At 42.0% G+C, this 115,070-nt stretch overlaps 8 protein-coding genes across 37 annotated transcripts in view; 4 read left to right on the plus strand and 4 right to left on the minus strand.

Moving 5' to 3' along the window:
* The first annotated feature begins 26,335 nt into the window (after positions 1–26,335).
* mier3b (mesoderm induction early response 1, family member 3 b) lies at positions 26,336–33,087 on the plus strand. The gene is given in 14 exon segments (XM_024134797.2): positions 26,336–26,403; positions 27,142–27,166; positions 27,460–27,605; positions 28,570–28,704; positions 29,003–29,126; positions 30,593–30,666; positions 30,905–30,977; positions 31,119–31,267; positions 31,368–31,449; positions 31,532–31,626; positions 31,794–31,921; positions 32,144–32,298; positions 32,537–32,917; positions 32,920–33,087. Coding segments are annotated over 14 exon segments (1,659 nt in total). The 5' UTR covers positions 26,336–26,394; the 3' UTR covers positions 33,003–33,087.
* A 5,315-nt stretch (positions 33,088–38,402) lies between these two features.
* LOC111957714 (chronophin) lies at positions 38,403–40,023 on the plus strand. The gene is made up of 2 exons (XM_023978664.2): positions 38,403–39,100; positions 39,239–40,023. Exons 1-2 carry the CDS (start codon positions 38,497–38,499, stop codon positions 39,562–39,564), a joined length of 930 nt encoding a protein of 309 aa, XP_023834432.1. The 5' UTR covers positions 38,403–38,496; the 3' UTR covers positions 39,565–40,023.
* Positions 40,024–40,843: 820 nt separating this feature from the next.
* kgd4 (alpha-ketoglutarate dehydrogenase subunit 4) lies at positions 40,844–43,416 on the minus strand. 2 transcript variants are annotated; one of them, XM_023978670.2, is made up of 5 exons: positions 43,072–43,416; positions 42,764–42,856; positions 42,080–42,143; positions 41,288–41,481; positions 40,844–41,032 (listed from the first exon to the last, which is right to left on the minus strand). In XM_023978670.2, exons 2-5 carry the CDS (start codon positions 42,812–42,814, stop codon positions 41,015–41,017), a joined length of 327 nt encoding a protein of 108 aa, XP_023834438.1. In that variant the 5' UTR covers positions 42,815–42,856; positions 43,072–43,416; the 3' UTR covers positions 40,844–41,014. The 2 variants fall into 2 exon arrangements, with proteins under 2 accessions (XP_023834438.1, XP_023834436.1); XM_023978668.2 differs by having other exon boundaries at positions 42,710–42,856; positions 43,072–43,386.
* Positions 43,417–43,569: 153 nt separating this feature from the next.
* On the plus strand, positions 43,570–47,142 carry cenph (centromere protein H). The gene is made up of 10 exons (XM_023978666.2): positions 43,570–43,673; positions 43,977–44,111; positions 44,738–44,793; positions 44,891–44,939; positions 45,054–45,122; positions 45,317–45,373; positions 45,788–45,851; positions 46,059–46,110; positions 46,357–46,517; positions 46,835–47,142. Exons 2-10 carry the CDS (start codon positions 43,990–43,992, stop codon positions 46,928–46,930), a joined length of 726 nt encoding a protein of 241 aa, XP_023834434.1. The 5' UTR covers positions 43,570–43,673; positions 43,977–43,989; the 3' UTR covers positions 46,931–47,142.
* A 177-nt stretch (positions 47,143–47,319) lies between these two features.
* On the plus strand, positions 47,320–50,905 carry dimt1l (DIM1 dimethyladenosine transferase 1-like (S. cerevisiae)). The gene is made up of 12 exons (XM_023978665.2): positions 47,320–47,502; positions 48,040–48,113; positions 48,314–48,400; positions 48,500–48,561; positions 48,667–48,760; positions 48,863–48,912; positions 49,243–49,366; positions 49,571–49,663; positions 49,797–49,861; positions 49,963–50,026; positions 50,130–50,236; positions 50,351–50,905. Exons 1-12 carry the CDS (start codon positions 47,445–47,447, stop codon positions 50,391–50,393), a joined length of 921 nt encoding a protein of 306 aa, XP_023834433.1. The 5' UTR covers positions 47,320–47,444; the 3' UTR covers positions 50,394–50,905.
* Positions 50,906–51,700: 795 nt separating this feature from the next.
* LOC111957711 (kinesin-like protein KIF2A) lies at positions 51,701–85,201 on the minus strand. Of its 8 annotated transcripts, none has more exons than XM_023978659.2 (22): positions 85,045–85,201; positions 69,179–69,273; positions 68,439–68,561; positions 67,986–68,040; positions 67,741–67,860; positions 67,475–67,519; positions 66,447–66,547; positions 66,136–66,231; positions 65,982–66,036; positions 64,470–64,632; positions 64,137–64,227; positions 63,885–63,948; positions 63,683–63,774; positions 62,608–62,750; positions 62,277–62,481; positions 61,839–61,949; positions 60,468–60,535; positions 59,870–59,992; positions 58,460–58,604; positions 58,144–58,245; positions 57,748–57,883; positions 51,701–52,475 (listed from the first exon to the last, which is right to left on the minus strand). In XM_023978659.2, exons 1-22 carry the CDS (start codon positions 85,103–85,105, stop codon positions 52,387–52,389), a joined length of 2,283 nt encoding a protein of 760 aa, XP_023834427.1. In that variant the 5' UTR covers positions 85,106–85,201; the 3' UTR covers positions 51,701–52,386. The 8 variants fall into 8 exon arrangements, with proteins under 8 accessions (XP_023834427.1, XP_023834428.1, XP_023834426.1 ...); XM_023978660.2 differs by having other exon boundaries at positions 59,900–59,992; positions 67,986–68,043; XM_023978658.2 differs by having other exon boundaries at positions 67,986–68,043.
* A 7,571-nt stretch (positions 85,202–92,772) lies between these two features.
* On the minus strand, positions 92,773–109,415 carry LOC111957971 (uncharacterized). Of its 21 annotated transcripts, none has more exons than XR_011474742.1 (13): positions 109,174–109,415; positions 102,780–102,863; positions 101,544–102,274; positions 95,540–95,611; positions 95,207–95,446; positions 95,085–95,114; positions 94,888–94,920; positions 94,689–94,727; positions 94,120–94,145; positions 93,875–93,914; positions 93,700–93,729; positions 93,555–93,620; positions 92,773–93,167 (listed from the first exon to the last, which is right to left on the minus strand). XR_011474742.1 is itself a non-coding variant. In XM_023979092.3 (12 exons), exons 2-12 carry the CDS (start codon positions 102,854–102,856, stop codon positions 93,104–93,106), a joined length of 1,422 nt encoding a protein of 473 aa, XP_023834860.1. In that variant the 5' UTR covers positions 102,857–102,863; positions 109,174–109,415; the 3' UTR covers positions 92,773–93,103. The 21 variants fall into 21 exon arrangements, 13 of the variants coding, with proteins under 13 accessions (XP_023834860.1, XP_023834859.1, XP_070293134.1 ...); XR_011474740.1 differs by having other exon boundaries at positions 94,120–94,160; XR_011474738.1 differs by having other exon boundaries at positions 94,120–94,234.
* Positions 109,416–111,779: 2,364 nt separating this feature from the next.
* The window catches only part of LOC111957877 (protein unc-45 homolog B), a 17,615-nt gene continuing 14,324 nt past the window's right edge, over positions 111,780–115,070 (minus strand). For both annotated transcript variants that reach the window (XM_023978941.2, XM_023978940.2), the window contains exon 20: positions 111,780–112,241. In XM_023978941.2, coding sequence (XP_023834709.1) covers positions 111,969–112,241 — 273 coding nt within the window. In that variant the 3' untranslated portion in view covers positions 111,780–111,968. The remainder of the gene's footprint in view (positions 112,242–115,070) is intronic.

Here is a 115,070-nt window from a genome sequence, read left to right on the forward strand (position 1 = left end):
CGAGGATCACTGCAGTATATTGTATGTTTGGATTCCACTTTTTTTTTAAACAAACAAAAAACATAAGATTTCTAATGTGATTTGGTTGGGATCGACCCAAAAAGTTATATTGCAGTTTAATAACTAAAAACTATGTTGGGGCAGTTACTCATATTTTACCAACTATAAAGCACTAATACTGAATCTGCGTTTTGTTAATTGCTCTCTCTTGAGATCTGACAATGTCTTATTTATACCTGAGGTGTCCTAATAAAGTTGCAAATTGAAGTGAAATTAACTTACATCTGAGTGTTCTGGGGAAGAAGTCGGTGCCTCGTGGGAAGTGACTGAAGGAGTCCGGGTCTCAGCGGAGGACTGTGTCTCCTCCTCATAGTCTCCTGATAGCAGGTCTTAGCACTTCTCCTCCTGTGGAAAGAACCACAATCACATTTTGTAACGTTAGAAGGTAACCCCGGCCAAGGATCAATTGACCCTAAAATTCCAAAGTTTTGTTTGTTTCAATATCTGTCGTAACCACAACCTTGGAGTAGAACAAAAGTAAGAGCACGTATAACGTAAATAATTAGTTGGGATAGATGCCTACTGAGGATATAACAAATACATTGTTTGACTGAAAACCTTTCAATATCCACAAATTGTGTCCTATAAAGTACATGGTGACATTTTTTAAATATTTCCTTTACGCAAATCTGATTATTGGACTGAATTTTGCTCAACACTTGTCCAAAGTCATGGTCTGGCAGTTCATCCGTCAGCTCCCCAAGAAAGAGTGTCCTGCTGGATCCTGCAGCGTACTGAGCAGAACGCCTCGTAGCGGTAGATGGCCAGCAGTTCCTCCAAGGGCATGTTCCCCTCCTGTTACAAACAAATGAAGAAATCATATTAGACATGTCTTTACAATCAAAATCATGATATTTATGTCGGCTATGTGAAGAATGGTTAGCCACAAAGTTCCCATGACACAAGTGTCTGTTTCCATAATAACACAGACATAGTCATGTATACATTATCGCTTTCCCCCCCAGCCTATAACATGTTATTAATTGAAGTAGGGAAGTAAGTGGTAAATTCATGCATAGACTAGAAATTAAAAATATTCCAATAAAAAATTACAACTACAATGCCTGTCTAAAAAGAAAGGAAAAACAGTACCTTATTATATTATTAAGCCAACCTAGCTACAGATTTGTAACACCAGACATAAAGGTGTGATTTAATGGAAAAAGATGGTGTAACCATTAAATGGCTGTAATCATACCGGTGTGGATATTAAAAAAACATTAATCCCAGGAGATTTTTCCAAACTAACCTGGGATTGGCGATACCATCTTTGTCGCTCGATTCGTGAAAAAGGAGTCTCATTAAAAGCCTGTGTCCAGTTGCAGTGGGTCCCGTTTGAATTAACACGAAAAATGCCTCTTAAAAATAAATAAATATTTTGGTTCATGAAGTATCCAACAATGTGTATGCCGCCATCTTGTCCTTTCAAGTCCTTTTCACATTGATGCGAGACCGGGGCCTTGGGTCCCTGTCATGCAGCACTTTTGGGGGTGGACACACTGTCTGCCAATTAATGAGAGAAGACTTGAAAAAATGGACAAGGTGGCGAACGTACACGATTCGTTCGATTACTTAATGATCAAACATTATTTTGATAGAGCAGAGGCATTTTCTCAATCAACGGACCCCGTGCAACTGGAATGCATCCATTTTTAGAGACTCCTGTTTCCACCAATCGCTATATACAAGGTTAGTTAATCTCTGCTGATGTTTTGTATAGTCCACACCCTGTAACTACCAGTATAAGGTAAAAAAAGTTGGGTTAAATCACATTATCTGGTGTTCAAATCTGGAGGCTATAGCGCAACCGACCTTCTCTAAGATCGGTATCTCTGAGTTCGAAGTTTTTTCCGCCTCAAAATGACTCTTCCTAACTCCAAAGTCACTCTCATCGTCATATTCATGAACAGAGCATCTCGGCTGACGGATACAGAAGTCATGATCTTCGACGAACAAAGAGCCAACTGTGGATGAAAACTATTTTAGATGCAGTTAAAGGCACGGTACAAGGACAACCGCAAATAAATTACAGAATACTCTTGGCAAAACTGGCATGCCAACTGCTTGTCAATAACGGCTTGGCGCACCCACAGCATAAATTAAATTAATTACTAATTTAGCAATAAATTTCCTTTCTTAATAAATATTTTATAAATGTATTAGCTACATGGTATCAAAAACATTAACTGAAATATAAATGGACATGTCATATTCATAATTTCACATTCAATTCCTTTAAAAAAATAATTCCGACCTTACCTGGGCTCGAAACTCCCGAAGGAAGCCTGTTTAGAAGAACAAAAATAAATAGCACACCAATTAAGCAAATTTAAATTTCTGTGAATTATTACTGTTTACATAACGTTCGAAAATCTTTTTCCTTTACAGCAGACATTGTCAATATATCCCACCAGGATAAATAAAAAGACAGAGCGCATTTTTCCGCAAATCCTTTGAAACACATACCGAACGCACAGCGGTTTATTTAATGTTATAGAATGTTTTGAATATTAATGTAGCAATATATACCATTTGGATGTGGCACGCCAAAATAACTCAAGGCACCTATATCCCCCCCATGTTTGTGTACTGCAATGCTGCTGAAAATTAGCGTTAAAGCTAACCTTATTGACAAATAAAAAACCATTATTGTTTAGCCTCTGTAACAGGTCAACCTAACATGTGAACAATTCACCAGTTATAGGCGATGTTTTTTGTTTTTACACAAGAACCGAAAAACACCACTGCGCAATTAATTGCAAACTCAAGTCTATTTATTTTTTCTTCCAACTCAAATGGCGTTTGAGTCTGCCCAGTAGACGTTAGCCAAGCAGCTGAGAGCGAACAGGCCTTGTCGTGAAGGGATCGGTGTATACATTCAAACATATTTTTAGAGGGATATTTTTGCGTGCAATTTTTGACAAAAACCACAAATATAGAACAAAAACATCTTAATCTATGTAATCGATTAATTTAAATAGAAAGTTTAAGCAAACACGACATTTTCTTAAAACATCGATTTAAAATCTGAATCTTCTCCCTGTTCCCTCTTACCTCGCCATTTGGTTACACTTAGCTCGTTCCAAACGCAGGTACCCGGATAGAGTCTCTGACCAATCAGAGAATACAGGTAACAGTAGTCGTGACGTCTTCAAACTAAAGACTGGTAGGCTAACTACCCAAATCTAGCCAGAATGTTCTGTAAAATTTGACTGGGATAACAATGTACTGATTGGCAAACGTTCAATTGGTTTGTATTAATTTGAGATCCGCAAAACCACTTCCAACAGATACTGTTGAATAACTTCTGAAATTACTTATTCCATAATGGTTGAATTTCCTTTTCCTTGACTAGAATGAAAATCATGAATTTACTAATGTACACAACTAAATCAGACAATGTTAATTCCAAGGTAAACCAGTTAACAGGCGCATTTCTGTCCCTCCCTTTTGCAGACCCAAATTACAAAACCAGCAGGGCACAGCTGAACTACTATAGATCGAGTCCTCTCTCTCAATTCAATTCAATCAAGGGGTTTATTGGCATGGGAAACGTGTGGTTAACATTGCCAAAGCAAGTGAGGTAGATAATATACAAAAGTTAATGAACAATAAAAATGAACAGTAAACATTACAAATACAGAAGTCAAAACAATAAGACATCACAAATTCATATTGATATTACAGTGTTTGTAACAATGTACCGAATTGGTTAAAGTAACACGGGAAAATAAATAAGGCATAATATGGGGTTGTATTTGCAAAGGTGTTTGTTCTTCACTGGTTTGCCCTTTTCTGTGGCAACAGGTCACAACTCTTGCTGCTGTGATGGCACACTGTGGAATTCAACGCCAGTAGATATGGGAGTTTATCAAAATTCGGATTTGTTTTCGAATTCTTTGTGGGTCTGTGTGGATCTGAGGGAAATATGTGTCTCTAATACTGGTCATACATTTTGGCAGTCTCTCTCTCTCTCTCTCTCTCCTCTCTCTCTCTTCTCTCTCTCTCCTCTCTCTCTCCTCCTCTCTCTCTCTCTCTCTCGTCTCTCTCACTCTCTCCTTCTCTCTCTCTCTCTCTCTCTCTCTCTCTCGTGCTGCTCTCTCTCTCTCTTCTCTCTCTCTCTCTCTTATATAGTATTATATATATATATATATATATATATAATAGATATATTATATATATATATATATAGTATTAGAAATCTCAATCGGCTGGTTGAAACTGTTTTTGCCCTCCCAAAAAATAGAATTTGTATATATATAGTATTTAAAGAGGCTTTTAATTGGCATGGGGAAACATGGTTTACATTGAAAGCAGGGTGAATTAGATAACAAATTAACACGTACACATTACACTTAGAAAAAAGTTCCAAAATAATAAAGACATTTCAAACGTCTATTGTCTGTTACAGTGTTGTAATATGTGCAAATAGTTAAGTAGCAAAAGGTAAAATATTTCACGCCAAATAGATATGGATTTTATCAAGTGGATTTTGTTTTCGGAATTATTTGTGGGTCTGTGTAATCTGAGGGGAAATGTGTGTCTCTAATATTGGACATACATCTGGAAGGTGGGTCAGGGAAGTGCAAGGCTTCAGTTTCCACCTCATTTTTGTGGGCAGTGTGCACAAGCCTGTCCTTCCTCTGAGAGCCAGGTCTATTTTGGAGGCTTTTCTCAATAGGGAATGCATGCTCACTGAGTCGTTCCTTAATTTTGGTAGACCCGGTGGTCGAGGGTATTCTGCCGACTGTGTACTCTGTTTAGGGCCAAATATGCATTCCTAAGTTTTGCTCGTTTTTTTTTGTTAATTCCTTTTCCAATGTGTCCAGTACAATGTAATTATCTTTCTTTGTTTTTTCTCATGATTTGGTTGGATCTCTCTGTAGGTGATGGCTTGTTAAGGATGGTTTGGGAATCGTTCCTTTTTCGGTGGCTGTAGAATTGAATGGCTCTTTTTCTGGATTTTGCCTAATAAAAGGGTATCGGTCCTAATTTTATTCTGCAATGCCTTATTTGGTGTTTTACGTTGTACACTGATGTTTTGCAGGATTCTGCATGCAGAGTCTCAATTTGGTGTTTGGTCCCATTTTGTGAATTCTTGGTTGGTGAGCGACCGCAGCCTCGACAACTATAAAGGGCAAGTGGGTTCTGATTCAAGGATTTTTTAGGCCAGATCCTAATTGGGATATCAAATTTTTGGTGTTCTTTGATAGTGTGAAGGCCTTCTCTTTGCCTTGCTCTTAGTTGTTCACACCATTATGGGAAGTACTGTGGTGTCTGAGTTTAGGGCTACCGACGTTTAAGGGCTACCGTACGTTAAGGCTAATCTGAAAGATGGTGCTGGCTAAAGCTAAACCTGGCGGAGTGTAGAGAGTATAGGAAATATTGTTAATCACGTCGGCACCAACGGATGTTAGGATGAAACAGTCAGAGTTCAACCAAGCGCCAACATAGCTTTCACAGCGGTGTAAATCAAGCTAGAACGAATGTCGGCATTGAGTAATTGTCTCTGGCCCCACCTCCCAGTTAGGGGGGGAGTGATGAGCTTCTACAGCAGAGTCTCAAGCAACTCAATGCTGGTTGAAAAACTGTTTTCTGCCCCTCACCAAAAAATAGAGATTTGTAGATAATTGTCCCCTCTTTCTGGGACTCACCGCACAAACAGACCAAACCTGGCCTGTTGAGGAGTGACGGACTCCATCTAGCTGGAGGGGTGCTCCATCTATCTACCGACATAGACCAGGACTCGTAACTCCCCTAGCTCCACAATTGAAATAGAGTGCAGGCCAGGCAGGCAGGCTGTTAGCCAGCCTGCCAGCCTTTAGTGGAGTCTGCCATAGCAAGTCAGTGTAAGTCAGCTCAGCTATCCCATTGCGACCGTGGGGTCTGTGCCTCGACCTAGGTTGGGCAAAACTAACATGGTGGGTGTTTTGCCCTTAGCAATCTCAACTGGAATAAGACCTCCTCCATGTCCTTGCCATTATTGAAAGAGATTGTGATACTCAATCCTCATATAGGGCGACCTTAATGTTTTACATCCTACTTCCAAGCAGTTTATAGTCAAATTAACTAATCACTGAATCATAATCTTTGACATGTGATTGGCCTGACTGAAAACATGGCTTAAGCCTGATGAATTTACTGTGTTAAATGAGGCCTCACGCTCCTGGTTACACTAGTGACCATATGACCTATGACCAGTGACCTCGCCTCTGCGGGATGCGCAGGAGGCGGAGGTGTTGCTAACCATTTAGCGATAGCAAATTTCAATTTACAACAAAAAACAGACGTTTTTTGTCTTTTGAGCTCTAGTCATGAAATCTATGCAGCCTCCTCATCAGCTTTATAGCTACTGTTTTACAGGCCTCCAGAATTTAATATTCACATGGAAAAGTCCACAGCCCACTCCAAAAGGCTTTCGGAGCCATGCATCGACTCAGTGGGTTTTGTCCAACATGTCTCCGGACCTACTCACTGCCACAAGTCATACTCTGGACTTGTTTTGTCCATGGAATAAATGTTGTGGATCTTAATGTTTTTCCTCATAATCCTGGACTATCGGACCACCCATTTATTACGATTGCAATCGGCAACAAATAATCTGCTCAGCAGACCCCAACCAAAGGATCATCAAAAGTCGTGCTATAATTCTCAGACAAACCCAAAGGATTTCCTTGATGCCTTGATGCCCTTTCCGACTCCCTCTGCCTACCAAGGACAAAAATCAGTTAAAACCACCTAACTGGGAACTCAATTTTAACCTTGCGCAATACCCTACATGCAGTCAAACCTAAAACTAAAAACAATTTGTCATAAGAAACTAGCTCCCTGGTATACAGAAATATCAGAGCTCTGCAGCAAGCTTCCAGAAATTGACGAACAGAATGGCGCCACACGCAAACCCTGGAAGTCTTCCGACTAGCTTGGAAAGAACAGTACGTGCATCATCGAAGAGCCCTCACTGCTTGCTCGATCAATCCTATTTTTCCAACTTCATTGAGGAAAATAAGAAAACAACAAAATGTATTTTGATACTGTCGCAAAGCTAACTAAAAAGCAGCATCCCCCAAAGAGAGGATGGCGTTCACTTTAGCAGTAATAAATTCATGAACTTCTTTTGAGGAAAAGATCATGATATTAGAAACGAGCAAATTACGGAACTCCTCCTTTAATCTGCGTATTCCCAAAGCTCAGTTTGTTCCTGAGTCCTGCACAAACTCTGCCAGAACCTGATGGAGGATGCAAGGGAGACACTCAAGTGTTTCAGTATTATACTAAATCATTGACACAATGATGAAAAAATCATGGCCTCTTAAACCTTCAAGCTGCATACTGGACTATTTCCACCTAAACTACTGAAAGAGCGCTTCCTGTGCTTGGCCCTCCTATTTGAACATAATAAATGGCTCCCTATCCAGCGGATGTGAACAAACTCCCTAAAAGTGGCAGCAATAAAGCCTCTCTTGGAAAAAAGCCATACCCTTGACCCAGAAAATAAATAAAAAACCTATCGCCTAATATCGAATCTCCCATTCCTCTCAATTTTCTTTTGAAAAAAGTGTTTCGGCAGCCAACTCACTGCCTGTCCTGAAGACAACAAATGTATACGAAATGCTTCAGTCTGGTTTTAGAACCCCATCAAAGCACTGAGACTGCAACTTGTGAAGGTGGTAAATGCCCTTTTAATGGCGTCCAACCGAGGCTCTGCATCTGTTCTCGTGCCTCCGCTAGCCTTAGTGCTGCTTTTGAACCATCGATCTACCCTTCTTTGGAGAGATTGGAAACACACAATTGGTCTACACGGCCAATTCTGGCCTTGTTAGATCTTACCTGTCGGAAAGGATATCAGTTTGCTCTGTGGATGGTTTTGTCCTCTGAGTAAATCCACTGTAAATTTCGGTGTTCCTCAAGGTTCCGTTTAGGACCACTATTGTTTTCACTATATACTTTTACCTCTTGGGATGTCATTCAAAAACATAATGTTAACTTCAACATGCTATGCGGATGGCACATTTCATGAAACATGGTGAGCCCCAAATGGCCCTCTGCTGGGAAGCCTGTGTTTCAGACATAAGGGAAGTGGATGGCCTGCCAAACGTTCTATTTTAAACTCGGACAAAAAAGAGAGCTTGTTCTAGGTTTCCCAAGAAACAAAGAGATTCTTTGTTGAAATCTGACAATTAATTCTTGATGGTTGTGCAGTCTGTCTCAAATAAAACTGCTGAAAGGACCTCGGCGTTACTCTGGACCACGATCTCTCTGTCTGACATACATATCAAGGACTGTTTCAGGACAGCTTTTTTTCCATCTACGTAACATTGCAAAATCAGACACTTTCTGTAGAGCTCCTATAGGCTCCATTTTTATGGAATGGTTCCTGCCGCTGAGAGACGCAGACTCGGTCTCAAACCTTTAAGTCTTTATTGAAAAGACTCATCTCTTCGTTAGGTCCAATGATTTGAGTGTTAGTCTGGCCCAGTTGTGAGGTAACGGAAAAAGGCACTGGAGCAACGAACCGCCTGTTCGCTTTGTCTCTGCCTCCGGTTCCCTCTCCACTGGATTTTTCTCTTTGCCTAAAACCCTATTACAGGGGCTTTGAGTCACTGGCTACCTGGTGCTTCCTCCATGCCGTCCCTAGGAGGGGTGCCGTCACTTGAGTGGGGTTGAGAGCACTGACTGTGGTCTCTTCTGGGTTTGGCGCCCCCCCCCCTTGATGGTTGTGCCGTGGTGGAATTTTGTGGGCCTATCACTCGGCCTTGTCTATTGATGGTAAGTTTGGTGGTTAGATATCCCTCTAGTGGTGTGGGGGCTGTGCTTTGGTAACAAAGTGGGGTGGGTTATATTCCTGCCTGTTGGCCCTGTCCAGGGTATCATGGATGGGGGGGCCACGGTGTCTTCCTGACCCCTCCCTGTCTCGCCCCAGTATTTATGCTGCAGTTAGTTTATTGTGTCGGGCCGCTAGGGGAGAGAATTATATGTAGATAGATCATCTGTTTATTATCTGGAGTATTTCTCCCTGTCTTTCCGGTTGTCCTTGAATTTTAAGTATGCTCTCTCTAAGTCTCTCTCTTTCCTCTCTTTCCTCGCTCGGAGGAGACCTGAGCACCTAGGGACCATGCCTCAGGACTACCTGGCATGTTTTGGACTCCTTGTGTCCCGTCCACCTGGCCGTGCTCTGCTCCAGTTTCACTGTTCTTAGCCTTGCGGCTATGGAACCCCTGACCTGTTTCAACATGCGGACGTTGCTACCTAGCCCAGAACCTGCCTGTTTTTCAAGCTCTCTAGAGACAAGCAGGAGGGTAGGATACTCTCACAATGATCGGCTATGAAAAGCCAACCTGACATTTACTTCTGAGGTACTGACCTGTTTCACCCGTCGACAACTTACTGTGTGATTTTATATTGACCATGCTGGTCATTTATGAACATTTGAACATCTTGGCCATGTTCTGTTATAATCTTCACCCGGCACAGCCAGAAGAGTACTGGCCACCCCTCATAGCCTGGTTCCTCTCTAGGTTTCTTCCTAGGTTTTTGGCCTTTCTAGGGAGTTTTTTCCTAGCCACCGTGCTTCTACACCTGCATTGCTTGCTGTTTGGGGTTTTAGGCTGGGTTTCTGTACAGCACTTTGAGATATCAGCTGATGTGAGAAGGGCTATATAAATAAATCTGATTTGATTTAGGCCAAGGTAGGTATAGTTTTTTGTGTTCTATCTATTCTGTCTGTCTGTCTGTCTGTCTGTCTGTCTGTCTGTCTGTCTGTCTGTCTGTCTGTCTGTCTGTCTGTTGTCTGTCTGTCTGTCTGTCTGTCCTGTCTGTCTGTCTGTCTGTCTGTCTGTCTGTCTGTCTGTCTGTCTGTCTGTCTGTTCTGTCTGTCTGTCTGTCCTGTCTGTCTGTCTGTCTGTCTGTCTCTGTCTGTCTGTCTGTCTGTCTGTGACACATTTTCCAATGAGGATTTAGCCCAGTGGGCCGGAAGCCGTATCTCACTGGGCCATGGCTCCGGTGGACATGCTCCAATTTAGAGCCAAGGCAAGGCCCTGGGTACTTTTCAGCTGGCATTTACATAACACTGGCTCACTTGAACTTTAACACCTTCTCACAAAGCAATGATATAATGGCGCCAGAGGAGATGGCTGCCATTTTACGGGCTCCTAACCAATTGTGCACATAATGTTTCTGCCACGGTCTCGTATAACCGAAAAGAGCTTCTGCAATCAGAACAGCGATTACTCCACTCGTACTGGACAAAGATCTATTATTTAACGAGTCGGATGCAAGGATTTACTTCAGACACTGGACAAGGCCCAAATCTCTGTCATTCACATGAAGAAGAGACACGAGATATAGGGGTCGTACATTGGGGTGCCTTGTAAGAATCCAACGGCGAGTGGGTAACCCGCCTCCACATCAGTCCTATTAGCACACGTGCAATCAATGGATAATAAACTGGATGAGCTCCGATCAAGACTATCCTACCAACGGGACATTAACTGTAATATCTTATGTTTCCCCAAGTCATGGCTGAACGATGACATGGCTAACATACAGCTGGCGGGGTTTTCCGTGCATCGGCAAGATAGAACAGCTGCCTCCGGTAAGACAAGGGTGGTGGTCTGTGTCTATTTATCAATAACTAAATCTAATATCAATGAAGTCTCAAGGTTTTGCTCACCTGAGGTAGAGTATCTCATTATAAGCTGAGAGTTTATCTATATTTTTCGTAGCTGTCTATTTACCACGACAACCGATGCTGGCACTAAGTTCGCACTCAACGAGCTGTATAAGGCCATAAAAAACAATAAAAAGCAGGAAGTACCAGTGACTCGCTCAATACCGAAGTGGTCAGATGCACAGATGCTAGCTACAGGACTGTTTTGCTAGTACAGACTGGAATATGTTCCAGGATTCTCCGTAGTGTGGTACACTACATCAGTCACTGGCTTCATCAAACAGTGACCGTACGTACATACCCCACCAGAAGCCATGGATTACAGGCAACATCCGCACTGAGCTAAAGGGTAGAGCTGCCATTTTCAAGGAGCTGGACGTTTATAAGAAATCCTCTATGCCCTCCGACGAACCGTCAAACAGGCCAAGCGCCAATACAGGATTAAGATTGAATCCTATTACATCGACTCCAACACTCGTCAGATGTGGCAGGGCTTGCAAACTATTACGGACTACAAAGGGAAGCACAGCCGTGAGCTGCCCAGTGACACAAGCCTACCAGACAAGCTAAATGACTTGTATGCGCGCTTCAAGGCAAGCAACACTGAAGCATGCATGAGAGCACCAGCTGTTCTGGAGACTGTGTAATCACTCTCTCTGTAGCCGATGTGAGCATGAAGTGCTTTGAAAGGCTGGTCATGGCTCACATCAACACCATTATCCCAGAAACCCTAGCCCCACTCCAATTTGCATACCGCCCAACAGATACACAGATGACACAATCTCTATTGCACGCCACACTACCCTTTCCCACCTGGACAAAAATAACACCTACGTAAGAATGTTATTAATTGACTACAGCTCAGCGTTCAACAACATAGTGCCCTCAAAGCTCATCCCTACGCTAAGTACCCTGGGACTAAACACCTCCCTCTGCAACTGGATCCTGGACTTCCTGACGGCCGCCCCCAGGTGGTAAGGGTAGGTAATAACACATCTGCCTCTCTGATCCTCAATACGGGGGCCCCTTAGGGGTGAGTGCTCAGTCCCCTCCTGTACTCCCTGTTCACACTTGACTGCATGGCCAAGCACGACTCCAACACCATCATTAAGTTTTCTGACGATAGGGCAAGGGAGAGCATAATATACAAAGAAATTCTCAAAGCTGCTAATGAGAACCTTGATGACCTTGTACCTAGCCGGTGGGGATTCCGGTGGGGTGCCCCCACCCAGGCAGTGGCAGTGCGGCACACTAGCTGCAGTAACCCATGGGGAGGGGGTCACACTTGGACATTCAGAGAGGGGGCATATTATTGTGGCCTGGTGGCACAAAATCAAAGGTCTGACTGCACGGAGATGCTTGGGAATATGGTCAATAAGGGGTACCATGTTTTGGGTGTTTCAGGGGAAGGGGGTATATCTGACCTCCATCATCTAGGACATGACAATGGTTATCAAATCTCCCCATTTCTGCCCATTTGTTTTTGCACGGTTTTACAGGCCTTCTCATAAAGCTGCAATTGTACATGCATTCAAGACCTTTCTTGAGTTGGGCTCTGGGATGGTGCAACTGTTGAGAATCTGAGTCTATGGTTGTTGTGGGGGGAAGGGTTGAGTGTGTACGAGTGTGTGTGTCTCCCACAACTGTTGCGAGGGAGTAAAATATGTTATGGACAATATGGGATGATTCACAATAATTGTTTGCTAATATAATAATTGCTTGCCATAATGTAATTTTGGTAATGGCGAGACTGGTGATAGGTAAAATCTTTTGCATAAATTGCCTACATTACTACAAATATTAATAGCTAATTATGGAAAATAAGATAAACAGGATTTATTTTACATGTATTATTATATATTTTTGGGGATAAATAGAATTGAAACTTGTGTCTCATTATGGTAAGTGGTGAAATAAGTATAGCCAGTTATAATTGTAATGGCTTAGCAGATAACAAGAAAAGACGATCAGTATTTACCTGGCTTAAAGAGAAGGAATATAATATATATTATTTACAGGAAACTCATTCAACAATTTTAGATGAAGATTGGTGGGAAAAAGGACTGGGGGGGTTAAATATATTTCTCCCATGGGCAAAAGAATTCAAAAGGGGTGATGCTATTAATTAACAGTAACTTTGATCCAAATGTGAAAATTGTCCAAACAGCAAACGGATCATCAAGGTAGATGGATTATTTTAAATATGTTATTGGACAATAAACAGATATAGCTTATTAAAACTTCTTGTCAATAGGGGGGCGCTGTTTTGACTTTGGAAAAAATCGTGCCCAAATTAAACTGCCTCGTACTCTATTCTAGATCATACAATATGCATATTATTATTACTATTGGATAGAAAACACTCTCAAGTTTTCTAAAACTGTGAATTATATCTGTGAGTAAAACAGAACTCATTTTGCAGCAAACTTCAAACAGGAAGTGAAAAATCTGAAAACGATGCTCTGTTCCAGGGCCTGCCTGTTCAATTGCCTTATATTTATCGATATGCATGCACTTCATACGCCTTCCACTAGATGTCAACAGGCAGTGGAAGTGGAATGGGGTGTCTGCTTGATCTGAGGCCGAACAAGAGCTTTTGGAGTGACAGGTCTGGAAATTTCTTTGTCTTCTCTGGCGCCACGAAGTACATCGACATTGTCTTCTGATAAGCGTTCGGTATACACGGCGGATATCTCCGGCTCTGATTTTATTTGATACATGTGATAATAACATCATAAAGTAGTTTTTTTCAACCGAGTTTTATCCGTTTATTCAACGTTTATTGGGACTTTTGGAATTTTCCGTTCTTTGCGTCAAGAGAAGATGGGCATGTTCGCGTCACATGGCTAGCTAAGGTTGCTAATTCGACAGGAGAAAAGGACATTCTAAAACCAAACAACGATTTATTCTGGACCAAGGACTCCTTGTACAAGATTCTGATGGAAGCTCAGCAAAAGTAAGAACAATTTATGATGTTATTTCGTATTTCTGTGGAAAATGTTATTTCTATTCATGTTATAAGACTGTCATCTGATGAAGTTGTTTCTTGGTTAGTGACTAATTATATCTCTATTTGGTCGGTTTTGTGATAGCTACCTATGCGGTAGAAAACATGGTGAAAAATGCGGTTGAGTCTTTGGCTATTGTGGTTAGCTAATAGAAATACATATTGTGTTTTCGCTGTAAAACATTTTAAAAATCGGAAATGATGGCTGGATTCACAAGATGTTTATCTTTCATTTGCTGTATTGGACTTGTGATTTCATGAAAATTATATTATATGATATCCCGTCCCGTTAGGCTAGGCTATGCTAGTCAGCTTTTTTGATGAGGAGGATCCCGGATCTGGGATGGGTATCACATAAACCTATTCGGTCCAAATAATGATGATCCAAGATATATATAAATGAAATGAAATATAAGAATTATCAACTCTACAACAACACTAGACTCTATTATTATGGTGGGGGATTTTAATACGGTCTTAAATACCTCTATGGACCGTAAAGGAAATCACAATATAAACTATCGCCCTCAGGCACTTAAGGAAATCATGAACGTCATGGATGATTGGAATTAGTGGATATATGGAGGTTAAATACCCTGACCACAAGGCGAGACCCAAATGCAGACACAGGAGGCAGATTGTAGAGCTCCAATATTTATTATAACAAAGGGAGTAGCAAAGGGCAGGTCGGGGACAGGTGAGAGTTCATAAACCAGGTCAGATTCCAAACAGTACCAGGGGATAGGCAGTCTCGAGGTCAGGCCAGGCAGGGGTCATAAACCAGGTCCGAGTCCAAAACAGTACAGGGGGATAGGCAGGCTGGTAGTCAGAACCGGCAGAGTGGTCAGGCAGGCGGGTTCGGACTCAGGACAAGGTAAGGGTCAAGTAAAAAATAAAAAAACCAAGGAGGAGGGAGCCGGACGGATCGAGATGAAATATAATAAAGCTTACGCAAACACTTTGACGAGAATGTAAAAATAGAGGCAAGAAAGGAATTTTTTTCTCTCAGCAGCCACGGCACTGCTATGAATGTCTGGCCTTCCAAAACGGTGAAGAACAACAAGTCCGGTGAAGGTGGTAGGGGTGGCGTAGAGAGAGGACGGAAAAGGAGAAGAGGGAGGCCGGATTTCCTCTCGCCTCCTTTGTCTGGTGTCTTTTTATCTGAGAACTATGAAAACCGGACGGGAAGACTGATTAGGCTTAGTGACGGGGGTGCTACCGTGGGTGCCTGAGTGCCTAGAGTTTTTTTTCCGAAACTGAATCCAGTTCGGCCGACGGCCTGCCTTGGTAGTGGACCGCACCTCTTTCTCGCCGGTTTTGACTACCTCCCCTCTGAGCCTGCCTATCCCCTGTACGTGTTGTTGGCAAGACTCGGACCTGGTTATGAAAACCCCTGCTGGCCTGACCTTAGAGACGCCTAATCCCCTGGTACTGTTTGGAACTGACCTGGTTTAATGAACACTCTGTCACCTGTCCCCGACCTGCCTTTGCCTCTCCTTTGGTTATAATAAATATTTGGAGGCTACTTACAATCTGCCTCCTGTGTCTGCATTTTGGGTCTCGGGCCTTGTGGTCAGGGTATTTAAGCCTCCATATATCCACCTAAAATTCCAATCTATCCATGACGTTCATGATTTCCTTAAGTGCCTGAGGGCGCAATAGTTTATATTGTGATTTCCTTTACGGTCCATAGAGGTAATTTAAAGACGCGTATTAAAATCCCCACCATAATAATAGAGTCTAGTGTGGTTGTAGAGTTGATAAATTCTTTAATATTTCAATTTCATTAATATATAATCTTGATCATCATTATTTGGACCGATAGGTTTATGTGATACCATCCTCCAGGATCGGGATCCTCCCACTCACAAAACTGCCTAGCATAGCTAAGCCTAACGGGACCGGGATATCATATAATATAATTTTCATGCAAAATCAAACAAGTCCAATACAGCAAATGAAAGGGATCAACATCTTGTGAAATCCAGCATCATTTCCGCATTTTTAAAATGTTTTACAGCGAAAACAAAAACAATATGTATTTCTATTAGCTAACCAAAATAGCAAAGACTCACCGCATATTTCACCATGTTTCTACCGCATAGGTTACAACAAACGACCAAATAGAGGAATATATTAGTCACTAACCAAGAAACAACTTCATCAGATGACAGTCTTATAACAATGAAAGAAATAACATTTTTCCACAGAATCGAAATAACACATAAATTGGTTCTTACTTTGCTGGCTTTCCATCAGAATCTTGTACAAGGAGTCCTTGTCCAGAATAATCGTTGTTTGTGGTTTTAAGAATGTCTTTTCTCCTGTGAATTAGCAACCTTAGCTAGCCATGTGCGCGAACATGCCCATCTTTCTCTGAGCAAAGAACGGAAAATTTCCAAAAGTCCCAATAAACGTTGATAAACGGATAAAACTCGGTTGAAAAAAACTCTTTAATGATTTATTATCACATGTTCTAAATAAAATCAGAGCCGGAGATATCGACGTGTATACCGAAGCGCTTATTCAGAAGACAATGTCGATGTTACTTCGTGCGCCGAGAAGCCAAAGAAATTTCCCAGACCTGTCCACTTTCCAAAACTCTTTGTTCGGCCTCAGAATCAAGCTAGACCCCCATTCCAACCTTCCACTGCCTGTTGACATCTAGTGGAAAGGCGTATGAAGTGCATGCATATCGATAAATATAAGGCCAATTGAACAGGCAGGCCGCGGACCAGAGCCATCGTTTTCAGATTTTTTCACTCCCTGTTTCGGAAGTTTTGCTGCAACATGAGTTCTGTTTACTCACAGATATAATGCACAGTTTTAGAAAAACTTGAGAGTGTTTTTCTATCCAAAATAGTAAAAAATAAATGATGCATATTGTATGATCTAGAATAGAGTACGAGGCAGTTTAATTTGGGCACGATTTTTTCCAAAGTCAAAACAGCGCCCCCCTATTGACAAGAAGTTTTAATAAGCTATATCTGTTTATTGTCCAATAACATATTTAAAATAATCCATCTACCTTGATGATCCGTTTGCTGTTTGGACAATTTGCACATTTGGATCAAAGTTACTGTTAATTAATATCATCACCCCTTTTGAATTTCTTTGCCCATGGGATAAATATATTTAACCCCCCCCAGTCCTTTTTCCCACCAATCTTCATCTAAAATTGTTGAATGAGTTTCCTGTAAATAATATATATTATATTCCTTCTCTTTAAGCCAGGTAAATACTGATCGTCTTTTCTTGTTATCTGCTAAGCCATTACAATTATAACTGGCTATACTTATTTCACCACTTACCATAATGAGACACAAGTTTCAATTCTATTTATCCCCCCAAAAATATATAATAATACATGTAAAATAAATCCTGTTTATCTTATTTTCCATAATTAGCTATTAATATTTGTAGTAATGTAGGCAATTTATGCAAAAGATTTTTACCTATCACCAGTCTCMRCATTACCAAAATTACATTATGGCAAGCAATTATTATATTAGCAAACAATTATTGTGAATCATCCCATATTGTCCATAACATKTTTTACTCCCTCGCAACAGTTGTGGGAMACACACACACTCGTACACACTCAACCCCTTCCCCCCACAACAACCATAGACTCAGATTCTCAACAGTTGCACCATCCCAGAGCCCAACTCAAGAAAGGTCTTGAATGCATGTACAATTGCAGCTTTATGAGAAGGCCTGTAAAACCGTGCAAAAACAAATGGGCAGAAATGGGGAGATTTGATTAACCATTGTCATGTCCTAGATGATGGAGGTCAGATATACCCCCTTCCCCTGAAACACCCAAAACATGGTACCCCTTATTGACKATATTCCCAAGCATCTCCGTGCAGTCAGACCTTTGATTTTGTGCCACCAGGGCCACAATAATATGCCCCCTCTCTGAATGTCCAAGTGTGACCSCCTCCCCATGGGTTACTGCAGCTAGTGTTGCCAGCACTGCCACTGCCTGGGTGGGGGCACCCCACCGGAATCCCCACCGGCTAGGTACAAGGTCATCAAGGTTCTCATTAGCAGCTTTGAGAATTTTCTTGTATATTATGCTCTCNAATCCCCACCGGCTAGGTACAAGGTCATCAAGGTTCTCATTAGCAGCTTTGAGAATTTTCTTGTATATTATGCTCTCCCTTGCCCTATCGTCAGAAAACTTAATGATGGTGTTGGAGTCGTGCTTGGCCATGCAGTCAAGTGTGAACAGGGAGTACAGGAGGGGACTGAGCACTCACCCCTAAGGGGCCCCCGTATTGAGGATCAGAGAGGCAGATGTGTTATTACCTACCCTTACCACCTGGGGGCGGCCCGTCAGGAAGTCCAGGATCCAGTTGCAGAGGGAGGTGTTTAGTCCCAGGGTACTTAGCGTAGGGATGAGCTTTGAGGGCACTATGTTGTTGAACGCTGAGCTGTAGTCAATTAATAACATTCTTACGTAGGTGTTKTTTTTGTCCAGGTGGGAAAGGGTAGTGTGGCGTGCAATAGAGATTGTGTCATCTGTGTATCTGTTGGGGCGGTATGCAAATTGGAGTGGGTCTAGGGTTTCTGGGATAATGGTGTTGATGTGAGCCATGACCAGCCTTTCAAAGCACTTCATGCTCACATCGGCTACAGAGAGAGTGATTACACAGTCGTCCAGAACAGCTGGTGCTCTCATGCATGCTTCAGTGTTGCTTGCCTTGAAGCGCGCATACAAGTCATTTAGCTTGTCTGGTAGGCTTGTGTCACTGGGCAGCTCACYGCTGTGCTTCCCTTTGTAGTCCGTAATAGTTTGCAAGCCCTGCCACATCTGACGAGTGTTGYAGTCGATGTAATAGGATTCAATCTTAATCCTGTATTGACGCTTGGCCTGTTTGACGGTTCGTCGGAGGGCATAGCAGGATTTCTTATAAACGTCCAGCTCCTTGAAAATGGCAGCTCTACCCTTTAGCTCAGTGCGGATGTTGCCTGTAATCCATGGCTTCTGGTTGGGGTATGTACGTACGGTCACTGTTTGATGAAGCCAGTGACTGATGTAGTGTACCACACTACATTGGAAGAATCCTGGAACATATTCCAGTCTGTACTAGCAAAACAGTCCTGTAGCTTAGCATCTGTGTCATCTGACCACTTCGGTATTGAGCGAGTCACTGGTACTTCCTGCTTTTTATTGTTTTCTTATGGCCTTATACAGCTCGTTGAGTGCGAACTTAGTGCCAGCATCGGTTTGTCGTGGTAAATAGACAGCTACGAAAAATATAGATAAACTCTCAGCTTATAATGAGATACTCTACCTCAGGTGAGCAAAACCTTGAGACTTCATTGATATTAGATTTAGTTATTGATAAATAGACACAGACCACCACCCCTTGTCTTACCGGAGGCAGCTGTTCTATCTTGCCGATGCACGGAAAACCCCGCCAGCTGTATGTTAGCCATGTCATCGTTCAGCCATGACTTGGGGAAACATAAGATATTACAGTTAATGTCCCGTTGGTAGGATAGTCTTGATCGGAGCTCATCCAGTTTATTATCCATTGATTGCACGTGTGCTAATAGGACTGATGGTGGAGGCGGGTTACCCARTCGCCGTTGGATTCTTACAAGGCACCCCAATGTACGACCCCTATATCTCTGTCTCTTCTTCATGTGAATGACAGAGATTTGGGCCTTGTCCAGTGTCTGAAGTAAATCCTTTGCATCCGACTCGTTAAATAATAGATCTTTGTCCAGTACGAGGTGAGTAATCGCTGTTCTGATATGCAGAAGCTCTTTTCGGTTATACGAGACCGTGGCAGAAACATTATGTGCACAATTGGTTAGGAGCCCGTAAAATGGCAGCCATCTCCTCTGGCGCCATTATATCATTGCTTTGTGAGAAGGTGTTAAAGTTCAAAGTGAGCCAGTGTTATGTAAATGCCAGCTGAAAAGTACCCWGGGCCTTGCCTTGGCTCTAAATTGGAGCATGTCCACCGGAGCCATGGCCCAGTGAGATACGGCTTCCGGCCCACTGGGCTAAATCCTCAATTGGAGGACAAATGTGTCAACAGACAGAACAGAACAGAACAGACAGACAGACAGACAGACGACAGAAGACAGCCAGACAGACAGAAGAGCAGACAGACAGACAGACAGACAGACAGACAAGACAGACACAGACAGACAGACAGACAGACAGACAGACCAGACAGACAGACAACAGAACAGCAAGACAGACAGACAGACAGAACACAGACAGACAGACAGACAGACAGACGACGACAGACAGACAGAAACAGACAGATAGCAAATAAGAACACAAAAAACTATACCTACCTTGGCCTAAATCAAATCAGATTTATTTATATAGCCCTTCTCACATCAGCTGATATCTCAAAGTGCTGTACAGAAACCCAGCCTAAAACCCCAAACAGCAAGCAATGCAGGTGTAGAAGCACGGTGGCTAGGAAAAAACTCCCTAGAAAGGCCAAAACCTAGGAAGAAACCTAGAGAGGAACCAGGCTATGAGGGGTGGCCAGTACCTTTCTGGCTGTGCCGGGTGAAGATTATAACAGAACATGGCCAAGATGTTCACAATGTTCATAAAATGACCAGCATGGTCAATAATAAAAATCCCATAGTTGTCGAGGGTGAAACAGGTCAGTACCTCAGAAGTAAATGTCAGTTTGGCTTTTCATAGCCGATCATTGGAAGAGTTCTCTACCGCTCCTGCTTGTCTCTAGAGAGTTGAAAAAAGCAGGTCTGGGAGGTAGCACGTCCGGTGAACAGGTCAGGGTTCCATAGCCGCAGGCAGAACAGTTGAACTGGAGCAGCAGCACGGCCAGGTGGACTGGGACAGCAAGGAGTCATCATGCCAGGTAGTCCTGAGGCATGGTCCCTAGGGCTCAGGTCCTCCGAGGAGAGAAAAGAGAGAAGAGAGAATTAGAGAGAGCATACTTAAATTCACACAGGACACCGGATAAGACAGAGAAATACTCCAGATATAACAGATATCTATCTACATATAATTCTCTCCCTAGCGCCCGACACATAAACTACTGCAGCATAAATACTGGAGGCGAGACAGGGAGGGGTCAGGAGACACCGTGCCCCATCCGATGATACCCTGGACAGGGCCAAACAGGCAGGATATAACCCCACCCCACTTTGCCAAAGCACAGCCCCCACACCACTAGAGGGATATCGTCAACCACCAAACTTACCATCATGAGACAAGGCCGAGTATAGCCCACAAAGATTCCACCAAACGGCACACCCAAGGGGGGGGGCGCCAAACCCAGACAGAGACCACGTCAGTGACTCTCAACCCACTCAAGTGACGGCACCCCTCCTAGGGACGGCATGGAGGAGCACCAGTAAGCCAGTGACTCAGCCCCTGTAATAGGGTTTAGAGCAAAAGAGAAAATCCCAGTGGAGAAGGGAAACCGGCCAGGCAAGCAGAAGCGAAGGGCGGGTTCGTTGCTCCAGTGCCTTTTTCCGTTCACCTTCACACTACTGGGCCAGACTACACTCAATCATAGGACCTACTGAAGAGATGAGTCTTCAATAAAGACTTAAAGGTTGAGACCGAGTCTGCGTCTCTCACGGCAGACCATTCCATAAAAATGGAGCTCTATAGGAGCTCTACAGAAAATGTCTGATTTTTGCAATGTTACGTAGATGGAAAAAAGCTGTCCTTGAAACAGTCTTGATATGTATGTCAGAAGAGAGATCAGGGTCCAGAGTAACGCCGAGGTCTTTCACAGTTTTATTTGAGACGACTGCACAACCATCAAGATTAATTGTCAGATTCAACAGAAGATCTCTTTGTTTCTTGGGACCTAGAACAAGCATCTCTGTTTTGTCCGAGTTTAAAAGTAGAACGTTTGCAGCCATCCACTTCCTTATGTCTGAAACACAGGCTTCCAGCGAGGGCAATTTTGGGGCTTCACCATGTTTCATCGAAATGTGCCATCCGCATAGCAGTGAAAGTTAACATTATGTTTTTGAATGACATCCCCAAGAGGTAAAATATATAGTGAAAACAATAGTGGTCCTAAAACGGAACCTTGAGGAACACCGAAATTTACAGTGGATTTATCAGAGGACAAACCATCCACAGAGACAAACTGATATCTTTCCGACAGGTAAGATCTAAACAAGGCCAGAACTTGTCCGTGTAGACCAATGTGGGTTTCCAATCTCTCCAAAAGAATGTGGTGATCGATGGTATCAAAAGCAGCACTAAGGTCTAGGAGCACGAGAACAGATGCAGAGCCTCGGTTTGACGCCATTAAAAGGGCATTTACCACCTTCACAAGTGCAGTCTCAGTGCTTTGATGGGGTCTAAAACCAGACTGAAGCATTTCGTATACATTGTTTGTCTTCAGGAAGGCAGTGAGTTGCTGCGAAACAGCTTTTTCAAAAGAAATTGAGAGGAATGGGAGATTCGATATAGGCCGATAGTTTTTTTATATTTTCTGGGTCAAGGTWTGGCTTTTTCAAGAGAGGCTTTATTGCTGCCACTTTTAGGGAGTTTGGTTCACATCCGCTGGATAGGGAGCCATTTATTATGTTCAACATAGGAGGGCCAAGCACAGGAAGCAGCTCTTTCAGTAGTTTAGTTGGAATAGGGTCCAGTATGCAGCTTGAAGGTTTAGAGGCCATGATTATTTTCATCATTGTGTCAATGATTTAGTATAATACTGAAACACTTGAGTGTCTCCCTTGATCCTAGGTTCTGGCAGAGTTGTGCAGACTCAGGACAACTGAGCTTTGGAGGAATACGCAGATTTAAAGAGGAGTCCGTAATTTGCTTTCTAATGATCATGATCTTTTCCTCAAAGAAGTTCATGAATTTATTACTGCTGAAGTGAACGCCATCCTCTCTTGGGGGATGCTGCTTTTTAGTTAGCTTTGCGACAGTATCAAAAATACATTTTGGATTGTTCTTATTTTCCTCAATTAAGTTGGAAAAATAGGATGATCGAGCAGCAGTGAGGGCTCTTCGATACTGCACGGTACTGTCTTTCCAAGCTAGTCGGAAGACTTCCAGTTTGGTGTGGCGCCATTTCTGTCTCAATTTTCTGGAAGCTTGCTTCAGAGCTCTGATATTTTCTGTATACCAGGGAGCTAGTTTCTTATGACAAATGTTTTTAGTTTTTAGGGGTGTGACTGCATGTAGGGTATTGCGCAAGGTTAAATTGAGTTCCTCAGTTAGGTGGTTAACTGATTTTTGTCCTTAGGTAGGCAGAGGGAGTCTGGAAGGGCATCAAGGCATCAAGGAATCTTTGGGTTGTCTGAGAATTCATAGCACGACTTTTGATGATCCTTGGTTGGGGTCTGAGCAGATTATTTGTTGCGATTGCAATCGTAATAAAATGGTGGTCCGATAGTCCAGGATTATGAGGAAAAACATTAAGATCCACAACATTTATTCCATGGGACAAAACTAGGTCCAGAGTATGACTGTGGCAGTGAGTAGGTCCGGAGACATGTTGGACAAAACCCACTGAGTCGATGATGGCTCCGAAAGCCTTTTGGAGTGGGTCTGTGGACTTTTCCATGTGAATATTAAATTCTGGAGGCCTGTAAACAGTAGCTATAAAAAGTGATTGAGTAGGCTGCATAGATTTCATGACTAGAAGCTCAAAAGACAAAAACGTCTGTTTTTTGTTTGTAAATTGAAATTTGCTATCGTAAATGTTAGCAACACCTCCGCCTCTGCGCATCCCGCAGAGGCGGAGGTCACTGGTCACTAGGTCATATGGTCACTAGTGTAACCAGGAGGTGAGGCCTCATTTAACACAGTAAATTCATCAGGCTTAAGCCATGTTTCAGTCAGGCCAATCACATCAAGATTATGATCAGTGATTAGTTAATTGACTATAACTGCCTTGGAAGTGAGGGATSTAACATTAAGTAGCCCTATATTGAGATGTGAGGTATCACAATCTCTTTCAATAATGGCAGGAATGGAGGAGGTCTTTATTCCAGTGAGATTGCTAAGGCAAACACCYCCATGTTTAGTTTTGCCCAACCTAGGTCGAGGCACAGACACGGTCTCAATGGGYWTAGCTGAGCTGACTACACTGACTGTGCTAGTGGCAGACTCCACTAAGCTGGCAGGCTGGCTAACAGCCTGCTGCCTGGCCTGCACTCTATTTCATTGTGGAGCTAGGGGAGTTAGAGTCCTGTCTATGTTCGTAGATAAGATGAGAGCACCCCTCCAGCTAGGATGGAGTCCGTCACTCCTCAACAGGCCAGGTTTGGTCCTGTTTGTGGGTGAGTCCCAGAAAGAGGGACAATTATCTACAAATTCTATTTTTTGGGAGGGGCAGAAAACAGTTTTCAACCAGCGATTGAGTTGTGAGACTCTGCTGTAGAGCTCATCACTCCCCCTAACTGGGAGGGGGCCAGAGACAATTACTCAATGCCGACATCTTTCTAGCTGATTTACACGCTGAAGCTATGTTGCGCTTGGTGAACTCTGACTGTTTCATCCTAACATCGTTGGTGCCGACGTGGATAACAATATTCCTATACTCTCTACACTCGCCAGTTTTAGCTTTAGCCAGCACCATCTTCAGATTAGCCTTAACGTCGGTAGCCCTTAACGTCGGTAGCCCTAAACATCAGCACCACAGGTAACTTCCATAATGGTGTGAACAATCTAAGAGACAAGGCAAGAAGGGCCTTCTACACTATCAAAAGGAACACAAAATTTGATATCCCAATTAGGATCTGGCTAAAAAATCCTTGAATCAGAACCCATTGCCCTTTATAGTTGTGAGGTCTGCGGTCCGCTCACCAACCAAGAATTCACAAAATGGGACAAACACCAAATTGAGACTCTGCATGCAGAATCCTGCAAAAACATCAGTGTACAACGTAAAACACCAAATAATGCATGCAGAATAAAATTAGACCAATACCCTTTTATTATCAAAATCCAGAAAAGAGCCATTCAATTCTACAGCCACCGAAAAGGAAGCGATTCCCAAACCATCCTTAACAAAGCCATCACCTACAGAGAGATCCAACCAAATCATGAGAAAAAAGAAAGATAATTACATGTACTTGACACATTGGAAAGAATTAACAAAAAAAACGAGCAAACTAGAATGCTATTTGGCCCTAAACAGAGAGTACACAGTGGRAGAATACCTGACCACCGGGTCTGACCCAAAATTAAGGAACGACTCAGTGAGCATAGCATTCCTATTGAGAAAAGCCTCCAAAAGTAGACCTGGCTCTCAAGAGAAGACAGGCTATGTGCACACTGCCCACAAAATGAGGTGGAAACTGAGCTGCACTTCCTGACCACCTTCCAGATGTATGTCCATATTAGAGACACACATTTCCCTCAGATTACACAGACCCACAAATAATTCGAAAACAAATCCAATATTGATAAACTCCCATATCTATTGGGTGAAAATATTTTACCTTTTGTACTTTAACTATTTGCACATCATTACAACACTGTATACAGACATAATATGACGTTTGAAATGTCTTTATTATTTTGGAACTTTTCTAAGTGTAATGTTTACTGTTAATTTGTTATCTAATTCACCTGCTTTGGCAATGTAAACATGTGTTTCCCATGCCAATAAAGCCTCTTAAATATATATATATACAAATTCTATTTTTTGGGAGGGGCAGAAAACAGTTTTCAACCAGCGATTGAGATTCTAATATATATATATATAGAGAGAGAGAGAGAGAGAGAGAGAGAGAGAGAGAGAGAGAGAGAGAGACTGCCAAATGTATGACCATATTAGAGACACATATTTCCCTCAGATCACACAGACCCACAAAGAATTCGAAAACAAATCCAATTTTGATAAACTCCCATATCTACTGGGTGAAATTCCACAGTGTGCCATCACAGCAGCAAGATTTGTGACCTGTTGCCACAAGAAAAGGGCAACCAGTGAAGAACAAACACCATTGTAAATACAACCCATATTTATGCTTATTTATTTTCCCTTGTGTACTTTAACCATTTGTACATTGTTACAACACTGTATATATACAATATGACATTTGTGATGTCTTTATTGTTTTGAAACTTCTGTATGTGTAATGTTTACTGTTCATTTTTATTGTTCATTTAACTTTTGTATATTATCTACCTCACTTGCTTTGGCAATGTTAACACACGTTTCCCATGCCAATAAAGCCCCTTGAATTGAATTGAATTGAGAGAGAGACTCGATCTATAGTAGTTCAGCTGTGCCCCCTGCTGGTTTTGTAATTTGGGTCTGCAAAGGGTAGGGACTATGGAAATGGCCTGTTAACTGGTTTACCTGAATTGACATTGTCTGATTTAGTTGTAGTACATTTAGTAAATTGCATGATTTTCATCTATTCAAGGAAAAGGAAATTCAACATTATGAATAGTAATTTCAGAAGTTATTCAACAGTATCTGCTTGGATAGTGGTTTCTGACGGATCTCAAATTAATACAAACCAATTGAACGTTTGCCAATCAGTACATTTTTATCCCAGTCAATTTTTACAGTAACATTCCTGGCTAGATTTTGACTGTAGTTAGCCTACCAGTCTTTAGTTTGAAAGACGTCACGACTACTGTTACCTGGATCTCTGATTGGTTCAGAGACTCTATCCGGGTACTGCGCTGGAACGAGCTAAAGGTACCAATATGGCGGAGGTAAGAGGGAAAACAGGGGAGAAGCATCAGATTTTAAATCGATGTTTAGAAAATGTGTGTTGCTAACTTTCTATTTAAATGTAATCGATTACATAGATTAAGATGTTTTTGTTCTATATTTGTGGTTTTGTGTCAAAATTGCCGCAAATATCCCTCTAAAATATGTTTGAATGTATACACCGATCCTTCACGACAAGGCCTGTTCGCTCTCAGCTGCTTTGCTAACGTCTACTGGGCAGACTCAAACGCCAATTTGATGTGGGAAGAAAAATAAATAGACTTGATTTGCAATTAATTGCGATTGTGTTTTTCGGTTCTTGTGTAAAAACAAAAACATCGCCTATAACTGGTGAATTGTTCACAGTTTTAGGTTACCGTGTACAGAGGCTAAACAATAATTGTTTTTTATTGTCAATAAGGTTAGCTTTAACGCTAATTTCAGAGCATTGGCAGTACACAAAACTGGATATAGGGGCCTTGATGTTATTTTGCGTGCCACATCCAAATGGTATCATATTGCTACTTAATATTCAAATTCTATAACATTAAATAAACCGCTGTGCGTTCGGTATGTGTTTTCAGGTTGCGGAAAAATGCAGCTCTGTTTATTTATTTATCCTGGTGGATATTATTGACAATGTCTGCTGTAAAGAAAAAAGATTTTCGAACGTGTAACAGTAATATTCACAGATTTAAATTGCTTAATTGGTGCTATTATATTTTTGTTCTTCTAAACAGGCTTCCTTCGGGAGTTCGAGCCCAGGTAATGTCGGAATTATTTTTTTAATGGAATTTGAATGTGAAATTATGAATATGACATGTCCATTTTATATTCAGTTAATGTTTTGATACCATGTAGCTAAATACATGTATAAAATATTTATTAAGAAAGTAATTATTGTAAATTATGTAATTAATTTAATTATGCTGTGGGTGCGCCAAGGTTATTGACAAGCAGTGGCATTGCCAGTTTTGCCAAGAGTATCTTAATTTATTTGCGGTTGTCCTTGTAACCGTGCCTTTAAACTGCATTCTAAAATAGTTTTCACTCCACAGTTGGCTCTTTGTCGTCGGAAGATCATGACTTCGATCCGTCAGCCGAGATGCTTGTTCATGAATATGACGATGAGAGGACTTTGGAGGAGGAAGAGTCATTTGAGGGCGAGAAAAACTTCAACTCAGAGATAGCCGATCTAGAGAAGGTCGGTTGGCTATAGCTCCAGATTGTAACACCAGATAATGTGATTTAACCCAACTTTTTTTACCATTATACTGGTAGTTACAGGTGTGACTATACAAAACATCAGCAGAGATTAACTAACCTTGTATTAGCGATTGGTGGAAACAGGAGTCTCGTAAAATGGATGCATCCAGTTGCACGGGGTCCGTTTGATTTGAGAAAATGCTCTGCTATCAAAATAATGTTGATCATTAAGTAATCGAACAATGTGTACGTCGCCACCTTGTCCATTTCAAGTCTTCTCTCATTAATTGAGACAGGTGTGTCCACCCCCAAAGTGCTGCATGACAGACAGCCCTGTCTCGATCAATGTGAAAAGACTTGAAATGGACAAGATGGCGGCATACACATTGTTGGATTACTTCATGAACCAAAATATTTTATTTATTTTAATAGAGCATTTTCTGAATTCAAACGGACCCACTGCAACTGGACACAGGCATTTTATGAGACTCCTTTTTCCACGAATCGAGGACAAAGATGGTATCGCCAATACCAGGTTAGTTGGAAAAATCTCTGATAATGTTTTTTAATATCCACACCTGTAATTACCAGCATAATGGTACACATCTTTTTCCCATTAAATCACATTATCTGGTGTTACAATCTGTAGCTAGGTTGGCTAATAATATAAATTAATGTACTGTTTCCTTTCTTTTAGACAGGCATTGTAGTTGTAATTTTTATTGGAATATTTTTAATTCTGTCTATGCTTGAATTACCACTTACTTCCCTACTTCAATTAATAACATGTTATAGGCTGGGGGGGAAGCATAATGTATACATGACTATGTTCTGTGTTATTATGGAAACAGACACTGTGTCATGGAACTTTTTGGCTAACCATTCTTCACATAGCAGACATTAAATATCATGATTTTGATTGTAAAGACATGGTCTAATATGATTTCTATTTGTTGTAACAGGAGGGGAACATGCCCTTGGAGGAACTGCTGGCCATCTACCGCTACGAGGCGTCTGTCAGTACGGCTGCAGGATCCAGCATGGACAGCTCTTCTGGGGAGCTGACGGATGAACTGCCAGACATGACTTTGGACAAGGTGAGCAAAATTCAGTCCAATATCAGATTTGGTAAAGGAAATATTTAAAAAATGTCACCATGTACTGTATAGACAAATTTGTGGATATTGAAAGGTTTTCAGTCAAATGTATTTGTTATATCCTCAGTAGGCCATCTATCCCAACTATTATTACGTTATACGTGTCTTACTTTTGTATTACCTCCAAGGTGTGGTTACGACAGATATGAAACAAAACAAACTTGGAATTTTTAGGGTCAATTGATCCTTGGCCGGGTTACCTTCTAACGTTACAAATGGTGATTGTGTTCTTCCACAGGAGGAGATTGCTAAAGACCTGCTATCAGGAGACTATGAGGAGGAGACACAGTCCTCCGCTGATGACCTTACTCCTTCAGTCACTTCCCACGAGGCCACCGACTTCTTCCCCAGAACACTCAGATGTAAGTTAATTCACTTCAATTGCAACTTTATTAGGACACCTCAGGTATAAATAAGACATTGTCAGAGCTCAAGAGAGAGCAATTACAAAACGCAGATTCATATAGTGCTTTATAGTGTAAAAGTTATGAGTAACTGCAATATTTTAGTTATTAAAGCTGCAATATAACTTTTTGGGCGACCCAACCAAATTCACATAGAAATCTTATGTTTTTTGTTTGTTTAAAAAAAAAAGTGAATATCCAAAACATACAATATACTTGCAGTGAAGCCGCTCAACAACTACATCATACCAGTCATCCAACAGACTCCCATTCAGAGCGACACACAGAAGCATCCAGGGTCAATGCCCTGCTCAAGGGCACGTTGACTGATCTCCCACCAGGCCAAAAAACGTGAACCCAAACCTTCCAAGATCCCCCCCCACAGTTCCCCAATAGCTGTCCCTCAACCATTCGAGACCCCTTCCAAGATCCAAGAAGAAAAATTTAAAAATACAATTAATTCCATTCCCCACCCCCAAGAACCCCTCCCCCCAAATGCACCAACGACCAAGAGAATGAACTAATGAGAAAAAAGAAAAAGACAGACGAAAACAGAAAACAACAATGCAAAAGAAGTATTAAATAAATAAGTAAATGTAAAACAAAGGACAACTAAAATCATAACAGCAATGCCAACTGTATATGTTTGTGTGCATGTCTGGCACTATTACATGTATGTGTGTGTTCTTGTATGCGTTTATTTGAATGAGAGTGTGTGTGTATATGCATGTGTACAAACACCTGCATGGCATCAGCCTCAGGCAAACCGGCATTAGTTGTAAAAATACTGCCCCTCAGTGTCATTCAAACACAATTTTTATTATGTTTTATTTAAAAAAAGAAAAAAGAAAATGTTGCTTATCTTTGTTATTTGTCATTCTCATTGAATGCAAGTCTAAGAAACAGTAGATATGTTCTATGTGAGCTATTTCTATGCTTCCTGTTAAGTTTAGCATCTTTTACTTTCGGTTTTGTACACAGGCTTCAAACAGCTGAAAATTCAATATTTTTGCTTATGGAAAATATATTTCAGTGGTTTCGATGGTACAATGATTCTCTACACTATACTTGCTTGTTTTGTCACACAAATTGAAGTTAGGCAAACTATTAGAATTTTAGCAACCAGAAAATGTCACCGCGATTTCTGCATAGTGCATCTTAATGTTTCCCAATTTTAGCTAGCAGTATGCTTCATTGAAAACTCATAATAATGGCAAAAATACTGTCAAGTGCAGGTGTCATTATAAGCAAAAGCACAGTAACTTATTTATCTTGTGTTTTGTCAGCATTTATCCCCTCCCAAACATTCATACCATCTTTTAATATGACCTTATCTTGTCACGTGATGAGTTGATAAGCACAGGACGCCATTTGTATAGCAAGAATTTTAATGGGGCGTGCCCTTTCTGTCTTTGCATTGTCAGCTAACACTATCTACGACGGTGATAAGGAGTCAGAGTGTGAGGAGGATGGGCCAAGCCCCGAGGACTCCAGAAAGGTAAGAATCCTGTCCTTTTAAAGGTGACTTGATTTGAAGAGGATACAAGATTAGGTTTCCCATAAGCACTAATTGGAGGTCAGTTATTTTACTTTCCAATGGTTACAGTTGTTTAGTAACCTTATTTTGGTTAACTGAACCTAGACCTGCATTTGGGCTTCAACCTAAAATAGGCCGATGGTGGAAACATGGTGCTGCATGTTCTGTTTTGAGGGGTAAGTCTGTTTGTATTTCACAGGAAATAATGGTGGGGTCGCAGCACCAAGCAGAGGTCCCCACTCACCTCTGTCACTATGGTGTTGATGAGAAGGGTGAGTGGAGGCTTTCTTACGAGGTTAACCTATAAACCTATTGTCAAAGTTGCATTTGACAGTCAGATATTTAGAAGTGTTTCCAAGTGTAATATTGCATAGTGTCTAACATTGTGATTGTCATCTGCCATTTTCGTACAGTATACGAAGATGATGACCAGTTGCTATGGACCCCGGACGTGTTGTCAGAGAGTAAGGTCAGGGACTTCCTGTGTGAGGAGTTGTCACGGGCAACTGACGAGAGGACAAGAAGTGACACAGCAGGAGCTCATGTGAGAGACAATGAGCAGGTCAGTCATCACTTTAAGACTCACTGGATGTCATAACATTAGATATGCTCCTGCTGCCATCTCAAAGTTGTTCACCTATTCCTCTGTCGTCTCCCTGTAGGCTCTGTATGAGCTTGTGAAATGCAACTACAATACCCACAAAGCATTGGAGCGGTATTGCAGTAATGTGAAATCCTCAAAGGGTAAGTTACCATTTTGAATGATTAATAGACTCATAAATGTCACTCTATTGTGAGGGAAAATGACTCCTTGTGATTTTTACAGAGGAATCTCCGCCGTGGTCTGAAGATGAATGCAGAAACTTTGAACATGCACTACAGATATACGATAAGAACTTTCACCTCATACAGAAACACAAGGTGGGACTCTCTCTGTTACTGATTAAAGGGTGGAAAAATTATCATAATGTTGATAGCTTCTGTAAGGATATGGACACTTTATTTAGCCTTTCTTTAAAAAGTCTGTGACACTAACTTCCTGTGTTGTAGAACTTTTCTCTTTATCATGTATTTCTGCCCTTCATCAGGTGAAGACACGGACTGTAGCTGAATGTGTGGCATTTTATTACATGTGGAAGAAGTCGGAGCGCTTTGATTTCTTCGTCCAGCAGAACCGCTTTGGCAAGAAGAAGTATAGCAGCTATCCTGGCGTAACGTAAGTGATCGTTCATTCTGCTCAACAGTAGTAACTGAGGTCTGAATTCATTGCCAAATGTATGTAGACAGAGTTCCCTCTGAATATGATGAAAGCCTGTGTTTGCAGATTTTATTTTATTGTGCTTGCAACTACATGAAAGGAGTGGCTCATGGTTATTAAAGGAGAATGTGTCTATGGCTGAGTGTGTGTTAACCTGGTGTATCTTCCCTCTGCCTGCAGGGACCTGATGGACCGGCTGGTGGACGAAGCGGATGGCCTGGCAGTAGACAGCTCCTCCTCTGTGTGCTCAGGTGGAGGAGGAGGGGTGAGGATGGAGCCCACCACAGAGCAGCAGCTCAGCCTGCTCAACTCCATCACTGCCAGCGACCTCACAGGTTAGTCAACAGGGTCTCAGATGTTCCACACTGCATGTAGCACAAACTGACCCCATCATCCTTGACAGGGTAACTATATTTTTCACAGGCCTAACTTCAGATCTAGTGTTCAGTATGAACTTACAGTACACATATTATACACAACAATACAACTTTATACAATCTACATAAGTCCTAAAAACAATACATATGAAATCCACAGATAACCAAGTAGTTTATACGTGTCCCCCTCCCTCAGCCCTGAGTAACAGCGTGGCCACAGTGTGCAGCCCAGCGGAGGTGAGCTGCCTGGACTCGTACAGTTTCCCCCCTCTGGAGAGCCTCCACCGGGGGTCCCTGGCCCACGACGAGCCCCTGGGCTTTCCATCCAACGGAGGGGACCCCAACTGTCTCAACATGCTGGATGCTGGCTTCTACCACTCGGACCTGGGCCAGCTGGGTGGGGTGTGCGGGGCCAAGGAATGCGAGCGGCCCTCTAAGAGGCTCAAGTTGGCACTGCCCGACTCCTTCATCAACGATGTTTCTGTGGGAAACCTCGGAGTGGACTTTGAGGGGCGGCGGAAAATGACACACCACCGTATTACTGGCACCAAGATGGCAGTGTCCGTCACAGACTTTGGGAGTTTGGCGGGGAGCCCAACGGACTTATGGGAGCACACACACGGCATCACGCACAGCACAGCACGGCGCTCCAGTCAGAGTGACCTCCCACTGCCCCACCCCCAGAATTCCACTTTTAAAACCACCCTCCCATGTGTACATAAGACTCACTCGCTGGAGAATTAGATTTGTATTTAATAATTATATATATGAATATACATTTATTTCATTTGTGAAATATGACATCAGTGATGTCTTTATCGTATAGAACTAAAAATCTTGATTTCTCAAGAGTTTATATAGCCATTTATTTTCTCTGGTCCTGAGATGTTTAATGTCCGTGTTTGTGTACAGTGGGGTCTGGCCCGAGGCTGCGGATAGACAGTTGTTTGTCGTCGTTGTCGTCCCCCCCCCCCCCAAAGTTATCCTGTCACTCATAGTCAGCTGCCAAAACATCTTTGTTCTGGTTTCAAATGTAGTTTGTTCATTGTTAAAGTGGTACTTTTGATTGAATATCAGTGTTTACAGGTAATTATAGTATCCAGGCTTGGGCAAATGTTATTTTGTCTGAGATGAGTCTGGGGTTTGTATTTAATGCAACAACACTCATTGTTGTCGAGGCGTTGTAGGTTATAACTCGTTATAACCTCCCTCTCTGCCTTAGTTTTTTTTCTCCTGTGGAAGCTTATTTTGTACTCAACCTGCTTTTCTCAGACCTTAACAGTCCAAAGTGGCCAAACCAGAGGAGAATGTTCTAGAAATGTAACAGTATATTATATGATCATTTCTCATTGTTCATTCTCGTGAGTTGTGACAGGTCAAGACATTTTTAAATTTAGAGACTATAAGGCTGAATCTAACACCCCAATAATCAGAGCAGCTTTATCTGTCCATCAGATTGTCTGAAACGTGCCCTTAAAAATCGCTCTTATTGCCCCAGAAATTAGCCTATATAATGGCAATATTTTACTTTATGAAGGAAAGCGTTTTTTGGATTGGTATTAGTGTTGCTTTGAGATGTCATGTGTTCAGTTACAGTAATGTATATAGTTTCTACCCTATACTCTTGGCACAACACAAATCTATTTGGCCCAGGCAAGTTGTGCTGTTTGCATGTTTATCATGGAGTTTGTTGAGCTTGACCACTCGGCAAAAAAAAAAAYAAAGAGCAAAGCAAATTATTCTAAATTGTATCCCTCTATAATGAAACTAAAACAGCCTGCGTAAGATTGTTAGAAGTATTATTTCCTTATTTAAAAACACTTTTATGTAACTTCCACAGTACTGACTGGAGGATGCCTTTTATTATCCGGTCCATAAATTAATGTCCAGTTGCAGTCTAACAACAGCCTACTTCTATTTCTCTTGACTGAACTAACTAATTGTGAATTGTTGATTGTCGTGGAGTCATCACTGTGTTAATGAGTGCAGTAAAAGTGTTTACTTAATTTAACTATGCATTGTGAGTTGGATAATTAGTTCATTTTGGGGGTATTTAATTCTGAATGTCAGACACAGAAGTCCATAGATTTTTACATAAAGATGTACCATCCAATAATTCACTATCCTGAGTGTGTCCTGTTGGGTTTCTTGCATATGATCATTGGTTTTACCTAGGTAGGTGTTATCTAGTCACTGTTTCTATGGCAAACATTGGAGTCAACTGTTTGTTCACCTTGCATTGTTTCCCCAAATGTGGACAGTTTCATGTAAATAATTAGCTAATAGCCTTGAAAATGTCTTCATTGACATCTTAAACTTGTGAATCTGTGTTGATACAAAGACTTGAAATTGTATTCCTTGTAAAAAGGCAATGTGTAGATATGTACAGACATGACATGTTCTTACGTTTTACTGATGGACTTTGTGTTTGGATACTTTGGGGGGACAATGCATGCTAGCTGTGTGACAGTTCTTAAATGTACCACAAAAAGGCTTTACCTAAGACTTATTAATATATTATTCAATGTCGCATTTTGTGTTCTGAAGTCTGCAATCATACGTACAAATCCCATTTTGTTTCTCTTTTATCATTTTATTTTCACATTGCTGTCTTTGTCTTGGTGATAAAGGGATTGCTTCTGTAGTCCCTATTTTGAGAGATGGGTCTAGTCCAGAATCAAGCCCTTGTCCCTATCCCTTAGGTACTTGCATAGATCTGGTATGGTTGGATAAATATAACCAAAAATGGTATACCATATTGCTTATACCCATCAAATACTAACAGATACATCAAGTGCCTAGGGAGATGTACCAAATTATTGTTGCTCACCATCATACAAAGTACAGATGCAGTGGGTGTGTCCAGGTGCTCTCTAGCTTTAGAAGTGCAGGGATATATTTTTCACCCAATGGTTTGTACAAAGACTCGGAAATACTGTCTGAATGTAAAGGCCATTGACTAGTAGATTAATATTTAGATTTTACAACCCTGTGCTGAAATCTCGTGATTTCATTGAGACTTGTAAGAAAGCACTAAACCAATTCCTTTTATATTTTGTATTGTGTTTTGAAGTTAAGGGGGGTGATTATAGCAGATATATATAAAAAAATCTAGTTCTGTGAATAAAACCTGCAAAACGTGTATCCAGAAATAGACAATCAACACATTTACAATCAAATGTTAAGAAAATCTTTATTGTTTATAAGAATTGTACATAGACACTGAATTGTTTTTTTTCTTTTGGTTTTAAACATTTTGTATTTTCTGTTCTTTAATACATGGTGTATGGATCCAGAAAAAAGATCTGGGAAATGTCTCAAGACTCCTGCTTTGACTTGTGTGACAGCACAATTGTGATTTTGTGGTGGATCTTTCCCTAAAATGTGTTACCCGTCCCCAACTTCTTCACTGACATCACTATGGTGGGTCTATACTTTATAGTTGCCCCCACAATTAAATCGGGGAGGGGACTGTGGATCTCCGTCTGTTCATACGTTAGTCATGTAACAGTTTAACTTTAGTCCGTCCCCTCGCCCCGACACGGGCGCGAACCAGGGACCCTCTGCACACATCAACAACAGTCACCCACGTTACCCATCGATCCACAAAAGCCACGGCCCTTGCAGAGCAAGGGGAACCACTACTTCAAGGTCTCAAAGCGAGTAACGTAACCGATTGAAACGCTATTAGCGCGCACCACCGCTAACTAGCTACCTATTTCACATCTGTTACACTCACATGGGARATCTCAGACAGCAAAGGCCTGATTTTGAAGAAACATCGGTGAATGATCTGTCATTCCATAGAGATCCAGCATTTACAAAATTTCACTGATTGGCCAGATGGTGGTGCTATAAAAGACTGGAAATGCTAACTTTGAAAGGTCACACCCCTCACCTTGTTTGACCTAAAACATGAAAGTTGGTACATATAGCCCTCTCACAAGGAACACATTTGCCTTAGGTCTGCCGTGATGGATTTTCTGCCATTTAGAATTTTGTAAAAAACGCTACTCTTCTGGTACCGAATGACCGATCTGCATGAAACTGTGGCATCTATGGACAAAGGTCTCTCAATGCAATATTTTCCAGACTAGTACCAATAAACATTCACGTGGGTGTGGTCAGGAACATAAATACATATAAATCCGTTAAGGATATTCGCATTGTAACACAGTTTGGTATGTGTTTAAAACACTTTCAAGACATCGACCACACAGTGGCACTATAACAGACATGTTTACATCTCTTGATCTGTTTGACTTGTGTACTGAAATTTGGCACACGTGCTCAGGGAAATGAGTCTAGCTAACCTACGTGATATCGCAGACATTTTGATGAAAGTTGAGTGAATGATGCTCTTGCCAGAAAGAGACGTTGTTTACAAAATTACACTGATTGGCCCAAGGATGACATGTTTACTATGTGTTCCGAAGAAAAAAACTAACAAAACTACATTTCAGGGGGTTTTATCTCGGGTTCTGTAGTAGTCACATAGTTTCTGGCACTGTTAATAAATGTTTAGTTTTCTAACAGTACTAAGAATGTGTTAGTAGGACTTAAAGTTTTGAAACCAAAATGTACTTTGAGCGCAGTATACAATATTATGCCTAGTTTAGTAGGTTAAACAATGCGAAATCCGAATACAAAATGTTCTATTCTGTGGCTGTATGAAATAGCAAACATAACGTGAATTAGGCTACCTGCCGCCCCGGTTAGAGCGCGTTGGACTAGTAACCGAAAGGTTGCAAGATCGAATCCCCGAGTTGACAAGGTAAAAATCTGTCGTTCTGCCTCTGAACAAGGCAGTTAACCCATAGTTCCTAGGCCGTCATTGAAAATAAGAATTTGTTCTCAACTGACTTCCCTAGTTAAATAAAGGTAAAAAATAAAATAATTCTGCGATGACATTACTTCATCTTTGTAACTTACCTCCATGATAAAATGGTAACAACCATTACTGTAGTTAGATGTGTTGAAAAAGATTCCACGATAAAACCTTTTATTTGATTAACAACTCATAACACAATATACAAAGTATCTTACAAAACAGTATACCAACTAATACAGACAAGCTTTATACACAGGGGTATACAAAAACTTTTTTTAATTTTTTTACAGGGATTTAGAATTTGTTTTGCTTTACCAATTTTCAGATTATGCAACATTTAAATAAAATGTAAATTCAATACATTTTGTCAACAATCCGGATTTGGGCGAGTACTCGGCTCGTTCTCGATGCAGTGTGCTGTTGAAATCTACGCCCACTTGGAGAAATGCAGTCGCCCGGGCGCCCGTGTAGGCGTGTTTCGGTTGGAAATCGATTGCATTCGATTTGGAACCGGGCTGCCTCCCGGACGTGCGCCAGGTGCCCCGTTCAAAGCCCACGGCGAAATCGTCTCAAAACAAAAGTGACGTAATTAAGCATGTGTAGTAATTAGTAGGATTCTGCGTTTATCTATGCAAAAGTGATTGCTTTTGATATAAACGCTTTATCTGTCTTCCCAATTAAAAATATTTAGAAAATTCAAACATTAATTTCATGACAAATTACGATGCACTGTGCTGCTGCCTTGTTGACATATTGACCGAGCGTCACATGTAATAGTCTCTTCCTTATTTCACTCTCCTCACTCCTACCTGGGCTCGAACCAGGGACCCTCTGCACACCTCAACAACTAATGCCCTCGAAGCATCGTTACCTATCGCTCCACAAAAGCCACAACCCTTTCAGAGCAAGCTACATGAACAACTACTTCAAGGTCTCAGAGCGAGTGACGTCACCGATCGAAACGATATTAGTGTGCACCCCGCTAACTAGCTAGTAATTTCATACCGGTTACACACAGATTACCGTTCGATTTGAGAATTGCCCTCCTCCCTCCCCGTTTTTACCCGTTGATGTGAGACGGGCCCGGTGCCCCGCGGCTGAGCATAATCGAATCCGCCCATTGTAACAACGTTGGATACAATGCGAGCGCTGCAGTTTCATTGGTTTATCATTACAGAAAGGCGTGGTTAAATCTTGTTTATTCTGTTGATTATGAAATGTCAACGTCATCGATACATAAAACGTCAAATGATGGTTGAAACCTATGACATTGCAGTATGTTTTGGCATATGAAAAGGTGAGAAATTGGCTATCTAACGTTAAGAATGGCCGGCGCACGCGCCTTCGGCTTCAAGGAATGTCGGAAGATTGGAGGCTCTCAAATAAGAAATCTGCTTAATGCAAAAGATTTCTTCCTTTTCGATTGCGATGGCGTGATATGGCACGGAGAAAAGGCAATAACTGGTGCCCCTAAGGTGGTGAGTTCTTTGATCAAACACGGCAAAAACGTGTTTTTCGTTACAAACAATTGCACTAGGCCACGTGAGAATTACGTGAACAAGTTCCTCCGTCTGGGCTTTACTGATGTTATGCAAGAGCAGATATTCAGCTCCTCGTATTGTTCGGCGCTTTACCTGAGAGATGTCGCTAAGGTGCAAGGTAAGGTGTTTGTCATCGGCGGCGAGGGAGTGCGTAATGAACTGTTACAGGCTGGCATTCCTTTCGTTGGTGACGAAGACGCGCCTGACGGCACTATATTTAACTGCGCATTGGCCTCGGATGTCAAAGCGGTCCTTGTTGGACATGATGACAAGTTTACCTTCCTTAAATTGGCCAAAGCCTCCTGCTATTTGCGGGATCCAGAGTGTCTGTTTTTGGCCACTGATGTGGACCCCTGGCACCCGCTGCAAGATGGAAGGATATTGCCAGGTATGGTACCGATGCTGTGCACTAACTAACCTAGCTAGTAAACTAACCGACTGGTGTGCGTGTGGAAGAGAGGAACAGAGCTAGAGAAAAAATAAAATAACATGTTCTCTATTTCCAACCCCCATCTCTCTCTGTCAGGTTCTGGATGTCTGACAGCAGCGCTGGAAGTGGCCACAGGTCGGAAGGCCATGGTGATAGGCAAGCCCAGCCCCTTCATGTTTGAGTGCATCTCCAGCCAGTTCAGAGTGGACCCAGCCCAGTGCCTGATGGTGGGTGACCGCCTGGAGACAGACATGCTGTTTGGGGCCAACTGTGGCCTGGATACCATGCTTACACTCACAGGGATCTCTCAGATGAAGACAGCCCAGGAGTACAGAGACAGTGATCACTCCACAAATCAGAGCTTTGTACCAGACTATGTAGTTGATACTATTGCTGACTTCTTACCTGCTTTTGAGAACTGACTTTGTGTTTCAGATGGTGTTGTCGGTTCACCAGTGTTGAGTGACTCTGCTGTTATAACTGACTGTTCGAAGTAATACTGAGTTTAAGAAAGACAGTTGTAGGATCATGAGTGAAATGTTACTTCTATATTCCAGTATTGACTGTAAGAACTACTCATCCCAGGTAATGCCGTTTGTTAACATTAAAGGTTCTAGTAATCAGGTCTCAATAATGTTGACATTTTTGGCAGTGCATGTAGGCCTACTGTAAATATCCCAATGCATTTTTTATGTGTATAGTGGTGTAAACATGATATGCTGTCTGTTCCAGATATCCCTTACGGGTTTTAGAAGAACATGTGAAGATCCATATTTCTGAATGGCCTGTGACCYTTGCAGACTTACCACATTGATATGCGAGGCTTGAGGCAATCAATGCACAAATAGTATTGGAGAACACTGAAAACATTTGAAAAAAAAGCTTTGAGATAATGACTATTTGTCTTTTCAGTGTATTATGATCTTGTAAGTCATCTAATACAACTGGTGCCAGTACTGTCAGCTGAACTATCCCTGTTGTGAATTCCTTTGCTGGAAGACTGAAATGTGAGATTCGACATTCATATTAGCCTACTATTTCCCTTGGGTGTGGTGTTTGACATGTATTGTCAGATCCAATAAATGTATATTTTATTTTATCTGAATGCTCCTGTCTCAATTAATCATTCTCTAAATACTCAACACCAGACATAAAACCAAGTTAGATGTTAATGTTCTAATATGTATAAGAGTACACGTGTGTTAAGGTCCATTGGTTTACCCACTGGCACACATGCCATCTTACATTAAAAAAAGACAATATCACAGTAACCATTTTAATCATTCATGTCCAATATCAAACCAAATCCATTATGTATCCTACTTGCTTTGTACCCCAACAGACTTGCACCAGATTAATCCATGTTAATCTGGGCCATGAGAAATGAGCCCTTCATTTTCTTCAGTTTTGTGGCATTCAGTCTGGTCCTTGTCATAGAAATATGCAACTATCGACAACAATGTAGTGTAGAGATGGGAGAACGGGCTGGTCAATGGTACAGATGTACTGTTGATGCCAACATTAACCTTCAAGGATTGAATTAAGTGAAGGTGTAAAATAGTGAGCAATGAATGAGGTGGGTGGTGAACAAATAATTATATAATTGGAAGATTTACTGTAATGGCTTTTTTTCTAAAAGAACAATTAAAATGTACCCATTGAAATTAAGTTKAAATCAAGCAAAAAATATCTTCACAGTCACATCTTTAAAAATAAACTTTATATGTACAATTTCAACATGAATAAAATCTTTATTCTGCATGACGTCTAATGAGGTGTTGCAGCAGGTCCTCTCGTTGAGGAACAAAATTGGGCAAAGAAACTGATTTCCACAGATAAGGACCTTGGTTGCATTCACTGAGTCACTCAACTTCACTCTGGTCCACCACGCTGAAAAATAAACCAGAAGAGTTGGTGGTTAGTGAGATCTTAACTGTATTACAACACTAAGGTAACAGTTAATACACTTTGTGTACCCGTGATGCCTTCTGTAACACTACGGGCTGAATTCAAAGCACAGATCATACCCATGAGTGTAGCCGTATGTTACCACCCCCTAAATGATTTGTATAAACCTGTTACTTTTAAAAATCAACAATACCACACAATTACAGCACTTCTTCAGTGCCACAGATAGGCATTAACCTGAATATAGTCCATCTCTTCTGCTTCCAGTGCTCTCCTGCGGTATCTTTGGGGGAGTTTCTTCACTGTGGCCAAGCTGTCGGGGGTTCCAGGGAGTCGAGCGAGAGGTCCAGGGGGTCTTGATAACGGCAGCTGAACTACAAGTGGAGGTGGACTAGGAGAGCTGACTGCTAATGTTTTAAGAGCCTCTTGGACTGAAACAGAGGAAATGGTTGTTTTTTTTCTCAACAATATTCATGTAGCTTTTAAAATCAGTGATTTTATTGTTTTAAACATCCTTTGTGTTTTGTTGTTTTAATTCATCTCTTTTATTACTTCTGGTTTGATTAGCACATTCATAGCACTGTTTCTATAATGAAATTGGAAAGGACTAAAAGAACCTCTTCCTAAATTACACACAGTCGTTGACGTGTTTTTTAAATGGAATATCAAGTCAGTGTTTCCCCTTTTATTTGAAAAGAACCTCAAAACAATACCCAGGTTGGCCAACATAATGTCAAACTAATAGAGGACACTTTAATGCGGAGAGCTACAAAGTAATATTACAATAGAACATTGTTTGACGCAATTCATACTGCCTATCATGTTCAAGTTGATGCAACTAATCAACATGCAACCAACACATTGACATGCAATAGGCTACATGTTGACAAACAAAGCATAATTGCATACAGTAGCAGTGTCCCTGAACAGTCAAAGGGTGGAATGTCCTCTTCAATAGGGTTAGCACTATGCACAGACAAAAAGAAAACAATAGCTAGTGCAACATCAAACTGACAAGTTGCTACTCACCATTCGGCCTGGGTACCCCCTCTCTGTTGGGAAACTTGATTAGTGGAGCATGAGGTTTCACAGCCTGAAAGGTYGTCAAATGAAACCAGACAAATTAAAATCAATCGCTTAAATTAAAAGTAGTTATGACACACTTGTCTTTTGCAACCAGCCAGTCCTATATACTGTTTATGGCATTATTTTCACTTCATAGCATTATTGTATTGTAGGCCTACACATGTTTATCATTACTTTGAATAAACTGCATACTGAGAAGCTGCATGGAGATAACTAGCCAGCTAGCTACTGGACAAGATAAATTAGTTATCTAGAGTAAACAATTTGACAGGAAGAACTACTGATCAATGAACTTGCTATTTATTGCCTTAGTTCAACGCCAAACCACATAAATCATGTTACACTTATGCCAGTTAGAGTGGAGCTAGTTAGTTAGTCAACTTTTACTTTCATCTACATACTAGCTAACTACATGCTAACCTTTTGGAATTTCATGCAGACCAACAAGGGCATTAGCACGGGTAGCTTGCTCGTTAGCTTTGGGGATGCACAGCAAAAACAGAAATGTCGCTGATTTCTGACCTTGAAACCGTAACTTTTTACATTAACTATTCAGCTTTTAAATGTACTCACTTGAGTGACAAGAGTTGTTGCAGAGCGATAAATTACCCAGTTAGACAAGCYTACCTGTACAACCCGCCCAACAGCCGCCATTTTGCTACTGACTTTGCCCCCCATGACCTCACGGGTCTTCTTCCGGTTGAAAACAATTCGCAGTTCCTAAAAAGTACCAGAGAGCATTTGTCATGTGAAAATAACCAAGTCCACTGTATGGAAACCATAGGTTGAGAACAACGGTATGGATGGGATGTGATGCGAATGTGAGCTGCCAAAAAGCTAACGGGTCACCGGCGGATAACACCGTCACATTCAGAGTCAAATACAGAATATAACATTATCTATGTACGGACTCCAAACCCTTCAGAATTTCTTACCTTTGTATAGATGCAGTCAGCTGAAAATAGGCTTTATTATTCGAAAAAACAGTAAACGTTCAGGTCAGTTTCTCATGCCATTACTGTCAAACGTGACTTTTGCTTGCACCAACTTGATTTCTAAGAATAACACAAGGAAAATCCTCTTAATCGATCAAAATGCTGGTAGCAGACAAATTCCATCGACCACATTGAGCTACGTAGGGTCCATTGAAAATGAACATTGTTAACATATGTTCAAATAATCACTATAGAGTATAAGCAATGACAAACGCGGTTAGCAAAGGAAAATAACCTACCGGTCATTTAATTTTACTCCGCCCAGAAAAAAGCGGGGGGGATACTGAAGCATTACTTGGTCACGTGGTTAGTCTTAATTTCCTGGCGGTATATTCAATATTGCTCCAAGAGCCTATCACCGAGTCGAATTTTAAAGGACGTGACGTTTAACCAATGGAAATATTATTACGGAAATTGTTAAAATAACTTGTCCAATAGGATTAGACTTCTCACTTCAGTTGAGTAGAAATGTTGTATTGGTTTGCTGGTTAACTGCTAAAAGGAATCCATACATTGTTTGTGTATTGAAAACTAAGAAAAGGGTACGTATTATATAAATGTCTGTATAATATATTATATTTCAGTTAGTGTTAATTAATTAGTTGCTTTCAAGTTCTTGCCCGACATTCCTGTCATTTAGCTGGCTAGCTAACGTTAGCTGGGGTTGTCTGCTTGCCTTTATCAAAGTCGTTCACTGATCATCTCTGGTTTCACTGACTTAACGTTAGATGGAAAGGTGATTGCAGAGTTAAACAATTACAGAAAATCATAGCTAAATGTCCTTTCCTTGGGTTGATTGTTCTTCTCTATGGTTCTGTTGACGTTGGTGGTGAACACACTGACAGGCAATAATTGAACATGGAGCCCTTGGATAGACTGGAGAACCTTGCCTCAAGTCTTGAGACCGTGGCATCAAATGGTTTTCAGGCTACTACGGCTGACAATGGACAGAAGGACAGCTCACCTGCAGAGATACTAAGGTTTCTCCACAATTCTTATCTATAGATCATTCAATCATTCTGGAATACTTTCAGATGAATATGTATCATTCAGAATTACCATTTAACCAACCCATCTGTCATAGAGTATGTAATACAGGTAACTTCCAAAATAATGGAAACACTTGAGTAAATGAGGGATGCAAAGTATACTGAATCAGGTGCTTCCATCCAGGTGGGGTTCGTCGGGAAACGTGCCTCAATGCAGGGATGGGATATGCCACTGTACTCCAGCATGAGAACGAAAAGGGCAGTTTTCCTGGAAAGTTAGCAGTATTTTCGATCTTCTCAGTGGAGCAGTGTGGATAAAGGCACAGTGGCATATCCCATCCCTGCATTGAGGTACGCTTTCTCGACCAATATCTCGTGCCGGCTCCATGGTTTCTTTATGTAACCATGACTGCTTTACGATCTCAATGCAGCTCGGAATGGTTGGTATCTTCTGGCAAGGTGCATTGAAGCTGTTCTGGCTCGTGGAGGACCAACGCCCTATTAAGAGACTTTATGTTGGTGTTTCCTTTATTTTGGCAGTTACCTATGAATATAGCTGACACTTCTTAACAAGACTTGGTATTAAATTCTACATTCATGAGTGTTTCTCTCCTCAGGATGAAAGAACAGATGTCAAATCAATGTTTTGAGATGGCAGTGAAGCTCCAAGCAGGTAAGTTACATTACCTTTATTACTGAATTTGGTATGCTGATATACTATGTGACAATAAGACTGTAATTATTTAGCCATTTCAAATGTTCTTTAACAGGAAAAAGCAAAAGATCTTCTTGCAGTGCATCTGATGCTGAGAAAGACTTGTGAGTGTCTTTAGTTTGCAATATCATCTCATGTAGGCCTATCCATAACCWAAAGGAATATTTTCTCAACTCATTTTGAAAATGTGGATTTCTTTGTCTCTGGATAATCCACAGGCTGGATTATGCAAATACTTTGGAGGAAGCAAAAATCATTCATTTTAACAAGACATTGGCCTTACACAGGTAACTATCACATTTCTGTATTGATATGTAAAGTAATGGTCTTTCAATCCATTAATTACTAGTGCATTAGTTGTGATAATAGTCATTTTGTTGCTTGCAAACCCTTTAAGTCGAAGTTTGGAGCATCAGTTCCATTTGGACAGTTAATTTTTTTATTTTTTTTAACTGATTATACATTGTGTTGTATTTGTCAGGATGCAGGTGTGGCATGCCATCTCTGATAAGCTGAAACAGAGTGATCCAGATGCTGTGTAAGTCCAACAGGAGCAGATTTTAACAGCCTGTTTGCGTCCCAAATGGCACCCAATTCCCTATATAGTCCACTACTGTTTACCAGAGCCCTATTTACTATATAGGAAATAGGGTGCCAGGAAATAGACCCTGTCTTATTGATAGCAGTTCCTCCTAAACTGGCCTTTGAGAATAAAAATATTATTAACACTACCATTGATATACTTTGGAATTGATTTGAATTTGTTTGCATTGTTTGTAAAAATGTCAATTACACAAACCACAAATAGTTATCAGCTGTTTACCTACCGACATTGTTATTACACTTTACCTGCCTATACTGCACATAACTAACGTTACCAATTTAAAAACATGTAACTATATATTTTTAGCACTACTTGATGTAGTGTGGGGCCTGTATATTTTTATTCCAGAGCAATGAGGGGACTGACCAGTTGTAGCCTAGACCTTTGTTCAAAGATAAAGACACTTCAGCAGGTGGGTGCATCTGTTTTCAATATGGTTGGAAGTTTTCAACAATCTGATGGTGTGCTTGTTATCCAACCGTTTTATAAATGAGAACAGAATGTTTATTGTTTTCATCAGAAAAACGGTGCAGTCATTGGCTTGGCTCTGCTGCGGTGTCACCAATTGTTGTAGATTTATGGAATGCTCTTTCTGACCTCTTGTTTGCTTTGTCAAAAGGAATCATGTGAACTGCAGGACCAAATCACAGATGTTAAAAAGCAGAGGCTAGGTATTACATCACCCACACTATTACTGCTTTACCAAGGATGTATAGGAAAGTTCAAATGTATTGTTTGAACTTACTCTTATGAGGATGTAAGAATTCACAAAATTTTTATGAAGATGAACAATCACTTTTTTTAGTGAATGTTTTTGTACTTTGCCTTGTAGTTCAGGAGGAGAAGTGACATGAATAAAATAAAATCCCTCAAGCATATTTTATTATTTGACATATGTTTTATTTATTTTTCTGCAGATCTAAAGCGTCTCACTCATGAGAAGATGAAGGAGATGGATGAACTGAAGAGGAAGAGGGAGCACCCAGAGGCAGAGAAGTACAGAAATGTCCTACAGAAAGGCCAGTCTCACCTGGAGAAGTACCAGAAGATGGCCACCATCACACAGAATGTCCTGCGGGTAAATTGCACTCTTTATATCTTTAAGAATACAGCTCTTTATTCTTAGGGTGTGTCCCAATAATATCTCCTTTCTTCTGAAGTGTGCACTTGATTACTTCGTCTCACAAATTTGAAAGCTGTGGACTCGTGGGAATGTCCATGATATTTCTTGTACCAGTCATTTCCTTCCAAATCAGTAAAGGGAAGTGAACAAGTGCACATTTGGGAAGAAGGAGATTTAATTGGGACAGAGCCTTGGTGCCAAGAGGATGATATCATTTTACCTGTTCTGTTAATAATGTCAGAACTCATGATGCTATGTTTTTTTTTCTCCAGGGGATCATCATTGCCAGTAAAGTGAACTGGAGAGACGACCCCAAATTGAGAGACATCGCCATGACGCTGGAGGACATTCCCATCTCTGAGGAATGAGCTTTCCGCATGGAAGGGAAACATTTCTGTGACATTGTTTAAATGTATAATATGTTCAGTTATCAAGGTAGAGGGGGGGAGAGAGAGAGAGATAACATTAACTGATGTTAAGAGCACTTAGTAAAGTGTGTAATACACTGCATCGTAGAGATGGACACATTTTTGTAATAAACCATTAGTTGTTTTTACAATAAAAAGCATATTTGTATTGACCATGTGTTTTTATGAATAAAACTGCTGTTCACCAGTTTTGAAATGTAGTAAATGTTCTAGTGAAATGATGGGAAAGAAATTTGATGCATGATGAACCACAAGTGTATGGCTCTGCCAGTAGATGGCGGTACGCACCAATCGGCAACGGTTTCTACCATTCTTACCACGGCAGCACATTTCCTGCAGACGTCATGAGTCAGGATATTTAGGTTATTTGCACGTGTCGAAAATATTTTTTGCGACTGGAACAATTTTTGTGTAATTAGTTTTTCTTTGGGAGTGTCTCAAAGTCGATTGAAAAATGCCAAAAGTAAGGGCAGAAAGGAAAACCAGACAACACCAACAGGTTAAAAACCAAGGTTTGTTTCAGCTGTTTCTAGTATCTAGCAGCTAACGTTAGCAGTAGCTTAGTGCGAGTCGGAGCCAGCCAGTGGCAGATACGTTTTTAGCGAACGTTAGCTAGCCAGTCTGTTATGGCTATATATATATATATATATATATATATATATATATATATATAGGCTAGAAAGAAGATACAATATCATTATTGATCTGGCGTGATTTATTAGTTAACCGTGCGTTAGTATCTACTAAATCACGCCAGATAGATATTAGCTAAGTTAGCTAGTTCATTATGTTAACAGCATCATGATAAGGTGGCGTTGCGGTCTAAGGCAATGCATCTCCGTGCTAGAGACCCTGGTTCGATCCCAGTCTGTATCACAACTGGCCGTGATCGGGAGTCCCATAAGGCGGCACAATTGGCCCAGCGTCGTCCGGGTTAGGGGAGAGTTTGGCCTGAGTAGGCCGTCATTGTAAAATAAGAATTTGTTCTTAACTGACTTGCGTAGTTGAATTTAAAAAATAAAACAACTGTTTATGTAAATGTATTCTAGGTGTCATGTTCAACACTAGCCTTGGTCAACACATCTTGAAAAACCCACTGGTAGTTAATGGAATCATTGAAAAGGTAATGTACTGGTTGTAACCACTTTGTTTACCATTGGTAAAGGTCAAGGATCACAACTACCCCTTCTACAATTTTCATAAGTATGTACAGAAATGCCTTCACATTTTCAAGCAGCTGTACCCTCTCTGGTCAATATTACATGATATTGATAGGACAGTTCACTGACTGACATGTTCCGATTCCGATATCCATTTTGGCAGGCTGCTCTCAGGCCGACAGATGTGGTGTTGGAGGTGGGACCTGGCACAGGAAACATGACTGTCAAACTGCTTGAGAAAGCCAAAAAGGTGAGAAATGCGTTCTTACTGTCAGTGAATGTTTGTAGCTAAAGGCTTATTTGAGGCTTCTGGTACTTATTGTTGCTTTCATCTTCCCCTTGTCTGAAGGTAGTGGCCTGTGAGTTGGACGGTAGGCTGGTTGCTGAGCTCCAGAAGAGAGTGCAGTGCACGTGAGTACTTGCCATAACTTAGCTACTGAGATACATTTACAATTCCTTAAAAGGGAGGCAAGTTGAAAGTGTGATAGTGACATCTGTGTTCATTGTCTGTAATAGGCCCATGCAAACTAAACTACAGATCTTAGTGGGGGATGTCCTGAAAACAGAGCTGCCTTTCTTTGATGTCTGTGTTGCCAATTTACCTTACCAGGTAAAACTCATCACCCTCAGTAACCAACACTTACCCAGTTCAGTAACATAATTCTGACAATAATACATACCTACGGAAACAAGTTTCATTGTTGTTTTGCAGATTTCGTCACCCTTTGTCTTCAAGTTACTTCTGCACAGGCCTTTCTTTAGGTAAGAGACAAGAGAAGCTGGCTGGTTCCAGAGCTGCAAAACTCCCCTGATACTATCAGATTTTCCCCCCACATCCATTAGTACACTTGGGGGCCAAATGTGAACTTCAAACGGGCATGGGTAGACCAGACTGTTGTGTAAATCATGCATTATTATCAATGTGAGATATTTAGGGACATTTGAGTGATGTGCATGGACCTCAAATTGGGATATGCACAGGATACAGTGTAGTGTACACAGTACAATGACATGCTTACTCGCAAGCTCTCCTCATAAACAGTGCAACAACTTAAACAACGGCTAAAACCGTTTGATTTGATGTCTTGTCAGATGTGCAGTGCTGATGTTCCAGAGAGAGTTTGCCATGCGTCTGGTTGCCAAGCCTGGAGACAAGCTGTACTGCAGGCTATCCATCAACACTCAACTGCTGGCTCGAGTAGACCACCTCATGAAGGTCAGTGGGATCTCTTGCTTGCGTCCCAAATGGGCTCTTGTCAAAAGTAGTGCACTAATAAATAGGGAATAGGATGCCATTTACATTTTGGGACACAACCATTGACTCAGCCATGAATCTGGCATTGTGCAGGCGGACTGTTGTGTTTCTCAGCTATGTTACTACCGTTGCTTCATTCTTAATTTTCATTTCTCTTTTGCTCAGGTGGGGAAGAATAACTTCCGTCCTCCTCCTAAAGTGGAGTCGAGTGTTGTCAGAATAGAGCCTAAGAACCCACCACCTCCTGTTAACTTCCAGGTAAGTGTTAGTTCTGTGAAGGTGATTGTATAAGAGACATGGTTCACTGTCACCTACATGGGAAAGCTAGGAGTTAAAATGTTCTGCTGCACAGTAGTTCTTGTGATCGAGTATGTAATCTTGCCTCCAACAGGAATGGGATGGTCTCGTCAGAATTGCATTTGTGAGGAAAAACAAAACCCTCAACGCAGGTTTCAAGTGAGTACCAAAACAAAGCATATTCAAATCATTCTTGGTCATATCCTGTCAGCCTCAAATGGTTATGTGACAAGCTATAGACTGAAGATGGTTCTTTCCAGGTCCACTGCAGTTGAGCAGCTGTTGGAGAAGAACTACAGGATTCACTGTTCAGTACACAACGTGGTAAGCACACACATACCAATATTCCTCTTATGCAGTCTGGATGTGGTTGGGTGATTTATTACTAGTTAACGTGAGTCATTACATTTGTTTGTTTCTGGAACAGGAAATCCCAGCAGACTTCAGCATCACCAAGAAGATTGAGAGTGTTCTGCAGGAGGCTGAGTTTAGTGAGAAGCGAGCCAGGAGCATGGACATAGATGACTTCATGGTGTAAGTGGAGCTGGACTATTCTACTTACGTTTGCATTTTTTTRCCCCTTTAATGTTAACTTGGTTTATTTGAGATTCTTAATGTCATAACTTTCATAATCTGTCTTCTGTCCAGACTTCTCCATGCGTTCAACTCTGCTGGGATCCACTTTTCCTAACCGGACAGTAGACGGCTAGACTGTACAGCAGTGCAATATGGTGGAAACCTATCCAGTTGTTAAACCTCCAGTGTTCTTTAAAGAACAGAAACTGGAACCTTTTATGGATTGAGATCACATCCAAGAGTCATGTGATTGATTGGATGATAACTACTCTCACTGGCTTGAGGAATGCAGCAAGACACCTCAGACTCACCCCCTGGACTACCTTCATCATGCCTTTTATATGAACATGAAAGCTGGTTATAAGTGAAATAGTTTGTCTTGCTGAAATGTACATATTTACTAAGCGGTAACAGGTATAGTTGAGGTGTGTTCTATGCACTAGAAAGTATAGTTGGTCAGCCCTACAGTAGGTGCTTGGATGTCATGGATAGGTTGAAAAATATACTTTGTCAGATGTCTGACTCATGGTTGTTATGTGAGGAGCCTTGAGATAATCTTGGTTTCATGAATTCATGCAATTCCTGACTGCTTTACCGTTATAAAAAAACATGATATTCTGACCTTAACTCTTCTCCATCTGAAAGACATAGCTACAACTATCCTGCTGATAAGGTATGCAAAATATATAATGACAGAACTTGGGAGTATTCAATCAGGCATTGCTGCACTGTACAGGCCCCGTCTCCCTATGAAGTCTGCCTCTAGGTGGTGCTGGTGACACGGCCAGAGTCACCACTGTCTCTGGGTCCTACAAACAAAGGACATCACACTGCTTACTACGCAAACACCTGTACATCCTATCMTTAAACTAGAGGTTTTCCTACCTATGAAGACTGGAAATTAATCAAGGCCTATATTCAATCTGTGTCATAGCTCGATTGACGGTAAACCCTGCATGTCGGTGCAATTGGAAATTCCATTTAAATATCAATCGTACTGTAACGGATCTTCATCATACACCGTGTTACTCAGCCCTGTAAATTCCAGGTTGTATTTTGACTGCATGTGCATTTGTCAGTTAAGGAGACTATTGAGAGGTTCTAATGGCACATCAAGAGTTAATGCCCTAAGTGTGGATGACATTTCAGTGGTGCGGGTCAAATCAAACAGGATACTCTTAGAGCGTTGGGCCAGTAACCGAAGGGTTGCTGGATTGAATCCCCGAGCTGACAAGGTAAAAATGTGTTCCCCGGGAGATGAAGAGGTGATTGTCGATTAAGGCTGCAACTCTGATTCAGAGGGGTTGGGTTAAATGCGGAAGACACATTTCAGTTGAAGACACTCAGTTGTACCACTGACTAGGTATCCCCTTTATTACTTCCGCCAGTGTTACATCTGTGAGAAACATACGCAACACTAGGTCAGTGGTATTTACTATACATTTATCTTTACAAAGTTAAATGGGTAAAAAACTAATTTTTACAGTATTAAATAACAGGGAGAACAAAAACTGGGTATGGCACAAAACAATCAAACTATAGACAAGGACTGGTAAGATATGAGAAGAATCACAACTAGATTTGACTTCCTCTCAACTCAGGAAATTGAAGAGGGAAAGAAAGACTGGCCCTACAGAGGAATGTCTATTCTGTACAGTGCCAACTGAGCAGGGAACCAACCACACGCGTTGGAGGCCAACAGAGAGTTGCACATGCATACATGTCAATCAGACCTACCAGAATACACAACACTGGTGTTGTAGAACCCAAAAGCACAACCAACATGGAGGTCTCTAATGAAGACAAGTCAACAGCTGTTAAATTTAAAGTACAAACAAGCAAAAAAGGTAATAAATAAAATAGAACAGGGCAAAAAAAAAAGGGTGAAAATGTCAAATCAGCTATAAAAGATCCAAGGTTGCATTCCCCTCCTGTTATTTCTGATGACATCCGTGGGCCTGATTAAAAAACAGATGAGTCTGTTTCTTTGCATTTTCACAGGTGGTTGTGACAGCTGTGCCACGTTTTTATAGTGGTCATGTTCCTGTATGTGCCACTGCCCACTCCACACACACAGCCCACACCCCCCCTCCCTGGTCAGGTCTGGTCTACAGCAGGGCACGTGGCCTCTTAGGATTGATCTGCTTACTGGCTTGTTCCTCTTCTTGGAGCGACGAGCGGAACGACTTCACTTTATCTGAAAAGAATGGAGCAGAAAGAGTGGATTAGATATTACTGCTTATTAACTGTTTGGGAAAGGTGTGCCGCTAGCGGGACACCTCGACAACATCCGGTAAAATTGTAGAGGGCCAAATTCAAATTAAATTACTATAAATATTTAACTTTCATAAAATCACAAGTGTAATACATCAAAATAAAGCTTAACTTGTTAATCCAGCCGTCGTGTCAGGTTTCAAAAAGGCTTTACGGTGAAAGCAAACCATGCGATTATCTGAGGACAGCGCCCCGCATACCAACACATGACAAACATATTTCAACCAGGCAGGTGCGACACGAAAGTCAGAAATAGCGATATAAAAAAATGCCTTACCTTTGATGATCTTCTTCTGTTGGCACTCCAAAAGGTCCCAGTTACCTCACAAATGGTCCTTTTGTTCGATAATGTCCTTTATATCCATAAAAACTCAGTTTAGCTGGCCCGCTTCAGTCAATAATCCATCCAGTTTCCCTCCATCAAAATGAATCCCAAACGTTACTAATAAACTTATCCAAACAAGTCAAACAACATTTATAATCAAACCTTAGGTATCCTAATACGCAAATAAATGATACTATTCTCCATCTTAAATTGTATGTTCATTACCGGAGATAAGAAAGAACGCGCTTGGAAAAACTACAGCCAAAATGGGAGCCACCTAGAAAAACTACAATTTCTGGGTAATTTTTCCAAAAACCAGCCTGAAACTCTTTCTAAAGACTATTGACATCTAGTGGAAGCCCTAGGAACTGCAATWTGGGAGGACTTTGGCTTATAATTATAGTACTAACCATTGAAAATAGTGGTAAACTGAATTTTTTTTTGGGGGGGGTTGTCCTCGGGGTTTCACCTGCCATATCAGTTCTGTTATACTCACAGACATAATTTTAACAGTTCTAGAAACTTTAGAATGTTTTCTATCTAAATCGACCAATTATATGCATATCCTAGCTTCTGGGCCTGAGTAACAGGCCGTTTACTCTGGGCACGCTTTTCATCCGGACGTGAAAATGCTGCCCCCTATTTAAAAGAATACGATGATTCATGTTAATAAAAGTGAAACCTACTACTGAATGTCAACGGTGATACATGCAGAGAGACCAAAATCAACAAAAGAATGAAAAAGGTGGTGAATATAACAAATATCCTGGCATGCATACGCCAGGAGTAAAAATAAAGCGCTCATTTTGAGTATGTGGACACCCCTTCAAATGAGTGGATTTGGCTATTTCAGCCACACATGTTGCAGACAGGTGTATAAAATCGAGTACACGGCCATGCAATCTCCATAGACAAACATTGGCAGAAGAATGGCCCGTACTGAAGAGCTCAGTGACCTTCAACATGGCACCATCATTGGATGCCAAATTTCTGCCCTGATAGATCTGCCCCGGTCAACTGTAAGTGCTGTTATTGTGAAGTGGAAACATCTAGGAGCAACAGCTGCGAAGTGGCTCATAGAACATGATCGCTGATGCGTGTAGTGCGTAAAAATCGTCTGTCCTCGGTTGCAACTAGGGTTGCACATTTTGGGGAATATTCAAAGGTGGAAACTTTCCGTGGGAATTAAAAGGAATATATGGGAATTAATGCAAATATATGCAAATTAATATTAATACCGTTTAAAATTAGATGTTTTTTTGCATTGGATATATTTACCATATCATATGGAGACAGAAACAAACAAACATTTTACCTTATCATAAGTAGAAAAATTGCAAATGATTAAATCCTTCCAATATACATTTTTAAAAACAAAAAAGTTACAAATTGAACTTTAATTGAGTTGACTCTTCACATGAGATGATTTCACTGAACAACAAAAAGGGAATATTGAATGATCCCCAATGATCCATCGCATCTCCCAAAAACATTTTCAACATCTGTAAAATTATAGTCTAGAAACTAAAGCTTTGATTGCCTTCCTCTCAGGCTTCCATGTCTTCTCCCTGGACATCCTCAATGTCCACCTCTTGAACATCAGACTTTGAAGCTTCACTGTTACTTTCCAACCTTGTTGAGGATGGCTCGTTGTCAGGCTCAAAAAGCCTCAAATATGCCCGGATGGCCACCAATTTTTCAACCCTTGTATTGGTCAGCCTGTTGCGTGCTTTGGTGTGTGTGTTCCCAAACAAGGACCAGTTGCGCTCAGATCCACAAATTCCCTTTCACCAGGTAGCCTAGTGGTTAGAGCGTTGGGCCAGTAACCGAAAGGTTGCTGGATTGAATCCAAGAGCTGACAAGGTAAAAATCTGTCGTTCTGCCCCTGAACAAGGCACTGTTCCCAGGTAGGCCGTCAATGTAAATAAGAATTTGTTCTTAATTAACTGAATTGGCTAATTAAATAAAGGTTAAATAAAAATAAATAAATGAGATATGTTGGAACGACTGCCATATTGCATCTCCATCCCAAAGCCCTTGCTTGGAAGTGTACTTTGCCAGACTGCCAAGAACCTTGCCCTCATCCAGGCCAAGGTGGCGAGACACAGCAGTGATGACACCATAGGCCTTGTTGATATCTGCACCAGAAAGGATGCTCTTGCCAGCATACTTGGGGTCCAACATGTACGCTGCAGTATGTATGAGTTCAGGCAGAAGTCTCCACGCTTTTTGATGTATTTCAGAACTGCAGTTTCCTCTGCTTGGCGCAACAGTGAAGTGGTTCTACACCTGCATTGCTTGCTGTTTGGAGTTTTAGGCTGGGTTTCTGTACAGCACTTCGAGATATTAGCTGATGTACGAAGGGCTATATAAAATAAATTTGATGTGAAGTGGGCAGGACAGTATGGATTCCTTCTCTTACATCTGCAAGCAGAGTCTGAACATCAGACAGGATGGCATTGTCTCCCTCAATCAGTGCAATGGTTACTGCTATAAGTTTCAGAAGTTTCAGGCTGCTTACCACTCTCTCCCAAAATATATAATCCAGGATGATCCTCTTGATGGGCCTGTCTATATCGGCACACTGTGATTCGGCCATTTCTTGGAGAGACTCCTTCCCCTACAGGCGACTGTCACACATGATGACTACACCACCCCAACAGGTGTTGTTGGGCAGCTTCAATGTGGTGCTCTTATTCTTCTCACTTTGCTTGGTGAGGTAGATTGCTGCTATAACATGATGACCCTTCACATACCTAACCATTTCCTTGGCTCTCTTGTAGAGTGTATCCATTGTTGTCAGTGCCATGATGTCCTTGAGGAGCAGATTCAATGCATGAGCAGGACAGCCAATGGGTGTGATGTGAGGGTAGGACTCCTCCACTTTAGACCAAGCAGCCTTCATGTTCGCAGCATTGTCTGTCACCAGTGCAAATACCTTCTGTGGTACAAGGTCATTGATGACTGCCGTCAGCTCATCTGCAATGTAGAGACCGGTGTGTCTGCTGTCCCTTGTGTCTGTGCTCTTGTAGAATACTGGTTGAGGGGTGGATGCTGTCGTTAATTATTCCTTGGCCCATGAACATTCGACCACACAGAGGATGATTGCAATACAGTCTGCTTTCTTCTACGATTTGCTTGACCTTCACTTGACTCTGTTGAACTGCATCTATCAAATGAGGAGATAAAGCATGTCTGGTTGGGAATTGGTGAATAGAAGTAGAGGGACTTTGTCAGAGGTTACTTGTTTGTGAGCGCTGAGGGAACTTTATGCACTTGGCCAGATGATTCTGCATCTTTGTTACAAATGTACACAGCTTTTCCTTCTACATTAGCTGCAGTGAAATGTCTCCATCATAGATAGTGCCCGTGGCATTTCCTTGTAAAGATTCGATTTTTTGGGGTAAAAAAAACTAAAGATGAATAGTTAAGCAGTTAGATTAAACAACTCCTTTTTAAGATACATGTTTTAAAATGAAACATGTATGGAAACAGGTGAATTAAAACTCCTCAGTTAGCAGGCTCAAGCAAGCTAAAACCTACATGGTAGCAAAAACTAACTAGCAGAAATTATTTAAACACACTTTTGTGTAGGCTACTATTTAAAAAAATCATATATGTTATATAAAATATATTCACCCCACCCAGTATTGTAATAAAAACTTACAGAAAGCATGTAGTCTTGGCTCAGACAGTGTAGTAGTGTGGGCTCAATAGCATCTCATTAGTATGCAAGATCTTGAGAATCAGACTGTACATGTGATGGAAGAATGCACTGTGCATGCAGAGGGGTTGCAATTCATTGAATTGGGATAGTTTAACCAAAATATGCCACAAGACCTAGAATAGCCTTATGTGTATCCCACAAAAAGGTTCACTGTTATATAAGATAACTTTTTTGATGAATTTAAACAAATGTCCCAAATTCCCAGGCTTAACTTCGCATCGGAAATTTCCCGGAAAGTTTCCGACCTTTGCAACCCTAGTTGCAACACTCACTACCGAGTTCCAAACTGTCTCTGGAAGCAACAGCAGCCAATACCTTTGTCGGCAGCTTCATGAAATGGATTTCCATGGCCGAGCACCCGCACGCACACAAGCCTAAGATCACCATGCACAATCCAAGCGTCGGCTGGAGTGGTGTAAAGCTCGCCACCATTGGACTCTGAGGTAGTGGATATGCGTTCTCTCACGTTTCACCATCTGGCAGTCCGACGGACAAATCTGGGTTTGGCGGATTCCGCAGGAGAACACTACCTGCCACGATTAATAGTGCCAAATGTGAAGTTTGGTGGAGGAGGAATAATGGTCTGGGGTCTCTTTTTCATGGTTTGGACTAGGCCCCTTAGTTCAGTTGAAGGAATTCTTAATGCTACAGCATATAATGACATTCTAGACGAGTCTGTGCTTCAACTTTGTGGCACAGTTTGGGGAAGGCCCTTTCCTGTTTCAGCATGACAATGCCCCCATGCACAAAGCGAGGTCCATACAGAAATGGTTTGTTGAGATTGGTGTGGAAGAACTTGAGTGGCCTGCACAGAGCCCTGACCTCAACCCCATCGAACACCTTCGGGATGAATTGGAACGCCAACTGCGAACCAGGCATAATCGCCCAACCTCACTAATGCTCGTGGCTTAATGGAAGCAAGTCCCTGCAGCAATGTTCCAACATCTAGTGGAAAGCCTTCCCAGAAGAGTAGAGGCTGTTATAGCAGCAAAGGGGGGACCAACTCCATGTTAATGCCTATGATTTTGGGATTAGATTTTCCAGGTGAGCATACTTTTACCACACCTCATTCCTTAGAGATGTTCTTCCATCTGACTGAAACGGTACCATGTCACTGTAATAATACATGTCTAGGCTGCTTACCTCTGAGCTCAGTGAGGATATCAATCTTCTGATCCAGTATCTGCTCTAGCTGAGTGGCGTAGGAGTCCACGTCATAGTCCACCTCCTCAGTAATTTCCAGCAGAACCTTCTCATCCTCCAGCCACCGGATAGACTCCTGCTCACAAAAGACACACATTAACATCTCACCAATAACAGTCATCTCATCTTCCTACTGACAAACAAATGATTCAAATCAATGACTTTGCTCCCATCAAGTCAGTATCACATTAGCTTGAATAAGTGGATGATTTAGAGAATTTCATGGATAGTAGCTCAACAGGACATTCATCTTGCAGATTAATTCAACACAGAGGTGGAACCTCCTAACCATATGTGAAAGGATCTAAGAGGAGCCATCTGTTAATGTGGTCTGACCTGGAAGACAGCTCTGTGGTCCTCCAGCACCTGTTCCTCCATCTCCACCATCTGAGACACAGCCTCATGGAAGTTAAAGAGCTGGGGTGACACCTCCTCCTCCTGGAGACAGACAACAGTCAGAGTAACACACACACACACCAGCATCACCTCTTTTGAATAAATGGCCTCAAGGAAGGAAGAGCTGGGTCTCATGCACAAACTCATGCACACAAACACGTGCGCACACAGACCCACACAGTGAGAAAACCATCTAGGATACAAGCTGAGTGAGCATAAAAGTGCATTAAGAGTGTATTATAAGAGTGTTGCTTACGTTCTGCTCACAGAGCAGTTTGAGGTCGTCTCTCTGGGGGGAGCTGCCCAGGTGGTCCCAGTCATCATCCAGCTGGTCCACCACATGGATGTTGGGAAGGACCCCCTCGGTCACCTGGTTAGCGTCCACCGTCAACTCCTTCACTCTGTGTGTCAATCAACACCATCCTCCGGTCAGCTGACAGTGCTGCACAGCCCAGTTAAATACACTCCACATGATGGGCCTTATTCAGTAGGGACAAACAGTCAGGATATTGCAGATAGAAATGCATTACTTGGATATGACTGTGACTCAGAATATTAAGTCTCGTCAGTTCTATGCAATACATTTGACTGAATGTTTTGGCCCATTGAATAGATACCCAGAAACCATCACAACACCAGTGACACCATGTGCAGCCAATGGGTCCTTCATCTGTGCTCTTATTTGTTGCAACTTGCTTTACAATCCATTTTAAGTTACAGTGATATGGTATCTTTAAAATAAAATGTTTTCTTTTTTCAGTCGATAAAACCGAATTAAGCAATATAAGAATAATCAGTTAATCAAATTCAGAGTGCTAGATTAGTTGTTCCCCACTAAAGCAGCTCTAAATGATGATGCTATAGAACTAGAAGCTGTGTGTTTCAACAGGGCCCTTGCATGTTAGCCATGTTTGGCATGACAATGAGCGACAATGAGTTGGCATGATAGCACAAACGTACGGCCAGGACTGTCTATACTTCTGGCATCTCGTGTATGTTTAATGAGGTGTGACTGAGCTGATATGGTCCCGTACAGCCTAACCTTATTGACTTGTGTCTGACCCACTGACTGACTGGGTGGTGACAGGAATTTCTGTAGCAGTTGGAACAAACACAGGCTGGTCTCACTGCACCTTTGGCAATAATTGCAGGTACTTAGCCAAGGAATTATCCTCTAACTAGCACAGTATAAAATGACAAGTCAAATATTAGGTGTTAACTAATAGGCCTGACTGACTGGTTATGCTACATGACACCATAAACAAAGATTTGGAACCAAATGCCACATCACAAGGAAATGTGATAAAATGCACACACGCACACGTTATTGTCCATAAGAGGATATGAGGAGAACAACAGATTTCACAAGTTAACACAAACTCAGCACAGCAAAAGATGATCGCAGGGCACATGCCAAGGCTGGAGAAAAGGATGAAAGAATGTTTCATGGAGATGGAATAAAAAGGGAAGGAAATGAGGAATAAGACGTGGACAAGTCCTCCAGAGAGACTGGTGAGAACGATGGAACAAAGACCAAAAGAACTGAGTGTGTTGTTTGTATTTTACAACTAATGTATGCATACAGGAAAAGCATGCAGGTAAGTGTATGCTTTGACAACCAAAAAGGTATTTGTATGTGTGTGCACACAATGGGAAGGTGCTTGACCTGCAGGGAGAAGTAGCAAAGTCATCGTACTCATGGGTGGGCGAGAGCTCCGAGAACTCCGAGCGACTTCCACCGCCCTGGGAGAAGGGGATGTCTGAGGGACTGATCCCAAACTCCTTTACTCTGCAGAGCAGAGCACAGCACCAGGCCCAGAGCAGAGGAGCAGGGACCACAAGAGAGAGGGGACGAGGGTGAGGACACACAAAACTAGAGAGAGAAATAGGCATTTTCCTTTCCCCATGAACTGCCTGCCACAGTGGCACTCATTCAGTCTTTCACATGTAGCCTACATCTGATCAAACTGCTGCAGGCAGATATTCCCAATTCAAATACTTGTATGATCATAGAGAGCCCTTTCTTTACATCATTATATCTGCCTATTGAGGCTCAGAAGCATCCTCTACCTATTTCTAAGCACAAAAATGCTGTGTGAACGAGCACAGTGAAGAGCTCAAGGACCATAGAAACCTAAAGGGAGCGTGGTCAAAGAAGAGGTTCCTATATTCCTTTTCTCAGACACTTCTCTGCTGATCACAGATGGAAAGCACAATTGTAGGAGACACAGTTTCCCATGGCCAGCTGTAACACGTGTGCCCACCTGTTAGCGTAGCGTAGCGTGTTGAGGGTGTTCTCACAGGATGTCATGCCAGGAGAGATGGTGGCTATCTGGATAGGACAGAGGTGAGGAGAAACTCAGTGGAGGTAAGGTAAGGCCAGTACAAAGACCAAGTAAGGTGGCCTGTCCTTTGCAGAAAGTGTGTTTACTTAAAAGCTACAGGGTCGAGACCAGTGGTCACCAACCTTTCTGAGTCAAGATCACTTCAAAAACATAAGTCTATGCAACATTAACCAATTAAAAACAGTTCTGTAGCATTGAGGTTCGTAAAGAAGGTTATAGGCCCAACACATTATCACTGCATATTGGCTACGGTTGAATATCCCTGAAAATGATATACTTTTTTTTAGGTAGTCTATATGATCACACCGGTAATAGATCATTTGTTGTATTACTTGTGAGGCACAGCTGAGTGAACATACATTTAAATAATTAGCTTTTTCTTTTTCTGGGCTGATTGATGGTGCCTGCATCTGATGGTCAATCTCAGCAGAGGGAGAGAARAGCAGACTGAGGGTCCGCCTCTCAACATCCCTCCACTCTCCCTTTCCTCCACTGACACTGAKCAAAAAAGGAACACCGTCTTCTAGCTGATAGCGAAACTTGAGTCACACCAAATTATTTCTGCCTCATGCACAAATTGATGTTGTTATTCCTGTGAACAGAGAAAGTGAAATATTCCCAAGCCGCTAATAATAACAAGACAAGCCTATCGATACACTTTCCTTCTCATTCATTACAGCTGCCGTGCTGGTTGTAGCACAAGTGGAAGAACACCCATTAAATGGCTTATGAAAGAGTTGAATAAAAAGTATTGACAGTGCTGAGTAAGAACTTAAACATGAACTCAGTCATAAAAACAGCAGCTCTTTGCTGTATTCATTGACAGTCTGTCTCTAGTCATGGTTTTAAACGTTTTAAGCTCACAGTATCAACTTTGCTTTAGATTTATTTTAAGCCTGCTACGTTATCGCAGACATGGTAATCTGAGACATCCGATTGGCCAGCAGTAGGCCTATAGTGTGCTTGATTTGCTCTCTGGGCCCGACGGGAAGGCAGAGTATGTACCTTCAGATACATGAAATGGTTCAAAATGGGAACACTTCGCCTACCCAGCCAACGGCGCGATACAAATAAATAAAAATAGAAACTCAAGGCTTTATCGTTGTTTTTTWAAGAGAAATGTTTGGCGATCGACTAGGAATACCTTGGTGACCACTGGCCTAGACCATGGGCCAGGTGTCTTAAAAATAGTAATTTTTAAGAAAATCAGAGATGACTGAACCCTATTGCCAGTGAGGAAAGAATTCACCAATTACCAATCCCACTAGCAGTGACTAATGATGAACTCACCATGCATGTGCGGGAGTTCTCCCCTATGAAGGAGTCTCGGAGGACCTGTGTGAGCTTGCTGGCCCTGAATGGAGTGTGTGGTTTGTTCCGTCCCAGCGCCCTGATGCACTCCTGGTAGAGTTAAAGAACGATACAATGAGCTACAGTTTGTCTGCCTGCTGACTGATATACATTCTGAGAGAGATGGGACAGGAAAAATACAGTTGACCATTTCTATAAGATTACGTTATGTCCAACTAAGACTGCTAGTTCTGTTCAACTGGAGGAAAATGCATCTCAGACAGCACACTATCAGAGCTGTATTCATGTCAAATCCTGTAAATCCCTATAAGATTAATAAACTTTTACTTGAACTATCAGACTAAACATCTGCTGACTTTCTACCGAGTGTCCCTGTCAGAATGCTCTGCAGCTGCCCTCTGATCTCTCCCCTCTGACCTTTAGTGCCAGAAGGCTCTTGTTGATCTCAGCTCCCTCCAGGCGTGTCTGGCGGTCAGCACTGGATGTGTCAGCCCCCCTCTCGTTCCCCGCCAGGTCGATCAGGGAGAACTTGCCATGCATCTTCCCCTTCCTCCTCAGAATGATCTGGAACACGGCGTGGCTACGGGACGAGTGGGCGTTGGCCGAGGTCTGCCCTGACGTTCTGAGAGAGAGGGACAGAGAGGGAGAAAGAAAGCAGGAAGGAGAGCATTTAAATGTAACCGTTTATGTCATTAGTTAGGGCAACTGTGGGATGTTGCTACAAATACCTTCCACTCCGTTGCCTTACCTGCAGCTGTTGCCCACTTCTATGAGTTTGAGGACGTTCTCTGTGCATTTGACATCTCTCTCATGCAACCCCACCACCTGCACCTGCTGCTTCCCATCCTCCAGCACCCGGAGCTTAGCCTTACCATTCAGCAGGTCAAACACCTAGAAGACACACACAACAATCAGGTCAAATACCTATACAACCACACACGCAGTCAGGTTAAACAGTCAGGTCCAACACATATAGGACCGCAACTTAAAACCAGTCTGTCAACATAATCACCCACGGGAGCAATAGACCGCTTCCCTTACAGTCCGAGTTAAACACTTACAACCAAGTTCCCTCCATTATTTTGGGGCACTGACCAATTGAGGCCTTGGAAGCAGAAACTTGAACCTTGTGAGAATTCTATGATAGGCCTACATTCCATGAGACTTAAAAAAAATAAAAAATGTTTAACATCATGGACCAAATAGGTCATTGTAAATTGCYTTGTAATGTGTTATATGATGCAAAATAAACTGTGTGGTTCGAGCCCTGAATGCTCATTGGCTGACAGCTGTGGTGTATCAGACCGTATACCATGGGTATACCCTGGGTATACCATGGGACACAGCCCTTAGGTGTGGTATATTGGCCATATATCACAAACCCCCGAGGTGCCTTATTGCTATTATAAACTGGATAACAACATAATTAGAGCAGTATAAATACATTTTTTGTCATACGAGCTGATATACCACGGCTTTCAGCCAACCAGCATTCAGGGCTCGAACCACCCAGTTAATAAAGAGAATTAGACAATGTAGGCTACACTCTGCCTATTAGCTTATATGCAACACGGACCCTTTAATTAAAGACTCAATCTTGCAAAGTTAGATTTGTTTTGGTTTGTTGCATTGAAAAGGGGCTGATAATGTTGATTCGATCACATTAGAGAAAAATGTTGATAGTGAAACTCAATCTCTTGCGTCTTCTGCCCTGGCAGTCCTGGAGGAGATGCGTGGCCACGCACGCGCGCAGCTTAGAAGTAACATTGCCTACAACCAAAACCACAAGTTGATGCTGTATAAACGAGTCATTAATCACTTGCCTTTCCACTGTAGATTTCAAAGAAGGTTGCGTACACCTGAAGATCTAACTTCTTGTAGCAGGGTTTCTTCAACATGACAAACACATCCCGAGCTGCATGAGGACAAAGGGGAAAGAGACTAAGAGAAAGTTTTACAATTGTAATAGGTTCTGAGCATTACAGCACCAACAACAATACTAAGAATCCACTAAGAATCACTTACCAGCTAATGCATAAATCCCTTTAGAACAATCCTGGTTCTTTCCAGAAAAATCTCCACCCATAGTCTGAAACAAAAGATGGCAATATTCACAGTTCTGATTGTGGGTGAAACATAAATTGAAATGAAAATGCAACAACGCTTGTACACATTGAACCTCGATGTCACTGATGTAATGTTATTGTTAAGTTAGTGTTTAATAACTGACATGCATCAGCAGAAGAGGATGAGGAGGCTGGTGTGTGTGCGACTCACATGTGTTTTGCCACTACCAGTCTGTCCATAGGCGAAGCACGTGGCCATGCCCCTCTCAAAGATGGTCTCCACCAGGGGCCTGGCAGTAAACCTGTAGTGGAAACACACAAATCCACTCATCAGTGTGTGTGCATTCACACACACTAGCAAAACACATACTTGCACACATTCCATCACAACAGCCTAACATACACACGCCATCAAAATACATTCTACACACACACAAATCCAATGCAAGCAGTCCTCCTGGATTGAATTCCAGTAAAAACATACAGCTGACACGTCAAACAAAACAGTTGTTTTACTGCAACAACCGACTGCTCTCTGTCTGACCTGTAAACCATTTCATTAGTGGTGCTGTCATCAAAGGCGTAGTCGAAGCGGAAGGTCTGGTTCTCCAGGTAGCGTGTCAGGTCCACCTTCTGCTTGGGCTCATGAACCATCACCACATCCTTACTGGGGATGGTAATCACATCCAGGTCCCTTATAGTCAGCTCTGGAATACACACAGCCATGTTAATGAAAGTATACAGAGAAGATACACTATATACACAAAAGTATGTGGACACCCCTTCAAATTAGCGACTTCAGCTATTTCAGCCACACTCGTTGCTGACAGGTGTATAAAATTGAGCACACAGACGTGCAATCTCCATAGACAAACATTGGCCTTACTGAAGAGTTCAGTGACGTTCAACGTTGCACCGTCATAGGATGCCACCTTTACAACAAGTCAGTTCGTCAAATTTCTGCCCTGCTAGAGCTGCTCCGGTCAACTGTAAGTGCTGTTATTGAGATGTTGAAATGTCTAGGAGAAACAACGGCTCAGCCGCAAATTGGAAGACCACACAAGCTCACAGAACGGGACCGGCGTGTGCTGAAGTGCGTAAAAATATAGTCTGTCCTCGGTTGCAACACTCACTACCAAGTTCCAAACTGCCTCTGGAAGCAACGTCAGCACAAGAACTGTTCGTCGACAGCTTCATGAAACTAACATGCGCAATGCCAAGTGTTGGCTAGAGTGGTGTAAAGCTCGCCGCCATTGGACTCTGGGGCAGTGGAAACGCGTTCTCTTGAGTGATGAATCACGCTTCACCATCTGGCAGTCTGACGGATTAATCTGGGTTTGGCGGATGCAAGGAGAACGCTACCTACCCGAATGCATAGTGCAAACTATAAAGTTTAGCGGAGGAGGAATAATGGTCTGGGGCTGTTTTTCATGGTTTGGACTAGGCCCCTTAGTTCAGGTGAAGGGAAATGTTAATGCTACAGCATACAATGACATTCTAGATGATTCTGTGCTTCCAACTTCGTGGCAACAGTTTGGGGAAGGCACTTTCCTGTTTCAACATGACAATGCCCCTGTGCACAAAGCAAGGTCCATACAGAAATAGTTTGTCGAGATCGGTGTGGAAGAACTTGACTGGCCCGCACAGAGCCCTGATCTCAACTCCATCGAACACCTTTGGGATGAATTGGAAATTCAACTGGGAGCCAGGCCTTATCGGCCAACATCAGTGCCCGACCTTACTAATGCTCTTGTGGCTGAATGTAAGCAAGTCCCCGCAGCAATGTTCCAACATCTAGTGAAAAGCCTTCCCAGAAGAGTGGAGGCTGTTATAGCAACAAAGGGGGGGACCAACTCCATATGAATGCCCATGATATTGGAATGATGTTCAGACGAGCAGGTGTCAACATACTTTTGGTCATGTAGTGTAGTTTCCCTGATTACAGGCCATAAGAAAATACCTGAACATGACTGATTATGACCGTCCAAAAGCTCATAGGTCAACTCGTGACTGGTTCCTCATTATGATTAAAGGCTCTGTTGGATGTCCTCCTTACCTTTCTTGTTGAGTGGACGTTTCCTCACACAAACACATATTCTGTGCTCTTCAATCTGACAAAATAAAAACACACATTGATCAGGCCATTGTATTGGGACAGAGGTAGAGAAAGCAGGGAGAGGGAGAGAGAGCAGGGTGTTGTCTGTACTCACCAGATCTGTGGTGGACAGCGGCCGGTAGTCCAGACTGGCACGGAAGTCTCTGATCATATACAGGATCTCATAGTTAGGGACAGTGGTGTCCACCTCCTGAGAACGGTTATGTTAGGTCACTGTTCGATTTATACTTGAATTCAATTAGCAAGTTATTATCACTAAAGAAAATGTGTTCAATGACTAACATGGCTATAGTGACTCAATTAAATATGTGAGTCAATTATCTTATTTTATCCTCATTTTAAAAACCCAGATATTAGAGAAGAGATGGTGGGGCAGAGGATGGAAGGAGGAGAGTAAACCTGTACCTGTGCCTTCTTCTCCCTCAGCTCCTGTTGCTGTATCCGTCGTCTCTCTCTCTTCTCCTGCAGTTTCTCCACTTCCTTCACACAGTTGGACTTCCTCCTCGCTGCCAGGAAACCCCGGCAAAGGAACAGGAAGTCACAAACGCTGCCTTTCACACTCAACCTTTCTGAAAGGGATCTCTTCCTCTGCTGGTGTTTCCCTACTATAGGGTTGTCCAGACAGAGTGGTGCCTGGCTGGGGACTGGGCCTAGCTAGCATACAGAGGAACAGCAACTTTATACAGGCCTGAGGGCAGGCTACAGCAGCTGGCACAAACCTTACCCTGGTAACCCTTCTATTCCTATTACACTACTATTACAATACACTACTATAGGGCTCTTGACCAACCACTGATCCAACAACAGTCAAATGCTGACTGGGAAAGCAGAGATATGAGTACATAGGGGACTTCAGTCTAGGTTCCTCAAAAGTTACATAAATCCTGCATCACATGTGATGCATCACATCACCTCATTTCTACCAGCATGACACATATGCAACCAGAAGATTAAAAAAATTAAAAATAATAATACATTTAAAAAACGAAAAAACAGTTAGTACCATTTAGAAACCCAATTCATAATTTGAAAATCCTATTATAAGAGAGAGGAGAGTATAAAGTGAGTGTCAGTAGCCCATTTCCACCAGACCCCAAGATATCCAGCTGAGCAGCATACAGCCCCATCTGAAGGCCTGCAGGCTCGTCATTCAGAGCAGAGAGCGGTGATTAATAATCTGCAGTAATCTGGGGGAGCAGGGCCAGGTCAGAACCAGAGCCAGGCTGGCCAGCAGGAAATAGAGAGAGAGAGCTACGAGGATGTCTCTCTCTGTCTCTGATTCCATTGGTGGGGGGGAGCCCCCATCACGGCTTTGAATATAGCGGAAGCCTTTTAGGCGAGTAATAATCACAAACTAAAGGTTCTCCAAAGGAAAGCCACAGGCCTCTAAGATAACATTAAGCATTGGAGTGGTTGGGAGAGTTGATACATACAAAGCTGTCCAAACTCCTTTCTGCTTAGCTGATGCAATGACGCTTCTGTGACACACATGTGATCGACAAAACATAGAAAATCAGGAACATCAAGTCTTTTGGTCAAATGTTATCGTAACAAATACACGACATGAAATGGAATAACAAATAATATTTCCGGGGAATGCTTAGGATGGTGAAAATGACAGAACATTCAGATTTCCGGAATGAGTAAATATGTCAAAATGTAACTCCTAGATAGATGGATATAGCCGTGATGTTCCTACCGTTGGCTAACTGTTGGGCTGTCTGGGCCTGAGTGGGCTGGGCTGGCTGCTGGGCGGGAGGAGGAGGAGGGGAAGGCTCTAGCTGCTGGGGTGGAGCTGGTCTGGACCGGGTCGACACCACTGTGGAACCCACAACACAGAGAGTTATCAAGAGGGCCTGTTTCAAGTGAATTAAGCGACATGGTACCCATGAACATTTCAAGACAATGTTCAACTGTCAATGATCAAAACAAGTACACAAACACCTCTGTTATCCCTGGACGGAGTGCCATTCTTAGTGGGCGCTATTGTTCGCCGGTTCTGCTAAGGAACACAAAAGAGGGAGATAAGATAAATGCATTGACAAAAATAATTGAAGCCATGAGGATTAAACCATAATCATGGTTTACGAAATGATTTTACCCAGCAGATCACTAGAACACAACACTGAAGAATACAACACTTCTCACTCCCATGACTGCAAAATAAGGGTTATAAAAATGGACAAATATTGAGAATCAGATTACTGGAGCTTCCTTTGTTCGCATCTGTTCTGTGTTTTTTTTTGCCACTCCAGCAGTGGGCCTCTGAGGCCACACACTGCACCATAGGCAATATATCCGGTTCTATATCTATGCACTACACAGGCAGACTTCACCCTGCGGTAGTTATACTAGCATTCCATAACTAAACTAAATTCCGTCGCKTGAAGCGCTCACCTTGGTGATCTTGTTGACCTTCACAGAGGTGGGCGTTGGTGGGGGCGGGGTCTCTGGGCTGGGGGCGATCTCCTCTTCTGGGGCCACATCTGGGTTTAGTGCAAATATACTCTCAAAGTCAATCTGGACAGAGAGAAGAGTGTGTCACTGTAATTGTACCTAACCCATACAGTCGCTCCTGAACAATTCCACTAGTCCCTTCTCTTTGCCCTTCTTGTGTGTGTCTGTGTGTGGTGTGGCAATAAATGTGTTAACTGTACATCTCCTACTATTCATCATTACCACACCTTCTAACAGAGGCCACAACCAATTGGTGCCCTTTTTAATGGTTCTTCGAGCCATACTTTTCAAGTCAATATTCAACAGATCTAACACAATATACTCCACACATCAATATGCAGAAGAGATGAGGTGCAAATATACTCAGTTAATATGTACCTTATATGTTAGTATATGGAGAGCAGAGAGGTATATCCGTGTAGCTCAGAGGAGCAGAGAGCAGTAGGACAAATCTGTATTCAACAGCAAAGCTCAGGAAATATGACTGCTGTAAGGCTCTCTAAACTCATGTATATTCAGGGCAGAGAGTGATGTCTGGCAGAACTGTAGAACATGCAGAAGGATTGTGTAATCTCCAAAACTGTAGAATGTCTTCAGATGCATTATTCATAGGGCTCAATATGCCTAAGAGCTGAGCGGACGCCGGCTGTCGTGCTAAGCTACTAGCTAGGCTTGTTTACCTCTTTCCCTTTGGTGTCTCCATTTTCTATCCACTCCACGGTGACGCTCTCGTTGTCTTCATTCAACGACGTGACCAAGGCTTGGTGTATTCGTCCTGTAACAAAACAGGTGTGGTTGTTCATTATCTGACAAACACCCACAGCACAGAGAAGTTGGAAGACTAAAGGGGAGTTCTCTGAAAGGTAACAAATTAGTTATTTCCTTAAAACTGTTGCACAGTACTGTCCTAACTCTGGCCTACACTACTCACAGTGCACTACAGCCATTAGGGATGACTGACTGCATGACACATCTTTATCGTAAGGGCGGGAGTGGGAGGACTTTCCCCAGGGAATCAGTCAGCAGGGAAGACGTAGCTATCCAACTGGAGAAATGCATAGGGACATTAAACTACTACAATGAAGCTGGAGTACACAGATACCTGCAGCACACACACTTCAACATGCTCTCTGAAACCGTACGGCTATGCCAGCCTGACAATACAGTACAGAATACTAGAAAATAATTGGCCTTAAAACATTCCAAACTAGCTTCTCCAGGATGTTACTCAACAGAAGTGTGTGAAGACAAGAGAGGTGGTCTATCTAAACTTCAGCTACAGATATGGCATTTAGCAGACGCTTTTATCRAAAGCAAGTTACTGTCATGCATGCATACATTTTAAATATGGGTGGCCCTGGGAATCAAACCCACAACCCTGGTGGTGCAATCACCATGCTCTACCAACTGAGACATAAAGCCATGTCAAACAAGTTAGGAAGCATGTAGTCAATATACATGGAGTTACCCTTTCCCTGTCCTCCCTCCCATCTACTGCTGGTCTAAATACACACTTCACAGGCAGCCTGAGCTGAGCCTGCTCCATAATTACCAGCAGCTTCCTGTGCCTAACCCTGGTCTATGACACACTACATCCCCTGGCTGATCACTGTCAGGGGGGGAAGCGGGGGGGACATGTTCCCYGCATTCATTATTTAGAGCAGAGCTTTATGGATGCTTTTAGTGTTCTCTGCTGAGTTCTACCCAAGTAATGATTCTACAGCGCACAGCAGTGAAAGCCAACTTAAATGACTCCGTAACAGAATAAGAATCCCTTTGGCTGACTTTCATTGGGAAAATCTCAGATAGTAATAGTGTCAGACAGTGATGTAAAAAGAGAGAGGTGGCAAGTGAAATGCGGAACATGCGGTCAGATGCCTGTGTCATGAGTCCATATGCATGTCACTCCACCATGATGTCTCTCTCTCTCCTCTTTGGCAGATCTGCTCTAGAAAACCCTGCTTCTGGTCAAGAGGGACACACCAACTGATGTGTGTGTCTTAGTGAGCCTATGCACCATTACACTGACTTGAAGAAATACAACTTTCTGAAGTAGAACTTGCTGCATAGAGACRGCGTGTGTGTGATTCTGAGAGCTGTGTCTCAGAGATCTTTACGGTAGGGCTGGACTAGCGCCAAGCTGGCAGTTAAATCCCATCTTGGATCAGCAGGTTTGGTTGCAAGCTACCCTGGCAACAGCAGGTGACTGTAGACACGCAATGGCAGACAGACAGCACTACTCAAGAACAGGGACACATGGGAGGTGACAGAGCCCAGTGTGTTCAGGAGGATTAGATGAGGACACACAGACGCAACTTAGGAAAGGTAACCGCTTGCCATTATGGAGGGAGCAAGGGCAACAGCCAGCAGGCGAATCAAGAGTCTATTAGTCACTAGTTATAGTAAAACAAGCGCACATTCACCAGAATAATAGTGGATATAGGCTGGCTTGCGGGGAGAACATGCCAACCATTGACAATGAGTAAAAAGGAGTTGACATGATACTGAACAGACTGGCACTCAGGCTTGCAAGACCTGATGCAATTGAATCACTAAGAATAGAGAACTTCTTTGTACAGACCACCCAACCACCACACAATCTCAGCAGCTTTACCCACACACTCCTCAAACAGCACTACATGCCAACAGAATCTGTATTGTGTATTCTGTGTGTATAGAAACTTACACAACACATGCATCCAGTTCATCTGTAAACATGTGAATGGTAACTGTCAAGTGAATGGTACCCTGTCCGTGTGCACTGACTGCAGTGCAGTGCCATACTCTAGCCCTTTGTTCTAAAATACTAACCTAAGGTGACTAAAAGCATCCGCATGCTTCCCAGCCAAAGCAGTTCGTTAGAGTTCGTGCATACAGTACCAGTCAAAAGTTTGGACACACCTACTCATTCAAGGGTTTTTATTTTTTACATTGTAGAATAATAGAAGACATCAAAACTTTGAAATAATATATCAAGATTATCCTACCAACAGGACATTAAAACCGAATGTCTWATGTTTTACAGAGTCGTAGCTGAACGACGACYCGGATAATATAGAGCTGGTGGGATTTTCCATGCATCGGCAGGACAGAGAAGCAACGTCTGGTAAGATGAGGGTTGGGGGTCTGTGTCCATTTGTCAATAACAGCTGGTGAGTGATGTCTAATATTTAAGAAGTCGAGGTATTGCTTGCCTGAGGTAGAGTACCTTATGATAAACTGTAGACCACAATATCTACCAAGAGAGTTCACATCTATATTATTCATAGCCATCTATTTACAACCACAAACCGATGCTGGCACGAAGACCGCACTCGACCAGCTGTATAAGGCCATAAGKAAACAAGAAAATGTTCATCCAGAGGCAGCGCTCTTAGTGGCCGGGGACTTTAATGCAGTGAAACTTAAATCCATTTTACTTCATTTCTACCAGCATGACACATGTGCAACCAGAAGATAAAAAAATTAAAAAGAATAATACATTTAAATAAATAAATAAAAACTCTAGACCACCTTTACTCCACACACAGAGACGCGTACAAAGCTCCCCCTCGACCTCCATTTGGCAAATCTGACCATAATCCTCCTGATTCCTGCTTACAAGCAAAAACTAAGGCAGGAAGCACCAGTTACTCCCACAATACGGAAGTGGTCAGATGACGCGGATGCTACGCTAAGGGACTGTTTTTCTAGCACAGACTGGAATATGTTCCGGGATTCATCCAATGGCATTGAGGAGTATTCCACCTCGGTCATTGGCTCAATCAATAAGTGCATCGACGACGTCGTCCCCACAGTGACCGTATGTACATATCCCAACCAGAAGCCATAGATTATAGGCAACATCCGCATCGAGCTAAAGGCTAGAGCTGCCACTTTCAAGGAGCCGGACGCTAATCCGGATGCTAAGAAATGCCCCTATGCCCTCAGACGAACCATCAAACAGGCAAAGCATCAATACAGGATTAAGATTGAATCCTACTATACCGGCTCTGGCACTCGTCGGATGTGGCAGGGCTTGAAAACGATTATGCACTACAAAGGGAAACCCAGCTGCGAGCTGCACAGTGACGTGAGCCTACCAGGAGAGTTTAACCCCTTTTATGCTCGCTTCGAGGCAAGCAACACAGAAGTATGCATGAGAGCACAATCTGTTACGGACAAAAGTGTGATAACGCTCTCCGTAGCCGATGTGAGTAAGACAGGTCAACATTCACAAGGCCACGGGGCCAGACGGATTACCAGGACGTCAACTGGCAAGTGTCTTCACTGACATTTTCAACCTCTCCCTGACTGAGTCTAAAATACCTACAGTTGAAGTCGGAAGTTCACACACACTTAGGTTGGAGTCACTTAAACTCGTTTTTCATCCACTCCACAAATTTCTCAGTGCAATACAGTTAAAGTCGGAAGTTTACATACACCTTAGCCAAACACATTTAAACTCAGTTCGCCTGGCTCGTTGCGAACTGTGTGAAGACCATTTCTTCCTAACAAAGACCGAAATTAATTTGCCAGAATTTTACATAATTATAACACAACATTGAAGGTTGTGCAATTTGTTTTTCAAACACTCCACAAATTTCATGTTAACAAACTATAGTTTTGGCAAGTCGGTTAGGACATCTACTTTGTGCATGACACAAGTAATTTTTCCAACAATTGTTTACAGACAGATTAGTCTGTTTAGTCACTGTATTTTTTTATTTTTTATTTTTTATTTCACCTTTATTTAACCAGGTAGGCTAGTTGAGAACAAGTTCTCATTTGCAACTGCGACCTGGCCAAGATAAAGCATAGCAGTGTGAACAGACAACAACACAGAGTTACACATGGAGTAAACAATAAACAAGTCAATAACATGGTAGAAAAAAAGAAAAAAAGAGAATCTATATACAATGTGTGCAAAAGGCATGAGGAGGTAGGCAATAAATCAGATAATTACAATTTAGCAGATTAACACTGGAGTGGTAAATCATCAGATGATCATGTGCAAGTAGAGATACTGGTGTGCAAAAAAAGCAGAAAAGGAAATAAAAGCAGTATGGGGAGGGTGAGGTAGGTAAATTGGGTGGGCTATATACCGATGGACTATGTACAGCTGCAGCAGTATCACAATTCCAGTTGGTCAGAAGTTTACATATACTAAGTTGACTGTGCCTTTAAACAGCTTAGAAAATTCCAGAAAATTATGTCATGGCTTTAAAAGCTTCTGATAGGCTATGACAACATTTGAGTCACTTGGGAGACCTTGTGAAGGTGCTGGAGGAAACAGGTACAAAAGTATCTATATCCACAGTAAAACGAGTCCTATAATCGACATAACTCGAAAGGCCTCTCAGCAAGGAAGAAGCCACTGCTCCAAAACCGCCATAAAAAAGCCAGACTACGGTTTACAACTGCACAAAGGGACAAAGATCATACTTTTTTGGAAAAATGTTCTCTGATCTGATTACACAAAAATAGAACTGTTTGGCCATAATGACCATCGTTATGTTTGGAGGAAAAATGGGGAGGCTTGCAAGCCCGAAGAACACCATCCCAACCGTGAAGCACYGGGGTGGCAGCATCATGTGGGGGTGCTTTGCTGCAGGAGGGACTGGTGCACTTCACAAAATAGATGACATCATGAGGGAGGAAAATTATGTGGATATATTGAAGCAACATCAAGACATCAGTCAGGAAGTTAAAGCTTGGTCGCAAATGGGTCTTCCAAATGGACAATGABCCCAAGCATACTTCCAAAGTTGTGGCAAAATGGCTTAAGGACAACAAAGTCAAGGTATTGGAGTGGCCATCACAAAGCCCTGACCTCAATCCCATAGAAAATTTGTGGGCAGAACTGAAAAAGCGTGTGCGAGCAAGAAGGCCTTACAAACCTGACTCAGTTACACAAGCTCTGTCAGGAGGAATGGGCCAACACTCACCCAACTTATTGTGGGAAGCTTGTGGAAGGCTACCCGAAACATTTGACTCAAGTTAAACCATTTAAAGGCAATGCTACCAAATACTAATTGAGTGTATGTAAACTTCTGACCCACTGGGAATATGATGAAAGAAATAAAAGCTGAAGTAAATCATTCGTTCTACTATTATTCTGACATTTCACATTCTTAAAATAAAGTGGTGATCCTAACTGACCTAAGACAGGGAATTTTTACACGGATTAAATGTCAGAAATTGTGATGTATTTGGCTAAGGTGTATGTAAACTTCCGACTTCAACTGTACATGTTTCAAGCAGACCACCATAGTCACCGAGCCCTAGGAAGCGAAGGTAACGTGCCTAAATGATTACCGCCCTGTAGCACTCACGTCGGTAGCCATGAAGTGCTTAGAAAGGCTGGTCATGGCTCACAACAGTATCATCCCGGGTAAACCTAGACACACTCCAATTCGCATACCGCCCCAACAGATCTCAATCGCACTCCACACTGCCCTTTTCCACCTGGACAAAAGGAACACCTACATGAGAATGCTATTCATTGACCTCAGCTCAGAGTTCAAAACCATAGTGCCCACAAAGCTAAGGACCCTGGGACAAAACAACTCCCTCTGCAACTGGATCCTGGGACTTCCTGATGGGCCACCCCAGGTGGTAAGGGTAGGCAACAACACGTCTGACACGCTGATCCTCAACACTGGGGCCCTCAGGGGTGTGTGCTTAGTCCCCTCGTGTACTCCCACGACTGCGTGGCCAAACACGCACTAYCAACGATGAGACTGCCTATTTTCTTTTAACTTTTTTAAAGTAGGCAAGTCAGTTATGAACAAATTCTTATTTACAATGACGGCCTAGGAACAGTGGGTTAATTACCTTGTTCATGGGCAGAACAACTTACTTTTACATTCTCAGCTCGGGGATTCGAACTTGCAACCTTTCGGTTACTAGCCCAACGCTCTAACCACTAGGCTACCCTGCCACATCATGGTCCAAACACACCAAGACAGTCGTGAAGTGGGCACGAGAACATTTTTAAAAACTTTTCCCTTTGTCATTATGGGGTATTGTTTGTAGATTGAGGGGGAAAAAACAATTTAATACATTTTAGAACAAAGCTATAACGTAACAAAATGTGGAAAAAGTGAAGTAGTCTGAATACTTTCTGAATGCACTGCATCTTCGATTAATTATTACAATTTTGAGGAAGTGTATACTGGCTACGGCCAGTACTAATGATGTTTTTTTCTAGTTTTTCAAGCAACTATCAATTAAGGGCACACTTGAGCACACTTGTTTGGTTCAGCTAACCAGCCTAATTGTGTTTGCGAGCATTGCAAAATAAAATGTACACACGTTATTCAATCAATTAATCTAAACTGCTTGCGCGCGCGTCTGCGTAGCCAGGAGTTAAAGTCCAGCCTCTTCTATCCATCTACTTGTTGGTTTTTAACGAGCATGCTAACCCATGTGGGTGATTGAAAGATTAATGAGGTCCACACTCCACTCCAGTTGATGGCGCTAATGCATCGCCAAAGTTGGTTGCCAACCACCATATGAAATCCACAGGAGCCGAATCAACAACCTCTGCATCATTCAAGACTATACAAAATCAAAGTTGTCGTCACATGCGCCGAATACAATTACAAGCACTTAACCAACAAAGCAGTTAAGAGAAATGTGTTAATTAAAAAAATTGATAAAAAAATAACAAACTGTTTAAGAGCAGCAGTAAAATAACAGCAGAGGTACAATGTGAGGGGGCACCAGTTAGTCGAGGTAATTGAGATAACATGTACATGACAATGCAAATAGTCTGGGTAAGCATTTGATTAGCTGTTCAGGACTCTTATGGCTTGGGGGTGGAAGATGTCAAGAAGCATTTTGGACCAAGACTTGGTGCTCTGGTACCACTTGCCGTGTGGTAGCAGAGAGAACAGTCGATGACTAGGGTGGCTGGAGTCTGACAATTTTTAGGGCCTTCCTCTGACACCGCCTGGTATAGAGGCCCTGGATGGCAGGAAGCTTGGCCCCAGTGAGATACTGGGCTCTACGCATTACCCTCTGTAGTGCCTTGCGGTCGGAGGCCGAGCAGTTGCCATACCAGGCAGTGATGCAACCGGTCAAGATGCTCTCGATGGTGAAGCTGTAAAACTTTGAAGATCTGATGACCCATGCCAAATCTTTTCAGTCTCCTGATGGGGAATAGGCGTTGTCGTGCACTCTTCACGACTGTCTTAGTCTGTTTGGACCATGATAGTTTGTTGGTGATGTGGACACCAAGGAACTTGAAGCTCTCAACCTGCTCCACTACAGCCCAGTCGATGAGAATGGGGGTGTGCTCGGTCATCCTTTTCCTGTAGTCCACAATCATCTCCTTTGTCTTGATCACGTTGAGGGAGAGGTTGTTATCCTGGCACCACACAACCAGGTCTCTGACCTCCTCCCTTTAGGCTGTTTCATCGTTGTAGGTGATCAAGCCTACCACTGTTGTGTCGTCTGCAAACTTAATGATGGTGTTGGAGTCGTGCTTGGCCATGCAGTCATGGGTGAACAGGGAGTATAGGAGGGGCCCCCTTGTTGAGGATCAGTGTGGCAGATGTGTTGTTACCTACCCTTACCACCTGGGGGCGGCCCATCAGGAAGTCCAGGATCCAGTTGCAGAGGGAGGTATTGAGTCCCAGGGTCCTTAGCTTAGTGATATGCTTTGAGGGCACTATGGTGTTGAACACTGAGCTATAGTCAATGAATAGCATTCTCACGTAGGTGTTCTTTTTGTCCAGGTGGAAAAAGGGCAGTGCAATTGCATCATCTGTGGATCTGTTGGGGTGGTATGCAAATTGGAGTGGGTCTTGGGTTACTGGGATAATGGTGTTGATGTGAGCCATGACCAGCCTTTCAAAGCACTTCATGGCTACAGACGTGAGTGCTACGGGTCAGTAGTCATTTATCCTTAGTATCTTGGGCACAGGGACCTATGGTAGTCTGCTTAAAACATGTTGGTATTACAGACTCGGACAGGGACAGGATGAAAATGTCAGTGATCTCACTTGCCAGTTGGTCAGCGCATGCTCGGAGTACACATCCTGGTAATCCGTTTGGCCCCATGGCCTTGTGAATGTTGACCTGTTTAAAAGGTCTTACATCGGATACAAAGAGCGTGATCGCACAGTCATCTGGAACAGCTGGTGCTCTCATGCATGTTTCAGTGTTGCTTGCCTCGAAGCGAGCATAGAAGTAATTTAGCTCATCTGGTAGGCTCGTGTCACTGGGCAGCTCGTGGCTGTGCTTCCCTTTGTAGTCTGTAATAGTTTGCAGGCCCTGCCACATTCGACGAGAGTCGGAGCCGGTGTAGTACGATTCAATCCTAGTCCTCAGACGAACCATCAAACGCTTTGCCTGTTTGATGGTTCGTCTGAGTGCATCGCAGGATTTCTTATAAGTGTAAGAATATTTTCAAAGATAAATACACAACGTAGAGGACTAAAAGTCAATAGAACTAAAGGTCAAAAGGACTAAAAGTCAATAGAGTACTAACGATTAATGGAAATAGTGTTTTTTCTGTAATAGGGAATTAATGATCAATGGGTCAGAGACATMGGAGGAATTTCAGTCTGGGACTCATAGCTACATGGCAAGTTCTCATTGGTCCAAATTGTTTATACATTGAACCTGAAACAGGATACTTGATATTTGYCCATTGGCCCAGTTTTATTGCAAGGAATTCTAATTGGTCAACCACAGGCTAGGGCTAAGTTATAAAGAACATCCCATCCCTTTGTTCTGTGGAGAATCACAGGAGAGAATCACTGAGGACAGGGGAGAATAAACATATARCTCCCCGCATGATTTGTCATCTTTGAATAAACCCATTTTACTCCCCTGATTTTCTTTGGGGTCTGTGTTATTGAAGAGTAACATAAACTGCTAGCAGTTAGAGTCCCGGAGGGTCAGAGTCACGCTCCTTGAATGCAACAGCTCTACCCTTTAACCCAGTGTGGATGTTGCCTGTAATCCATGGCTTCTGGTTGGGGTATGTATGTACGGTCACTGTGGGGACGACGTCATCTGTGCTAGCAAAACAGTCCTGTAGCTTAGCATCTCCGTCTTCTGACCACTTATTATTGACCGAGTAACTGGTGATTCCTGCTTTAGTTTTATCTGCTAAGTAGGAATAAGGAGGATAGAATTATGGTCAGATTTGCCAAATGGAGGGTGAGGGAGAGCTTTGTACGTGTGTCTCTGTGTGTATAGCAAAGGTGGTGTAATTTTTTCTCTCTGGTTGCACATGTAAAATGCTGGTAGAAATTAGGTCAAATGGATTTAAGTTTCCCTGCATTAAAGTCCCCGGCCACTAGGAGCACCGCCTCTGGATGAGGCAGTTTTTAATCTTTGCTTTGCTGTAATAAAGGCTTTACACTTTTTTTTCGTAAAAAAAAAAAAACAGCCTCTGGTATTATTTAAGATTTATTTAGTGTTATTAACACTGTTCCAAATTGTCCGGAAAATAAAAATACTAATAATGCTCCTTTTTCTTGATCTCATTATTACTATTATTATGATCATCATTATAATAATAATGTCATTATTATTAGTAGGCTTAGTACAGCAGCCTTGTATAACCACCATTGAGCTGTAGACCTAAGAGCGCATCCCGTTGTCTTTCTCCAGAGTCTTAATACGGTAACGTACTTAGGCCTATATTTCAACACTCATAGGTTACTGTATCAGTCATTCAATCGTTCACGTCATCACACAGCATACGAAGTCATTCATGATTTGAAATGCAATCAAGCATTTGTTTTAAAATAAAATAAAGTGAGCCTTGAATAATTAGCTTAGACAATAAATAAACCGTTCCATTTCAGAAATTGTATTCACGAATGAATGCGACTGTTTTTAGTCTTTGATATAAAGGCATAGCAAAAAAACATTACAACAGACTCTCTGGTACACTTATAAAAGGTAGTGTTGTTCCAAACAGTCAGAAAAATGATATTGTAATGTAACAGCACCTGTTTGGCACACATAATATGCATGCAGAGCGTGCTACTTATTTTTCTTGATCTCCAGTATTTTCCACAACTAGTCAAATTAATTCCACAGATCGGACTTCGCCTTTACCTCATGAGCAACCAGTAGACTGCACCCATTTCGATGTTCAGAGTTTATTATAACCAATTTATTGATGTGATTATGATATGCTATACAGTGTAGGTCAGGCCCTATTGGTCACATGCATGCGATGCATACATGTCACGTAAAGACAGTAAGGGTTGAGGGAATGTTTTTCCTAAACAAAATTAGGGATTTCGGTAACAGAACTCTTCAGTCAGAAATGGCTGTAATTATGTTGCAGCTTCAGCAACACGTACAGCGCAATAAACACCATGGTGGAGAAAGACAACGGGTGCTTGTCACACAGTCACTCGCTGTCTTTTTTTTTTTTAASACAGCGTAGCAAGTCAGCCTGGCCAGGCACAATCAAATCAATTGCTGGTCGGACTCCCTCTAGTCATCTGTGTATCTTAACTATTTAATCAAACAGTGTGCTTAAAGCATCAGACAAGCTCAGTGAATATAGTTGATTTGACTAAAACACATAGGATGTTTCTACATGTGGAAAAACCCAGAGCAGTGTCTGTTCCTTATACAATCCACAGATCAAATGTTGCTTGTAGCCAGACATCTAAAATAACAGTACTTTTGATACATATTATAATTCAGAAATGTTCACAAGTTGTTCACTGTTTTCACAAGAGACAGACTGACACACATTTTCTGTTTTGACTGAGTTWCACCACCTTTGCAAAATTAAACATTTTGACCAATCGATTTCTCAAAATAACAGACGACTCTTGGTAGACAAAGATTTTTGGGGGGTTGGGGACAGCCCTAGATTAATAAAAAGAAAAAACTAAAAAACTAACTAAGTTTCCCCTTTTAACTGTGGATTACTTGTCAGAGTAGAGAACACACGATTTTGTATGACAGAAAATGGATCAAAATTCTAGAAAGATCCAGCAACAAAAAAATGATCTGCATTCAAAGTAAAACAAATGTTTTCTTCCCAGGACAAATTAGTCAGCAACAACAAGCTAAGTAAATGTCCATGAATTTTGCGTGTTTCGACCTGACCACAAATGAATATAGTTGGTTCGCAGTTGGTTTTTGGCATTTTAACCTGCGTGTCATGAAAGCGTCTGGTGGGGAMAGACAAAATCAACATTCACGTGCGGAGCCGATTTGGTGAAGCTGTCAGAAAGAACCCGTCACTGACTAGGAGGAAGAATCATAGGGTAACAGATTAGCTCAAATACTGTAGGTTTAAATGTGACAAATGGCCTAACACTACGTTTTCCGTGAATGGAGCATCCGGTCTGTCAAATACACTCATCTCTAAGAACACTTCTGGAACTCTGACTGGTTGCATCACACAACAATAAGCATGCAGAGAGGCCAGTCTGTTACATTATAGTCTATGGACTTACGTATCCATAGTTTTTGTTGTTCCAATTAGATGATGATGATACAGTACAATATAGGGTAGCTTAAACATGACTCATCCATTTTTGAGCAAGAAGGTTAACCCCCCTACAACAACTGCTCCTGGGCGCCGATGATGTGGACATCGATTAAGGCACATCTCTGATTCAGAGGGGTTGGTTTAAATACGGAAGTCACATTTCGGGTTGAATGCATTCAGTTGTGCAACTGACTAGTTATCCCCTTTCCGCCCTTCCCTATTCCCAATGAGCACAACTTTATAGTACTGCAGGAAAGAATAATCCTGCTTTCTCTCCAACTGCCTCAAAGCAGATGATCTAAAGTGGGCTTAAAGAGTAGACATTGTTTACCATGGGTGGCCCACTTTGGTGCTGAAACCTGGCTGAGTGGGTGTGTTGACACTAGAGGGCGACCGATTAAATCGGCTTGTCCGATTAATTAGGGCCGATTTCAAGTTTTCATAACAATCAGTAATCTGCATTTTTGGARGCCGATTATGGCCGATTACATTGCACTCCACGAGGAGACTGTGTGGCAGGCTAACCACCTGTTACGCGAGTGCAGCAAGGAGCCAAGGTAAGGTGCTAGCTAGCATTAAACTTATCTTGTAAAAAAAACAATAAATCTTAACATAATCACTAGTTAACTACACATGGTTGATGATATTACTAGTTTATCTAGCTTGTTCTGCGTTGTATATAATCGATGCGGTGCCTGTTAATTTATCATTGAATCACAGCCTACTTCGCCAAACGGGTGATGATTTAACAAACGCATTCGCAAAAAATGCACTGTCATTGCACCAATGTACCTAACCATAAACATCAATGGCTTCCTTAAAATGAATACACAWGTATATATTTTTTTAAACTGCATATTTAGTTCAAAGAAATTCATGCTAGCAGGCAATATTAACTAGGGAAATTGTGTCACTTCTCTTGCGTTCTGTGCAAGCAGAGTCAGGGTATATGCAGCCGCTCGTTACGTGTGAAGACCACTTCTTCCTAACAAAGACCGTAATTAATTTGCCAGAATTGTACATAATTATGACATAACATTGAAGGTTGAGCAATGTAACAGCAATATGTAGACTTATGGATGCCACCAGTTCGATAAAATACAAAACGGTTCCGTAATTCACAGCAGCAGGCTCATAAGCATTCATTCAGACATCACTTTCCTGCGTTTGTCAGCAGCTCTTCGCAATGCTTGAAGCACAGCGCCGTTTATGACTTCAAGCCTATCAACTCCTGAGATTTGGCTGCCAATACTACAGTGCCTATAAGAACATCCAATAGTCAAAGGTATATGAAAACAAAATGGTAGAGAGAGAAATAGTCCTAAAAATTCCTATAACTACTACAACCTAAAACTTCTTAACTGGGAATATTGAAGACTCATGTTAAAAGGAACCACCAGCTTTCATATGTTCTGAGCAAGGAACTTAAACGTTAGCTTTTTAACATGGCACATATTGCACTTTTACTTTTCTCCAACACTATGTTTTTGCATTATTTAAACCAAATTGTACATGTTTCATAATTTATTTGAGATTAAATTGGTTTATATATATATATATATATATATATATATATATATAAAATGCAAATGAATTACTTAAAAATCATACAATGTGATTTTCTGGATTTTTGAAAAAAATCAGACCTCTACATGCTTTGTAATTAGGAAAACGGCAGTGTATCAAATACTTGTTCTCCCCACTGTATATAAAAAAAGTTTAAAAATCGGCTGATTAATCGGTATCGCCTTTTTTTGGTCCTCCAATAAATCGGTATCGGCGTTGAAAAATCATAATCGATTGACCTCTAATTGACACCTCCCATATGTTCAGCAGTGGACAGAGGGGGCAGTTACACTGAACACATCAAGTTAGAGCGACTTAAAGGAGCAATTAGGGTTAAGTGCCTTGCTCAAAAGGCACACACCAATATTTTGCTTAGTTAGCGCTGGGATTCGAACCAGCGACCTTTAGTTTACTGGCCCAACACTCTTAACCACTAAGCTACCTGCCGCTTCCTTACTTAACTGACTCCTTACTTAACGGACTGCTGTCAGTTGGTCCAAAGTGTCTCCATGGCATCTACTTTGAAAGACACTGAATGGGGATAATTTCATGCAGAAATTAGTACAATACAGTTGATAATCCACACTAAAGATTAAATAGGCCTCTCTTATGCCATTGAAAGAGGGCAAAAAGTGTTTCCTGTCCCGGCTGGGATTAAAAGGAATGCTGGTGCCAGATACACCCTGCTCAGTTAAAGTTCTAGTAGACTAGACTGTAGTGTAAATGACAATGTCAAAAGTGAAATTAGCTGATATTAAAAAATATATTTTAAAAAATAGATAAAATGTAATAATAGAGGCTTAAAGCCTCATCTAACTGCTATACTTTTACCACTTTTCCTCTCAAGTCCTTATGATAGTCTGCTATCATGGCACACAGTAGGCTATTCTGTGGTTGAGTGATGCCTCCATTCATCGCAGAGCACATCAGTGCTTGGCTAATGGCAGGACTAGAGACTGAGGGAGGAGAGTACTCCTGGTATATTCCAGAGAGCTGCCTGCAACAGATGAGGGGGTGGTGGTTAATAGGTTGAATCGGGCTTCGCCAGCCGCCACCCCCCCAGAGAGTACTCCCTACCCACGATGACACAGACAGCTTGCACTACCTACGGACACTAGATAGGACCCACTTCCCATACATCATGCACCAGTAAACATTAAACACCCACGTAGTCCATAACTCAACTTACACAAAACACTTTTTTTTAAAGAAAAGTCTTTACCCCTAGTTTATAGTAATCAGAAGGATATGATGGTTTTTGTTGCGGTGCTATAGGGATCTGTCTCCTAGGAGTGTTTACCCGGTTTGGCTGCCTGGACTAAGCACAGCAGACTATGGCGCTGATGCAGGTATCCATTGACTGGCAAAAGCAGCCCCTTCCTCTCCCTTATAACAAATCAGTCAAGCTTATCTTGGGTGCTCTGCAAAACTACCAGATCAAGTTGATCTGAATATAAAAGCTGTGAGTGCTAGTCAATGTGTATGGTGGTACTCCTAAAAAAWATATATATAGGAGGCCATTAGCCTGGTTGTCATGGTTCTTTTTACTGACAGCTGCATGCTATACCTCTAACATACATGGGTAGCTAGATAGCTAAACTAAGTGCCTCAGTTTCAGACCATCTGTAACGTTACAGTACTTGCCTAGCTGACCAAACTCCACAGTGAAGGGACTTTCTGATGAACTCCACAACTTCCTTCACCGTGAAGTTCAGTCAYCTAGCTACTACCCGCCCAACAATTATCTGCAGTAGCTAGATATTGCAACGTTATTGGGAGATCTCAAAACCCTGGTTGATAATACCCACCAAACGACCTATGTAGCTAGTCGTAACGTTAGTATGACACAATGCTAACTTGACAATAAGTTTAACAGCCAGCCTTCTCACCCCCCCAAAAAATAATTTAAAAAACACATTATCAAAGTTAGTTAACTAGCTAGAAATGTTATTAAATATACTTTTAGCTAACGTTAACTTCTATCTAGCCAGTATCGTTAGCCAGTTACCTAGCCACTTCAGTATTATGAAGCAAACAAGGACACCTGATAGTTTACCTTTGCTAAKTAACCAGAACACGTATTTCGCGGTACCTTTCACAACCTAACYTTACTTAACTAGCGGGTGGCTTTGGTTAGCTAGTTTGTTAACTGCTAAACTAACGTTAACTAGCTAGTGTGGTAACCAGAGCTGTGCATACTGTAGTTACTGTAAAGCGTCAAGAAGCTAGCTAGCGTTAGCTGCTTTAACTGACTAACTACACTAGTTAATCCAAGAACCCATTTTAACTGGTTGTTAACTAGCCAGTTAGAATGTGCATTTGTCGTTTAGGTAGTCAGCTAGTTAAATCTACATCGGCCAAGTTGGCTAGCAAGCACAGCCACCCCAACTTTGCGTCTGCTACTCGGCTTCAACGGTTGCAGTGTGTTCACAGCAACACAAAGCTTCTCAAAACAACTCCTAGCGAGGGAAAAACCAATCGAGACATGAGAAATGACATACGAACGTAACTTACCATCGCTTCGCTTTATTTCAACGTACACGCCGACGACGATTTTCCCAAAACTACCCACCATTCTTCATTAGTGTAGAGTATCCTGAAAGATGTTGACTTTTTGTGTTTGAAATAAATCTACTTTGACCGGAGGATGCATGGAGCAGCCAGCCAGAGAAATAAGGGATTTCAATAGTTACCACAGCCACAAAGTCAGAGTTGGATACATAGTAAAAATAGAAAACTAAAATTATATTTTTGGTATTCCTTTAGGGGTAGGTTTAAAATCACATTTTAAGACGATAAATTGTAGAAATGGGCGATTTTTTATTTTATTTTTTACTAGTGACGATCAGAAATAAGTGACCAAACGTGTATGCACATAGTCAAATTGTTAATAAAATATAAATGCTTTATGAAGTGTCAAGCAGACACTTTCGCCATCCATACTGCTGCACATAACATAGCCTGGTCCAAGATCAATGTGTTCTTGCCAATACCAACTCCATTGCTGTGTTTGTTTGGCATCACAAGTTGGCATTATAGCACACAGACTATGCACAGGCATTCTGTTAACATCTGACCCCAGTCTAGAGTGATTTGTTCTTGCAATCATGTTTCAGGCACATGCCATTTCAGATYTAATTCTTCAGGTACTTTTTCAAAGTAAACTGCTTCTCTTTACTGTATCTCAGSTGTTTCCAGTGTGAAGTAATTGGTAGCTTGTTAAACTATTTTCAAAGTAGTGTCCCCACCACTAAGTCAGACAGACAGTCAGTGACTAAATAATTATGCAGTCAAGAAAATACAAATGCCCCGCCCCCAAAAAATAGGCCTACCTGAGTAAAACATATTTTAGGCGACCAGGGGAGAACCTAACCTCTTGATTGGTGTTGTACTAAGGTCAGAGAACCTATTCCCACACCTCACCGACAAGACCTTCCCCCTGTACTGCTGTTGGGACACTCTTGATCGCTGCACCAGGGTGTCATTCCACTTCAAACGCCAATGTGAATGGTGCATTAAAGTTTCTCGTCCTAAAGCAGTCAACGAAGAACAGCTGGTAGGGTTTAATGAATGTTAAACACACATATTTTGTGTTATGAGGTTTTATCAATGACAGGTTACAAGGGGATTTCCTCAAACTTACAAAAAAGTTTACATAATGATCAAAAATGTATAAGGCCACGTGTCTCTACAGCTATTCAAGTGAAGTATCAACATAGAACTTTKCAAATCTGCTAGCGAGGATAAAGAAATGCATGTGAAAACCAAATCAGAGTTCACTCAAAATCTTGAATAATTCATATATAATTGCTGCAATTAACATTTTTTTTTTTTTATTTCACCTTTATTTAACCAGGTAGGCTAGTTGAGAACAAGTTCTCATTTGCAACTGCACCTGGCCAAGATAAAGCATAGCAGTGTGAACAGACAACAACACAGAGTTACACATGGAGTAAACAATAAACAAGTCAATAACATGGTAAAAAAAAAAAAAATCTATATACAATGTGTGCAAAAGCATGAGGTAGGCAATAAATCGAATAATTACAATTTAGCAATTAACACGTGGATGATAAATCATCAGATGATCATTGCAAGAAGAGAGCGAGAGTTGCACCCCTTCGAAAAAACCTACACTCGATCCCTCCGATGTCAACAACTACAACCAGTATCCCTTCTTTCTTTTCTCTCCAAAACTCTTGAACTGCCGTCCTTGGCCAGCTCTCCTGCTATCTCTCTCAGAATGACCTTCTTGATCCAAATCAGTCAGGTTTCAAGACTAGTCATTCAACTGAGACTGCTCTTCTCTGTGTCACGCGAGGCGCTCCGCACTGCTAAAGCTAACTCTCTCTCCTCTGCTCTCATCCTTCTAGACCTATCGGCTGCCTTTGTACTGTGAACCATCATATCCTCCTCTCCACCCTCTCCGAGCTGGGCATCTCCGGCGCGGCCCACGCTTGGATTGCGTCCTACCTGACAGGTCGCTCCTACCAGGTGGCGTGGCGAGAATCTGTCTCCGCACCACGTGCTCTCACCACTGGTGTCCCCCAGGCTCTGTTCTAGGCCCTCTCCTATTCTCGCTATACACCAAGTCACTTGGCTCTGTCATATCCTCACATGGTCTCTCCTATCATTGCTATGCAGACGACACACAATTAATCTTCTCCTTTCCCCCCTCTGATAACCAGGTGGTGAATCGCATCTCTGCATGTCTGGCAGACATATCAGTGTGGATGACGGATCACCACCTCAAGCTGAACCTCGGCAAGACGAGGCTGCTCTTCCCCCGGGAAGGACTGCCCGTTCCATGATCTCGCCATCACGGTTGACAACTCCATTGTGTCCTCCTCCAGAGTGCTAAGAACCTTGGCGTGATCCTGGACAACACCCTGTCGTTCTCAACTAACATCAAGCGGGACCCGTTCCTGTAGGTTCATGCTCTACAACATTCGCAGAGTACGACCCTGCCTCACGCAGGAAGCGGCGCAGGTCCTAATCCAGGCACTTGTCATCTCCCGTGGATTACTGCAACTCGCTGTTGGCTGGGCTCCCTGCCTGTCCATTAAACCCCTACAACTCATCCAGAACGCCGCAGCCCGTCTGGTGTTCAACTTTCCCAAGTTCTCTCACGTCACCCCGCTCCTCCGCTCTCTCCACTGGCTTCCAGTTGAAGCTCGCATCCGCTACAAGACCATGGTGCTTGCCTACGGAGCTGTGAGGGAACGGCACCTCCTCGTACCTTCAGGCTCTGATCAGCCCTACACCCAAACAAGGGCACTGCGTTCATCCACCTCTGGCCTGCTCGCCTCCCTACCTCTGAGGAAGTACAGTTCCCGCTCAGCCCAGTCAAAACTGTTCGCTGCTCTGGCACCCCAATGGTGGAACAAACTCCCTCACGACGCCAAGTCAGCGGAGTCAATCACCACCTTCCGGAGACACCTGAAACCCCACCTCTTTAAGGAATACCTAGGATAGGATAAAGTAATCCTTCTAACCCCCCCCTTAAAAGAGTTAGATGCACTATTGTAAAGTGGTTTCCACTGGATATCATAAAGTGAATGCACACAATTTGTAAGTCGCTCTGGATAAGAGCGTCTGCTAAATGACTTAAATGTAAATGTAAATGTAAGAATACTGGTGTGCAAAAGAGCAGAAAAGTAAATAAATAAAAGCAGTATGGGGGTGAGGTAGGTAAATTGGGTGGGATTTACAGATGGACTATGTACAGCTGCAGCGATCGGTTAGCTGCTCGGTAGCAGATTTTTAAAGTTGTTGAGGGAGATAAAAGTCTCCAACTTCAGAGATTTTTGCAATTCGTTCCAGGCGCAGGCAGCAGAGAACTGGAAGGAAAGGCGTCCAAATTAGGTTTTGGCTTTAGGGATGATCAGTGAGATACACCTGCTGGGCGCGTGCTGCGGTGGGTGTAGCCATCGTGACCAGTGAACTGAGATAAGGCGGCACTTTACCTAGCATAGCCTTGTAGATGACCTGGAGCCAGTGGGTCTGACGACGAACATGTAGCGAGGGCCAGCCGACTAGGGCATACAGGTCGCAGTGGTGGGTCGTATAAGGTGCTTTAGTAACAAAACGAATGGCACTGTATAAACTGCATCCAGTTTGCCGAGTAGAGTATTGGAAGCTATTTTGTAGATGACATCGCCGAAGTCGAGGATCGGTAGGATAGTCAGTTTTACTAGGTAAGTTTGGGCGCGTGAGGAAGGAGGCTTTGTTGCGGAATAGAAAGCCGATTCTTGATTTGATTTTGGATTGGAGATGTTTGATATGAGTCTGGAAGGAGAGTTTGCAGTCTAGCCAGACACCTAGGTACTTATAGATGTCCACATATTCTAGGTCGGAACCGTCCAGGTGTGATGCTAGTCGGGCGGCTCGGGGCAGGCAGCGAACGGTTGAAAAGCATGCATTGGTTTTACTAGCGTTTAAGAGCAGTTGGAGGCACGGAAGGAGTGTTGTATGGCATTGAAGCTCGTTTAGGTTAGATAGCACAGTGTCCAAAAGGGCCGGAAGTATATAGAATGGTGTCGTCTGCGTAGAGGTGGATCAGGGAATCGCCCGCAGCAAGAGCAACATCATTGATGTATACAGAGAAAAGAGTCGGCCCGAGAATTGAACCCTGTGTACCCCCATAGACTGCCAGAGGACCGGACAACATGCCCTCCGATTTGACACACTAACTCTGTCTGCAAAGTAGTTGGTGAACCAGGCAAGGCAGTCATTAGAAAAACCGAGGCTACTGAGTCTGCCGATAAGAATATGGTGATTGACAGAGTCGGAAAGCCTTGGCCAGGTCGATGAAGACGGCTGCACAGTAATGTCTTTTATCGTACGGTTATGATATCGTTTAGTACCTTGAGCGTGGCTGAGGTGCACCCGTGACCGGCTCGGAAACCGGATTGCACAGCGGAGAAGGTACGGTGGGATTCGAGATGGTCAGTGATCTGTTTGTTGACTTGGCTTTCGAAGACCTAATAGGCAGGGCAGGATGGATATAGGTCTGTAACAGTTTGGGTCCAGGGTGTCTCCCCCTTTGAAGAGGGGGATGACCGCGGCAGCTTTCCAATCCTTGGGGATCTCAGATGATACGAAGGAGAGGTTGAACAGGCTGGTAATAGGGGTGCGACAATGGCGGCGGACAGTTTCAGAAATAGGGGGTCCAGATTGTCAAGCCCAGCTGATTTGTATGGTCCAGGTTTTCCAGCTCTTTCAGAACATCTGCTATCTGGATATGGGTAAAGGAGAAGCTGGGGAGGCTTGGGCGAGTAGCAGCGGCGGGGCTGTTGGCCAAGGTTGGAGTCGCCAGGAGGAAGGCATGCCAGCCATTGAAAAATGTTTGTTGAAGTTTTCGATTATCACGGACTTATCAGTGGTGACCGTTTACCTAGCCTCAGTGCAGTGGGCAGCTGGGGAGGTGCTCTTGTTTTCCATGGACTTTACAGTATCCAGAACTTTTTGGAGTTAAGCTACAGGATGCAAATTTCTGCTTGAAAAAGCTGGCCTTTGCTTTCCTGACTGACTGCGTGTATTGGTTCCTGACTTCCCTGAACAGTTGCATATCGCGGGGCTCTTCGATGCTATTGCAGTTCCCACAGGATGTTTTTGTGCTGGTCGAGGCAGTCAGGTCTGGAGTGAACAAGGGCTATATCTGTTCTTGGTTCTGCATTTTTTTAACGGAGCATGCTTGTCTAATAGTGTGAGGAAGTAACTTTTAAAAATGACCAGGCATCCTCAACTGACGGGATGAGGTCAATATCCTTCCAGGGTACCCGGCCAGGTCGATTAGAAAGCCTGCTCGCAGAAGTGTTTTAGGGAGCGTTTGACAGTGATGAGGGGTGGTCGTTTGACCGCGGACCCGTGGCGGATACAGGCAATGAGGCAGTGATCGCTGAGATCTTGATTGAAGACAGCAGAGTGTATTTGGAGGGCAGGTTGGTCAGATAATGTCTATTAACCCATGTTTACGGATTTAGGGTTGTACCTGGTGGGTTCCTTGATGATTTGTGTGAGATTGAGGGCATCAAGCTTGGATGTAGGACTGCCGGGTGTTAAGCATATCCCAGTTTAGGTCACCTAACAGAAACAAACTCTGAAGCTAGATGGGGAGCGATCAATTCACAGATGGTGTCCAGGGCCAGCTGGGAGCTGAGGGGGTCGGTAGCAGGCGGCAACAGTGAGAGACTTATTTCTGGAGAATTAATTTTTAAAATTAGAAGTTCGAACTGTTTGGGCATAGACCTGGAAAGTATGCAGAACTTTGCAGGCTATCTCTGCAGTAGATTGCAACTCCTCCCCCTTTGCGAGTTCTATCTTGACGGAAAGTGTTATAGTTGGGTATGGAAATCCCAGAATTTTTGGGGCCTTCCTAAGCCAGGATTCGGACACGGCAAGGACATCAGGGTTGGCAGAGTGTGCTAAAGCGGTGAGTAAGGCAAACTTAGGGAGGAGGCTTCTGATGTTGACATGCATGAGGCCAAGGCTTTTTCGATCACAGAAGTCAACAAATGAGGGTGACTGGGGACATGCAGGGCCTGGGTTTACCTCCACATCACCCGAGGAACAGAGAGTAGTAGGATGAGGGTGCGGCTAAAGGCTATCAAAACTGGTCGCCTAGAGCGTTGGGGACAAAGAATAAAAGGAGCAGATTTATGGCGTGTAGAATAGATTCTGGGCATAATGTGCAGACAGGGGTATGGTGGGCACGGTACAGCGGAGGCAAGCCCAGGCACTGGGTGATGATAAGAGAGGTTGTATCTCACATGCTGGTCTCAATGGGTGAGGTCACCGCATGTGTGGGGGGGACAAAGGAGTATCAGAGGTACGGAGAGTGGAACTACGGGGTCCATTGCAAACCAAAACAATGATATGATAACTAGCCTGAACAACAGTATGCAAGGCATATTGATATTTGAGAGACATACAATAAGGCATAAAGTGATTGCAGGTCTTGATTGGGAGACTAGCTAAAACAACAGTAAGATAACAGCAGCAATAACGGGTCTAGTCTAACACAGCAACAACAGGTAAAAATGGCGACACTAGGCAGAGAGGGTCGGATTAACTACACACAGATCCTGAGTTAAAGCCACAGACCGACAGATAAAACACAAATAAACAGAATGGAGTACCGTGAATTAATGGACAGTCAAGCAGGCATCAGCTATGTAGCCAAGTGATCATAATGTCCAGGGGGCAGCCGTAGATGGAGCAGGGAGGCCTCCACTAAGCTAGCACCGGCGTTTAAATTAGTACCCGGGGGGTGGTCTGCTCAGACGGAGGGGGTCTGCTCAGACTGGGTCGTGTCGACAGAGAATCCAAGCCGGATGGCGATGGCGAAAAGAAGGTTGTGAATTGTGTTTGCTAACTGGTGCTAGCTTCGTGGCAGTGCCAGCTGCAAGCTAGCTGTGAGGATCAGAAGTAGTGGCTCAGGGATTACGGCAGGAATCCGGCGTTGTTGTCGAGAGACAGTCCGATGCTGGTAAATTGGTGAGTAATATCCAGGCTAATAACAGGGCTGGTGTCTGTGCAGAAGGTAAAAGCTGCTAGCAGCGGCAAAAAATGGCTAAATAGCTTGTAGCTGATTTAGACCAGTTGTGATGGATTGGCAGGGCTCTGTGTCGGCAAAAAAAGGTCCAGTCCAATTGGCAAAAGAGGTATTGTAGCCCAAGAATTCGCTGGTAGACCTCTTCGGCTAGCCGGCAGATGGGCCTAACTCAGGCTAGCTCAAGGCTAATGTGTGCTTGCTTCGGGACAGAGGTGTTAGCCAGTAGTAGCCACTCGGTTGCAGCTAGCTAGCTGTGATGATACGGTGTAATTGTCCAGAGCTTGCGTCAGGAATCCTGTGATGTGGTAGAGAAAAAGCAGTCCTATATGCTCTGGGTTGATATCGCGCTTCAGACTGGCAGGTATTGGCCCGAGCTGAAGCTGGCTGTGTCCGAGTTAAGGTGAAGACCGCAGCAGTGGCTAACTACTAGTAGCTAGTTATCTGGCTAGCTTCTGATTGGGGTTACGGTTCTAAAGTATAAAAAATAGCAGGTCCGTACCACATTGGGTGAGGCGGAATGTAGGAATGTATATTCAGTTCCTAGATGGAAAGTGAAATTAAAATATATACGAAATGTATACGAAAAATACGAGGACTATTTACACGGGACAAGACAAACACACGTCCGACTGCTACGCCATCTTGGAGATATAACATAAGGGTTGGTTGATCAACAATTAGGCTACTGTCATTCATTCATTCTTTTATTTATTTGAACAAGTAAGCCATAGAATGGAAAAAAGCAAAAAATGTGAAGCCCCAAAGCAGTTCCCTTAATAATTTGCATTCCCTTTTCCCTGATCAATAAAATCAGGGTCTTATGCCATCTATGTTCCGCACTGAAATATGTTGAAAACACAAGAGTTACACAAACACGCACTATCTGTTGAAATGAAAATGTAAGATGTGCCACATTTTGGACATGAACAGAAAAAAAAACACTTCATAGACGAGCAAGGACAATCAGTAGCATAGTCTCTATGCTAACCATGCTGCCAGAGACAGCTCCACGGGCCCTCATTGCTGGCGATGGCTCAGGGGGCTCTCAAGCATGTTCACAGCCACCTCTTCATTATTGTCTCTAAAGGAACAAGATACATGTCATTGACATGGCAAATCAKWGTTGAGTAGCAAAATACAATATCATTACTATTACCTGGGATGTGTTCAGTTCGCTTCAACTTTTGCTATGTTGCGTGATGGTGCGTACTGAACAGCACGTTTCTCCAAAACGGTGCGCAATCTTCAACAACCTTTGGTGAACGTTTGCTCCCGTTGGGTGGGTGCGGCGTGTTGTAGCCTGATCAATATGGGTGTGACCATTTGAAATCGCCCTCTGGGTCATCATAATCACTACGTTTTTCAATTGGTCGTTAAGTACAGTATAGTTTCCATTGAATTCAGCCTTGCACACCGTTCYGTCATACTGAACGCACCCCAGGTAGGCAAATATTGTTCTCTACTATACCTATTGGCAGGACCTCCATTCTGATTGGTACCGTTGTTCAGACCACTCATCTCAGTCTCTTCATCTCTGCAGCAAAACATGCAGCAGTGATCACTCAATATATCTTACATCTGATTATGATTAAAACCATAAATATTAGACTTACTGGTTTCTACTGGCACCCTGATGCTTTTGTCTGTAGGGAGACAGATGCAGTGTTTTAACTTGTAACGGAGAGAATAAAAGCTTATTCTAAAAGACAGTGAATATTTTATGAAAGTTCTAGTATGAATATCTGTGTGTGTCTAAGCACGACTAAGAACAACTTTAACAGAACATACCTCAAATAGACTGCAACGACACCAATGACACCAACAAAGCCTGACAGAGATGAGTGCCAATTAATCATAAARATTACTTTCAAAGACTTAATACTGTGATCCTAGCATTAGAGAGGAGTCATGCAGGCTCTAATGGTACTAAACTGCACCTGGAACTATAGATGAAGCAATAATTTCAACATGGAACTGAGTAAGTATCAGGTGAATATAATGTGGAAGATATTCTAAAGAAACTAATATCTCACCATGTCACCTCGTAACAGGATAATCCCTGCAGGGTCAGGCACTCAAGCCCAGGAAATAAGCAGAAGAATACAGGAGACCATGGCAAGAGCAGAAGCAGATACAGCAGCATGAAAGCTTAACCCTCAAGCAATCATTGTTATTAGTTATGCCGGCCAGACCAGCTTCACAAAATATACAAATTCATGACGTATTCTGTAGAAGTACTGTAGCAATACTAGCAAAGGAATAACCCCAGCCATGCCAGCGGCAACAGGAAAAACAGTAGCAGAGCCCTCAATTATTTACAATAAACATAACGTGGATAGTGCTTTTCATTTCAGAATTCTTCTCAAGGCTCTACTTAGGCAAAAACATTTTATTGCAATAGCTAAAAATACTTCAGATTAGGACTAGGCCTATGAGAAATAGTCTGTAAAAGTGGGTTTTTAAGGCCCATTTTAAACGTTTGGATTGGTGGAGGGMCTCTCAGAGGGTAAGGGAGAGCATTCCATCGGCAAGAAGCAAGGGAGCAAAAGGCTTGCCCCCCCCCCCCCAAAAGAATCCCATTTAAGATGTAAGTGTAACTTACTAAGAACTGATGCGACAATGACGCCTACAGACGATGAACCTATGGGAACAGAAAATCGCAATTGTTTAATTGTACAAACAGGGCCGTTTGAACGCAATCTCTGGTCTTCAGCAGTTGAAGACCAGAGATTGAGGTTAATCATGCTATAATTCAGAATAATACAGTTAAAACCTAACCCTTCTGTTTTAATGTAGCTCACCATTGAGAGGTGGGGGTGACAAAGTGTTGTTGCCTGTGTAAAGAACAAGGGGAGAGTTACAATAGACAAAATAAGACTCACAAACCCTAAAACGATCAAAATTAAATATTTGAGGTTAACTCAAACATGTTTTTGTTGCACACAGACAGACCCTATGGACAGAGACATTGCCTTGCACAGAAACTCACTGTTTATACCTTGAATAGCCTCCAACAATGGTGGACACTCTGAAACATAATAAGTTGCATAAATGTTAAACATTTAAAAACATCAAGGCTCACAATGGACATGGTTAAAAATGTCTTCAGTTGAAGTCTACCTGTCTTCTCAGAGGAGACATGGTTATCCAAATATTCCATATTACACTCGTTGACCGCCTTAACCATAAGCACAAATGCCCGACCATCATGGTGGCAAGCAGTCTTCGGCTTTTGAGGAATGCTTGTGCAGAGTGGAATCGGTAAACCCTTCAACAGCTCATCCTCCCCACACCATATCTTATTCACAGCAGCAGCACACTCAGGACTCTTACATGCAATGCATGACACATTCCAGTGATCTACAATGGCACACAAAGACAAGGCACAACAAATACCTGTTCTGCTAAATATACAAAACAATTAAGTATTGCTAAAAAAAAAACAATCCTCACCGTTGCTTGTATCAATAAAGAGACCCTCAACGCCACATGCCATCCTGGACATGAATATCAAAAATACAATCCCTACAGTGAAACAAAATATTACAGGCATATCTATAGCATATGGATCACATCATTTGAATTCAGAAAGTAAACTGAAATTACAATTCTCAATGCTTCTCTGAGAAAATGTTGAATTAGAATTTCAGTTTACTTCCTAAATTCAAATAGAATTGACCCAGACCATGGCTCACAAAGATGAACATCTTACATGTACATACAACGCATTTGCAAAGTATTCAGACCCCTTCCCTTTTTGTTACATTACAGCCTTGTTCTAAATGGATCAAATAAAAATTCACACACACACAATGACAAAGCAAAAACAGGCTTAGACATTTTTGCAAATTTATAAAAAATGTAAAAAACAAATACTTTATTTACATAGGTATTCAGACCCTTTGCTATTATACTCAAAATTGATCTCAAGTGCATCCTGTTTCCATTGATCATCCTTGAGATGTTCCACCTGTGGTAAATTCAATATACACACAAATCCAAAGTAAAGGAATGGAATTAAGAATATATAAATATTTGGACGTGCAATGTCGCAGCGGCATAGACTAAGATACAGTAGAATATATACATATGWGATGAATAATACAAAACATGTAAACATTTTTAAAGTGGCCAGTGATTTCAAGTTTATGTATATAGGGCAGCAGCCTCTAAGGTGCTACTGATGGCTATTTAACAGTCTGATGGCCTTGATAGACTGAAAAACAGCTTCTCTCGGTTCCAGCTTTGATGCACCTGTACTGACAGCCTTCTATATGATAGTGGGGTGAACAGGCTGCGGCTCAGGTGGTTGTTGTCCTTGATTACCTTTTGGCCTTCCTGTGACATCGGGTGCTGTAAGTGTCCTGGAGGCAGGTCGTTTGCCCCCGATACGTTGAGAAGACTGCACCACCCTCTGGAGAGCCCTGTGGTTGCGGCCCGACAGACTGCTCTCAATTGTAAACGTTTGTGAGGGTTTTTCAAGCCAAATTTCTTCAGCCTCCTGAAGATGAAGAGGCACTGTTGCGCCTTCTACGCTGTCTGTGTGGGTGGACCATTTCAGTTTGTCAGTGATATATACACAAAGGAACTTGAAGCTTTCCACTTTCTCCACTGCGGTCCTGTCGATGTGGATGGGGGGTGCTCCCTCTGCTGTTTCCACGATCATCTCCTTTGTTTTGTTGACGTTTAGTGAGAGGTTGTTTTCCTGGCACCACACTCCCAGGGCCCTCACCTCCTCCCTGTAGGCTGTCTCATCATTGTTGCCATTCAGGCCTACTACTGTTGTGTCGTCTGCAAACTTGATTGAGTTGGAGGCGTGCGTGGCCACGCAGTCATGGGTGAACAGGGAGTGCAGAAGGGGGCTGAGCACGCATCCTTGTGGGGCCCGTGTTGAGGATCAGCTAAGTGGAGATGTTTCCTCTCTTCACCACCTGGGGGCGGCCCGTCAGGAAGTCCAGGACCCAGTTGCACAGGGCGGGGTTCAGATCCAGGGCCTGGCATGCCAAATAATGTCCCCTGGTCAAATATTGTCCCCCTCTATGTCACAATGGGATTCTATGAGTTCTAACTTCTGTTGCTAGAATTTGCAACATTCTGACCAGATTACGTAATGAACCAACATGTTACTAAGCTGGTTGCTTGGTTACCTCATAGCAGTCGAAGGAAGGAGGACGCCGGCAGTTCTAGTTCTATTTCACCTCAGAAGCGCTCGCTCAGTCCGCGCAAAATTATTTCCTCAGAATTGCTCTCCAAGAACGTTGTTCTTGACAGTGACAACCTGCTGCTTCAGAGGACCCAAAAGACTGTAAAGAGAACACTTTCTTTACCATATATTTGTCTTCAAGAAAATATTGTTAAACATAAATAATTTAAGCTGTTTTTATATTGATATTGCTAGCTACTCATTTAACTCAGCCAGACAGTTTTAATTAGCTAATGTTATCTAAGTTAGCTAACTAACTGCTATTGTAGCTGCTTTCTGTTTGTATGAAGCTTGCACTTTAAATGGCATCCCTCAAGGAGATTTGATCTTTCCAACAAGGCGGAGTACTATGACGGAACCACTGATCCAGCCCATGTTATTGAAATCAGCCTGGTTTGCATAGTGATGATGAAAATAACATTTAGGCTGTAATGATCTCCAAAATTCTAATCATTAGGTCATCACAACGTTGAAATAGCAACGGACGCTAATATTTTATCGAATCCCATTGTGACGTAGAGGGAGACACTATTTGGCAGGGTACATTTGGCATGACAGGCCCCGAGCTTAATGATGAGCTTGGAGGGTACTATGTAGAGGTCGACCGATTAKTTAGGGCCGATTTCAAATTTTCATAACAATTGGTGATCTGCATTTTTGGACACCGATTATGACCGATTACATTGCACTCCACAAGGAGCCAAGGTAAGGTGCTAGCTAGCATTAAACTTATCTTATAAAAAACAATCAATCTTAACATAATCACTAGTTAACTACACATGGTTGATGATATTACTAGTTTGTCCTGCGTTGCATATAATCGATGCGGTGCCTGTTAATTTATCATTGAATCACAGCCTACTTCGCCAAACGGGTGATTTAACAAGTGCATTCGCGAAAAAAGCACTGTCGTGCCAATGTGTACCTAACAATAAACATCAATGCCTTTCTTAAAATCAATACACAAGTGTATATTTTTAAACATGCATATTTAGTTAATATTGCCTGCTAACATGAATTTCTTTTAACTAGGGAAATTGTGTCTTGCGTTCTGTGCAAGCAGAGTCAGGGTATATGCAGTAGTTRGGGCCGCCTGGCTCGTTGCGAACTGTGAGAAGACCATTTCTTCCTAACAAAGACCGTAATTAATTTGCCAMAATTGTACATAATAATTATGACATAACATTGATGGTTGTGCAATGTAACAGCTATATTTAGACTTAGGGATGCCACCCGTTAGATAAAATACGGAACGGTTCCGTATTTCACTGAAAGAATAAACGTTTTGTTTTCTAAATGATAGTTTCCAGATTTTACCATTTTAATGACCTAAAGCTCGTATTTCTGTGTGTTATTATATTATAATTAAGTCGATGATTTGATTGAGCAGTCTGACTGAGCGGTGGTAGGCAGCAGCAGGCTCGTAAGCATTCATTCAAACAGCACTTTCCTGCATTTGCCAGCAGATCTTCGCTGTGCTTCAAGCATTGCGCTGTTTATGACTTCATGCCTATCAACTCCCAAGATTAGGCTGGCAATACTAAAGTACCTATTAGAACATCCAATAGTCAAAGGTATATGAAATACAAATGGTATAGAGAGAAATAGTCCTATAATAACTACAACCTAAAACTTCTTACATGGGAATATTGAAGACTCATGTTAAAAGAAACCACCAGCTTTCATATGTTCTGAGCAAGGAACTTAAACGTTAGCTTTTTTACATGGCACATATTGCACTTTTACTTTCTTCTCCAACACTTTGTTTTTGCATTATTTAAACCAAATTGAACATGTTTCATTATTTATTTGAGACTAAATAGATTGTATTGATGTATTATATTAAGTTAAAATAAGTGTTAATTCAGTATTGTTGTAATTGTCATTATTACAAATATTATTATTTTTTAAAGAAAAAAAAGAGAATAAAAACACACAAAAAACTAAAATCGGTATCGGTGTTGAAAAATCATAATCGGTCGACCTCTAGTACTATGGTGTTGAATGCTGAGCTATAGTCAATGAACAGCATTCATACATAGGTATTCCTCTTGTCCAGATGGGATAGGGCAGTGTGATGACGATAGCATCGTCTGTGGATCTATTGGGGTGGTAAGTACATTTTAGAGGGTTTAGGGTGACAGMTAAGGTGGAGTTGATATGATCCTTGACTAGTCTCTCAAAGCACTTCATGATGACAGAAGTGAGTGCTACGGTGGCGATAGTCAGTTCAGTTAKCTTTGATTTCTTGGGTACAGGAACAATGGTGGACATCTTGAAGCATGTGGGGACAGCAGATTGGGATAGGGAGAGATTGAATATGTCCGTAAACACTCCAGCCAGCTGGTCTGCGCATGCTCTAAGGATGAGGCTAGGGATGCCGTCTGGGCCAGTAGCCTTGCAAGGGTTAACATGTTTAAATGTCTTACTCACGTCAGCCATGGAGAAGGAGAACCGTAGTAGCGGGCCGCGTCGGTGGTACAGTGTTATCCGCAACGTGGCAGGTTTTCCCTTTGTAGTCCGTGATTGTCTATAGACCCTGCCACAGACGTCTCGTGTCTGAGCCGTTGAATTGTGACTCCACTTTGTCTCTATAATGATGTTTTGTCTGTTTGATTGCCTTGAGGGAACAACTGTTTGTATTCGGCCATATTCTCAGTCACCTTGCCATGGTTAAAAACGGTGGTTCACGCTTTCAGTTTTGCGCGAATGGTGCCATCTATCCACAGTTTCTGGTTAGGGTAGGTTTTAATAGTCACAGTGGGTACAATATCTAATATACACTTCCTGATAAACTCAGTCACCATATCAGTATATTCGGCTGTTATTCTCAGAGGCTACCCTGGAACATATCCCAGTCCACGTGATCAAAACAATCTTGAAGCATGGATTACAATTGTTCAGACCAGCGTTGAATAGTCCTTAGCACAGGTACTTCCTGTTTGAGTTTCTGCCTATAGGAAGGGAGGAAGGCAGGATCAGATTTGCAGGAGGGAAAGGGAGGGCCTTGTAGGCATCCTGGAAGTCGGAGTAGCAATGGTCGAGTGTTTTAGCAGCACAAGTACTTCAAAAAAATTGTTGATATAACTTCAGTAGCGTTTTCCTCAAATCTGCTTTGTTAAAATCCCCAGCTACAATAAATGTGCTTTCCAGTTTGCATAAAGTCCAGTGAAGTTCTTTGAGGGCTGTTGTGGAATCAGCTTGAGGGGGAATATACACGGCTGTGACTATAACCGAAGAGAATTCCCTTGGGAGGTAATACGGTCGGCATTTGATTGAGGTATTTTAGGTCGGGTGAACAAAAGGACTTGAGTTCCTGTATGTTATCACACCATGAGTAGTTAATCATGAAGCATACACCCCCGCCTTTCTTCTTCCCGGAGAGTTCTTTACTCCTGTCTGCGCGATGAACTGAGAACCCAACTGGCTGTACAGACTCAGACAGTATATCCCAAGAGAGCCATGTTTCCATGAAAAAGAGTATGTTACAATCCCTGATGTCTCTCTGGAAGGAAATCCTCGCCCTGAGCTCGTCAATTTTATTATCGAGAGACTGAACATTAGCGAGTAATATGCTCGGAAGCAGTGGGTGGTGTGCACGCCCCTGAGTCGGACTAGAAGTCCACTCAGAGTCAGGATAGAGGGAAAGATGAACGGAGCAAAGTACAGAGAGATCCTTGATGAAAACCCGTTCCAGAGATCTCAGGACCTCAGGCTGAAACGAAGGTTCACCTTCCAAGAGGACAATGACCCTAAGCACACAGCCAAGACATCACAGGAGTGGCTTTGGGACAAGTCTCTGAATGTCCTTGAGTGGCACAGCCAGAGCCCGGACATCAACCCCATCAAACATCTCTGGAGAGACCTGAAAATAGCTGTGCAGCGACACTCCCCATTCAACCTGACAGAGTTTGAAAGGATCTGCAGAGAAGAATAGGAGAAACTCCKCAAATACAGGTGCGCCAAGCTTGTAACGTCATACCCTAGAAGACAAGGCTGTAATCGCTGCCAAAGGTGCTTCAACAAAGTACTGAGTAAAGGGTCAGAATACTTAAGTAAATGTGCTACGTTTTTTTTCTTCAGAAATTTGCACACAAAAAATCTCAAAACCTGTTTTTGCTTTGTCATTATGGGGTATTGTGTGTAGATTTGAGAGAAAAAAGTGACATCCATTTTAGAACAAGGCTGTAACGTAACAAAATGTGGAAAAAGGGGTCTGAATACTTCCCGAATGCAGTGTATCTTACAACTTACATACGGACAAAGGGAACTTCCTTGACGAGAAGGCCTGCCACCATAGGAAAACTGTCAACAGCCATAAYAGAACGGTCTCTACAAAGGAAGCACTGGAATTTGCCTCTTTGTCACGTTGAGGTTTGGCTGATCGTCTGCGTTTCCTTATATTCTTCCTCTTGGGAGCCACCTTGTGTTCTTTCTCTAGGATGCGTTTTCCCTCTGTATCTTTCTCTTCAATCTCTCTCTTCACAGCCCTCTCAGCGACGACCTCCTCCCCTGACTCATAACGGTCTGTCCCCTTTCCCCCTTTCATCTCAGCTCTCATCCCATCTTCAAACTCCACCTTAGCAGCCATCTCAGTCACCTCCTCTACTCCCCCTGGGGCAAGACCATCTCCCTCTCTGTACTCCACACTGGCTTTGTCACCCACATACTCTACTTGTACAACTAAAGCATCACTCTTTTCCTCCAGTTCATTTTCAGCTATATCCCCCTTCAACTCTTCAACATTCCCTCCACTACTTTCCCCATTTGCAGTGCTTGCCTTTTCCTCTACACCTTTCTCCACCCCAGTCTCCCTAAGGCTCTGCTTTAGCTCTGCATTGTTATACCATTTTTTATTTGTTGATTTTCCTATTTTATTTATGGGTCGTTCTTCAGAAAACCCCCAAACTATAGGGCCATCATCACTGGTGCAGGTCGGCAACGCATGGCTCWTTTTAGGCAATGTACTCGTTTCCTGTGCAAATCTTGGAGAGAGAAAAAAAAAAAAGGGAAACAAATGAATATTTAATAATTATATTAACTAATATTATAACTATTTGCCATGTTAGCGCTTGTCTTTCTATGGGGTTCAGGGCTGGACATCAAGGCTTGTCCGCGGCAAGTAAAAAACGAATAAATAACTCACAACATCAAAAATTACTCTGATCAGAACTAGATTTWTTTTWTTTTATTATAAAACCTTTATTTTTAATTTTTAAGTGGCCTCCAGATTTGATGTGGTGCACTCAACTCCCAATTTCTGAATTTAAATTACGGTGGCGCCATCTATCACTATGCTATGTGAATATGTCCAGTGCGTTGGCTGTAGCAAACAGATTGGGAGAAATTAATTGAGCCTTAGTCACACGAGTGCTTTGTTAAATAATTGTCAATTGGACAAGTAAAAACCATATGTTCCACTTATCCAAAGCCCTGGAGTTGTTCCCAATCCCAACTCAATGTTTTTTAATACATGGAACACACACTTACTTGAGTTTCTGCATGGTATGGCATTCCCTCTCCCTATGCACCACAGGGCTATCGCATTCAGTACCACCACGTGCCATGGATAATCTATAAGAGATAACAAATGAAACTCAAACTGTGATGGCATGCAGATATCATAGTATACAGTACATAATCCCCCGGTTGGTCACACAGGTTTGTCAGTTTTATTGAAAGAATATGCATTCTAAATGGATAAAAAGCCCTGTAGGCTCTGATAGACCAGGTATATCTGGTTTTAGATAACAACAAACTAATGTATACTTCCTCTTGCAACATTTATGACAAAAAATGAATTTTAAACAAAAATATTTACTTCTGCTGGTTGAATATAGACATTCTTTAAAACAATAAATGTGAGATTATATGACCTAGGCCTAATTGGAAAATAAGWTACCTAGCCTACTGTAGATCTAAGATAGGTCTATAACTGGAAGACCTACTATGGCATATTCCCATTGAAAAGAATACTTGGCTGCAGGGCTCTAAAGTGTGACCCATTTGATCGCATATGCATCAAAATACTTAGGTGCGAGACCAGGAATTTTATTTTGGGAGTACTGTGCGGCTAGGAAAGAAAGTCTCCCAGATAATACTTGTTGTAATAAAGCGTAGCTGTACCGTTGTTTCCGAGTGCGCTAGAGAAAAAAAAGCAAGTGCAGATTCGATAGAGTCATGGTTGCACCATTACTACAGAAAAACTGTTTGCTTCTCGCCCAACCAGGTCAATAAAGCTGACCCATATTACCGGTACAAGATTATCTTCCTATATGGATCGCATTTTACATTCAATCATAAACCATATCGTGGGCAGTTCTAACTACTTATGCGTCATTAACCATTTTCACTGGAAGAAGCCCACCTCGCACACAAAGTTGGGGAGCCTACGAGCTTTAGGGGGGCCCCCCAGATAGTATATGAACACGTCATAAGCCATGATTAAGTGTTTTATTACAGGAAATTAGCTTTACAATTGCAACATTTTCTCTCAGCCTCATGGCAAAATGTGTAGAATAGCAGGAAATTCGCTCAGAGATTCTTGAAATTCGGGACAATCCTTGTCAGGCAGGGACACTACTTTTATAGTTTACATTTTTGTATTTTGTTGCTTTATATCTGAGCTTAACATTTAGGGGAATTTAATAAGGAATATATTTGTTTTGGGACTTTCAGAATACTTTCAATATTATTAATTTCCATGTCGCCTCTATGCTTGGAAATGCCCTTGTCCGAAGTGAAGGATCTCAATTGGCGATAATGGACATTAACTGAAAAATGTAGTTTTTTTCTTGCAATAGACCTCTGTGACATACTTTAGAGTGTAATACTTGGGGCGGAAGCTAAGCTAACATATGGAATTGTTTTAAGATGGTCATACTATGAATCATTTAGATATTGGATTTGAATTAGTGCCCCTTGACTTTTTCCACATTGTGAGTAGAATAAGTCTGTAACTCAACAATACCCCATATTCTACACACAATACCCCATAATGACAAAGTGAAGACGGGTTTAGAATTTTTTGCAAATGTATTACAAATAAAAACTGAAATACCTTATGTAAATAACTATTGAGACCAATTGCTATGAGACTCAAAATTGAGCTCAGGTGCATCCGATTTCCATTGATCATCCTTGAGATGTTGTTACAACTTGGAGTCCACCTGTGGTAAATTCAATTGACTGGACATGATTTGGAAAGACCTGTCTATATAAAGGATCTGCAGAGAAGAATGGGAGAAACTCCCCAAATACAGGTGTGCCAAGCTTGTAGCATCATACCCAAGAAACCTCAAGACTAATTGCTGCCAAAGATGCCRCAAAGTTTGTTTTATTTCTACATGGCAAAAAAATTCTAAACCTGTTTTTACATTGTCATTATGGGYTGTTGTGCGTAGATTGATGAACAAAAAAAAAGTATCAATTTTAGAGTAAGGCTGGAAACTAACAAAATGTGGAAAAATTCAAGGGGTCTGAAATGGAGTGGCTGTGTTTTTTTTWGTTCCCACCATAAATCCAGAGAATGCCAGACTGATGACAAAATTAGCCCACAAAAGGACCACCGCACCACCTCACAAGGTGAGTCCAAAAATGTCTTATATGCTGCTGCATAAAATGCAATATGCAAGGGAGATATGTATACTGTAGCTAAGAAAGTAATGTGTATTGTGTCGTAAGCTGTTAGTGACCCATGTGCCTCACCCTAAAAATGTAGTCCATTTTCACCAACGCGGCATTGTAAACACATCGTTCGTGGCCGGTYTGTGCTTGTTTGCTAGCTTTTTTTGTACAACTTTGACAGCGCTACTGATAGTGGTGGCGCTTGGCTAACGTGAAAATTCAGCACACACACACAATTCTATAATAGAACGGTGTTATTTGACGTGTCAAATTAAAAGCTTATTTAAACGCTTAAAATAATGTTATGACGTATCTTTTTTGACATGCAAAGACCCAAACGGTGTTCAACGTGCCTCACCCTAATAATTATTTGGTCTAGTTTCACCTCTTAATTTCGCCTACTGTTCTAGCTTGGTGGTGCACATGTAGCCTATTAACTGTTTTAGAGAAATGTAATAATTGAATAGTGTAAGAGCTTTCATTGTCTGTTTATATGCCCCTTTATTTATCCTACGGTTCTGACTTGTTGTACAGGGAGTACACTGTAAGAACGGCCCATGTTCTGAATTGTTGCTGTACATTTCAAGTGCTAATCAAAGAAAATGACTACGTCTGTCGCACGCTCATTAATATCTTAATCCAATTACGGATGGCCTCTTATCGTCCCCTTATGCCATAGTTTGTATATCTCAAATGTCATTAGAAACCACATTTGCTTAAGCAAGTCTGCCATATCAGATGTGTTTTTTTTAAAGGCAGAATGAACTGTTTTGCTGCCAAACAAGGCTCCGCTGAAAGCCAAGTGTAGCAGTGGTAAGGTGTTGGGACAGCTTCATGTAGGCCCTAACAGTTTGTGGGCACCGTTTGTCACCGTTATAGTGCAATTAATGTATTGTTTAGTGTTGTGGCTTTGCTGGCATGCATATTTCTTGGTTTTTCAGAGTCAGTAGAAAGGCCTCTTTAGTGTCCTACGTTTTCATAACTGTGACCTTAATAGCCTACCGTCTGTAAGCTGTTACTGTCTTAACGACCGTTCCGCAGGTGCATGTTCATTCATTGTTTATGGGTCATTGAACAAGCATGGGAAACGGTGTTTAAACTCTTTACAATGAAGATCTGTGGAGTTTTTGGATTTTTACAAATTATCTTTGAAAAGAAAGATAGGGTCGTGAAAAAGGGACGTTTCTTTTTTTGCCGAGTTTATGCAGTTGAAGTCGGAAGTTTACATACACCTTAGCCAAATACATTTAAACTCAGTTTTTCACAATTSCTGACATTTAATACTAGTGAAAGTTCCCTTTTTAGGATCACCACTTTATTTTAAGAATGTGAAATGTCAGAATAATAGTAGAGAGAATGATTTCAGCTTTTATTTCTTTCATCACATTCCCAGTGGGTCAGAAGTTTACATACTCAATTAGTATTTGGTAACATTGCCTTTACATTGTTTAACTTGTGTCAAACGTTTCTGGAAGCCTTCCACAAGCTTCCCACAATAAGTTGGGTGAATTTTGGCCCATTCCTCCTGACAGAGCTGGTGTAACTGAGTCAGGTTTATAAGGCCTCCTTGCTCGCACACGCTTTTTCAGTTCTGCCCACCAATTTTCTATAGGATTGAGGTCAGGGCTTTGTGATGGCCACTCCAATACTTGACTTTGTTGTTCTTAAGCCATTTTGCCACAACTTTGGAAGTATGCTTGGAGTCATTGTCCATTTGGAAGACCCATTTGCAACCAAGCTTGAACTTCCTGACTGATGTCTTGAGATGTGGCTTCAATATATCCACATAATTTTCCTGCCTCATGATGCCATCTATTTTGTGAAGTGCACCAGTCCCTCCTGCAGCATCGCACCCCCACAACATGATGCTACCACCACCATGCTTCACGGTTGAGATGGTGTTCTTGCAAGCCTCCACTTTCTCCTCCAAACACAACGATGGTCATTATGGCCAAACAGTTCTATTTTTGTTTCATCAGACCAGAGGACATTTCTCCAAAAAGTACGATCTTTGTCCCCATGTGCAGTTGCAATATAGGACTCGTTTTACTGTGGATATAGATAATTTTGTACCRGTTTCCTCCAGCATCTTCAGAAGGTCCTTTGCTGTTGTTCTGGGATTGATTTGCACTTTTCGCACCAAAGTACATTCATCTCTAGGAGACAGAACGTGTCTCCTTCCTGAGCGGTATGATGGCTGCGTGGTACCATGGTGTTTATACTTGCGTACTATTGTTTGTATAAATGAACGTGGTACCTTCAGGCATTTGGAAATTGCTCCCAAGGATGAACCAGACTTGTGAAGGTGTACAATTTTTTTCTGAGGTCTTGGCTGATATCTTTTGATTTTCCCATTATGTCAAGCAAAGAGGCACTGAGTTTGAAGGTAGGCCTTGAAATACATCCACAGGTACACCTCCAATTGACTCAAATTATGTAATTTAGCCTATCAGAAGCTTCTAAAGCCATGACAATTTTCTGGAATTTTCCAAGCTGTTTAAAGGCACAGTCAACTTAGTGTATGTAAACTTCTGACCAACTGGAATTGTGATACAGTGAAATAATCTGTCTGTAAACAATTGTTGGAAAAATTACTTGTGTCATGCACAAAGTAGACTTGCCAAAACTATAGTTTGTTAACATGAAATTTGTGGAGTGGTTGGAGAAACAAATTGCACAACCTTCAATGTTATGTCATAATTATGTAAAATTCTGGCAAATTAATTACGGTCTTTGTTAGGAAGAAATGGTCTTCACACAGTTCGCAACGAGCCAGGCAAACTGAGTTTAAATGTGTTTGGCTAAGGTGTATGTAAACTTCCGACTTGAACTGTATTGCACTTTTACTTTCCTCTCCAACATTGTGTTTTTGCATTATTTAAACCAAATTGAACATGTTTGACTACTTATTTGAGACTAAAATGATTTGATGTATTATGTTAAAATAAAAGTGTTCATTCAGTATTGTTCTAATTGTCATTATTACAAAGATAAATAAAATTGTCCGATTAATCTGTATTTTTTGATCCTCCAATAATCAGTATCGGCGTTGAAAAATCATATTCGTTCGACCTCTAGCAGGGACCCTACTGAGTATTTCCCACCCCACTTAAGCGGGAACAGCTAGAAAGGTGTGTACTGTATATGCCAATATATGTATCCCATGTACAGTCTATTACAGTGTCTTGCATTGGGGGCTATGGAGGGGGTGCTGAACAAGTGCTGCATGGTATGCACTACAGTCACCCTCCAAAACGTATCATATTTGGTTAGTCGAGACCATAGTATTATATATATATATATATATATATATATATATATATATATATATATATATATATATATATACACATGTAGCATGTCTTTGCAGGGCAACTCTTATTTTGAAAACAAATCATCCGCAATCGTGCTACCAGCATACCAGGGACCGGTGCTGTGCCGAACATCTCGCCCCTGCCAGAATCAATAAACCTGTGTCACAGGGATGATAGGATTTGGCCCATTATAATAAAGTGTTCCATTTTATTTATCTGCTTGGTCTCGAGAATATTTATTTTTTGTTGACTCGCGAATCCTTTATACAAAAAAAAACAACGTAATTTTCACACATTATAGCCATCCGACTAAGCTATATTAAAAACGGATAACCAAGGAAATGTATAGACTAGTCATGTGAACCAGCTGGATGAGAAAGTGTTGTGCATTATAGGAGACCGTGGTAGAGGGACTAAGTTAGCATGCACAGCTAACGCGTAACGACATTAGCCAACGTAGCTAACGACGTTAGCCAAGTTCCTCTTTGCAAATTGACGAGCTGACGCTAGCTATTTAACACTTCTATAATATTGTAATATATAGTTAATTACTAGCTAGCTATGCGCGTTGAATTKGTTTTCTTGCTGCATTTAAATGTCAGGTAGCCAACTGTGTGTATGTGGTAGTGGCGCAAGTAAAACGTTAACGGTTACGACAAGTAACGTTATCCAGTCAAGACAAGGGTTTAACGTTAACTTTAGGACAGCTATGTACATTTCCAAGAAGAAATCCTAAAACTTTATTTTCAAGAATTCCATTTTATGAACTTTTGTCTTAGAATCGGAAAAAACGTAACTTTTCCAATAACTTTGAGGAATATAAACTTCGCTCTTTTTTTTTTTTTAAACGACGAAAGGCGACGAGTTTGCATGCACAAATGACATTTAGTCCGATTTATTTAAAAGTAGTTTTTTTATTGACATCCTTTCTCTTCAAGACATACCTGTGTGTAATCTCGGTTCCTGGACGTTGTAAATCTTTGCGAGAAACAGCTACAACTTTTGAAGTGCTGGAGTAGGCTAACGTTACTTTTTCAGTTGCCGGTGGGTGCGTGACTAACAACGTCCGCTAAAGCCAATTTATATAGGGTGAATTCATAGCTACAATGTAGAAACGGAAAATTAGAGTTTCTATTGGACAAAATAAAATAGTTCCATTTAGTTCCTAGTGAAAAGCCTACACCCTTAATGTATGTAGTAGACTACCGTGCAAGAATACGGGGCAGAGGTATCTCACGCGCGGGAGAGACTTTACGGTATTAATGAACGACCAGTTGAAAAACGTTGTGATTATGGTGGTCCAGAGGGCAGTTACCACAAAGCAGTGATGTAAAGTACTTAAGTACAAATACTTTAAWGTAGGCCAACTGCTTATTTTTTMGGGTATCTGTACTTTATGATTTCGTATTATTTTTACTACATTCCTTTAAAAAWATATATTTTTTACCCCATACTTTTTACCCCATACATTTTCCCTAACACCCAAAAGTATTGGTTACATTTTGAATGCTTAGCAGGACAGGAAAATGGTCCAATTCACACACTAATCAAGAGAACATCCCTGGTCATCCCTACTGCCTCTGATCTGGCAGACTCACAAAACACAAATGCTTCTTTTGTAAATGTCTGAGTGTTGGAGTGCCRCTGGCTATCCGTTTTTATTGTGTCGTCTGGTTTGCTTAATATAAGGAATTTTACATTTTATACTTAAGTATGTTTTAGCAATTACATATACTTTAGATATAAGTATATTTAAAACCAAATACTTTAAGACTTATTCAAGTAGTATTTTACTGGGTGACTGACTTTTACTTGAGTCATTTTCTATGTATACTACCGTTCAAAAGTTTGGGGTCACTTAGAAATATCCTTATTTTTGAAAGAAAAGCAAATTTTTTGTCCATTTAAAATAACTTCAAATTGATCAGAAATACAATTTAGACATTGTTAATGTTGTAAATGACTATTGTAGCTGGAAACTGCATCTTTTTTATGGAATATCTACATAGTGTCACGTTCCTGACCTTATTTCCTTTATTTTGTCTTTGTTTAGTATGGTCAGGGCGTGAGTTGGGGTGGGCATTCTATGTTATGTGTTTCTATGTTGGGTTCAATGTATTAGCCTGATATGGTTCTCAATTAGGGGCAGGTGTTTTACGTTTCCTCTGATTGAGAACCATATTAAGGTAGGCTGTTCTCACTGTTTGTTTGTGGGTGATTGTTCCTGTGTCAGTACCACATGGGACTGTTTCGTTCGTTCGTGTGTTTTGTTCMCAAATRCAGGTCTGTTCACGTCGTTTGTTATTTTGTAGTTGTTCAAGTGTTCTTCGTCTTCGTTTAAATAAACGAGATTATGTCTTCTCAATACGCTGCATTTTGGTCCGATCCTTGCTCCTCAGACGAGGAGGAGGACGAGCGTTACACATAGGTGTACAGAGGCCCATTATCAGCAACCATCACTCCTGTGTTTCAAGGGCACGTTGTGTTAGCTAATCCAAGTTTATCATTTTAAAAGGCTAATTGATCYTTAGAAAACCCTTTTGCAATTATGTTAGCACAGCTGAAAACTGTTGTCCTGATTTTAAAGAACAAATACAACTGGCCTTCTTTAGACCAGTTGAGTATCTGCAGCATCAGCATTTGTGGGTTCGATTACAGGCTCAAAATTGCCAGAAACAAAGAACTTCTTTACTTTTACTCAAGTATAACAATTGGGTACGTTTTCCACCACTGCCAGATAGTGTGCTCATTGGATGTACTGTGCTGCACAAGTTTTGGTATTGGTCACACCCATATTTATCAGGCCACAACTCGCCACACTCAACAAATGGGAGAAAARGTACCTCAAAGGCAGAAGAATGGCACGCACCGTTTTGGGGAAACGTGTCGTTCAGTACACATCGTCACGCAACGTAGCGAACGCTGAGGCGAACTGAACGCACCCATGGTGAACAAATAGATAACATATGTCGGAAAGCTGAGAGACGATCTGTGAACCAAATCTCATTGACTAAATCACACAGACSAACTTTCTTTGAGGGGTATCTGCTGAAGCCATACCAATGATCTAGGCGTTATAAACCCCATGTGACTGTCGACAATTACTATTATAATAACATATAAAAAGTGTTAAACTATATTACAACATTTATTTTCCAAAAGTCAATTTATTTATCATTGAGTAAAATATAAATAACTAAACGGAAATGTGCTAAAACAGCATCAAACATCATCCAGCTGTAAAAGCTTATTATATTGGTTTAAAACAATCTCCAAACAAATAAACAGAATACAAACGTACAGATCTAATTATCATAAAGGCATTAATCCTTATTCAGATTCAGTTCTTTATTTCACAGAGAGCAGACCCTGCTTTATCTCTGTTGCGCCCTCCCCCCACCCACCTCAGACAATCTGTGATCACATCTGTGTGCTTTAGCCAATTCCTTGGCCTATGTTTGGGTATGTCCAACAAATCAATGATAGTCAGAGGGGTTGGCTAAATGCAGATCTCAGACCAGGCTAACCGTTATGTGGAACAATCTCATCTCCCTGCCTCCCTCTCAACCCTTCCGTGGACCAGCACCAGTCCTTAGGATGTTACTGACCTTTCCAGCAGCAGATTTAACCAGTACTCATGTTCTAGTTTAGATTTAAGTAGTCCATGAAGGAGGAGAAACACGTTTGCATGCCCTTCCCTGGTTCCCAAACCTTGGTTGAGAAGTTGAGATACACTGCTTTATGATGGGGTTGTGAAGTGCTTGATGAGGCCGAGGTCCATGGCCTTGACCAGGCAGGTGCGTGCCACATCGATCACAATCTGCCTCTTCGGGTTGTCCATTGCTTTGCCAATCACTGTCAGGATCTCCAGGATCTCGCTCTCCATCAGCTTCTTGGCCAGCTCATTGTCGTCCGAGTTCAGCATGTTGTACACGATCACAAGGCCTCTGTGCTGGATCTGGGGCTGATCATGGAGAATCAGCCTCTGAAGGATCTCCATCCACTGCAACGTCTGTGGAGAGAACCGAGAAAATATTGGTCACTCAGTCTAATGATTACACACGCTTTACATCTGACAAGTAATGAAGTGGATGAGGCCTCAATGATGATACATATTGATTAAGTAATATACATTGAGTGTACAAAACATTAAGAACAGAGACTGACCAGGTGAACGCTATGATCCCTTATTGAGGTCACTTGTTAAATCCACTTAAATCACTGTAGATGAAGGGGAGGAGACAGGTTAAAGAATGATTTTTAAACCTTGAGACAATTGAGACACGGATTGTATATGTGTGCCATTCAGAGGTGAAGCTAGATGCCCTCAATCTCACATAAATTATCAATGAACCTACCAGGTACAACCCTAAATCCGTAAACATGGGCACCCTCATAGATATTATCCTGACCAACTTGCCCTCCAAATACACCTCTGCTGTTTTCAATCAGGATCTCAGCAATCACTGCCTCATTGCCTGCCTCCGCGGTCAAACGACCACCCCTCATCACTGTCAAACGCTTCCTAAAACACTTCTGCGAGCAGGCCTTTCTAATCGACCTGGCCTGGGTATCCTGGAAGGATATTGACCTTATCCCGTCAGTCGAGGATGCCTGGTCGTTCTTTAAAAGTAATTTCCTCACCATCTTAAATAAGCATGCCCCTTTCAAAAAATGTAGAACTAAGAACAGATATAGCCCTTGGTTCACTCCAGACCTGACTGCCCTCGACCAGCACAAAAACATCCTGTGGCAGACAGCAATAGCATTGAATAGTCCCCGCGATATGCAACTTTTCAGGGAAGTCAGGAACCAATACACGCAGTCAGTCAGGAAAGCAAAGGCTAGCTTTTTCAAACAGAAATTTGCATCCTGTAGCTCTAAKTTCAAAAAGTTTTGGGACACTGTAAAGTCCATGGAGAACAAGAGCACCTCCTCCCAGCTGCCCACTGCACTGAGGCTAGGTAACACTGTCACCACCGATAAATCCACGATAATCGAGAATGTCAATAAGCATTTCTCTACGGCTGGCCATGCTTTCCTCCTGGCTACCCCAACCCTGGCCAACAGCTCCGCACCCCCCACAGCTACTTGCCCAAGCCTCCCCAGCTTCTCCTTCATCCAAATCCAGATCGCAGATGTTCTGAAAGAGCTGCAAAACCTGGACCCGTACAAATCAGCTGGGCTAGACAATCTTTCGTTCTCACCGAATCCCTAAAGATTGGAAAAGCGCCCGGTCATCCCCCTCTTCAAAGGGGGTGAATCTCTAACCCAAACTGTTATAGACCTATTATCCATCCTGTCCTGCCTTTCTAAAGTCTTCGATAAGCCAAGTTAATAAACAGATCACTGACCATTTCGAATCCCACCGTACCTTCTGCCGCTGTGCAATTCGGGTTTTCGAAGCTGGTCACGGGTGTACTTCAGCCAGCGCTCAAGGTCCTAACGATATCATAACCGCATTCATAAAAGATTGTTACTGTGCAGCCAATGCTTCAGTAAACCTGTCCAAGCTTTCGGACTCTGTCAATCACCGTATTTCTTAATCGCAGACCTCAACTGCCTTGGTTTTCAAATGACTGCCTCGCCTGGTTCACCAACTACTTCTCAGACAGAGTTCAGTGTGGTCAAATCGGAGGGCTTGTTGTCCGGACCTCGTGGCCAGTCTCGTAATGGGGTACCAAGGGTTCAATTCTCGGGCCTGACTCGTTTCTTGTATATATAATTTTCTCTGTATATATCAACGATGTCGCTCTTGCTGCTGGTGATTCCCTGATCCACCTCTACGCAGACGACACATTCTGATACAATCTGGCCTTCTTTGACACTGTGTTAACAATCTCCCAATGAGCTTCAATGCCCATACTAACACTCCTTACCGTGGCCTCCAACTGGCTCTATAATGCTAGTAACAACTAAATGCTGCTTTCAACCGTTCGCTGCCCGCACCCGCCCGCCCGACAAGCATCATACTCTGGACTGGTTCTGACTTAGAATAATGTTGGAGACTACAATACCTAGGTGTCTGCTAGTATGTAACTCTCTTCCGACTCATATAAAATCTCCAATCCAAAATTAAAGCTAGAATCAGCTTTTTTTTCGGCAAACAAGCCTCCTTTCACTCATGCTGCCAACATACCTAGGTAAAACTGACTATCCTACCAAATCCCTTGACTTCGGCGATGTCATTTAAAAATAGCCTCCAACACTCTACTCAGCAAACTGATGCAGTCTATCAACAGTGCCATCCGTTTTGTCCCAAGCCCCATATACCACCTACCACTGCACCTGTATGCTCTCGTTGGCTGGCCCTTGCTTCATATTCGTCGCCGACCACTGGCTCCAGGTCATCTATAAGTCTTTGCTAGGTAAAGCTCTGCCTTATCTCAGCTCATGGTCAGATAACAACACCCATCCGTAGCACGCGCTCCAGCAGGTATATTCACTGGTCATCCCCAAAGCCACACCTCCTTTGGCTGCCTTCCTTCCAGTTCTCTGCTGCCAGTGACTGGAACGAATTGCAAAAATCGCTGAAGCTAGAGACTTATATTTCCCTCAATAACTTTTAAACATCAGCTATCTGAGCAGCTAACCAATCGCTGCTGCTGTACATAGCCCAATCTGTAAATAGCCCATCCAATCTACCTACCTCATCCCCATATTGTTTTTATTACTTTTCTGCACACCAGTATTCTACTTGCACATCATCATCTGCCAATCTATCACTCAGTGTTAATTTGCTAAATTGTAATTACTTCGCTACTATGACCTATTTATTGCTTACTCCTCACATCATTTGCACCACTGTATATAGACTCTTTTTTTTTTATTTTGTGTTATT

The sequence above is a fragment of the Salvelinus sp. IW2-2015 genome, linkage group LG33 (genome assembly GCF_002910315.2).
Source record: "Salvelinus sp. IW2-2015 linkage group LG33, ASM291031v2, whole genome shotgun sequence".
In the NCBI taxonomy this organism is placed as follows: Eukaryota; Metazoa; Chordata; class Actinopteri; order Salmoniformes; family Salmonidae; genus Salvelinus; species Salvelinus sp. IW2-2015.

What these genes read in the sequence shown, in the direction of transcription:
- LOC111957714 (XM_023978664.2), top strand. Translation starts at nt 38,497, where the DNA reads ATGGCCGGCGCACGCGCCTTCGGCTTCAAGGAATGTCGGAAGATTGGA. An exon ending in AGATGGAAGGATATTGCCAG is followed by an intron (nt 39,101 to 39,238) that starts GTATGGTACCGA and finishes TCTCTCTGTCAG; the next exon opens with GTTCTGGATGTCTGACAGCA.
- cenph (XM_023978666.2), top strand. Translation starts at nt 43,990, where the DNA reads ATGGAGCCCTTGGATAGACTGGAGAACCTTGCCTCAAGTCTTGAGACC. An exon ending in TCACCTGCAGAGATACTAAG is followed by an intron (nt 44,112 to 44,737) that starts GTTTCTCCACAA and finishes TTCTCTCCTCAG; the next exon opens with GATGAAAGAACAGATGTCAA. An exon ending in AGATAAAGACACTTCAGCAG is followed by an intron (nt 45,852 to 46,058) that starts GTGGGTGCATCT and finishes CTTTGTCAAAAG; the next exon opens with GAATCATGTGAACTGCAGGA.
- dimt1l (XM_023978665.2), top strand. Translation starts at nt 47,445, where the DNA reads ATGCCAAAAGTAAGGGCAGAAAGGAAAACCAGACAACACCAACAGGTT. An exon ending in CAGAAGAGAGTGCAGTGCAC is followed by an intron (nt 48,562 to 48,666) that starts GTGAGTACTTGC and finishes TGTCTGTAATAG; the next exon opens with GCCCATGCAAACTAAACTAC. An exon ending in CACCTCCTGTTAACTTCCAG is followed by an intron (nt 49,664 to 49,796) that starts GTAAGTGTTAGT and finishes TGCCTCCAACAG; the next exon opens with GAATGGGATGGTCTCGTCAG.
- LOC111957711 (XM_023978658.2), bottom strand. Translation starts at nt 85,105, where the DNA reads ATGGTGGGTAGTTTTGGGAAAATCGTCGTCGGCGTGTACGTTGAAATA. An exon ending in ACGTCCACTCAACAAGAAAG is followed by an intron (nt 64,633 to 65,981) that starts GTAAGGAGGACA and finishes TGTGTATTCCAG; the next exon opens with AGCTGACTATAAGGGACCTG. An exon ending in GAAGTGGGCAACAGCTGCAG is followed by an intron (nt 62,482 to 62,607) that starts GTAAGGCAACGG and finishes CCTCTCTCTCAG; the next exon opens with AACGTCAGGGCAGACCTCGG.